At 38.8% G+C, this 144,179-nt stretch overlaps 1 long non-coding RNA gene across 5 annotated transcripts; it reads right to left on the reverse strand.

Annotated features, from left to right (window-relative positions):
- Positions 1-2,362: 2,362 nt before the first annotated feature.
- LOC118249135 (uncharacterized) lies at positions 2,363-90,014 on the reverse strand. 5 transcript variants are annotated; one of them, XR_007708878.1, is made up of 11 exons: positions 89,353-90,014; positions 70,838-70,926; positions 37,879-38,006; positions 34,325-34,383; positions 20,377-20,505; positions 14,411-14,508; positions 13,818-13,930; positions 7,384-7,502; positions 6,875-6,997; positions 5,599-5,703; positions 2,363-4,336 (listed from the first exon to the last, which is right to left on the reverse strand). It is a non-coding gene; the product is annotated as an uncharacterized LOC118249135 (long non-coding RNA). The 5 variants fall into 5 exon arrangements; XR_007708879.1 differs by lacking the exon at positions 20,377-20,505 and having other exon boundaries at positions 2,426-4,336; XR_004778954.2 differs by lacking the exons at positions 20,377-20,505; positions 70,838-70,926 and having other exon boundaries at positions 2,426-4,336.
- Positions 90,015-144,179: the final 54,165 nt, after the last annotated feature.

Consider the following 144,179-nt stretch of genomic DNA (forward strand, 5'->3'; position numbering starts at 1 on the left):
TCACTTACAAATGCTGTTCAGATGGTTCTTAGAATCTGGGCTCTGTCCTGCCATTGCCTGCACTGGAGGTGGTATGGAAGAGACTACATCACCTAGAGACAGAAGATGACTTTACATTTACTGTTACATCTTGTAAGACGGCTGTGAAACTGCTTATGTACTTGCAACTCCATACGACATATTCAGATTATCCCAATATCATACCACAGTGTCTAGGACCTGTCAATATACTGAAGGCAAAGAAACTGCAACCAAACTGAGTGCTGCCTCAAGCTGCATCTCTACTCCCTCAAGTGTGTCTGGGTAGCAAGGTGGAATCTGACCTGCATTACATTCATATAGTTTGAGAGCTGAAATACTGAAATCACAAGGATAAAGACACTGATTCATAAACATAAGCATGTTTCATGTAATGGAACTCAAATATTTTCTTAGTCAGCAAAAATGTTACTAGAAAACTCTACAACAAGCTTAACCGCCTTACTTTATCTGGGCCAAAAAACAGTGCTTTCTTTCCAAGACCCTTGCTTTTTGCATTAAGCATCAGATTATTTTATCTCTTGTGTTGATGGAAAAAGTGATCTTTAAAGCACTGAGCTGTCAAAATACTGCATCAGGATTTTGCTATATTCTTTTACATACTTCAGCTCTGTATTTCAAGTACTGGCAATCATCATATTGAACACATCTTCTACAATACGGAGAACTGACTGATTGTGGCGGTCATATGCCATGGTGCCATTTAACAACATGTATTCCCATCTGTGAATTCTCTTTCTGGCATTTGGCTTGTACTTTATTTTTCCCATCTAAAAGTCTGGTAGTAGTTTCTCACTATTATTCTGATAACAGTGTGGGTCAAACTCATTCCACCGTGAATGTGCATTTGTACTTACAGAGAGTGAGTGATTGATTGGTATCAGGCAGAAGTGACTTCTCTTGTTACATTTCTGGCATGTTATTCTGTGATTATTCAGCTCTACTGAATGTCAGTCAAACCTACCAGATGTGACTCTAATGGATAGCTGCTAGTTGCCTGATATCTGTTTTGTCACTGATGTGGCCAGAGTGCTCCTGAAAGTTACAAAGAAATAAAAAAGAAAAATAAAAAGGGCATAAAGCTTAGCAAATAACAGAAAACTGTATTTAGAAAGTAAAAAGTAGCTGTATTCCTACATCTCTGTGTGATCTCTGCTTTTAAATATACTGTCAGCTGATTTGTTCAATATGAATTAATCACAGGACTATCTGCCCTTGTTTAATCAGGAAAGATTAATGCAAAATAGTACTTGGGATTTTTTGGCATATCCTGTAGGGGGTAAAAGACTGTTATTAATTATTTAGTTATTTAAATCCTTAAGAGTTCTGGAACACATGCGTTATGAATAATCTTCAAAAACATCACAGAAACTTGAATCATGACTATACCTTTTAGGCTGAAGAAAAGTACCACCAAAGTGAACACTGCTATGAAGAGAAAAAGGAAAATCATTCTGTCCCAAACCAAGCTTAAAATTCAGTCATGCTAGTCTGAAAGGACTGAAATTACTTTCATTTAATTAAAAAACATAAACCCGTTCAGTTTTAGAACCAGTATGAATCAAAGACTGCAACTTGAAATATCCCAAGATTACTTTTCCATTCTGGTTTATAGACAAGATTGGCCCTAGAATTACCAGATATTTGACAATCATCAGACTGAAATTTCCAGCTTTTAGTAATGAGATATGCGGTTAGATTAACCAAATTGTAGACATCTAAATATAAGGATATTTATTCAAATATAATTTTTAGCAATTTTGCATCCAATTCCACTGGAGCAAAACTTTGTTAATATATCCGAACAAACCACATACACATTTTTTTAAAAGGTCAATTATTTCACTGTTGTTTAAGACTGTATTATACTGATGTTTTACTTATCATATAAACAAACTTCTATTGTGTATTTGCCAGTAGCAGTTAAATCTGCCGCCTGCACAGTTCACTTATTCTCCTCATTCATTAGCTGCAGTGATATTGGTTTCAGAAGCATTTGGCTTCAGAAAGCCTGCCTGTAATTTGAAAAGAAAAGTAAAATGTGTAACGCACTCAGCCAAACGCTGTTCATTGCATTCAGTTTTACCAAAACCACCAGGACCACCTAAATTAGTTCAGCGTCAGTCCTGCTTGTTAAAGAGCCTAAGCAAGCAGACTTTGAAACTACCTCCACATTTTCCTGATCTTCCTTTTCTAAATGATTAGAAATATGTTTGGAACAAATACATCTCAAAGATCAGGATGAACTTGGTAGGTGAGCTAGTTTCAGGAACTGCTACAAATAGCTACTTCTGTTTTCTGATTATTCTTTTTTTTTTTTTTTCTCCTGATCAGCCTGAATTTTAAGATGGTAGAATTGATTAATTCTAGTTTCTAAAATGGAAATTGAATCCAAAATTGAATTCTGACTGGGAAATTCCAGGACATGTTCTTGTCCTAGCACAAACCTATAACTGCTGACAATATTATCTTCAAATCCATTCCCATTTTGGAGATTAAAATGATGCATACAATGTCTAATGGGGAAAATCAGGCAGGCAGTTTTTCTAAGTGACATCTTAAAGGATATAACAAAATAAGATTTTTTAAATCTGTTTTAAAGCAAACTGCAGTTTAAATTGAACATGAATTATAAACCTAGCAATGAGAATGGAGATGGTAATTGTGGTTCATTTCTGATCACTCAGTGAATATGAACCTTTCCCTTCTGACACCTTAGAAAATATATAGACATACACCCAATGCAAAGCACAGATTAACCTTAATTCACTGACCTAAAACATTTATATGCTTTTAATTTTCAGTGAAAATGACACAGTATTTTAAACACACCCAAACAACGTGGGAGTATTTTTCCATTTTATTAATAGGTCAAGAATAGATCAAGTTCATACACATTAGTCCTAAAACTACTGTTCTACTGAAGCCTGTTTCATAAAATAGAAGTAAACTTTTTTTGACAGTTTTCTGTTTGGTACAAATGTTTTGTTTTTCACATTGCTGAGATATCATTTTAAGTTAGTACCTTAAAGAAGAATTCTGAGGAAAAAAGTCAGTCTACCCTTACCTTCATCGTATTTTCCTTCAGCTAAATTCATGATACTGAGAAATGATGCATTATTCTAAGGACTCAGAAGTCAGCAAATTTTTTTTCATGTCATCTTCCACATTGAATATTTGTAAATGTATGAGTTCATCTGTATGCACGCATGCAATACCCTCCATATTTTCATATGGGACTTTTGCACCATAAACAGACAAATGATGATTAGCTTTAGCTTTAACCTTTCCTTATAAGCAACTGTAGTGCTGAAATTCTGTAAGGAGGATCTGAGATATGGGTCAAGTTGATAATGTCAAAAAACAGATCTAGATGTGCTTTAGAAAAACAGAGCAGTTTGTCAGTAAGGATATTTATAGCACTGGAAACACAGAGGAAACATGAAGCTAAACTTAGAAAGTCAAAGGGACTGATTAAGGATAAGTAAGGAAAATATTGTGGTTATTACTGGGTCTCTCACAAAGGCAATGATCACCTTTATAATGGGCATAGCAATGCTGTCTTACACATGCTAGAAAAATGGAGCACTGAACAAGAGAATTTTACATTGCATAAACCTCTATAAAGCGGCTAAACAAAACATCACAGCGCTGACTTAATCCTATTATGAATTTAGGGAAATCATGCTTCTCCCTCTATTTATCAATTTATCCCACCTTGTCTATGCTGTAACAGCAATTCCACAGAACTTAATTAACTAGTACCTCTAAAGTACCGCAAAGTTAGTATCAAAGGAGCCAAGCAAGCGTAAACGTTTACTTTTTTAATATAGAGACCTGCTCCTTGGAAAGAGATCAGGTTTTTTACTGCACATATAGGACTGGGTTAGGCCTCTAAAAAAAAAAAGCAGTAACGAAAAAACAATCTCAGAACCTGTAGTCTTAATTGGGGTCTCTCTTAATTTGAAATCTGCAAGGAAGAAAAAAAACAGCTGAAAAGATGAACCACAAAATTCTAGAAATAAAATATAAACGACTGTAAGTGTTTGTGCCATCAAACTAATACCTTCCATATGACTGTCAGGAAACCTTTTTTATGATCTCAGGCATGGTCATTACCAGTAAACAAGTTGGCACAAAGGACACAAGCTTGCCATGGGGCATGAAGTCAGACCCAGTCCTGGGTAATGTGAAGATTGTAAGAGGCAGGGGCCAGGTCCTTCACTGGAAGGGGTCTCCTCTGATCTTCAGCAGGCTCTGGTCCTTATGGGGAAGGGGGACCATTACAGGAGTATATCTAGAAAACATGTAAGAGGATATTAACAGCACATTTCTACAGGAAAACAAGATACTCTCTCAGCGATATTGCTGCAGCCAGTGACAAGTATATATGTAGGCTCCTAGACAAATATGCTGTTAGACAGCTACACTCTATAGTGCAGAATCACTGTGCCAGGTTCAGACGCAGCCCTTAATGGCTTTCTGACAAAACTTTGGTTGTAGCTTCAGCAGCAAGCAGACGTGCCCTTTCAAATTGCCACTTTATTTTTAACATCTTCGTCTCAAGCTACTACTGGTATATGCTGCTCTTACACATTTTTTCCTATGTGTACATTCCCATCCCACAAACAACAACTTGTTCTAATAACTACCACTGAGCACTTTTGACCTACTTGTCCATCACATCATTTTTCCTTCCTTGTAGAATTCATCATGTACAAGAGCAGAAGCTCTTTTTGCTGAACCACAATATTAATAATGAGTTTTCAGAACATATGTAAGGATAGTAGTGAGAAAACGTATTACTGAGGTTGACTTATTTCATAACCTGACAAGTGGCTTGGTCTGTGCATTTATATCAACATCTCCAGAAAGCTGGTGGACTCTTAGGTTAGAGATGATACAGATGCTTTTATAGCTCCGTAAGTGTTTGTTCCTTAGGTTTCTCTGAGTTTATCACAAGGCCAGAAAGACAGGACAAAAACTTCCCACCATGAAATAAAGCTCTTAGGTGGTGTGGTAATGCTGCCAACGCAGTGTCACTTTGGCAGCGCCTTTTACAGTATTTTTTAATCTTTGTTATGTACTGTGTGTTTGTCAGTCTGCACTCTGATCAATCGCACCTGCTATAATTGGTATATTCCCTTTCTTATAATCTCCAAAATTACACATATGGGGAACTGGGTGCTGGGAGAGTGTGTACGCTAAACTGCTGCCCTTGAACATTACCCAAAAGACACTGCTGTGTAACTTGCAGAACACAAAGTGTGAATGCTAAAAATATATATTGCAAGTATGAAAGAATAAACAAGGAATTTCTCAAACAAACATACAAAATCTCTTCAGCCCTATCATCTCTATGGCTAAAACTTCTTTCAGGTCTATCAGTCTAACCCAAGAATCAGACAGAAGGCTTGGTATTGAGTAATCCCCGTTACTTGTAGGAGCATACTACAAATCTGTCTCAAGGTGAGTCTTGCAATAAAAAGCAATTAAGTTTTAATGAACACACTCTTTATGTTCTTAATACAGTTAAGGACACTGAATAATAGCATTTACCTTAGAGGTGATGCTGTTTTTCATGTATTATCTTGTGGATGAAGTAAAATGGCTTATAAGCCTTGTGGCCTGGCTGTTCCACACTAATTTTAATAACATTTGCTCCTATAAAACACACGAGGAAGCTCTGTTAGTTACAATTATAAATATCAATGTAGCTACACACAAGACCGTTCAAATTATTCAGATCAGCTCCTCTACATGCCATATTCATTGTACATGGGCATCAGTAGCATTTCTAAATGGCATTACCATGGGTTACCATGAAGGCCTACAAGTAAGAAGATAATGCTGGACCTTGAAAAAAAAACCACACATATGATGATACTTTGATACATGATACTTTACCCACACCTGAAAAGGAAAGGTCCAATAAAAGATGAAAAAAGAAGCACAGCAGTAGAAAAATTTTCATAATCACGGAGCAAAAAGTCTAAATCTGAGGTGCCCTCACTCCTGGGACCAGTGTTTTTTTAGATATGTTAATTTTCATATTAGAGACAAAATAGAAATGAAAGTCAACACAAAAAATACACATCAGCCCCATCTTTTGGAGTGTCCAGGCACACAAATAGGCATCCAGATGCTCTGTTCACTGCTTAATTAGCGATAATTTGTCAGTAATCTGAAATATTCAAAGTATCACATATAACAAAAGATTATTTCCACTTTGTGACAGATCTCTAACTGCTCACTTGGATTGATCAAAAAATAAAATAAAAAATCTTCCAGCTGCCTAGGTAACACATTTTTGATGTTCATTGCTAAATTTTTAGATAAGATTTCTCAAGAGGCCTCATATAACTAAAGAGGTTTTAATTACTAGGATGTAGTGAAGGAAGGCCATTAATGATGTGCCAGAGTGTGCTCAGTACTAGCTAGGACACGAAGGAAGCTACGGATCTTCCTTGGGGGTGTTCCACACACACAAACTACCTCACATAGCAATGCAGACAGCTCTGGATGAACTGCAGAGGTAATATCACAGTTTGCAATTTCTCCTATTTCAATAAATAAATGATCTAATGATAGATCAGATCTGCTGTCTGTTCAGCTGCATGTTAGCATCTGACATCACTAAGCACCTGGTCGTCCTTACCACAGCGTCAGGCAGCTTCTCAGTCATTCATGGATTTCTCTCTCTCAAGGTTTCTCCCATTTAGCAAAATACTACTCCCTATTTCCTGTTGGAGAGCTGCAGTTACAAAAAGTGATTAAGTTGGATACACAGCTCCTGCCGCCCAATTTTGGTCCATAGTGCAAGGTCCTTACCCACCTGGTTTCTTCTGCTGCTGTAGGGAGAGGACACCATGTAGGAGTACTGCATTTCTGATATGAACTGGAGGGGGCTGCTCTCAAAACAACCCGCAGCAAGGTTTCTCCACAGTTCTGCAATCTCCTATATCATATACATGCATAGAATATTTTGTGAGCCTTCTGTACCAGGAAGAACTTGCAATCACCCGCAGTGCACCACCATAGAAATAACATTTATTTCATCTGCTAGGAACAGTAGTAATATCTTAATCCCACATTTAGATGCCACGATTCAAAGCAGCAATTAATCGTAAGTGGAGACTATACAGCTGAATTCCACCACATGCACCCACAACCACACACACATAATCAGGATGAAAAGTGACAAATGAAAACACCACATAACTCTACTGTAGCTAAGTCCTAGATGGAGGTAGAGCATAGTATAACACCTCTACACTTTGGTATGGATAAGTCCCACTGTAAACAGGGGTGTACTCTAAACTCAACATGTAATATATAACCTACCTGGAAACAAATTGACAGCATATTCAATAAAGTTTAGAAGCAAAATAAAGTGGCTGCTGCTGAATTCCCAAGTCAGAGGCCTCATCCAATCCAAAACTGGAAGGAATCCAGATGTGGTGCTAGAATGAGAGCAGAGAGCAATTTATCCAGGATCCAAACCTCTTCCCAGCGAGTGTTTAATTGAAAAATTCCCATCAGCTTAAGCGGATTGTAGCAAGATGGATTCCTAGTTTGTGGTTTTATTATGTTATGTTTCATATCTATTATTTACATTATAAATTATTTTTACACCCTTTGTTATGCTGAAAGCACTGCATTCGTTATGTTTGCAAGAGGCAACCTAGCCTGCTTTAACACGTGCATTACAAATAAGGTATTATTATTGAATCAAGAGGTTCCATTATCTTTTCTAGGACAAAAATCTGTGAGTTATAAAACATGACATAAACCCAAGAAGTCTATTAACTTTTGCAGTAGTCAGGCAGTGGTATAGATACATCTCTCTTGTTCTGGAAAATGTTTCACCTCTATTACAGTCTTTGGCCTTTGCACTTCAGATAGGTGTGTTCTGATACCCACACAGGTTTCTAACCAAAGTCTGCTTTCAGTATGTGTGTATAATATTTCTGAGTCCCAAAAGATGCTGCAACATTTGGTACAGCCAAACATCTTGCTTAATTCATTATTCACTATTTAAAATTTTGTCAGAATTCCAGGCATGAAGTGAAAGAATAAAAAAAAAAGTAAGATAAAGAAGTTAACCAATCACACACCAACATCAACATAAATAAATCAGAAAGCCCATATGCTTAAATTCGTGAATCCAAATTACATGACGAAAAATTTGCACATAACAGAAATAGCACAAAACCCAGTTTTAGTCTATCAAAAGTGTAATAGGGCTGCATTTCCAAGGAGTAATTGACACAACTACAATGCCTGTAATCACGTTTTTATATGAATATGTAGCTTTATCAATTGAGACATTAAACATCCCTTCCTGATGCTCCTGTCCATTTTAACATCCTCCTGGAAACACAGTGGTGGCCAGGGATACACAAAAATCCCTGCTGTCTAACAATTCAGACTCTGATCAAACCCTACAATTTATACAGCAAACCACATTTTATTTACTTTCCAACACTTTACTAAATCAAGGGAAAATTCAGTATTTTCCATAGGCCCTTGAATTTCAGGAGCTCCAGAAGAGGCCTGGCAGAGAGTTGGCTTCAGTATTTCAACCTGGTGATGAGGGCTGCATTCTCCATCAGTCAAAACATCTTTGACAAGTCTCTTTCAGTCTGCACAAAGAATGAAGCAAGCTTTGTAGCTTTGGCAACTCTGCTTTAGCCTTTTCTCTTTTTTATTACACTAGCAATAATATGGAAAAGCACCACTTGCTTTTTCTTTTAACCGATTTGATTGACTTAAAGTTACAAACCTGATTTTAGTTGTATAAAGATATTTAGCAGGTATTGCAGGGGTCTAAGATGAAGCCTGAGCTGCAGAAGCAGACCAAAAACATCCACTTCAGGCAATGGGAAGACACAGAAGCTTACGGGACATGTCATCTACCTACAGGTTACAGCAGAAATTTGCCCATATAAAGGGATTGTGGTAATAAAACAAAAAAGACATTGCTGCCAGGTCTCAGAAAATGAAATTAAAGACTTTCTCAACAGAGATGTATGTGTATAATTGATTAGATCAAAATTCAAAGAATTCATAACTTTTTGCCTCAAATTCAAGTCATGAAAATGCGCTTTGCTGTAAGAGCTCATACAAACCTTCAAATCTTCTCTGAAAATACAAAACTTGAATTTCCATGGCTCTTGGCTTTGATACACTTATTTAAAATTTTGCAAGGAAAACCCCAAATATTAATTGCTCTCTGTTGTCACTGAATAAGTTTTTAGCATACCAGCCTTGGAGAAATAAGATCTTAATAATCAACTGGTTATACAACATGGAGGTTTCATATATTGAAAACATGATCCATCACAAAAGTTAGATTTTGTTGTTATCCGAAAAGACCAGCTAAAATTATTGACACAGAGTTAATAGCATCACAAAGTTGGAAACTGTGGGTTGAAAATCACAAGAGAAAATAGGATGTTACCAGAAACCTGCAGGCTAGAAACCTGCCTTTGAATTCCTAAATGTGTGATAAGAAGAGTTACATAATGCAGTTAGAAATCAATAAACAAAGCCTGTCTGCTTAGGAAGCCAGAATTAGACCATTTATCTCCTACAATGAGGAATGTTTGAAGTTATTTCTCTGTCAGTGGTAAAATTATGAATAAACCTAATGAAAAATATAGACTCTGTGGGAGTACAGAATATGCCTGGCTATAACTTCACTTTTGTTTAACTACAGGAATATTGCTAGTTAAATGTTCTTCTATCTTAAAATATAACATCTGGTAAGATCTCGCCCACAGAGTAGGAAAAAAGCTAGTGGGCCTGAAAACAAACACCTTCCTGGTAGTTTAACCACCCACCTTTAATGAAAACTTGTAGTAAAGAAAGTCAGCTGTAGGCAACTTAACAGTATACTAGTTAGCTGTTAAGCACCTGTTGTAAAAGTACCTGCATGATGGGAAAAGTATAAAGTGTTTTTTTTTAATTACCAGATGTCATAAAATAGCTTTATAGCATAGTGGAAATAAGGATGATGGATAGCTCAAACAAGCAGTTTCAATCTTTTAAACATTTCCCTAATCACAATAAGCAGTCACTTCTGTTTATACATCATTTGAGTGTGTAAATTCAGAAGCATTGTGTGTATTGGATGAAAGGTACTATTTTATTTCTACCTTTTTCTTCTCTTCTATATATAGTACAAACCAGTATATAATGTATACTCAGATTTCTCTCTCTGGGAATGAGTTCTGAAGAAACGACAGCCATCCTGACAATGGACAGATCTATTATAAGAAGCATAATGTTTCTGGTCACTCTTAGGTTATTCTTCCTTACAATGGAAGAGGGAGCGAGCAGTAGATGAACATGAATCCACAGTGCACCCTTGGGGCAAGGACAGCTCACTGCACATTTAGCAGGACCACAGGCAGCAGCAGGCCAAGGGAACTGAGAATTCCCTTTTATTTAGCACTTGTGAGACCTCAGCTGGAGTAGTTCCTCCAGTTTTGTGTCCCCCAGTACAAAGAAAAAAAAAAAAAAAAAAGACATTGACATACTGGGGCCAGTTAGTTGGGAAGCTGGAGCACGTAATGTACCTGGAGACAGGGAAGGCAGAGCCAGGGTCTCCTCGGAGACTAGCAAAGAGACTAAGATCAATAGTGACAAGACTAGACCCCAAAGCAACCTGATCAAGCTTTGAAGTAAGCCCTGCTTTAAGCAGATAACCTTCAGAAGTCCCTGTCAGTCTAAATTATTCTATATTTCTAGTTTAGATATAAACATAGTGTTTCAACAACACCATATAGAAGACAATATTCCCTTACCTGCTTATAAAACAAAACAAACATGGTAGCAAGAATGTACTCTCATCACTGTCCAATTTATGTCCGTGACTTTCCTGTACAATAATAAAATTTATCTCCACTATACTGTGTGGTAGTAGCCCTTCAACGATTCCTTAATCCTAGGCACTATGAAGGTAGAAAGAGCTGCTTTCTAAAATCACCATTTTGCAGTGATCCCAAAAGATCTGTTTGAAGGAGTTATCTAAGAGTTTAATGTGTATGCAAATAGCAATTTCAACCAAGCTACAGGAGAACAGTCAAGCTCTGGTTTACTCAGCTTGATTGCTCCTTGACATGTAATACATCTGCTTTCAGAGTCAGCATGTCCTAAGATCATGGCAAGAAGAGATGGGAATCCACAAGATTCCTTTTTGTTGTAAAGGGGGAGGTGAAGAGCAATGTGGAGCTCACAAATAGAAAGCCTATAAATAATCCAGCTCCCTGAGAAATCGGTGGAAACTGGATGAGGGTTCCAGAGCTCCCTTCTGCTCGTTATGTTTTTTTGTTTGTTTGTTTTGTTGACATACTGCATACTGTAAACAAAAGGATTCAACACATCAGCAACCTTAAGTCTGAGTCATTACAATGGACAGAATTACTTTTCTTGGAGAAAATATACCAAACATAATTTAACTCTTTTAAAATATTCTCACAGCTTGGAAACGCAGAGGTGTGCCTGTTCAGCTGCTGAATGTGTGAGCACAAAAGCTTCTTAGAGTGAAAATCCTGCTGAGATAGCACTATCACCCAGCGCGCTGTCATGTCCTCAGGACAGGAAAAACTCCTTGAGTGAATATTACTGTTCACTCCCAGAAAGTAAATAAGCAGATGAAATAATTTAGCAAGGAAAGAAGCAGCAGGCTGATACATTAGAACACTCTGTGCTAAGCAAAAGCAGCACAGACTTAAGTTCTTCTGAATGTCTGGAAGTCTCCTTGCACTGAACAGTCTCGATCTGTGTGACCTTGTACAACAACCTAGGAATCAACAACAAGAATGTTATGCATAGCTTGAGAATGCTTTGAAAACGCAGCACAACATGTCCGAACCATGGATTTTCAGAAGTCAAGAATGCTCCTAACAGAACCTGGAATACTTTTTTTGCTGTGAAGAGTCGTTTGTTTATGCATGAATAAAATAATTTAAAATGAAATCACATAAGAGGCTTCATAAATACTGTATACAAGTAAGCAAGTCAGAAGTAGGCAAACCCGCATTTCGCTCTGATCACATTCCAGCAGGACTCACCTTTTGACTTTGCAGGGATCAGCAAACACTAATCAGATCTATACGACTGACAATTTTTATATTATTTTCCTACCACTGCTATTACAGGTGGAGGTGAGAGGAATTTAGCCAAATCTAAGTGATCAAGGTTACCTTGTTAGCCTAAACCAATGCACATTCAGATCAAGAGAAGGCCATCTACTGCCTCCATTGGATTTGAGGAAGTCTTCAAGAAAGAAGAGCAGACAGTGACATTTGGGACTACAGCAGGTTGTGCCAAGGCCTTCAGTGTGTCCTCACCTGGGCACTAGCTCCCACCACATCGTGCCCATGCCTGGCAGGGACCCACAGCTCAGGGCCCACAGACAGACATCCCTGAGACCTGCCTGGACCACCGCACTGCCTGACCCTGGCTGCCCTCACTGGGCCTGATACAGACCCTGGCTGCCAGCCTTGGGGGCTGTCTCACTCCCTCAAACATGCTAGGTGGCCTCGACTCCTGGTGAAGCTGCTGTGCCAGCAGAATGGAGAAGTTGTGTCTTCTCAGGCTCTAGCTCTCCATTTATCATAGCAGTAACTGGAGAAATAGAGAGAAGCTTGGCAAATAAAATATTTATGAGGATATTATCCTTCCATGACACCTTTTTGTCTGGTTTTAACGTGGAATTACAGCAGAGGAAGGGTCAGCCGCCTGCACTGAAGATCCCAGCAGAGCAGAGTTAATGAGGGGGTTACTCTTTCTGACAAATCAATAACCTGTGGTTTGGGGGCAGCTGTTGAGCCTTCAGATGTAATTCCATTAAATAAAATTCAGCTCTGTGTAAGAGATACATGGTGCTTCACTTCTAACTTATGCTTACTCTTTAAACAAAAATAATTTTAATTCATTGCTTGAAATTCCTTAGAGAATAAGAATTTAATTTTAAGTAAAAGAGCAGAAATTAATTTTGATTCTGATACTGATATTTGTGATACTGATAGAAATGCAACAGGGGTATGTATACGTGTGCTGATCACAAATGCAGGGAAAGACTGTTTTATCTACAATAATATATTTCAGAATTTATTTAAATGTTTTACCCCTATCCACACTCTGGCAACTGGAAAATAAATAGGATGATGATACATTACCTTCTTGCCAGTAGTTTAGAGAGCATTATTAACACAACTATTCATAATGATCTGCTAAGAGATGGTTTATGCCTGAAGGTAATTTTTGTGTGTTTCAAGTATGATGATGATTTTATCACTTGGGCATTTAGAAATCTCTTAATTGAGTTCATTAAAAAAAAAAAAAAGTCTTGCACAGCATTTTCTTGTTCCATTTGGGACTACTTCTAAAACCAATTTTATTATTTTTTTTTTACAGCAAGATATATTACCACCTGGAACTTATATGGTATTTGAGAAGTTTAAAAGGATCTTGGTGGAGTTCTTCACAGAATGAACATCCATTCCATAACACCCTCCTACCTGCCTGTGTTCTCTCACACCAGACAAAATCCTGTGCAAAATGTGATGCTTAACAGTAAGTTCACTGTAAAATTTTCATTTGTCTTAACATTATTTTTGAATCAATACTAGACTGAGTAGCTTTAGCTTGAAAAGTATGTTAGAGAGAGGTATTCTCAACCTTGTGAGAGGAGCAATCTTCTGTCCAACAGTTCTGCAGGTGAGCTAAGCTCAGATGTTTCTACTACCTGTGGGGACTTAACTTACTTTTGTAAGGGGGTTTCTTCAGATCACAAGCCCACCAGTTATGCTGAGTCATAATGAGTTCTCAGTCCTTCTTGCCAACATTGCTCCTCCTTGAATTAATGGTGAAGCGATCACTGAAACCGGAAATGGAGCTCAGGTGTTGCATGTTAGTGTCCACATCCCTTTGTCTTCATCCTTTCTAAACGCCCAGTCAGACAAGGCAGAACACAGCTTTTCCAACGGTAGATCCCACTCTGCTGCACAAAGGCAATGACCCCATTCTTAGCTGCTCTGGGGCTGTTGTTCAGCCCTGCCCTATTTTTTGTGCAGATGCTATTTTTACTTGAGCAAATGGCACAAACAACCACATCCTCTCTAAGGGAAAGTCAGCTCCTCTTGCCCTGAAGCTGTTCCTTTATTTTGAGCCTCTCCCCCCACCACCTCATTTCATCTCTTCTGCTCTTGGCCTCATACAAAGCTAGAGCTGTGCTACACAACCAATACATCAATTGGCAGCAACCATTCAGCTGTGATACGTGCCAAAGTTAGAAAGAGCTGCTTAATGTTGGGGACCACGCTACACCTCAACCAGTTACACAGGTGCCGCACCTTACCCTGCCTGTGCACACCTCCTGCTGCTGCCCAGAGCAAAATCCTGCCGGTGCTTCCCACGGCCCACTCGGTGCACACAACTAGATACTGAGACTTCAGCCTGTCAGGAAATATTAGATCAAAAGAAGAACGTAAGGAATAAACTGACATTTTCCACACAATAAATAGCTTATCATGAGTATTATATAAAGTGCTATGACAAATTTAATTTTGGAACTATTGACAAGAGCCTGGAAGTTTGTCTTTAATCATGAACTCTTTAAAACTTCCTGTAAAAAGGAAAGTCTCCACTCTTGCTCCGCCACATCTGTTTTCAGTTTTCAATTTATTAGCACAGAAGTTAACAAAAATCACAAATCTGATCTACAATCTTCACCCTAGGGCTTTTCATATCCGCTTTGGGCTGCTCAGACTTTAGAGTTACATTGATTCATATCATGGAAAGCCATTACTCAAATCCTTCCACAAACAGACCTCAGTTCAGAAGACACTTTTCATTGGATCCCAAGTTAGCCAAAGCTATGAGATGAATCTGCTTGTGCTTTAAAGCAAACATACTATATTGTAAACTATTGTATTTAATTTTATTTGAAAGTAAGCTAGAATTCTTGAGTAGAGAAATTTTGAGTTAGTGAGCAAAACAGATTACAATAAAAGGATTTGTTATCAAATCTACTCTGCTTCAGTTACAACCTCGCTAGCTGAAACCTTTCCTTTCTAGTCCAACACATTTCCATGGCCTCCCGATTTCCAATAAACTCTTATGAGTTCTTCTCAATTAATATACAAGGAAAACGCTATCTGTTGTCACCGATCTGCCATCTAAGGCTTGCCTATGACCTGCACTCAGCTTTCCTAAGGGGGTATTCCTAATCTTCCACACTCTTCAGCTCTTTCTAGTTCTCTCCTATACTTTCTGCTCCAGGGTACTGCAGGGAGCTCTTTGAGCTGAGAACACAGAGCTGCTCTGCAGGCAGGTCCATTTCCCACCACTGGCCAGTTCCCCCGAGCCAGGCAGGACAAGGCAGTCTTTCCCTGATCCCTCCAGAAACTCTACTATACACTACAGCTGTAAACACACAAAACAGAAATACCATTTTTCTATGATATATAAATGAAATCAAACATTATATGAAGACAAACGTAAAAAGTGCTTAAATGTCTTCTTGAATAGAGCCAGCCCTGATCAGACCATAAGTCTACAGGAACTTCTTTGCCTTTTCCAGTAGGACCAATATCTGCTAGCTGAAGGAGATGCTACAAGCCAGAATTGCCAGTCTTTTGTACAGCAAGCAACGTCTGCTGCCACTGTAAATGAGAAGTACTTAGGCTTCATCTTGATTGAAATTATATTCAGCTCTCATTTAATTACAGTGATTTGAATACTTACTTTTACATGAAGAGAAGATGTGATCAAGCATTTACCATGATGGGATTGCGCTTCAGTCTAAGATTAAATCTTCCTTTCTAACTAGGTTTATCTGTGTTCTGACTTTAAAAAAACCCTAAGATCTGCAGGCCATAGCAATATGACTTAAAATAGTAAGACAATTGTACCCAAGACCTCTCAGCTTAAGACATATTCAATGAATGCATAAAATTCAGCAAAAAGTATCCTTAATGATGATGGCTTTTATACAGTAATTAAGCTACTCAATACAGATTTTATAGTTGACACTCCCCCCCGTTTTAAACTCCTGCATAAGAACTAGCTAATAATTATCATAAATTCTTAGGGTATGAAAACACTGTCTACCTCATTACCCTGCAGAAAAGGGGTCCGTAAAACAGCTCATCTGATCAATGACATCAAATCATTGTCAGAGTCAGAATCAAAACCCAGGAACTCTTAGTTATAAAAGCATTAAGAAATTTGGTTTGTTGGACAATTGTTGGACATGTAAAGTAGGAGGAAAGCTCAATTTGGAGCTTGCCAACTCAGCATTTAAGTGAAGTTCAAAACAAACCTGAGCATTAAATAAACATTCCCAGAGCCACCTGAGATGAAGACATTGTTTAAATATAATGCAGCAATGCAGAACCTGTTTTTTGAGCACTTTTGAAACTAATCGGTAAAATCAAATCAGTATTTCTCCTATACTTCTGAAAGCAGCATCCACATATAACACTTTTTAAAATTCAGAAGAGACACGTAGTAAAAGGTTAGGATCTTGAATGTATTATTTTCTGATTTTCCAAAATAGGCCACAACTAACAAGCATTCACTCACCATAGAATATAAACTTGTAATCATTTGCCTCTGAAACTAAGCTTAGTGCACCTACTTGATATAAACTTCACTATTTACAAGGTTTTACAGAATCAAAAATCAATTGTTTATATTCATGTTCTGAATTGGGGGGGAAGAGCTTTTGACTTCTAAAATTTTCACACTTTCAGCCTAATAACCAAGATGAATAACTGCTGGTATTTTGAAAATATTAACATACTCATGCTAGTATATTATACTTTCCTCCTCTTCACAAATGCTTTTGGGATACTTCAGTCAAGATAACTGTAGCTTTATATAACCTATTATCCAACGAAAGAAACTAAACATAAAGAGCATGGGTACTCCATTGTTTTGCTTAAGAGAAAAAAAAAGAGCATGGGCACTCTGTTGTTTTGCTTAATCTATAGATGATGCTTAGATACTGCAAAGGTCTAATTTCATTCCACTTTGAGGAAGTGAAAGAAGCTCCTAAATTAATCCTTACGTCGTCATCACGTTCTCAAGCAATGAACAGACACTCTGAGTTACTGCAAAATAATTCAGTACAAACAGGATAGAATCATTTAGCAGATGTAGACGTCTTAGAAGTTTATAGCACTATTACCTGCTAGACCAAGATACATCTGCATACCTGTTCTATAGGACGGTACACAAACAGAGCCTCAGCCACAACTCCCCATGCTCTTAACACATTCTCATGTGTGAAGGCCATCTGACATTTGGCCAGCAGCTGCCACTTCATCAGTCTTTGCCAAAAGGGTGTCACAGTAGACATTTAGTTGATTCTAGCCAGACTCTCATTCTTACTTTCCTGATCATTAGAAATACACCTGTCCATAAGATGCTGTTAATACATCTGAATTAGTTTAAACTAGATAGCTTGCTAAAATCTTAGCTATGCTTCTTATAATACGTGTAGAAGGCACAGGCAATGGCAAAGGAACAGGAATAGCAAGCTGTGTTTTGATTTCAGTGCTCACCAGTAGAGAAAGAGAATACCATTAATAAATTTTTTTACAAATATAGTTGCACAACTAAATATCAAGTACCATTAATATCTCTAACTATATATTTAGGACCAAGTAATTTATTCTTATTCTTAAAGATAATGAGTCCTGTAATCATTTATCTTTTCTATTCCTAACAAACAGTAGAAATCCTTCATTCAGCAGAAAATTGCTTATAATTTGGCCAAATTACTGAATGTAAAATGTCCCTTGGACAGAAGTAGGCTCCTTCATCACCTCCCTCTTTCAAAAGGAAACAGAAAACTCATTGAAAACATTTTATAGTAAATGGCACCACTCTAGCACTTCAGTGTGGAGCTGATCAGCGTTTTAAATTCCACTACACTGTGGCTGGCCTCCTCCCTGCAAAACATGTCAATGTTGAATCTGTTATGACAAAGGGTAACTAGTTAAGGGAAAGAAAAGTGCATCACTCGCAAGCTCTCCCCTTGCTGGATTGCTTCAAGTTCCCACTCCTTAGCGGTGTTTTTTTCTTTAATACTATGAAATCCCTTTCCAACCAGCTCAATGGTTCTCGTGCACATGAAGCCAATGATTTTAAGAGGCTTGTAACAGAACACAGACATGGTTTAAATCCACAAGATTTTTATCTGAGCTTTTTAAAGCTTACAGGTCTTTCAAAACTTTACTGCTGGCTCTTCCAAACCTACTAATGGTGTCTGAAAAGGCACATAAGACCAGACAAGTGTGGAGAGGTTGCTGTGACAGATACAGTGATGAAATCAGGGTAGTGTCATAACTGCCAGCTCTCTGGATGAATCTGAAATTCTGCAGAATGTTACCATGGCCTTCGACCATAGGAAGGCATCTTTGTGTGTGGAGAAGACAACATTGGAACATAAAATAAGTCTCTTGTTCTGAATGCTAGACGTTCTTGTACTTTCAATCAAGTCACCTTCCTATCATGTTGACTTAAACATTTCTCACAGAGATGCTATTAGAGTTGACTAAAGCAAAGGAACTACAATGAACTATGATAAAAAGGACAAAAATAGTGCTATTTAAATAAAACAGCTTTGTAAAACCTGCTTAATCACAAGAAATCAAACCAAAGGAAAAAAAAATCAGCAAATCAACATCTTTGCTGCTTGCTAGCTTAAAGTTTCATTATAGGCATCAGGTGAACAAGAAAGAGCTTAATGGTCCTTCATTCTCTAGAAGAACAGAATTTCCGTTCCTTAATCTCTAAGTTGCTAGGGCTCATTGGAACAGAAGAAATAAGTATAGCAAAATATGGATGTTTCAGCAGTTTTCTTTCCACATCAAGGAAAAAAAACTTCAATATTTTCAGCCAGAGCATAGGAGACTTAGCCTCCTCAAATATCACATCAAACTATTCACCTCTTAATGTGTCTTGTTTGACTTTTCACTTACTGCAAATATTTAACATTATTTACCCTAAAGCCATTGTTGTACATGGTGATTCAATATAAATAATCAAATATTCATTCCTTCTGCCGTAAGTAATCTGAAATTTGTCTCTGGTTATATCTCACATTTTCTCCCTTTGTTCAGAAGAAATTATATTTATAAACAATTGAATAGATTGCTCCTTTGCATCAGCTCTTAAAAAAACATCCAGAGCTTTGTGCAACAGCAATTAAAGAAAAGATGAGTTCTGACACTAGTCTTATTTTTAATAATTGCAAGAGAAAATGTGAAACTCAGACGGGTCTTGTTAGTGATAAGTGCACTCCTACTGACTCCAATTTGTTTTGTTCTATTAATTTATCATCTCACATTTGGAATGATTTTATAGTCTGCTAGGGAAAGGCCTCAGAAGTATAAAGCAGTGAGACAGCAGAACGAAGATGCAGCTAACTGTGATGTTTCAGAGCAATTTGAGAACTATTTGTGAATACACTATTATTCTAAATCAACCCTGCAGCTTTTTATGTCTACAGAATATAAAACATTGTTTAGTATTACCAAATCTGACAGTCTTAGTAGCAAAACTCAGCGAGCCTCATCCACATGAGCTTGCAACCCTTACTACAAGTCTGGCTGGAGAAGATCCTGTAATTTGTTCACCTGTAACTGACATATCTTTGCATTGATCAGGACAGCTTTCTCAAGTCTTTCCAAGTCAAACTTTGAATAGTCCATGCAGCAAAACCAAAAAAGATATATATATATATATATATATATATGTATCAGGACTGTACAAAACTGTGAAGGTACTTGCTGATGCTGTAATTTAGATTTAATTTATAGTCTGCTTGCTTATGAGAATAAGAATATATATATTGTGGTAATTCAGAAGGGGGACTGAGGGACATCAAGATGTTTTGTTATTTAGACTGAGAGCCATGCTAAACTTTCAGAGACCTTTAGTCTGCTTGGCTGATTTCAGAAATCTCAGGATTCACGGCTTTCCTTTCATTCCAAAAATGAATAAGGTGTTGCTTTATGTTTTTCTTATTTTATCTACCGAGGATTCCTGCCAGCTACAAGTAAACAAAGACCAGGTGAGAGACACTGTGAAACATGGATACTTCTACTTTCCAAGATGACAAACAAGCATTAGATAATACTATGATGAACGCATATCTACCAGTAGTCAGTAAGAGGCACAAAATTTGTAATTTCCTTCACGAACTTCTGCAGCGCTCACAAAAGCACCAAGAACTACAAACTCAGTTATACTTTACTGTTCAAAGGTATAAAAGACAGCAATGAACCCATAAAGCAAACGGAATTCATTTACCAGGTTTTTGTTTCCCCTTAATTATCATCAGTGGTCAACAAAGGCAACTGGATGGCACGACTCCCTCTGAAAAGGTACCACCACCATCCACACAACACTTGAAGGCTCTGTGATGCTGGAGATACCACACTGGAAGGACAAACAACTGTATTTGTTAGTTAGATTCCAGGTACTATTAGAAAGTCTGTTACTCTCAAGTATCTTTGTTATGTTTCAGCTTTAACTGCCATGCTCTTTTAAATCCCTACTTTATTTAGCTACAGTTTTGGGGGTCTATTTCCCAGCACTGTTATTAACACACTGGATGTAAAATAGGCTGTATGCCTGTGCATAGAGCTAGACTGAAATGAATCACGTATATAGTAGTTTGCCTTGAGTTTTGCAGAAAACGTTATTAGTCTCCAAATGAAAATATTTTCCTGTATTACAGTAGAGAAACTCTTAAACCAGATTATTTGATAAAAATCTTTATGTTGTTTTGAAAAATACTGCATACATTCCTAAGACTTCATAATTATGAGAACAAAAATCCAAACTTTACTCCACAAACACAACTGGGAAGTGCCAGGAGGTGGGGCCATTCAGCATGCAGTTGCGTTGTCCCTTTTTCAAAATAAAAAAACAAAACAAGACACACAGAAAAAAAAAAGTCCACAAACAAAAAAAATCCCATGAGCAGAAAATAATTCTATTTGGTAACTGTCATGATGAAAATCATCTACTCAAAGGTCTAACCTGACAAAAAAAAAACACCCAGAAAACATAAGAAATTAAAAATCATTTTTAGCGTAAAGTATTTCCAATTGATTAGATGTGTTTCAAATTAATGTAGAAATTTATTCTTTGAAAGAATGTCAGTGAACATAACATACAGAGAAAACCAAAGCAACTTATTGATTAGCACCAGCATCTAGCTTCAGTCCAAAAGTACAAAAATGGCCACAAAGACCTCAGAAGTGTGTCAGGACACCCAGCCATGCCTAAGGTATTTAAGACACTTGTGGATGTGGCACTAAGGGACATGATTCAGTGATGGGACTTGGTAGGTCAGGTTGATGGTTGGACTCGCTGTTACTGAATGTCTTTTCCAATCTAAACAATTCTACAATTCTATGACAAAGCAAAGTTTTTTCCTTTCCTGTCACACAGCTCTTCACTGGCAATCCCCTCATCGTTTTTAATGCATAAATTCCCTTCAAATCCTAGCTGAGTGATACAATTGTTTTTTGCCCTCCTCTGAGTGAAGTAAGATGAAGCCCATCTTTGCCAAGCCATTGCTGGGATCATAAATGGATTTGCTTGAGTCACTCTGATTTACCCTGGCTGAGGTAAATTCTCCAGGACTTGGTACATTCCCAAGGATCTTCCCTGTAAGTCTTGTGGAATCACCATGGTAATATTCTCCTCTTGCAGTAATTGTGCTTATATATATCCTCTTTAAATATCTAAGGCAGTTATAATCTATAGAAATATAAGTAATTATATACCAGTCACTATAATACAACTGTGGGCAGCTGTAAATAAAGTGTTTACGTGGGGATGGGGCATTGCAGAGCTTTAGAAAAATGTATTATGAAAGACAAGAAAATAAGCCTGTTCCAGTTTGTCAGAATATGTAATTTAGTCCAGGCAGAAATCTTGTTAATCAGAAATTACAGAAGGAGATAAGAGTCTTTCTCAATTAAGATCAGGTGGAAAATGCTTTATTTAACATGTCCTGAGAAGTATCACATCAAAAATAATTAAACAGAGATGTAAAAAACTTTCCGATGTTTTAAATATATTACCTCCTTTGAAATTTAGAAAAGCTTCAAAGAAATGTCAGGTTCTGGCATGCTGTGGAAAGAGCACTTGTGTTTAAAAACAACAAGGCCTTTTCGCTTAGTTTTATACATATTTGATTGAGCCACTCAAAAAATAATAACTGAAAAACTAATTTAAATTCAGACATGATCCTTTGGATAACACTTTTAGCTCAACAGTAAGAATTATTAGGAGTGAGCTTGTGACAAACTCTAGATTTGGAACATGACACAAAGGAGTTTCTGTCAGGCTTTTTCAATTATTAGTCTTCTCTTCCTGGTTATTTATATTTCCTTTCAACTCCCATGTATAAGTCATACAGCAGTAATACAGTAACATCATCTCTGAGGAACAGTCTAGCAACTGTGCCCCTCTGCTAGCAAGCTTGTTTTCATTTTTAAGGTTTTAAAATTTTCTATGGCAGACGAGTGTATTTTTCAGATTTTGCGTTATTGTTACATTTTTTCAATCTCTAACCATTTCTCATGACTTTGGTACCCAATCTTCAGGGCCCACTCTCACTCATTAACTAATCATTTACACACTTTCAAATCTGTTCTATCCAAAGATAAAGTAGAAGGAAAACGCAGACATCGATTTCTCTTTACTGCTTCAAAAATACCTTCTTGGAACTTGGTTACGCAAACCCGTTCTAAGCCACAGCCCCGAGTCTTCCATATGGATTTTCCAAGAGTTTGTTCGAATTCATTTTGAAAGGAGACCCTTATTGTACTCACTTGGTGGGCTACTTCATATGATATAGATTGGCAGGCACTGTTGTCAACTCATTTGAAATCAATCCATTTATTGTTCACACTGGGTACAACATTTTGGACTGAGATAGAGCACAATGAAACAAGAAGAAAGGCTTACTGGAAGGCAAATAATAGCACAGAATACAAATGGAAAAATGTAAGTCATGGACTGGAGACAAAAGAATAGAAGAGACAGACGCAGAGATTAAAGACAAACATTGATCAAAGATAGAAAAGGAACTGCAGCCAAGTGAGAATCTGTGATCAAAACCTGATGGAAAGGAGTGTGGTTAAAGATGAAAAAAAAAAAAAAAAAGGAAAAGAGAAATAAAAATCACAGCCTCAGTGCTTTTCTGATTTTCTCTACCAGTCTCTAATGCAGCCATGTTTAAGAAAGATGTATACGAATTTCTCTACACCTCCTCCAAATAAGAGATTTTTGACTGGTTGTCTTGTCAATAACTCTCCCTTTTCCACTTTGCTGCAAAAATCATAATCACTAAACTAAAACTATTTTCAATAGTTTTGAAATGGTTGCAATAAAGCATATTCTTCTATTTCGGTCACAAATTTCTCATCAAAATGCATATATTAACTCTCATAGGCTGAACTGTGTCACCGAGATAGTTCTGCAGACTCCTGCTGCAAGTACCTCTCATGCACTAACTATGGAGCTACTGTCAGTTGACAGCTACATACACCACGCCTGGCTGAGGTCTGAGACTTGCTCCCCATCAGAAAGACATTAGAATTGCTACAATTCCAGTGTAGCAATTTTGCTACAGTTTTGCCAAAATTAATCAGAACATGGAAAAGCTGAGTTTTGTTCCCAAGGAAATGAGCTGAAACCAGCAGAGAAGAGGGAATTGGACCTTCAGCCCATATGCTAGATGTAGGCATGACTTGTGGTCTGTCATTCTCCTGCAGGTTTTGGATAGAAATAGGGTCAAATCACAGGTTCAGGTCTCTGGGGTAATGGGCACTCTCAGAAACTCTATGCTAGTGTAAATAATTGCTTTTGATTTTTGCTGAGTTTGTGAGAGCCGAACCCTGGGCAGCTTATTGCTAACAGCTCTCACAACTGCTCTTGCTGTGAAACTCCCAAATGTTACTCTCACATTTGGTTTCTGAAGCAACCTCACATTGTAATATTCTACAGCAGACTGTTTCAATGCAGGGATGACCAATTTTCTTACCATGTCTTAATATTGCTGGGCAACAGGAAAGCTACAGCTGGATGTAACAGTGATTGAGCAAGTCCATTTTGCTGTAAAAGAGGAAATTTTCCACTTTGTTTCAATAACTATTTTCCAAACAAAAATAAAACTATCTGCTTTTATGGTGCTCATATGGTTTGCCAGCTAACCTTTACTCATTATTGGTCAAATAATCCTAAGACTCAAATAGCTTCAGAGTATTATTCATGGAACAGGTCAGTTAAAGCTGCCACATGACATTTCAAATATTTTAGGAAATCTGAAGTACTTTCACAAGACTAATTTTAGTTGTCCAAAAGCGCTGGATGCCTAAAAAGGAGAAGATCTGACTTTGTTTGCTTGGGTTCAAAAAGAAATTGCCTATATTCAAAGAGTTGGCAACAAACCTTTTTCTTGTGAGGACATCTTGTGGCTAATATTACGCATTATTGGCAATAAGCCATCACATAGAACTTGGCTGCAGACAAGTAACTGGAACATCAGGAGTCTTAAAATCACCTTTTGTGCCAAATGCACGTTTTCTTTTCAGGTTTAGTCCTAGTTCATAATGATAGGAACAGAATCAGGAGTTATATTTGTAAATGAAATCTATTTGAATGCCCAGAGGTATTTTTGTGAGATGATTTTTCCTATGGTAGCATTCAAGAATTTCTGTGTTTTGCTAGAGATATTTTCAAGCCTTCATTATTGCAATTAATGGCTTGTGTGTTAAGTATGACATTGACTTCTACTGGATAAATAAAGACTTAATACTGTACCACTGATGAGCCCTCCCAAACATTCAGCAATTTATAGATGCTACTGTAGCATCTGTTCCAGTGACTTGGGCCTCTAAGAGGGAGAGAGCAGGTATCTTTCCAAGATACCCAAATAGCCATTCTATACCACCCTGTGAAGATTATGAGAGTTTTATAATATACCCAAAATACTGCCATAAGACATTGCTAAGTAAATAAAATTTGCAAGAACAACATTGGTTTCTGCCAGTTTTACAACACTTCACAAGGTAAGTTAGCTGCTTTTCATTAGATTATTATAACGTGAAGTTGCTGGGACAATTAAGAAATCAGGTGGACCTAACAGATAAAACATTTAAAACTTCAGATTTCAGCAACTGAGGTAGAAGAACAACAAAAAATCTATATAGCCATTTCCAGTGAGGCTGACTCTGCACTGTCACCATCTTGACAGCAGTTATAGGAAGGCAAGGCTACTTCCTATTTTGTTTCAGTAAATCTCCGGTCTCTACACTTGACATCTCAAAGAAGCTCTCAGAGTTTAATATACTTCAAAAGAATTAAAAATTCTGTTCTTCCCTTTATCCCAAATACCCTTATGATGAGTTTTCTAGGACTGGCAGACATGAGGATGTGATTATGTTAGACAAATTTGTTTGTATCATTTCTTGATCACAAATGATATAAGAACAGAAAATATTTGCTTTCATAAATCAAAACTTTTATAGCTATCCTAGCAATGGGTTACAGTACATTAGGATCTCAATCTACAATCCACTAATGAAAGATGAACTATACAGTTAATGATTTAATCAGTACACTCTGTTAATTACAAATGAAACAGAAATCAAGAGGAAAATGAAATATAGAAATAGCACATACAGGACCAATCCTGCTTCCTTTATTCACTGCGGCATTCCTGTTTAGATTCAATGGGACTAGCTGTATGACTGAGACAAGCAGGATTTGATCCCACATATGTTATCTCTAATCAAAAATACTTAGATACTCCTGCCTGTAGCACATTTTCCAATATTCTCATTATAGAGAAGATTAACTCAATATCAAAGGAATAACGTTAGAAGTTTCTAATGGAATCCAGAAGAGTTGCAAAAATCACTTTTTGGAAATGTTCTCATTTGGGCTGCCTCATTAATCCCTTTAACCATGGAACCTGCATTTCAATTTCAGATAGTACCCAGGCTTCCAAATATCCAAAAGCACAACAGTAACTCCACTTCAAGTAGTCTGCAGAGACCCAAATTCTGTGGCCCCAGCCCTGGAAAGGATGCCATGCAGAAGATGATAGGAAGGAAGGACAGACCTGTGATCAAGGCATTGGCTGAGCACCTGGCCAGATCAAATCCCCAGATGCTGCTGGTGAGCGAGCTGTACAGGCTTCCAGGCTTAAATTCCTCCAAGTGCTTTTAACAGCACTTCCCCACACATGGTTATATTAGCAGATTAACCAATAACAAGGGAATTAAGTTCACATTCATACCTATAATGGTGATTCTCTTAATGATAGCTTCATGCAACCTTTTTGTACTTAAACTTCTACTTAAGCCTACTCCCCTTTCCACCTTACATTTTGTTGGGAGAAGCAGTACTCAAAGGGAAAGCAACACTGGGGCTTTCCTCAGTTGATGCAGTAGAGACTGCTCCAGGTAAAATAATTTAAATAAACCTTCAGATTGTCTGCATGGTGCCAGCATTTATTTCATTTTTCACGTGGCTTCAGGATCTGGAGAGAAATAATTCAACTTCACTTATCTCTCTTGCCTCAGTCTTCTAGCAAGTACTGCTTTGGCATACCTTGCAGCTGGCTCCCAGCTTCAACTTTAACAACTGTGATCCTGAGTACGTTTTGCTAAATACATCTGGCACTGTTTTGAAGAAGTAATCAAGTAATATGAAGTAGAGAATGGCAAATGTCTTCAGATAAAGCACATCCCAGCGCTAAACAGCATTTAAGTGAGCCCCAGGGGCCTTTTGCTTCCCCTATATGCAGGGCATGCAAGAAGGCATCTCTTGCTGGTGGTCCTCTCATGTGCCTCTTAAATCCATGACACCAGCTCCCTTTTAAACAGTAATAACCCTCCACCACTTATACAATAAATAGCAATACAAAATTGTAATGAATAGACAAGGTTAAACAAGAACCCAAAAACCTTCACCTCAAACTCCTGCTATTATCAGACAATTCTCTTCAATATACAAATAAATATATGATATCCTGCACGCACACATTTGCTTAACCTTCCTTAATTCTTGTCTTAACTAGATCCAGAAATGTATGAACACATTTGGTGAATCTAGATTCAAGTATTTTTAATAGAACCTGGGTATTTTTAATTTTGCAAAGCATAATATGAACTGAGCCTTTTCCATCCCTAACGTAAGTGGCATATATTTCTACATATGTATAAATTAGGTACATGTGTGTGTATCTTGCCACAAGGATGTATTACAAGCAATTAAACTCTTGATAATAAATGATTCATCAGTCCGCAGGTGATGTACTGTAAGTGATTGCTCCTGTCGGTAGTAATCATGTGGTGCAATTGCCAGAATTATAAATTCCCTCTGGGCTGATTGGATTTTATCAACAAGAAGCAGTGAAGTAAAAGAGGGTTCGAGGGTGAGGGTTTTTTTTGTTTGTTTTGTCTTGTTTTCTGTGTTGTTGTTGTTGTCTTCTTTTCTTTTTTTTTTTAAATAGGCTAAAAGCTTTAATTAGAAATATGCCAATTGGAAATGAATGCCTTTCCCTTGAAGCCATACCCTCATGACTACTGAGCAACTGTCAGAAAAACGTAACTGTTGCCAGAACAGCCTCTGAGACCACAGCATAGCATAAAGCAAAGGCAAAGATAAGTTTTTTTTCTACTCCCACAAAAATATATGCAACTCTTGTGCATACCAAAACTGTTTGCCCAGGGGCAGAGTACCATTCCAGGAATCTATATAGGGATTGAAATAACATTCTCATATTTAAATAAATGCACAAGAGCTAGTTACTGCTATTACTTGGGCAATTTATTGGTATGATTTATGGATTCTATTTGAAATTTTAAGCTATGTATTTGTAAGGCCTTCAGTTCCCTGATAGCAAATTGAGGAACTGTGCACATTGAATTTAGACAAGAGAAAATGGATGAAAATGGAACAGTATGTTTAAGTTTTAATAAGAGACCTACCTGATAAGAATAACATCCTGATTTCTATTTTTTTCTTTTATCACAGAATTAATTTTCTTTAATTAAATATCAAAGCAGTAAATACAAGTGTGACAAACACTACTCACCAAAACCAAAAGCAATCCACAAAATAAAACTCTCTAAAGTAGTCTAACATTTATTACCATGTCACATGGATTCAAGTTTAAAAAAATAAACCACAAAAACACCTATTTCTTTTTATCCTCTAACTTTTTATTATTAATATTATTACTTTCCAAAATATCTTTAATGGAAAAAGGCCACCCAAAAGAATATAAGCATGCAGAAATAATTTCATATTGATATTTAACAGTGGCACTCTTCTTATTTTTTTTTGTTCTTATTTTTAAGAAAAGTGACACCTTTCTTATTTTTTCTCAAGAAAATTAAGTTAAGCACAAGGCCTTATTCAGCCATTTCAGTTTTATTTGTGCAACAGGATTGCATCCCAAATTTAAAAATTATAGCAGAAGACTGATTGTTTATTTTGTCTTTTATGATTGTATGGTAATTTAATGTGATTCATTTCAAGAGTTATACCAAGACCCAGTGTAGCCCAATTGCTTGCAGCAGCTATTCCAGCCAGGAAAAATATGAATATTAGGTTGAGGCACTGTAGTATCTAGTCCACATTTGTAGGAGGTTTTTGGAAGGGAAAATAAAGTAAGTTTCTGATTGAAAACTTTTTTGAGGAGATGTAACAGTAATATGGTGAATATAAAGCTAAATAACTTTTAAATTATCCCAAATTCAGCAGTTTCAGTGCTGCTTACTTACACTTATTCATTTATACAGGAATAAAGTATCTAGCTACACTAACACAGTCCAGGCTAAACACAGTAAGCACAGCTATTTCCGCATCTTTGTCTCTCTGATAACAGACTTTTCTTTTTTTCTTTAATCCAAAAAGATGTTCTTCATTTTTCCCAGAAAGCATTATCCATAACTTCATCCCTGTTCACTCCTACTGCCAGGAACCACCACCACCTATCATGCTAGCTAATAAACTGGGAATGATTTTGCACTTACTCTGCCTAGTGTCACATCAGCCGTGACTTGTACCATGCTCCAGATCACCCCTACTCATGAAGTCTTTAAGCGTACACTTTACTACTGTATTGTATAAGGAGGCTGAGTATCTCCACTAGGCAAGCAGGTGACTAAATCTTGCTGTATACCCCTGCAGCCCTCCCAGGCACTGGTACTTGCTTCCATTTCAAGCTACAAAAACTACTGCATAAGCATTGCTCACCTGCTGGACCTCCTTCTGCATAGTCACTACTACCCTCACGCAAAAATAATGTCTAATCATACACTGTAGTGTAAGATGAGACAATAATTATTTATACAGCTAAAAAAATGGTTTCCCCAGAATGCATATCTGTCTTCATAAAATGATTCACATTCTTCTATTACAGCACTTCCTTCCCTTTCCTTTCCATTTTTTCCCCATTATTATTGCCTAAATGAAACTTTGAGATGTTTGGGATGCAGTTTTCTATAACTCACTCAATACACACCCAGACGTTTTGGCCTAACAAACAGCAACAATAACAATTTGACATATATAAGGTAAATTATAAATGAAGCCTTGGAAAACACAATAGAAACTTTAATGAAAGGATGAAGGCTCATCCCTGTAAATTTTATCTGCTTATTCTGACACAGAAAATCTACTTGCAGTGCAAAGTAGCAATTGCAATGTACTCAAATTAGACGAGAGCAAATTTATAGCAATACACCAATAATATAAGAGTCAGCTTAACCAAAATCTCAAAACACTGACCTGCCTGCTTTGGGAAAGCTTTGGGGAACTGTTTGAAAGCTGTTTTGATGCATACAGAAAACTTACTGTAGGAGACAACTATGCAGCTGTCTCAAAATCTTTTCATTTGGAGGTACAACATTATTCTGCTTCCAGAACTGCAGAGATCCAGGAAAAAAAAAAAAAAAGAGAGAGGAGAGATATTGGCTATTAAAAACAGAAAACACACTATTTCAGAAGGAATTTTGCAGTGCTATTCATTCTCTTGAGAAAATGCATTTATTAGTATCGTGAGCCAGGTACTGTAAGCCAAATTAAGGCACTGAGGGTAGAAAAAAAGTTTTATTTGGGAAAGGATTCTCTAAGGCCTGCAGTGTTAGCAACCTGAAGTTTGCACCGCAAACAGCTATCCTGGGTTTCTCTGGAAATAACTAGACATTCCATAGAACATTTCCAACACTGCAGGGACACTACAGTTCTTTGAAAATATAGCATGTAGGTTCCGAATCACTTGGGTGCATTTGAAACGTGTAAGGCATGATAATAGAGATTGAGGGAAAAACAAGAAACAAATCAGAATGCAGCCAGAGGCTGCCACTGGATTCCTTCTGTAAGAACAAACTGAATACAAGCTACGGCTAGTGAATTTTTACTAGATTTCTAATTTTCCCAACTAAAATTCAATAAAATTTATAGAGTCCAGTAGATAAAACAAGGCATAGATATAAAAGCAGAAAAAGAAGAAAGTATCCATATTCATTGCCTGTCCAATTCAGGATAGGGAAAAGGTACTTGACATTTTCTTCCTTCAGCATTTAGCAAAAACATTGTTCCTGAAACAGAACCTTTCTTTGTCTGTATTGATATTCACTCCAAACTTGAAGACTGGATTAAAGGAGATTCACACAGGTTTGTTTACTCTGAAGTTCTGCTGCAAATCCCCATCTGGAAAGCACTGGGACCCTTCAGACCCATCTGGGTTTCAGTGGGACAGAGACTATCTACAACCCAGTGCCAGACCAGCTGAATACAAGCATGCAGCAATTCTTCCAGAGATTACAACAGCTCCTGTCGGCTCAGTGATTTAGGCTTTTTTTCCACTAAGTACAATTACTTCACATTGAATCATAAAATCACTAAAGTTGAAAGGGACCTCAGGAGGTCGTCTAGACCAACTTCTTGCTACAAGATGGGACAACTTGAAATTCAGACCGGATTGTTCAACACTTTGTCCAGCCAAGCCTTGAAAATGTCTATGGATGGAGACTGAAAACATTTCTGTTCCAATGTTTACCTGTGCTCAGTAATTATTTTTTCCCCATATATTCAGTTGTACCTTCCCTGTTAAAATTTATGACCACTGGCTTTCATTCTCCCACTGCACACATCAATAAAGAGCCTGTCTTCTCCGTAACCTCTATAGGTACTAGAAGGCTGCTTCTAGGTCCCCCAAAGCCTTTTCTGTGTCAAGTTAAACAAGTCCAGTTCCCTTCAGCATATCCTCATAGTGAACTCCTTTATCCACACCTTCTTTGTTCTGAGGGCCCAAACCAGGATGCGTTATCCTGCTGTTGAAGGGGAACAATCACTTCCCTCATCCCTGTGGCTACATTCCTGTTGAGCCGTGTTAGCTCCCATCAGTGCAAAGGCACACTGCTGGCTCACGCTCGGCAGCCTGCTCTCCATGATTCCCCAGGTCCTTTCCAGCAGAGCATCGCCACCACCACGCTCTAGCTTGTACCTCTGCAGGGTGTTGTCTGACCCAGCTGTGGGGCTTTGCTCTTGTCCTTGTTGAATTTCTCTGTGTTTATACAAAGCCAGGCCATAGCAGAACACACACCCCTGATTCTTGGTTTCCTGCTTTGATCACAGCACAGCCTGATTGCCATTAAGTCAAAGAGGAGCTAGACTCCATGCAGGATCCAGATATCCCACCTAGAATACCCACTGACAAAGTGATTAGGGTATCCTTGCAACATAGCCATGTCTCTATCTCTGAACTCTGCACAAATTCAACGATCTAAAGAGCTCTTTCATTTCTCCACCTATCGAGAAAACTTTCTTCCTTTGTAAAACACTTAAGAATCTACAAGTGAGAACTGAAATGCAAGAGTTAACTGTCATTAGCCATTTTAACTTATTTTCTCTTCCCATCCTTGCCAGAGTTTTGTGGCACATACTAGCAAGTGTAATCACAGCTATGGAGCACAGTAGTAAATTATTTTAAGCGTTATGAACAACTGTATGGTTGTTCAACTGCTCAGCTATGAACAACGGCTGTAGTTTCAAGAACTTAATTTACCTTCTTTCACAGGATATTGGGATCTGCCTCTGACATTTGCCATGATCTTTCATGTTCACTGTGGTTTGTAGCACACTGAAAAGTGTGGTGTTGTCTATTTTCACCTTTCAATTAATAAATGTAAATTTTAGGAAAGCTCTAATTTTCAATGAAAATGAAAATTCTATTTCAATGAAATTCAGTGAATTTCAGTTGTGACCTGATAAATGCACTTCAAGGTCAAAAACCACAAAGAAATAAACGGGACACCTCCATACATTCTCTGACAATTCCAAGAGGCAGTGATTTCTCATTTAAGGTTCCATATCTGCGACCATTTGCAGCTGTAAAAAATGAGGCAGGCAGAAATACCATTCGAAGACAGACAGAAGAATACAATTGTTCTGTAAACTAAGTTACTTACTATGAATATTTACAGATTACTTTTGAAATATGAGGTCATTTAAGACTGCTTTTGGCTGCTCTTTAAGAAGATGATTCATTTTTCTTTCACATGTTTTGTGCATGAACTTTGGATTGCAAAATCTGCACAAGAATTTTAAAAGTAAAATATAGATTCTAAATAAAAATTCAGGATATCACTAGAGATATAATGGTGGATTTTCTTGAGGAATACTTAATACAGTAATAGATTTTCATTAACGTTTTCAGATATTTGGCTAATCGTGTTCATATTCAGCTAATCACGTTTAATTACTGTCTTTAAAATCACCTAGCTTTTACAGCTACAGTGTTACAGCGCTCAAAAAATATTCCTAAAATTCATCCCATCTTTATATTCACTCCCATGAAGTTATATCCCAAGGAAGTAATGATGGTTGCAAGGATCTGGGAGATGGTGATATTAATTTTCTTTTATCTGTTACTGTCATGAAGAACAAGTTTCAATTCAACACAACAGTATGTGTTTAGATTCACAGCATACATGCTGGAAGAGAGTGTGTTGTTTCATATTCCTCCAGTTTCACATATTTTCCACTTTTCACTCCTGGCTATTTTGTTCAGGGCTCTCAGATCTGGATACATTTACTTTGCTGTGTAAGAGCAGAAACTGGGACAGCCTTTGGAAGGGGCCCTTCTCCACAGAGCAGATTATAACTGTTAAATCCAGATACCTTAAAACTCCCTGTGCTTAAATTTATGTAACAAGCTACCACAAAGACTAACACCCAGCAGATCAAGTCACAGACACCATTTGCTAAAAACAGAGAATTTTGAAAGTTTAATTCATCAAACACAAGCCTATCATGCTGGACTACAACCAGATTTTTAATGCACTGCCATTTGCTGCCCAGGAAGAGAGAGATGTAGTAGATCATGAGAGCATCTAGCAAAAAATAAAATAAAATGAAATGGGTAACAGAAATTTCTTCCAGTTTTAATATGCACTGCTTATTATAATATGCCAGCATACAAATGATTAATCTAACTAATTAGCATACACAAGTCTCTTTCACTGAAAAGCTTCATTAGTGATCATTTTACATGTGACATTCCTGTACCATCAAGGAGATGAGCTAGAAGCTCTTTTATTCTACTGCTTTAATGAAAGCTAGGAGTCCAGCAATCATTTGACACCTTACATCAATCTTGTCACTGCACATTACTCATATCTGGAATATTTCTCTCTGAAATATTCATGTACTTTTCTTGGTTTGATTATTATTTGGTAATCATAGAATCAAAGAACAGTTTGGATTGGAAGGGGCCTTTAAAGACCATCCAGTTCCAACCCCCCTGCCATAGGCAGGGACACCTCCCACTGCAGCAGGCTGCCCAAAGCCCCATCCCGCCTGGCCTTGAACACCTCCAGGGATGGGGCACCCACAGCTTTTCTGGGCAGCCTGGGCCAGTACCTCACCATCCTCATAGCAAAGAATTTCCTGCTAATATCTAATCTAAATCTACCCTTTTTTAGTTTAAAATCTTTAGAGTGTTTCCCTAGATTTCATTTTGGGTCTACAACATATGATACTTCCTTGCTGATCTTTTTTTTTCTTGCTTTTTAATTGTCATAACTGCCAAGTGGTTTAGAGTGCCTGCAGGGCTGCAAAAGGGACACAGATTTCTGAAGCTACCATTTATAAAATTCTACATAATTGATTTCACCTACAGCTAAAAATTTGCCACTTTGAATCCCCAGCAACCTACCTATTTGGAAATCAGCTGTGGAACCACCACTCTTCTTCCATTTAAGATCTCAAAGCATGCTGTAAAAAACATTGACCATTGCTGTAAGCGAAACTGCATAGCTTGTTCTATACCTAAATGCAGGAGAAGACACACCTGTACAAGACAGAACGCTAACTTCTGTTTTATCTCTTAAGGCAGTATTAGCCTATTCTGCTGAATACCAAGCACCTCTGGGCTTCGCTGACTTCCCTCATTATCTAAGATCATTTTTCTTTACCGTTAAGTATAAGCTGTTCCATGGTTAATGTAATGGTTGCACCAGTGCATGATGCATGGCTATGGATTTAATATCTCCAAAGTCTGGAGTCATTCCAATTGGATGGATTTAGGTAATCTGTATTAAATACACACCTATTTCTGCAGAATTGACCTTCGAACAACATGCATGGATGTGTCCTGCAGGATGTTAATTAATACGGCAAGGTACCATGAGGGAGAAAGGTGCTGAATTATTTCTAAGTATTTTGAATTCAGGATATTTACTTTCTTAAGCACCATAAGTCGTATCCAGCAAAACCTGGGAACTGTTGTTTGAAGTGGTATCATTTTTAAAACCACTCCAGCAGCATAGCAGATTCAGGACATTTTTAAGGGAGTGGGAGGAGGAGAGATCCTATATGAAAGAGAAAATATTCTCACTCTCTCCAAACCTCAAGCATGAGTGAAATGAAAGAAGACAAATATTTAAATTAACTTTTTGAAATTTATAATGTATTTCGAACAGCAGACTTAAAAGCTAGCACTAAGTGATGAAGGGGGTAAGCTGACATTACCTTTTTAGATGTATAATTGCTTTTGAAAATTCAAACTTGGAGGGATCAGAAAAGAAAAACAAAGTGCATCAAGAAGATGGGTCAATTAAAAAAACACGAGAGCTTTATCAAATTAGTGATGGCAGCCACACACTGTTCCCTTTTTGTAAGCATTCCAATTTTTTAAATCAGATTAGGGTCATTCCTGATTGTTTCAAGCATAAAGATGCCTGGTATTTATTTGCTAGGTGCCTTCTTTTCTGACTGATTAGCTTTATGAAGATTAGCTGCCAGTAATTTCTGAAATGGCTAATGTAAGGTAATTAGCTCACAGCATGCTGCAGTTTGCACTGCCCAGAAGAGTTTACTAGTCTCAACTGAGAGAAGGTTTAGAAAAGATATTACAGAAAAAAAGCAGAAAGTTAGAAGAAAGACTCCAAAAAGGTTCCTCCAAAAATTGATTCAGCCTTTTTTCAAAATATACTGTATAAATAGAATATGAAGAAGATTGGGATGACCTGTTCTACACTAGAAAATACTTTAAAAGGAAGCACAAAGGGATTCCAGGAGGATTTACATAAAAATAGTTTGGCATTTCTCACAATTTTCACTCTGTGTGATAATGTTTCATCTTTTTATGATGCTCACAGAGAAAGAACAGTGATGTATCCAATAAGGAAACTGCACTTTGAGGAGATCTTACAATATGATTTATAAAAGTTTCTTCAGAAAGCAGTCACAAGAAAAAACAGCCTGGAGCCAGAAATATGCTAACAAGGGCATTCAACAGAAATTCTAATCATAAAGCATAATAAAGACAAGTGGAAGGGATTACGATTTTCCACAGAACTATGTGATATCCTAGTTCCTAGTTTCAGAATATAAGGGACAAGTAAACAGGAGCCAAAAGGAATGGCAAGACTTATCATCTGAGGCTAAATAAAGGGCAGATTTCAAAGATCAGCTCCTTTAAATGGCTCCAACCACCACTTATGATAATAGGAGCAGTGAAAATCACCTATAAATTCTTCAAGGTAGGTGACTACAGAAGAAGTTAAAAAACTGAGCACTCATCACAAAGATCAGCTAAGTATCCTCAAGCCAGTTATGGTAAACATGCTGTTAACAGTGTGATTTCCATTTTTTTTTTTTTATTATTATTTCAAACAAAACATTTTCAATAAATCTCCCAAGTGAGGTGGTGGGTTTTTTTGTCCTTAAAACTTGGATTCTTATGATGTTGTAAATGTTACGAAAACTCAAGGTACCCAAAGACTTTTAGGGTACTCATTGAATAGGAATGGTTAATACAGGTTTGCAAAGAAGTGTTTTCCATTAACTAAGTTCACCCTGTTATTCATCCAGATGATGAACGATACATGGATACAAGCAAGTGCACAAGAGGCTGTGCCAAGCGTTTTGCATTGATGTGCTTTCCAACTAGCTAGTGTTCAGCTGCAGAAAGACAGAATCTCTGACTTTAAGGGATTTATGATTACTGGCTTTAATTCAACTACAGTTAAGTAATTCCCATCTTCAGCCAGTGCATATACTTTTTCCCTAGAGCTACTACTTGCAGTCAGTGTTCAGCAAATATTTACAACTACAGCTTACAAAAGAGGTCAATTTATATACAGAAAATTAAATATATTCACTTCTGTTAAGAGGATGAAGTTTTAGCTATGGATGTCTCGTTATATCATGTTGGCGTCATCATATTCAACTAGTGTGGAAACCTGCTGATATGTTTTTAGAGAAAACTTTTTTCCACAAATTTAATCTCAATCCCTATTTTATTATGCACAAAACTTTTGGTTCTTCTTACATAAAACCCATCACACAATACATGTCAACATACAGTGACTCAGTTAACGGGTAGGTGGGAATATGTGACAGGTAAAATTTGTTAATGGAAAACTTAATGAGAGTATCAAACAAAATACCTATTAGCATTAGGAAGGACTGAAATATTTTTTAAATGATTACTAAAAAACCAAGAAACATATTTAAATGTGAGATGAAGAGTGAAAAAGAGAACACTAAAATTTACCACAGAAACATATGATGTAACTGATGTCTCATTTACAGAGGATTTACACAAGAATATGGTGGTAGCCTTAAGCTATACCCAGCTACAAGTCTTCAGGCTGCTATAAATAAGCTTTGTTAAAGCTCTTGGATTGGAAGACAAAATGAACAGAGTTTAATCTCAGGAGAAACCATGGTTAAACATTATAATTACTGAGACCAGCTATTTTAATATTGTGTTAATTTTAATGACCTTATTCATCAAAAGACTTATGAAAAGGATGACTAAACCCTAAATGGAGAGAGTTAAATGTATTCTGCTTAAACAACAAAGGATTTCAGGGATTCATGGCTCATGTTTAAAACTCAACACACAAAGTAATCTGACTCATAACTCTGCTCTGTAACGTTAGAAATCTAGGTAGATACTAAAAATTGCTAAGCAATGTTAGGGAGAGCAAAGGATTTGATTAAACTAGAGTGTAATCCTTTTAAGGAATTTCAAAGCTAGATCAGTGGCACTATATAGAGAAATTTGATTGGTTTCCCTTACTACCTCTTTTCCCTATTTCAAGTCGTAATACCACTACATTAAACTTTAATCACTTTAAATATCCACGTGCCAGATTCTTGTCAAGAATCTCATTATCTCATGTCTCAAATATTGCAATAGCTCATTCTCTAGCCTGCTTATAGCCATTCAGATCACTGCTGCAAAAACAGGTCACTTACCAGTAACTGGATGACAAGATCCATAATGGCTCAGGAATGGAAGAAATGGCATTTCTAGTTGGAGCAAGTATAACTGCACTCTTGGAAGATTAGTCTGAGGATGTCATCCCATATCTGCCTCAGCTAATCTGGGAAGAAAAAAAGAAAAAAAAAGGTGAGCTAATCCTTTATCATCCTTCAGACACAAGGAGACAGATGACAGGCAGATATACAAAAAGTTGAACATCAATTTCAGAGCTTCCTAACAAAGAAGATGATGGCAGATACTATCATCAAATGGCTGCTGAATGTCGTAGAAGAAAGGATTTAATGTTCAGATTTCTTCTTCTTCACTACAGACCAAACCACAGCATGTTGAAAGTATGATACAGGACCACATAAAGCTCAGGTCCTCATGAGGCCAGAATATCTCTAGAGAGAAACTGGTGGAAGAGAAAGCAAGGCTGAGTACCCTGGGCCAGCCTGCTGATTATGTGTTTCACCTGTGTCCTGTAGTCCCACTGATGTTTTCAGTAGACTGAAGGATGCAGAAAATATTCTGAATTAGACTTTTTACAGGTATAGATAGCAAGGCAATCATCATTCGCTCCAAAAGCGAATGCAGAGATTTTTATGTCTGCAGAGGAAATTGTGATTTTCCCAGGCAGAAAAATGTGAGCACTGTTCACAGGGATGAGCTCAGACTAAGAAAGGCATAACTTAAAATTTATAGCTTTCAGGGAAGCCACTCTCCTCTTCTGAAACTATGACTTTTAAGACAAGTGATAGAAAGTAAAAAAACCAAAATACTACCAAACAGAAAATAAAGAAGAGAGACTAAGCACCTGCAGCCTCAGTGCTGACCTGTAATACAACAGTAAGAAAAGAAACTAAAATGACGGACTGCAAGAAAACTAACTAACTAACAAACAAACATCCTTTCTCCATCTTTCCTTTAGATTTCTTTTTTATTTCCTGCACTGTTAAAGGTCATTCACAGCCTCTTACCAGTTTCATTCTGTAGTGACAGATCAAGCAGCCATGATGCTCACCTCCAAATCTCACTGACTATATTTTCAAATAAGTGTCTTTTGTTTTCTCTTAAGTTGTCTTCACACTTACCGAAATCTCTTCACAAACACCTCTAGTCATGATATTCCCTCAAACTTCTCAAAACTCTTCTTCCCCATGATACTTGGAAATAACTTGGAAACAGTTATGCTTCTTATGCCTATAATAATATACCAGCTCCTCTCTTTCAAATGCTGGGCAAAAGATTCTTTTCTAATTTATTCTGATCTTCTAGATTTCTTGTTTACAATGTAGATGTCACAGGTCTGCACATCTTCCACACAGAATGTTTGTGTTAGCATCAATGGTACTTATACTCATGGTCAAGAGAAAAATATAACTTGAAACTACATTTATCAAAGTTTCTTCAAAATAAGGAACAATTTCTTAGAAATATGGTTTCTCATATGACTGAACAGGAATTTTGACAGAAAAGTATTATAATTTTTACGGAAGAGTATCTAATATCAGGCATTACTAATTACTTTATAACCTCACAAAAGATTGGTTAAATCATATTTGGTACACTATTTCTTCTAGATATTTTATTTTTTTTAATTTATTTCAATAAAATACATTAAAATATTCTTAATTATGTTAATAATTAAAATGCTAATATTCCTATGGAAGTTTATATTCCTATGGAAACAATTCTCCTTTATAAAACTAACAACAACATTAGAAAAATCCTTATTTAATACAATCATTATTAAAAATGAATAAAATAATTCTAAATTCACGGAGGGATTTTTTTTTTTTAAACACAATGAAGCAGAAATTCTACTTTCACAATTCCAATATTAAGAAGCTATACAGTTGCCTGGACAGGGAAAAGATACAGGTAACAGATAAGCAAACTGTTTCAGGCACAGAGTAGGATAACAAGCAATGCTCACTACAGGAAAGCGATATAGCTACTTGCTTATCTATCTTCACAAAACAAATACATACACTTCAATAATTCAATGCAGCTCAGCTAATTTGTAACATTTTCACTCAAAACTTCAAAAGTCTATCAAGATGAGTGTGTGTTTGTCATGTCTCTTGAACAGCTGCTGTTCAGCACACAGCAGCAGAATAGCATTTGTGCTCAGGATTCTGCCACGTTGGAGAACATTACAAGTGCTAATAATTCTCTGTACAACCTTGTAATTCAGTTTAGGAATGGCATTTTCAGTTTAAAGATATAGAAACTGAGGTAGTGGCCCAATTCAAAAAGAGGATTAATCTGGTATCTCCAAGTTGGACAATGTCATACCAAAATTTTGGGCAGCTGCCCCCAAGGTGAAATCAAAAGCCTAGAAACAGAGACTAAAGCCACACAGAAAGAGTTCATAACCACAGATCCATAAATGCACACACTGGGAGCAGCTTGAGGCTGTCAGAAAATGACTGTACTGCAGGGACAGCTGAGTCTGACTCTTCTCCACAGGTCTGTGCTTCTAGCTCACACCTCTGGCAGGGAGTTGGTGCTTCAGTGGAAAGTTGGAAACCAGATAATTTAATGGATCTACTTCTTAAAATCCATCTAAATCCCAGTTTGGAAATCAAAGTCCTACATTAAGTCAGGTACCCCAACTCTAGTGAGTCCACAGAAATGGACAGCCAACAAACTTTGTAAGTCCTGGTGAAAATCAACTGAAGTCAGCAGCCACCTCCATTAACTCAACCAAGCTAATATCATTTCAAGACTTCTTGGCCCTCTATTCCTGTTTAACATTAAATCTTTATAATCTTTACCACAGTGTTGTTAAACAATAAATGGATTAACTTGTCTCTTTTATAATTTTGTTGCAGATATATTTTTTCTACAATGTGAATGAAAACAAAGCCACTCTCTACATGTGCTCATCCTGGTGTTTCAAACCTAACTTATAAACCACACTGCACAATCTGATTTTTAACTTTACCCAACGTGAAATGAAATGGATAGATCTTTTTTCTTGTTTGTCTTGAAGGTGCTAAGAGACACCATTACATTAAATACAAATATATATAGCTGTTTAAAAAAAGCCACAGAAATATTTCTTCGCATTCTCATAGTGCAGCAAGTTAGGATTTAATTCCCTCTATAAGCTCTATCAAGTTATATCTACAATGCCACACACAGATCCATCACTCCAGTAGCCAGATCTGCGGGAGAGCTTCTTGGCACCCTTCTGTGTTGAGTCTAACAGAAATGTACTTTGGTTAAATGTTCAGTATCTGTGTATAAATGTATCTTTCAAGTCGGGAGATAAGAGAAAACAAAAATTCCTGCAGATCAGCAAACGCTAAGGCAGCCTGATGAAAGATGCTTCTGCACTCAGAATCTGGGGGGAGTTCTTATGAAAATTAGCTGAAATGTGGAACCATAGAGATGAAAACACAAATGGAGGGCACTCTCTTTTTCCATAATTATTGCACTGGATCATGAAATTAAAGTCATCAAGCAGGAAAGATCCTGTACAGATTTCCAGAGATACTGCATGTTCTGTCTAATTGTGTCAGCCTGGAGTAGCTGATTAGCATAATTAATCTAAACTTCTGATTACCCGAAGGAAGGAGATGTTCCTGGATGCACAGGTGAGATAAAATGATTGAGACTTCAAGAGGCTAATATACAATAGCAAATAAGTAAGAGTATTTCAGAGTCTTGTTTACTTGTCTCTTGCCTTCTTAAAAAAGGACAGAGGGGAATCAGGACAGCACACTGTGATAAGCCCAGTTCTGTGCTGAGAGTACAATACTGTAAGGTATTGAAGTTTGACTAGTTAATGACAAAAAGAGCTGTGCCAGTAATTTGTAATTCAGTACAGTGACGATGTCCCAGTTGTTCTGTCAAGTCAATGACAGAGTATTTTAAAAACTCCAGATAAGGAGTTAATGGATACATTTAGAAATTGTTATTGACAGGGTCATGTGTTGGGTTATCCTCAATGATAAGTCAGGAAAGCTTCAGGAACTACATCTGAGACTCCAACTTAGTCCTTTTACTATTTTCACTGAATATCCCCAGTTGGAAGGAACCCGCAAGGATCATCAAGCACAACCCCTGGCTCCACATAGGACCACCCCAAAATCAGACCCTATGTCTGAGAGCAGTGTCCAAACATTCCTTGACCTCTGGCAGGCTTGGTGCCATGACCGCTGTCCTGAAGAGCAGTGCCACTGCCTGACAACCTCTCATTGAAGAACTTTTTACCTATCACCCAGCCTGACCCTCCCCTGTCCCAGCTCCATGCCATTCCCTCGGGTCCTGTCGCTATCCCCAGAGAGCAGAGCTCAGCGCCTGCCCCTCCACTCCCCTCGTGAGGGAGCTGCAGGCCACCATGAGGCCTCCCCTTGGCCTGCTCTGCTCTGGGATGAACAAACCAAGGGACCTCAGCTGTTCCTCATACACCTTGCCCTCCAGGCCCTTCAACAGCTTTGTTGCCCTCCTTCGGGCACTCTCTAATACTTTTAAGTCCTTCCCATATTGTGGCACCCAACCCTGCACACAGTACCTGGGGTGAGGCCTCACCAGGCAGAGCAGAGCGGGACAATCCCTTCCCCTCACCAGCTGGCAGTGCTGGGCCCAAGGCACCCTGGGGTACAGCTGGCCCTCCTGGCTGCCAGGGCACACTGCGGGTTCATATTCAAATTGCTGTTGACCAGAACCCCCCAATCCCATTCTGTGGAGCTGCGCTCCATCCTCTCATCCCACATACATACAAATATCTGCCCCATTCCAGGCACTCACTTTTGTTAAATTTCATACAGTTGGTGACTGCCCAGCCTTCTATTTTGTCAAGATCTGTCTGAAACAACTTTCTACAATCAAGGAACTCAACAGCTCCTCCTACTTTAGTGTTGTCTGCAGACTTAGTATGCTTTCAACTCTTGCATCCAGGCCATTTATAAAAAAATAAATACATAAATAGAACTGGCCCTAAAATGGAGCCCCACTAGTGACTGGCCACCAACCTGACTTAGCTCCTCTTACACACCATTGAGCCTGACCCACATCCCATTGTTCATCCATGATACTCTGTACTTTTCTAGCTGTATGCTGGACATTTTGTCCAGAAGGATACCGTGAGAGACAGTATTGAAAACTTTGCTAAAATAAAACAATTTTTAAAAATCACATCTACTGCCTTCCCTTGGTCAGCTAGGTGGGTAATCTTGTCATAAAAAGAAATTAAGTTAGTTAGGCAGGACTTTCCCTTCGTGAACCTATGCTGGCTGCAATCTCAGGAAGAAAAAAACATTTATGTATGTCACGACAACAATGCAAGATGTTTTTTAATGATTACATATAAAATATTTTCAAGAAAATGTTTTAATGAATTTCAGTCAAGTGAAAGCTGCACTACTAGAAACCCTAGAAGTGGAATATTTTGTTTGTTCTCATTGTGGGCACTGACGATGAAACCTTGGCCTATTCCTAACACTGTTCTTTATCTCTTATCTGCAGAGAATAACTATGGGATTTTCACTTGAAACACTCTAAGTCCTTTGTTCTCTGTTGACAGTGCCAGCAAACAGGATGCTCATCAACTACAAACTGGATTGAAGGTGCAATTGTGTTTCCACAGAAGCTGCCTGCAGTCATAGCTAAGAAACCCTAACTTGCCTTACTCCATTAAGTGTCCAGATCACAGAGGAAAAGATAGATTTCAGGTGCTTTCAAGTCCACTAGCTAACTTTACAAGGTCTTTATATTCATACTGCTGCAGTCCTTTTCATCACAGGGTTATTAGTCAAAGAGAGTTTTGCCTTTTTTTGCCATCTTTAAAAGCACTTTCAATTTATTGGGCATGAACTTTTATGTAATGAAAATTAGGTTTCATGCCGCTGGAATAAATAACAAAGGAAAAATTTAAATGAGACACCAGGACTGGATTTACTACTGGAGAGTACAGAAACCATTGCTCAATAGAACTAGCTGGCATAACACTTCCTGCCCTACCATGCAAAATAATCCTGTTCATATGCTTGCTGATGCCTCGTCCTGTTCCCAGGCCAGGCCACTGTCCTGTCCTGGAGACAAGGAGCAAAGACATTTAGTCAAAAACTCAAATACAAGTATTTTGTCAAGAAGCACACAACAGCTGCAGAGCCTTCAGGTGAAAGAAGATCAAATGACTGCAGTGATGTGATACTGACTGCCAGATAGCAGATGGAATGTGAGGAGCTTCCTTAAACTGAAAACCCAGCTGTTCTGAGTGGGGAGAAGGTATCAGCAGCACAGAACACATCACTGTAATAAAAAAATGATGAGACATTTCAGAAGTTTATCGAAATGTGGAAGTGTTCTCCTTAAACCTGGTTTCCTAACCTTTGCAACATCCTGAGTGAATAAACAAACAGCTTGATCTAAAATGTGGCAGAATCATAAAGAAACTTAAAAACACAATGTCCTTTATACTCTAATGTCCAGGGGCTCAATAGGCAACAGCTGTTGCATTAATACTAGATTCACCACCAGCCCTCACTATATATATGTAACTACTCAGAATGCTATTAACTTGTGTCTAAATCTTAATTCTATGGATAAGTAAATAGTACCCTTATAACAACATTCTGAGATACTCTTGTCCAGGAAAGATGCTGGTTTATTTCATGTGCACAGCTAAAGTTTCCAAAAGTGCCTCCCCTGCCTTGGGGAGTGAAAGCTTTCTGTTGCATGACTTGCAGAAGTATTCTAAGGGCTGTCTGTCCTGATGCTGGGAGGTTTCAAACACCCGTTAAACTCCTTGTATTTAGTTTATTTAGTTATTCTGTGCTGGAAGTCTCTGTTTGACTTTCTGAGTATTATGCTAAATGAAAGGGTGACAAGTGCAGGGTGGGAGAGGCTTCTCTTGTTGTGTGTTGCCATGAGGTCGTTCTGTTTTGAACAGCTCTCAACACTGCACCATTTTTCATGTTAAATGGAGCTGTGTTATTTTAGACCCTCAGAAGACCTTAAATCAGAAGACGACATTTCTCTAGGCTAATGTACTAACCTTCAAAGTATTAGCTTTCTGAAGTCAAGCACTAGCTACTTTCCTAAGGCTGAGATGTGTATGCCTTTAGGTTCATCCAGAGCTAGATGTCCAACTAATTCACTGCTGTCAGTCAAGCATGAGCTTCACACAGCCCTTGGCTTCCACTGGAAATACTCTCCTACAATTCTCAAGAAAATACAAGAGGCCAGATACTGAGTTCTCACAACTACTCCTATTAACTACAAAGGTGGCAACCTTTGGGGGCTTCCCGTTCCACAGTCCAAGAGCTGCTTTCTTGGCCCCAGCTTGTCCCACAGTGAGTTTTGGTGCAGAAGAGAGAATCAGCACTGTTTTCTAAATATATAATTACTTTTCTCAAAGCTTCTTTAAAATGAACACAACTATTTATGCCTTGTACATGCTGCTACTTTAGCTGGTCCACAAAAAGAGTTTTAGGTTGAAAATGTGATCTGCTAAGATTAGGCAGTGTCATGGTAATAGCAGAATTGTGCTGTTCATATGAATTTTACTTTAATTTCTCAGTGAACAGTTCACCTTTCTCTTTTGCTCTGCTGATTATGCACAAGGGTGTTAGAGGAAATATCACATTGCAGCTAGAAAAGCAATTCCATTTTCAAAAGCTAGAACACTTGGGCTAATTAGAGTGGCTCAGATACTTTGATCAAAGATAAATTAATGCTTTATATGATATCCTGGCTCTTAGTTAACTTCTCTCACTAAATTCCCTCAGTATTGCTTTCTAATTTCATATAGAGGGGAAAAAAAAGATGAAACTTTTTTTTTTCTAAACAGTTTGCTGTAAATTTAAGAATAGCTTGCTAAATGTTTGTTTGGCTTTATAAGAATATATTATGATTTTGTCTCATTAACATTTTGTTTTATTTATATCATGATTTATCAAACCATTGCACGGTATATAGAACAGGGTATTGAATTGGGTATTTTATGCCCCATTCATTTCTCATTGCAGTGGTGACGGTAGGGCATAGCTCTAGTGCAAGCATGATAAACAGTACTAGTAATCATTTGCAGCAGTCAATACTCACAATCCAGCTGAATTTCACATGTAATTCTATTGAATTTAGTGGTACATTTTTGTACCTACGGAAGCCTTTTTGCTGTATAAGTTTTGGGGCATCCTCAGCATTCATATGCTTTGCATTTCAACTTGGTTACACATTTTTCCAAGCCTTTTTCCCGATCTGTATTGTCCAGTCATAAAGGCCAAGGTTTACAGAAGAAATGATCTAACAACCACTGAGGAATTTCATGGTAGAAAAAAAGAATCAAATGAATTAAACTATACTCCGAAACTGCCTTGGGTTATATTTATATAGTAGCAACTTTTCTGGTGTTAAAAAAAAAAAAATAATACATGTAATTCATTATAAAGTTAGCACAAAGCTTAAGAACTGGAAGTTTGATAAACATTCCTTCTTCCCATTTGCACAGTTAACTTGCTATGAGTCTATCCGAGCACTTTGGTTCATATTTCTGCCATTCCCTGTTTCCGTCAATCAATCCTCACTAAATACTGAGAGAAACACTGTTTTAACCACAACAATATAGTAGCAACACTGTTTTCAAAATTAGAATTTGGTTTCTACTTAAAGCTGAAAAGGTTTGTATAAACACATAAAAACTAGAAGAATTCCTCATGAAAGCTTCAGACAGTAGCCCTGCTCTCTAGAGATCCCAGACTGGGCTCTTTTCCGTTATTCGCCCCCTACTGGCAGAAGACTAAGCTCCGGTATTTGTGAACAATATGTTCCCTTCACAGCCCTGTGCCTCATAGCAGTCTGGATCCTTCAGTCCTATTAATGATAGTGGGGTTGATGGGACACAATTTCCCTAGTTAACAACAGACGCAGACCCCCATAAGAAATCTTGCCACTCTCAGGACAGATGTTACAATCCCACTGATGAACTTCAGGCTCCCGAACAATCATTGCAAGAACAAAATTGCATTCATAATAATTTAATCAATTCTAAAAATATAAAAACCTCACGTGCATTTGTTCAGAAAAAGGAATTTTTCCATCTGGTATTTTAGGCTCTGATACTTCTTGGACATCTACAATGGCAGAAGTAGTTATATAGATCTAATGCTAATATAATGGGTACCAGTTAAACAGATATTTAGAGAAGGCCACCAGTATGTAAAGAGAAAACTTACTTGAAACATATACGTAGACTTGTGATTTAACAATCACAGACAGCTCATGAGCAGCAATTGTCTCAGGCAGTTGCAAATAGGCTGGAGGAATATGAGACGGGAAGGAGGCCTAGCAGAGACCCAACTCCCACCTCTCAACAGATGGTTAAGAACTGTTAGTAATTTTGATCCACTTCCATCACTGTGTCTAGCAGGCTTCAGTTATTCACATGCTATAAAATTTGTACTGTGTTCTTCCTCACACTTCCTATTTCTCCACTTTGATGTCAGAGCCATGAAGTGTGTTTTTTGTTGTTTTGTTATTGTTGTTGTTTCCTTCTCTCTCCTGGTTAGCACTTGGAATCCTGTATTTTCTTTACCTGGCACTCTAACTTGCAGAATGATCCCCTAGCTTTTTCCACCAGAGACAAAGGCTTGCTTTCACTGTGACAAACAATATAAGTTTCTGTACAGCTGAGCAGGGAGGCTACACAGCAGGGATGCAACAATTCAGAAAAATTCACTGCTTTATAAGTAAATCAGTCACCAACACACCCAGCTATTATTGTCACTGGATTTAATAAAGCAGCTTGCTATAATTTGCATTGTCATGCCTTTAGCACCAAGTAGTTTAGCTTGTCTAAACCAGTCATAAATGTGTTTTCTGTGGTCAAGAACTACAGAATCTCAGAATGGCTGAGGTTGGAAGGGACCTCAGGAGGCCGTCTGGTCCAGCCTCCAGCAGGGCCACCCAGAGCTGCTTGCCTAGGCCCGTGTTCAGGCAACTTTTGAAGATCTCTGTGGGCAACCTGTGCCAGGGCTCCAGCACCCGCACAGCACAGAAGTGCCTCCAGGTACTCACAGGGAGCCTCCAGTGCTCCAGTTTGTGCCCACTGCCTCTGGGCCTGGCCCTGGGCACTGCAAATATTGACTGATTCTTGTCGCTCATGGCTGATATTCTAAAGAACTACAGAAGTACTGAGTGTCTACTGGCTCCATCACAGCATATTTGCATTCATATTTCAGCTTTCCACATTCAGAGTTGTCCAGTAGTAGTACTGCAGTATCTTATCCACACAAACACTCTCTTTTCCACTTTCTCAGACCTGCTTTCTTGCAACTTTCTGCATGGTAACTCCTCACTGAGAACCACACTGCCCATTAGTCTGCATTCACAGATATCATGGACTTTGAGAAGCAGTGATACAATTAACATTCGCAGTGTTCAGTATGCCTTGTAACAGCACAGATTTGAAGTCCCGGGCACTTGCTATTTAGCTGTGGTTAAACACACTTGACAGGCCGTAGAACAGCCTTAGTCACTGGCAGTGCACAGCAATATAAGAAGCTGATGCAAAAGTCATTTTCCTCCATTCTGTCAGCCACAGTAATCATCTCCTTCCAGTTGTGCTGCAGTGCCACGGGCTGCTTTTCAAAGCCTACTCTGACACAACAGTAACAAGGCACCTCATACAGAGCTGCCTGGAGCAGAGCTGCTCCTCTTTCCTCTGACTGCGGAAAAGCCACGAGAGGGCCAAGCAGGGCTCTCTGCATCAACTAAGATGACGTAAGCTCAGGTCATGCCCAGAATACAGGAATGTTTTTACACTGAAATTGCTCTTTTTCCTGTTAGAAGTAAAAGATAAGCACAAAGTAGTACTAAGTCCTTCAGGTTACCTATATAGTTGTGGTATATAATATCCACATACTAAGGAAATACAATAATAATAATATCCACATATAAAGGAAGTTGTATATGCATACAGAGAGGTATTTTTAATGAATAACACAGGATTCAGCAAAGCCTATTCTGCATAGTGTCTGTCACTGGGATTTGTCTGTAATTCATGACAGAATAAAAATCCAAGCTCAAAATCTGAATGAACGTTGTCAGCTGCATGCATATGGGAGTTCCCTACATTGTGTTTATCGCCCTGGTGTATTAACATGGGGATGATATGGGAAATCTTTGAGGTTAAGAGAGATCGTTTCAAGCTTTTAAGTAGTATCATGAATAAAATCCTTGGTGCATTAGGGTATATGTATTGCTATCATTCACATAAAATTCACAACCTCATCCACAGAGTACTCCAATTTGCAAAGATACAAATGCATGTACTTGAAACAAGCAGAAAACCCCTTTGAATTACGATTTTTGAAACATTTGTTGTTCTTTATGCACTTGCTGGTGCCATGCAAAATCAGATGATCCAATAAATTTTATACATGGTAAAGATGTAGAGGAATTCTTCACCATTTAATTATGCTACAATTGATGGCAAATGCTTTTTTCCTTTTTTTTTTTTTCTTCCTCCTTTTTTCACAACAAGGTATCCTTCAATTTGCCAATAGCAACAATAAGCAAATACCCAGCAAGGTCATTAAGAAAAGGCAAAACAAAAAGAAAGCTACATTGTAGTGATAATCCAATTTAAAACTAAGTAGCTGTCCTGCATTTAATTAAATGCAAGATGAGCAAAACTTATACCAACAATACAAGTGTCGGTGTTTGCCTGTGTGTACTTACTACAGGGGATGAATGTGAAATGGAAGAAAAAGTGCCTGCACCTCATTCTGTAGATTTTGCTTTTCTTTCAGTCATATACTAGATCTCCTCACACATATTTTAAATGACAAGCAAGAAAACATGAATTAAAAAAAAAAATAAAAATAAAAAAATAAAAAGTGCACAGTTCAGATTTAGATCGAGATTTAGGTTCAACCGAACAAATCCATCCAACATTTCACTTTCAACCTCCTTAAAGAATATATGGTTTGCTTCTCAGTAGGACAAGTCGTAGATTCACTTTTTCCTTTCAACAGTAAGTCAAATTAGTAAATTATCACATTGGACAGAGAGAAGACAGGGAAGAATTGATTGCCAATGCAATGTATTGTCTCAACTTGAGAAAAACATGTGCCTTGTTAATGAGTCTTGGTCTCTCATGTTTTCATGAGGGCATTTTGTGAAGGGGCGGCTAAATCCAATTATCGGTTTCAACATACATACTACTTTCTAGCTGAGGTCACATTCTTTTCCTAAATGCTACCATTAACAAATGTAATGAGAGGCTTTTTGTACACAACATTCAAATGCAAACATGTTCATTTCCTTCCTGCTCCATTTTTCAGACTGCTAATTTCAGCGAGAGGGAAAGCAAGAACCCACATTGAATTCAGGGACACCGATCACTTAGAAGACTACATTCATCATCTTTCTGTCTCTCACTGCACTTTTTCCCCCTAATATAAAACCAAAGGTAGGGAGATCTAAGTTTGAACTCCAGAGTTCTGAAGTTAAAATGAGTGCAAGAGTCAATTCCCAAGAACAAAAAAGAAATGGATATCGATCTGCTTACTCCATAAGATTTTTAGTCTTTCTCTGGAGATAGGACTGGAAAAGACCTCCTCCTTGTTTATTTAGCCCTGTTCCCCTTTTGTTGCCACCAACAGTGCTATGTACTCTCCAGCATAAACTAATGTGAGCAACCTTAGCATTCATTACATTTTGTTTCCCCTTTTCCTGTCTGCCTATTCCAAAGCAACACACTCACTACAGCTAGAAATTAGATAATTTCTACATAAAATTTATTCATAACCAATTTATTGGAATTTGGATTTGTGTTAGCACAAATCCATCTTTTTTCACTGGTATTTAGTTTATTGATCTATTTAGAGACAGAAATGCACCACAACCACAAGCCATAATTGTGTAGTTTCTTATAAAATTGGCTTTTCATTCACAATTATCCTGGTAGGTGATGGGGTGGGTTTTTTATTTGTTTGTTGTTTTTTTCTTTGTTGTTGATGTTGTTGTTGTTATTTTTTGCAACTGCTTACCAGAATGGTTTAAAGTGTCCTGGATTTGGTCCACTAGTGACTTTTTAAAAACCTTTAAATTCTGCTGTAAACACCCATGCAAGGACTTCTCCACTTGCATGTGTAATTTTAACTTTTATATCACACAGCAGCTAATAGTTCCCTTCTGATCATCAAGAAAACTTTGCACAGTGGTGGGTTTTTGACTCTTGATTATAATTGCTGAGTCTCCAACTTTAGCAGATTTTCCTCATCTTGCATGCTGTATTCTTCCACTTTCATCCTATTTCTATCACTATAACACTCAATATCATCCATTTTTTTCTTCTTAATATTCTATTACTTCTCCAAATTGATGTCAGCTTCAAATCTGAGTTACAGGCAAATTAATTAGCACATCTGTACTTGTTATGCCAAGATCACAAGAAAAGTTTCTTGGGAATTCTAAATGCATTAGCTTGATACTTTCTCTTTCACTGCAAACCATCAGTACTGGCCTTAAAATTTTTGCATATAGTTGTGCACAGATGTGCACATTAGTTCTGCACCTGAGTTAATTTACTATTTGGTATTATGTTTCTGAAGTCCAGATTGATTAAATTCTTTCTCAGTTACCTTTTCAAAAATAATAATGAAGGACTTATCAGTAGTAAAAAAACCAGCATCTCATATTCCACTTTCTATTAACATTTTTATTTATTTATTATTTTGTTCAATAAAACAAATGTTCTAAAGGCTTATATCTTATTGAGAGTAGAGTCAAGAGCTAGCAATGCCTGGCTTGCTTTCCTACATTCTCAAATTTTTCAGAGCTTCATCTTTTATAACACGAAATCTACACTTTTAATATTTCAATTTAACATAAGAAGATTTTAGCTAGTGATTTCCTGCTCTATTGTATTTTCTACAATATCTTCATTAATAACCAAAAGCACATTTAAAATAGAAAGATTCTCACAGATTCAGTGATTGTTTTGTGAAGAAATGTGTCACCTATCCCACTCCAGAGAATCTAGATACTGCTATTGTTAGCAAAATGTGTTCTTCAGCTGAATTCAATCTGCATTTCAGAAATTAGAGCTTTCCATAAAGGACACAAATCCCAGTAGTATATATCATTTTTTTCTCTTTCACCCTATCACATTATAATGTACTAAAATACAAAAGAATTAATGCTATTAAAACATCTCATCTCTCAAAAGAAAATAATCAAATTCAGGAAGAAACATCCTAGAATACTTTTACAGAAACGATGTTTTGGTCATGGCCTATTCTTACCATGAGCGAGCAAACTAATCTCCTTCACTAGCTCTTTTAGGCTGTGTAATACGATGGGAACTTGTTAGTAGCACTATAAATCATGATTTCAAGACCTGAAGATCCTGGTTATGAATATAAGTGTTCTGGTTTTTATTCCTAGTTTTCAGAGTGCTTGCATCTGTCTTACCATATCCAACTATCCAAGAATGGAAGAGAGAGACTGAAGAAATACATGATTTTTACACTAGCCATGCAATGATAAATATATTGCTTGCCTGGCATTGTTTAAGTACTTGGCATCATTTCTCAACACACTGAACACGTTTCCCCCTCCTTTCATGAATGACTTCCCTTTGAATCCTTGATGGGCACAACACAGTACTGCTGGTAGTTCAGAAAACACTCCGTGCAAAGCTGCAGTGAATTCCAGAAAACTATAGCTATTTCTTGTCATTATTAAATGTGGGCTAGTTGCTTATATGGCTGCAGGGAACAACTCTGATAAACATGTGACAATAAAGAGTGAGTGCTGCTTTCAAATAAAACTGCCCCTGAAATCCACTTTTTTTCTCTTAAAGAACTTAAATGATTTTTAGGAATTTACAAAGAATGACACAAATAGATAATGAGGTTGAATGCTATCCTCCTTTTTGTCTGTTCCTGCCCCGCCATAAACCAGCTGTATAATTCATGTTACTTCATGCAACATCATCTGTGGAATTCATCTTATCTTTATTTAATTAACGAGAGTAGGCTTTTAACTATTTAGAACAATATTTATCTTTAGGAAGCCATCCTGTTTCTACTGAGTAAATACAATTGATCCAAGATCACAGTTACTACAGGTGCTGTATAACTCCTGTCAGAATGCCCCTAAATCATCCTGGTTTCCCAGATTTTACAATTTAACAATGAAATCAAATTTTAAGTAACAGAGGAACTGCACAAACCACATGCTATTCTAACAACACTTGTCCAGCTACTTTTTCCCCATATACCGCAGGCCTGGAGTGCTAAGAAGGCTAGAAATTATTTAACTAATTGGACCTATGTATTTAAGTAGTACTCTGTGGCCTTTTTTGCTCTTCCTTGCTGTATTTCAAAGAAACTATACTTCTTTGGAAACTCAGTACGTTATGCTTTGCTTCCAGGAATATCTGGAGATTCTGATATTCAACGATGAAGCTAATTCAAACATATTCTCATTTCAGAATTTGCCATTAAAATAGCAAAGCGTTTTAACAGCAAACAAACAGCAGAGTGACCTGTCCCTCAGCTATAACATATTAACACCTAGGTGCTCAAATGCAGCACCATGTAAAGCAAACAGTTTGCAAACCTCCTAAAATGCATAAATAAGCCTAAAGCATTCATTGCATCCTTACTCTGTGGTGTTGTTTCTTTTCCTTTTTTTTCAATTAAGGGCAAAATTGTAGTGACTTATGACTGTATTCATATTTATTCTTACCTTTGAGCTATGAATGTAGAAGGATATGTTTTTTCTCTTGTAAGAAAACAATCTTTTTTCATAAACAGAAATTCATTTTCAGAAACCTGAATTTTTAAGCAACTAGATCTCACTAAGTACTAATCTATCATTTAAATTGAAAAGAAAAAATGGTGTTTCTAACTGAGACTTGCAAGTTAAACACTTATCCTCCCTACCACAGGAGAATATACTGAATATATTCAGGTATTTCATTTTCAGAAACTTTTCTTCAAAAGATTTTTGGATTTTTTGGAAACTGCAAATTATTCAACTTTTCTTTACAACTAAAATATATTTCTAAGATGGTTTAATTCAAATTTAAGTACTTAATTTTGTTGAACTGTCCCAAAACATTTTAGTCGATTCAGTGATAAACTGAACCTCCTCAGTTGTTGTTCACTGGTTTATGGGAATACTGATATTAAAAACTTGTGATTTCAAATGTAAATATTGATTTCCCAAGATAAATGTCAAGATTTGCAAATGTTGTAGAGACTGCTGAAAACATATCAGTCTTTAGAAAACACTCTTACTGGTAGGCATTTTGCTAAACAAATTCTAATTTCTTATAGGTTTTAACAGACCTGGCCAGATCCTTCAAGTTCTTCAAAATAAACTACTGAAGAAAGATTTACATGAAAATGACTGGACAGGAATTAGGGCATTATTTTAGAATAAGCTCACCCTGAGATCTCTTTCAGACTGAAGAGAAGGCTCCAGGGAGACCTCATGCAGCTTTTCAATACCTAAAGGGGGCTTATAAAAAAGATGGAGAGCAACTTTTTGTTCAGTCAGATAATGATAGAGCAAGGCAGAATGGTGTTAAAATAAAAAAGGGAAGAGTTAGATTAAATCGTAGGAAGAAATTCTTTACTCAGAGAGTGGTGAGGCACTGGCACAGGTTGCCCAGAGAGGTTGTGGATGCCCCATCCCTGGAGGTGTTCAAGACCAGGTTGGACAAGCCCCTGGGCACCCTGATATAGCGGGAGGTGTCCCTGCCCATGGCAGGGTTTGGAACTGGCTGTGCTTTAAGGCCCTTCCAACCCAAACCATTCTGTGATTCTATGATCTCAGCAGTGGCCCTTGAAACATGATCAGTCTTCCTCAAGTTTTGCTGGCAGTACACAGCTGCTGGAGGCAGAAAGCCTGTGAATCCATTCTCAGTTGCTGCTATTTTTGATAGCACTAAACACAACCTATTTTGAAAAACCAAGTCCTAAATGCTCGAATTTAACTGAGAATTATGGTTGAAGTTAATCTTTACCAACCCTACCCTATGTTGTTCTTAGATGAATGCACCACTCTATTTCAGCTTTTGGGGTTTATTCTCCTTCTACCTCTCAGTTAATGTCAAGGCACAGTGAGAACTTTTGGCTACATACAAGAAAATATCATGTTTTTTTTTTTCTATTGATGAGTTTAAGAGCAATAATACACTCCTCACTGGAAAACTTCAGCAGAAGAATTCTCACTGGAAAACTTCAGCAGAAGAATTTACAGCACCACTTGTTTCACTCTCCTATGTCCTTTAAACTCTGCTCTATGTCAGAAAATGGATATGAGGTCCTGAACAGGACACAAAGTAACAGAAGACAGACAATAAATCAAAGCAATCAAAAGAATTTATGACATTAGAGCAAGAGCACAAAGGCCACATGGTTTTGAACTGGAGAGTCTTGTATATTGCAAAGCAACTACACTCACAAAAGTGGAGTGTTTTCCTTTAAAGCAAGAGAAATCTCTTCCTCAGCTCTTTCAGCTGAAGTTTTGATCAAAGTACAAAGTATATGACCTGTAACATTTGATGGGAAAGCAAATTCTTCTTGTCCCAGGGGAATTACAGACGGCTGACTATCTTTATTATCCCAAATGCAACTCTGCATACAATTCTCCCTCCGGAGAGATTAAGAGATGTAAGCATATATGACAAATGGCAATGTTTAATGCGCTACCAGAAGATGCTAAGATACGACGATAATGAAGATTTGAGGAACAGAATTTGTTCCTGCAAATTACTGACTTGCTATCGCGTAGCACTTGAGAAACTGGAAAGGAGCTAAAGCAAGTACTAAATAGGGCAACAACATGTAGTTTTCAGGCTTGATCCCTTACGTTCTCTTTAGGCTGTACCAGTACTCAGACCAGACCTTTAGAATAAAACTGAATCCTGTAAAAGGATAGGCAAATGGCACAAGAATATCACAAGTTCTATCAACCTCCAGCATTTAAACGAATTTTGCATAATTCACAGGCTTAATATTTCCTACCGGGCAAGGGTTAATTCTGCTCTCAACAACACAATCCAACACATACCCTTCCAGTTGTAACTGCAAAAACACAAAAATAAAAGCAATAGAAAGATACATTGACAGAAAGATTGGAATGTTTAACTGCTGTAAGGCAGGTATATATCGTTTTTCAATAACACTACTAAATATAGTCTACCCTGCCTTCTGAACTGCAATAAAAAATGGCATTTGTAGTTTCAGATACCCATAAAACTATTGGGTTTAAAACATGTCTCCTGCAATAACACTGCCAAAATGTACTGCAAAGCTTTCAAAATTTTATCTTTTAGCATCAGAGAACTTCTAACCACGTCTTCTTGAATGAAGGGCTAGGAACCTGTTTATAATCTGCAACAGGTCACCTTCACGATTTGCTACATTATGCTATGAGCTGCTGTCGTTAAAATCAACTTCTGCAATGAAAAACACTATTAGTGTCAAATGTCTGGGCATCAAGAAGAGGTATCTCCTATGATTAAAATGCACATAAAGTTTTATGTGATACCGATCTACATCATACAGTGAGCATGCCTGTCTAGTACCAAAAAGGAGAACGGGGAAGAGAGAATGCCAACATACAGAAATCTGTTCTTGCCAGAAAGGATGAAGTAAAGTGGTGTCCAAGCCTAACCAGACACCTAATGGAGTCTGTCTCCAAAGTTTGCAGTCCCAGCTTCCAGCCCTGCACCTCATTCACATCTCAGGTCCAAATTGTGTTAAGATCTTGCGACACAACAGCTCTCCATGGTTCCTGGTTTTCCTTGGAAGAAAACTGAGTACACAGATTTGGATGGCGTCACTGCGTGCTCCAGTATACACCTTGCTGAAATAACCAGGGATGAGGAGGTGCATTTCACAACACAGTCAATGCCCCTGGAACTGGGGATGCACCCATTGCCCTAGAACATAGCTAGGGCCAAAAATAAGAGCACCTGACAGGACCCACAGTGTTCTGGGGATGTGTGACCTGCTTCTCAGTCTGTTATCTTTTCTGTATCCAGCAAAGGAACAAGACATTCCCTGGCAAGCAAGGGTGCACTGCTACTCAACTTACGGCAGAACTGAGAGCATTTCTGAAAACTCCTTTTTCTTTGTGTGGCATTTAGATCTCAAACCGAATTAGCTCCCACTGTTTTACAGTGACCAACTACTGGCTAGTGATTGCAATATTTGTATTATTTTTTTAATTTCATTATCAAGTACACCAGCTTACAGAGTTACCATTTATTCAACTTAGACTCAAAAGCTATTGCTTAAAAAAGCAATGTTAATATATTTAATATCTATTTATTCTCATGGAACTTTACTCAAGCAACAGTATTTTTAATTCATATTAATCTAAAAATAGTAAATGATACCAATAAATGTTTGCAAGCCTTTGTTTGAACTGAAGTTAAAAATTCTTCTCTGGGGCTTTGCAATCCAGATGAAACAAGTACGTGACAATAACTAAACTTCAAGGGCATATGTGCAATAGAAAAAACAGCATGTGCACCTGGAGTATTTCCAGGTGCAGTATTTTCTACATCTGGAAGCAATCTTGAAATCTCTTCAGTTTACAAAATATGAGTTAATGACTTGGGAAATTCATTGCACAATACTAATAGGGTGAAATTTTTCCCTACTATCAATGACCGCACTGAAATCATCAAAATAGAAAGTGGATTTACAGAGTGCAGATGTTCTTATTCTAGTCTTGGGTCCAGAAGTGATTTTTTTCACTAGTGAATTAAAATAGTAGATACTAAGTGCAGAAGCAATGATCAATTCTTAGTCTAACATAGATCTTAACCAGCAATTTCTCAAGCAATTTTGAGCAAAAAAAATATTAAAAAAAGAAACAAAAAGAAAAAAAAAAGCAGCACCCTGAAGTCCATTAAAGTAGAATTCACAGGCAGGAGGAAAGAAAGATTCAAATTGCCAACAGGACTTGGAAGTCTGCAGCCCTGTGCTGTTTCTTTGTGCATAACTATGGTCTTATCTGGCAGATCCGCTTTTCACATTTCATCTGATTTGAAAAAAAACTACGAAATGAGGATGCTAAAATGAAAGTGGAAAACTGGTAGAGAGGATAAGCTCCTAAAGGAAATGACTAAACCTTTGCACCATCCCTTCCCAAGAAGGTTTTTTTTTTTTTAAATTTTCTCTAAGGAAAATGGTGTGATATTGTGAATTTCAAGAATATGAATGGCAAGTTCCTGTAGAAACAGCTACAGTTAGTCAAGGTTTATTGTTCAAAACAGCTTTAACAAAATTTGGCCATTTTCAGTACCAGCCTTTCATCAAAACAGCTATTTCTTAAGAGGAAGGGATATTATTCCTCATTGTTTCTTTTTTTTTTTTCTTTTTTCAAATTTTTTAACTTTTTTTTAAGTCCTCTTGAAGTTTATATAAGTTTCAGAGCTCTAAAATGAAAAAAAAAAGTCAGTGCTTCTTCTTCATAAATCCCCAGTACAGCAAAACTGTCAAAGAACTGGGGGGGGGGGGGGGGGGCGGAAGAACACAGTAAATTCCATTATATTGAACAATTGAACATACCTCAAAAGTGGGCTGAAACAGTATAGGAAGAAGGTTGAGAACCACTACATTCAGTGTAAGGATCCTCAGTGTTTTTTACAGTGATTATTATAAATATTACAGACACTTTTGCTTTTAAATCCATAGCCTGCTCTTTCTATGAAAGCTTCTCAAATGATCCTTGGCCCAGCTGTACAAAGTATCTATAAAATATTGACCAACTGGCAGCTTTTAGAAGTTCTCAGGTACGACATGAAGTGGAGAACATTCGTGAGCTCTCCAACTGAGCAGATACTTAAAAATTCATACATTCTCTTGAATCCTTTACCTTGAAGGTTATTTTGAAACTATGCCATTTGAAAAGCTGCAGATTTTTTGTTTTTCTTGATTTTAAATTATTTTTCCATCTCCCTTTTCTGACTTTTTTTCAGGAAATGAAAAACATGACCATCATCTCTTTCATCTTTTTTCAGTGCATGCAATGGCATTTGTCCCCCAAATATATGTGAAGTTTAATCTGATGGGGCCAAACCTGCAAAAAGGGATCTTAAATTGCATACAAAATCCTATGAAATCTACCGTTCTGTTGTGTCTATGAGTTTATATTTTTGCCCCCTCAGAAGGGGTTAAAACCCCTCCACTTTTCTTGTAACACAGAATAACGTACCTTGTCATTATTACTGGAACTGTACTGCATGTGTTGTCAATTCTTTGACAAACATCTAATGACTAACTATAAACCTTGTATCAAGTTGAAGGAATGTTATGTATCCAACCATTTACCGGCAGTAACAATCCATCTGTTGTGCATTATTATTTCTATGAATCATACACTTTATTTTAAATTAGGTGATTAAATAGGGGCATAATTCACTTAGATGTTAAAGGGATGATATTTTGTTTGTGGTTCCAACTGTTTACCTGGAATTACATTAGCTGGAGCTTTGGGCATTACTGTGTGGAAGTCAGTTATTGACTGAAAACAAACACAAGATTTTGTGTTTACAAGTCAGGAGACTAACAACATTTTGGAGATGATAATCTTGAGGAATGAAAAGTTGATACCAACATCCTACCTGATGTTGATATCCCTTATGAATGACAAAGTAGGATAAGATAATGATTGTTTTTCCCCTTGTATTACATCTAGTGAAATGCATTGGTCTTTCCCTTACAGCCTGATATTGGGTACAGGTTTTGAAGATCAGAATGATGGAATAGTAACACCACCTTACCAAAAAGAGGTCCAAACTATTTAATTTCCAAAAGTTTTTTGTTTTGTTTTTGTTTGTTTTTTTTCTAAAGGGTTTCACCAGATGATATTAAATCATCCTTTTCACCTTTTCTTATTTTGCTGATTAAGCCATGGGTAGATTCTCTATTCATTTAACTCAAGCAGAGAAAAATATATGCTAAATAAAACCAGAAAAAAAATTGATTATGAATCATTCCTAGAGATTCAATCATTTTTCAGATATTGAACTACTGTATTGTTGGCAGCGATGTGCCATGAAGTACGATGAACTACAAATGCTCGTGACCTTCTGGCTTGCATTTGTATGTGAAATCTGTGTGTGGAGCCGACTGTCCCTGTCTACCTGGAAATCCTAGCACCTACATTGATTTGCAATGTGAGCCTTAGGCATCATTGCTACTGCTAATAAGCATACTGCCAGCACTGCAACAGGACCCATACCTGCCTGAAAATCCCATGAAGCACAGAGCTGATCATAATTCAGGCTTTCAATTCAGATCACCTGCAATGTCTTTGGATCTTGTGACAGCTTATCCATAGCACATCAAAAGCTCTTGGGTTTGATGGAATTTCTGATGGAAATGTCCCATAGGATGCAATAGGAATATAACCAAGCATAGGTCATATGTTTTAAATATCAATTGGCTTACAAAAATAATAATACAAGTCATTTTAGTATTGTAAAACTTACTAGTAGTAGTTGTACAGGACTCTTTTATGTGGCTCTAAACACACAAAAATCTATTTTTGTCCTAGGCTGTTACTACCTAATTTTATAGAGTCACCCTGTAGAAGCAGAAAGAAGTACAGAGAAGAGAAGGGACCAATGCTGGATCCCTGGAAGATCAACAGAACAGATAGAATATAAGTGCTGCCTTCTCTTACTCTTGGATGCTCCAGTGGAAAGAGAAAATCTATTTTTTTTAATTGCTTTGAAACCAATTCATGGTATGCCTGCACAGAGGGCAAGCATGCTGCAGGCAGGCTCTGCCTGTCCTCTCAAGCAGCAAGCAGAACAGCTCTGTTGCAGTGTTCATACGGTTGCTCCAAGAGAAGCTTGGGCAGAGCACTGTGCCAAATGTGTACACCTACTACAGAACACTACCCTTGCCTGCTTGCAGGCTCTCCATTACTGTTCATTCCCTCTCCTCCTTCCATTTTTCTAACTTTTCCCTGTTCATGTTATAGGCTGAAGTACTAAATATTAAATAATAATTAACTGAAAACTCTCTAAAACTATCAGCAAGCAAAACCAGTGTTTGTATTAACAGTTATCTTAGCTGACCTAGTGCATGGTGCTTCTTCCTAACTGTAAATATCAATAAAAATATGTGTGGTCAAAGTCCCATTCAAAAGCCAAGAAGTCAACAGGAATCTTCTCACTGCCTTCAGTAGGCTTCAGGATACATATGCAACTTGTAGCTCCACCAGAGGGGGTATGAATTCAGCAGTACTTTGTTCTAAAACATGGCTTTGAAAACAAAGAAAAAAGTGTAAACGTGTAACATTTGGTTGCAGTGATCAAGTAACTGCAGACTCTATGGTGTTTACTCACAGTGTAGAAAACCTGTGCTTTCGTAAGTACCAGGAGATCAGAAAAAAGGAAAGAAGAATAAACCGTAATTCATGTCCTCCCTCTGCTCAATTGCAGAGAGCTGGAAGGGTGTCTGTTCCTTAGTGTTTGGTATGGTTCTGTGCCTGTTACATATTCTGCTGCTTAATGAATTTACCCTGACAAAGAAGGTATAATCTTTCTTGAGACAGCATAGTTATTATCTTCCCCAGATGATGAATGTGCTTTCTTCTTTATAGAAGTGGCAAGAACAGCAAGAAAACCTTAGCTAACCCATGGCTGGTGCTAGGTGTTCGACCACTTTGAAGTAAGCATTACAATTTTTCTGTTACAAGGAATTCACAATGTTGTCTTTGAGCTTCATTGCTTTTGGTTCTGTGAACTTTATTTGCTACAGGAAAACAATGGTTCTCATTACATTTTCTGTAAGCAATGTCGGAATGTCCCCACCAAATGGCTCACCGGCCTCGTATAATGCTGTCAGTCATACCACAGGCAGATCATTAAGGCAAGACATCCTGAAATGTTCTTAGAGCTATGGAACTGCTCTAATAATGACACGCAGCTGCCTGTAGTGAGTGCCTGCAATAGCTGATAAATTCATAGACTACTTGCTGTCCAGTTTTCATTGTGCTGTAATAAAAAAGCTACTGGCAGGTGTAGATACAAGGGGTGAACAAGGTTCTGCTTCAAGGTTCTGCCCTTTGAATTGCCTTTTAATAACTATTTCGGGATTGCAAATGTAACCAGTAGAGCACAACACTACCGAGAGCACCCAAGCTCTAACACATCCTATAGCATAAGCTAATCACCCCACGGAAATCACTGCACGGTATATGCTTGACTATGGATGACAGTGGACCTACCAGATGGTGCTAAAAACAACAGTGTCACACTGCCAGCATGGAGCAGACACCGAGGAGTCTGTGATGACTTTGCCAGGCAATACTTTGCTTGAATAAAATGTATTGTCCAGCCTCATTAATTGCATATTTTATCTCTATACAGTAATAGTTTGCCATGGAAATAAGGCTTATGAAGCTAGAATATATACAAGCACAACAGAAAAAGAGATAAGAAACCTGAAACTGATGAATCATGAAAAAGTAGATTTTCAGTCTTAAGCTCAGGCCAATAGATAATCATTTAGAGAGAAATGTGTGTAACATCTTGAATGCCAAAACAGAAAATTGTACATTAGATGTATAGTGGGAAGAATCAGCAAGCCCTAATGCCAGGAAAGTCTATTTTCAAGGACACGGCCTTAGGATCAGAATACAGAGAAATAGCACAAAGAGTACCAGAAGTACGGTGCTTCTCTGTAGAAGTGATGCTATTATCTCACAAAATCTCAGAAAAGCTCCAATCCTACAGCAGTGAATCAAGACTGGGGGTACTTTTCATTATTTTGCCAAATAAGTTTTTCTATCATCTTATCTGAGTATGCTGTATTACATCGCTCAAAAAAGACTATACCGGATCCAGTTCTGAATTCTTTGTTCAGGCAAACCTCCCAGTATGTTTTCTGACTGATACGGTGTCATTAGCAGTTAACTTTAATGGCCAAAAAATATACTAAAGAATAAAGAGAATATCTGTGCAAAAATATTTTGGGTAAGTTGATAGAAAAATCCTAAATAGGAATTTGAAGAATAATGTAAATTCCCCAGTTGGAGGTCACAGCAGGAAACCTTCTTTCCTGCATAGGACTCTTCTAAAAATTGAGGGTAATAAACAGGAGACAGAAGATAAAATTTATAGCAGATCTTGAGCTTTAGCTGAGCTGTAAAAATGAATAATACCAAGTTATTATACTTGCTTCTATTTCAAAAAGATGCATCTTCAACCCTCCAAATCATATTTACATAATATAGATGACTAGTAACAAATATGGCATGAATCATTTCTTTTCCAGAATGTCAGTTCAAATTTAAGCACTAATGTTTGTAGAAAAACACACCAATCCAGTCCCTACCCATGAAGATGTATGGAACCTTTAGTGCCTGCTTTTGGCAATTTCAGTAAAGATTCCTGTCAACACATATCTAGCATTCCCCTACTATTTTAACGTGGCATTCCAGCTGCAGAACCTTTCTTGATTTCTAATAATAATAAAATACAGATAAATTTCTGCCATGACAATAAGCATAGAGAACCAGATTCTTGACAAAAGGCCAACAAAAGTATGCTCCAGAGTATTTGGCTCTAAGCCTTGCCCAGTCTTGCCACAATCTGCCAAGTACATAATTCAAAGAGATGCACCTCACTGTTTTCCTCCCAGTTAAAGTTTTTGGCTCTAAGTAGCTTTTTCACTTCATTGTAGATTAAGAGAGAATAGCTAATTCCAGTTTTGTAAGGGAATGTCTCTCTCCTTTTACTAAGTTCAGAATTTATTTTTGAGACAATATGGAAAAGATCAAGGAAAAACTCCTGCAAGCAAGTTTCCTACTTTCAAGTTGTGTTCTTATGATAAATAAGGGAAACAGACATATCTCTTTTCCATAATTCTACACAAAATAACTACATGCACAAATCTAACAATAAAAATAAAAATAAAAATGCAGTGGGCAGGGATAGGCTCTCTCAGGGTAACAGATCTATAGTTTGAAGTTCTCACATTAGCTTTCCGTTTGCTTTTACTATGGAAGCAGTAAAGCTGTACCCAGTTTTGGCTACTTTATTACATTATATCACACATTCACTTTAGCAAAAAGCCACTGAAACAAGGCCATCTTCTAATAGATGTGGGCTTGCTTGCTTCTTTGTTTTCCTCCCTGACCTGGCAGTGAAAGGACCCTCATTTATTAGTGTAGCATACGAGGCAGGTGCATGCATTGGGTACTTCATGTATTCAGTACAGACTATGAGAATATCCTCTATGAAAGTATTTTACCCTCACCCTTACCAACTAGGTCTGCTCCACATAAACTTGTCAAATTACCAAAGTTCAGGGAAGTTTACTCCTTTTGTCACAAGGGTTACAAAAATCAGGTCCTAAAAGAAATCCCATGTTTGCTATGGAGAGCAATTCATTGAAGAGCTGCAAAGATTCTTTACTTCTTGATACCAGCACGAACCTGCCTCATCCTTCTGTCACCACTTGTTTTACACAGCGTGCTGGATCATGCTGGATGGTGGCAAAGAAAAGGCTACAAGCCAGCTGGGTACTTTAAAATGACAAATCACATTAATTGATGGATGCCTGTAGCAGTTCCTTCAACTGTTAATGCAGACGACACTGGGTCTCCAAACGTGGAAAACAAAGGGCTAATCTATCTTAGAGGTGCTGTTGTTAATAGCCATATCAGTAGAGGACCTCCTCTACAGGTTTTTATCAGAATTACTTCTCCAGTATTTTTAAACTGCTGTTTCCAACAATGTAAGCTAGTACAACAAAAAATGTATACCTCTCTGTTGTCCAAAGGTCCAGTGAGTTGTCTCAATAGCCAACACAGCATAGGCTAAATGAACCAAGGTGATCACAGGAATTACACCCCATTAATTACAGTGAACAAGCAGCAAATGTTAACTTGTTCATACTAACACACAGGTCTGACTTTGAAAGTGATATGAATTATGAACTCTGCAGACTCTTTGATGTTAATATTGGTGCATCTTAAACTGCCCAAGCATTGCAGCTGCTTTTAGGAATACACTTTTCCTCTTTATGAAGTTTTGAGACAACTATGCCTCTTCTTCAGCCATTGTATGATTCAGAAACTACATCTGAACACACCTTCGGTGGCATTGCTATGGTTTATAAAAGAGAATAGCAGCAACTTTTTCAGTTTGGTCAAATTTTGTGACAAAAGCTCTAACAAACAAATATCAAACTGATTACTGATAACTATTCCCCAGCCCTACAACTATCACAGCTACCTGCAGCTTGATTCAACCATCTTCTGTAATAAAGGGCAGGGTCACATTGTCTTCTGCCTCTAAAACTCCAAATTTTATTCTGCACTTGCTTCTATCCAGCAAAGTGACTTTCATCATTCTAAGAAGTGTAGCAACCATGAATTATTCCAATTCTACATCATTTGTCTGTCACTACACAGATAGTGGTCCCACTGAATAATGGCATTTTAGTGATTGCTTAGTTTTGTTCATAAGCCATAAGCACATCACAGAAAGAGGTACTTTATCTACCTGACTGGATGATTCCAAAATCATGGTCTCACTCTGTTCATACTTAAATTATCTCATTTTCTGCACTTGGTCTTTCATCTCACTTTTCATCTCAAAATTAGCTTGGTAAAATTCATGAATACCTGGGATGGAATCACAGGAGTATTTTAGTTTGACTTCTAGTCTTTGAAATCGCTCTGAAGAATCCCCTATCCTACCATGAAATATATATATATATATATATATATATATATATATTACAGCAGTGGTAAACATTTTTAACATAGAATGCAGAGTACTGAATTGCTCGTTTGAACAACAGATGTGTGAGTGCATGGTAATTCAGTCTACAAAAAAAAAAGGTGCAGTTGTACATCATTTAAAGACAGTCTATTGCCCCTCCCAAAAAAAAAAAAGCTTAATTTTTAGATTTTTATAGAACTGCAGAAGGTATTGAGTGACCCTTGATTTATACCTGAGTTGGCATGACCTGGAAATACACTGTCCATAAAATCACCATCCATGCCTAAGTCAATTTTGTAACACAAAAATGTAAATACAAGTATATGAAAAAACTGAGTAAGACGAGCAATAAATTAGATTTTACAAAAGTGCACATTTTCCTTATTTATACAGATGACAGCTAGGACACCCTATTTAATAGGCCTTTTCTAAAGAAGAACATAAAAATCAGGCCCAAGACATTTAATGGATAAACATCATTTCTTACCCTCGTGAGGAAGCTGCAAGCTGCCATGAGGCCTCCCCTCAGCCTCCTCTGCTCTGGGATGAACAAACCAAGGGACCTCAGCTGTTCCTCATACACCTTGCCCTCCAGGCCCTTCAACAGCTTTGTTGCCCTCCTTCGGGCACTCTCTAATACTTTTAAGTCCTTCCCATATTGTGGCACCCAACCCTGCACACAGTACCTGGGGTGAGGCCTCACCAGGCAGAGCAGAGCGGGACAATCCCTTCCCCTCACCAGCTGGCAGTGCTGGGCCCGAGGCACCCCGGGGTACAGCTGGCCCTCCTGGCTGCCAGGGCACACTGCGGGTTCATATTCAAATTGCTGTTGACCAGAATCCCCAGATCCCTTTCCACGGGGATGTCCTGAACCTTCTGACTTTATGTATACATATATGCCTACTGTACATTAAGTTCATAAACCTACCACAGCCATGTGCTATAGTTCACACTCAAAGGTAGGATATCCATCTTTATTCATTCAGCCTCACAACTTTAGGTGATTTGTTCTGAGCTCTGAAAGTAACACAGTACTTATTGCCTGCTTCTCAGCCATCACAGATTAATTAAATTCCTTTTCTGAGGCAACAGAACAACTTCATTTTGGGCATGAAATAGTAAATAGCTTTGATCCTTTTCCAAAGTCATCTACATAATGTGCTAATATACAAAGATATTTATTTCAATTTCCTGAATCAATGATAATGATAAAAGCTATTACTTCTGAAAAGAGTTATGGTGCTTTCATAATGGGTGTTGTTACCAAATAATTTGTTTGACAAACCATCCCATACAATTTATTGGAGAATAAATTCAGTTCTTGGAATAAATACAGATTACTTCCCATTCTTATGTTAAGGTTGTTCATTTTTCTTTCCCTTTATATCATGTAGTCCTTTTAAGATTACTCATTTTTTCTGTTTAATACTGTCCTCCTTTCCTTTTTCCTCTAGTCAGTGGGCTCTACATTGCAGCTTCTCACCATAATCTCATTCAATAAATTTTTGATGCATTTCAACTGAAATTTTAAGTTCATGAGAAGCACACATTCGACATTAGAAATAATCATCTTCCTTGGGGAAAGCCTTGCATGCAGAACATGGGTCTAATTGCACTTATTTATTTTTAAATGTTAGTTCCTTTAACTTCAATTAGATCATTTGCTTTGAGCAACAAATGTTATCTCCTGTAATAAATTACCTGAACAAAACTGTAACACAGCTCAGTATCTACAGGTAACTGCAAGATCACCTGAAACTCAGAAAATACGGTTTGACACTTGTGATATATCACACCCTAGCACCACTTGACATCTGCTTCCTCACAGCCCTTGGTATGGTTGGCAGTATGAGTTGAGCATCATCCCAGCAGAACCTCCCTGGATTTGCTGGGAATTCAACTGGCAATTCTTACAGTCTTCCACAGGGAATTTTGCATGTAAAGAAGTAAATAATGGGTTTAATCCTTGTAATTTATATGAAGGACTCCAGGTTTTTACAGATTAGATACAGCAGCAGCAGTTTCGCATCTGTTTACAATAGCTCTCACCTCGCTCAGGTATTTAACTGAAGCAGAAAGGTAGAAAACATCCACATGTGATGTTCAACCTGTTTTTGTCATACCTTGTCCTACAGTTCTAGGCTCTCACACACAGGTTTCATTTCCACTTCCACCTCCTCAGTACAGCCCATCCTTTACTGGCATTCCCACCCTGAAGCAACAGTAGGTTCTCTGACAACATCGGGACCACACAAATAACAAAGGTTTTGTCAGGGTCTGATTTCTTTGATAACGGATATTGGTCTAACTTTATACTTCTACCACTCAATTTTCCACCTCTGAGCCCCTTCAGCTGAGGTTACATATGTATTTGCATATATTGAAAACCTGAGCCGTTTTACTTCAAAAATGTCTTAATTAAATTAGCATGAGTTGTTTAGCACACCTTTACCCTAAAGGAAAACTGCAGATCTAGGAACAAGGAGAAAATGTGAGAAAATTGGGAATAACCAACCTCAGATTTGGTTAGATGGTTCATAATGCTTACAGCTGGGATGTTATTTGAATAGCCTTTTACACCATTCCTCAGCAATTATAACCACTTAGGGGTTTGAATATAATTTTCTTTAAGGGACTTTTTTCATAATAGGCCCAATTTGATTCATTATCTCCCCATCAGCATCGGGAGACTTGAAATCAGCCATTGTTATTTTCCATTTTAGAAATCAAGAAAAAGAAAAAAGTCAGCAATGAGGTTCTTTATGAATTGTCAAACCATGGACTTCATTAGAGCCTACTTGCTGCTCCCACAAGGGCATTCAAGCCCATAGCAAAAAGCCCTTGCTGTGCCTGATGTTCAAAAACTTCATCTTCGGGGAGCTCTAATTTTATTTTAACCCTTATTTTTCTTCCCCCACAAAAACCAATTGAATTTTCAAGCAAATCTTTACAGAATCTGTGACTTTCCACAATGGGAAATATATACATACACACACACAAATAACAAAACCTACAAATAAGGATATTAAATTGTGACTAGCTGGCTTTGTTCTACTGGACTCAGAGTTCAATAATCCTACATGTACGCCAATGTTTCTGTTTTATAACATAATGGGAGTATTGATATTAGGGGGAAGAACAGTTGTAGCCAAAGAACACTTTTCACCTTGAAAATTAACAGGAAAAAAACACATTTAAAAGTCCTTTAAAAAATGTATCCATGAACATTATGTGTGTTTTGATCCCATGTAGTACTTCAAGGTAGTAAGTACCTTATTTCTTCAATTAACAAAGAACAATTGCAAACTTCCAGTTACATGGTTTTATTTTTTTTCCTGTTTCTTCTATTACTCTTGATTATTTAGAGAAAAAAAACAAATATATCATTGTGTGCTTCACTCTAAACACGACTGAATCACTTTTTTAAAAATGTAGATGAGTAAATCATATCAGATCATCTGGATTTCCAAATGAGAGAAACTGTGTTTAATGATCAGTTGGGTTGGCAAAAATAAAAATCGCTGACATGTCAAGCAGCACTTGGTTAGCGACGGAGGAACTAGGTCTTTAGTTCTCAATTCCTTTTCATGTTAGTAAAGATGTAATACCATCAGTAACCTACAGATGTTCAGTATCTTGTAGGACATAAGCAGAGCATGAAGCAGTCAGAAAGATATACATACCTAAACTACCGAGTAGATATTAATAAACACAGAGGGCTTTTCAGAGCGTGCAGACTGAATGGAAAGCAAAAGCTTATTTAAAATTAAACCAGAAGTGTCACCCAAAGTTTACAGGCCTGTAAACACACAGCCTCTTCCTCTCCAGGCTCATTTCCCTGGATTATTCCCTCTTACAAAATGCTCTCAAGGTATTATTTTTTTTTATGAATTTCCTTTACTTTTTCCTGCTCACTGTACTCTGTACTCTCCAAAAGAGGAATTGAACTGCTGAACACCTCCCTGTCTAGCAGTCTCTTACAGATAAAGTCATGTACACATTCCTACTAACTTAAATGACTTTAATTTTGTAAGGTATTGCTGTTATGACTGAGTCATACTGGCACAACTCTCAGAGCTACAAGGAAGCATCCATAAGATAGCAACCCTAATCAAGTATAACAGGTGTCCTAAGATACTAGTATGCTGCAGATTCAGCACAACAGACTCTCAGATACCACTGGAATGAAATTCAAGGGGCAGTAAAGAGAGAGGTTTTTCTTCTTCTAGGTCCTATTGTTATTTACCTGTCTGTTTGCCTCCCATGTCCTTCAGCGCTCTGCAGCCTTTGGCATTTTGACATTGAACTTTTACAGGTACAGGAAAAAAATCTGAAACTGTTTACAAGCCTTACATGTACTTTTAAAAGCAAAGCAAAAAAAAATAAAATAATAATAATAACAAATAAATAAATAACAACAAATAAATAATAATAAATTTTAAAAAAATAAATTAAAAAAAAAAACTTAAAAGGATGCCTGATACATGAAACCAACTGAACTGGATGCCCGAGAACTGGTATTTCAAAAGGAATTTTATATGCTTTAACTGTTCCAGTTCTCCTCCTCCCCACTTAGCCAGACCCTGCCAGCTCCCAGTTGTACACTGCAGATGGAGCCAGAGCATTCGGGGGTCAGGCTACTGTCACGAAACAGAAGGACTGGGAAGGCATTAACTCCTTGGTATAGCTTTTCGAGCAGCCTGGCAGGCTGCTTGGAGGCATTTGGAGCAAGCCAGACCTTCTCAATGACAATGCTTCGCTTTGATGGAGTAAACCAAAGCACATATTTATTCAAAATGGTTCAACCTCTGCCATAGAGATTAAGGTTTGGAATTAGTTTTGCTCCATAAAGCTCAGATCAATTTTAGTAGTTGATGCCAATTTGAAGTTGGAGCAATCAAATGTGGAAGGGCCAAAATCATAAAAGGAAACACTGTTCCCAAAATCCAAAGCTTTAAACAAGAGAGTATGTCAGCAAACACGTGCTTGGTTTTCAATTATTAATATTACATTTCAGTTTTCTGCTATAAAAATGTACTATTTAGAAAAACAGTTTTCTTTGAGATTCTTTTTATCTTCAATTTTTTTCGTAGAACTGAAAGGCGTCATCAACAGTTTGTTAGCTTGTTCTATTAATACAGGCTTTAACGTGCTTGCTACCACCTCTATGGCCCAAGATAGCTTAACAGAAACTAAACTGTGCAACCTACCAGCATGCATGGCAAGAATCACCCTCAGTTCTCTAATTGATGCATACTTCTGGAAGTTGGAAACTCTGCCAAGAAGAGTGTTTTCCTTTCTGCAAATAAAAAAAGATGCAGTTCTCTCTTATTTTCCTTAGCGTTTAAACTCTTCATAACAAGGAAAATTGGACTTGAAATTATCCATTTCAACCTATGGTTACAAAACGGTAACTAAGGCTATATCTACATGACATTGTAACTGGTGTAACTGATCACACAGAGAACTAGTCCATATTCTAGTGGATGCTGGAAAGGATCGGAGAAGGAAAAACAAGTATGAACAACCTTTACAGTATCTACTGTCAAGCAGTTTGTATTTAAATCTGTGAACTCTATTCATATTTGCAGGAATAAATAAGTAAGTACCACAGGTACCTTCTAACTAGCAATGATGCAGTTTCCCCCTTTACATCTTAAGACACCAGCAAATTCAGCACAGGAGCAGAGGCCAAATCTGCCTACCAGACTTGGTTGTTAAACTTTGTGGCCGGTATACAGGATGACAGGAGCTATCTGGAAATCAAAATCTCACTAGATTCAGTGTGTCCAATTTACATCATCCCTGAACATCAGCCTTGTACAGTTACAGGGATGAACCTCTCCTGTGGAGAACGAGGGAAGAGAGCCATTCACATATCTGCAAAGACTTTTGTAACATCCACATAAGCCTACACTGGAAATTGGAAGTGGATTAAATGCCTCATAAGAACAAGTTATGATGAAACTCAACATCTGGATAGAACAAGAATATTATTCAAGGTGTAACTGCTTTTGTGTTCCAATTTGAGAATGCCTGGAGACTCATTCAACTTGATCCATTATAATGCACTACAAGACACTGAAACTTTATGCTGAGTAAGTCTGACTTGCTCTAACCCATTCATATCATATCTATCCCATTAATATCAAATCGAATGAGCATAATGACTGCAGAACATTTCCAAATACTTTTCAAGATCATTCACATTTGTCCAAAACAGGCAACATATGAGTCTTTCTGGACACAAGGTAAATGATGCATTTGATAGACACGGATACTGATACTAAAAATACAGATACTAAAAAAAAAAAAAAAAAAGTTTCTGGTCAAAGCAGGTATGGGAGAATTTCTTTCCTGAATGTCTTGATTCACTGGTGCTAAAAGTAAAGTATGCTCATCAACAATGCATTTGTATATTAGTATTTAGTAGGGCTCCAGGTGGGGTCTCATGAGAGCAGAGAGGGAGAATTCCCTCCCTCGCCCTGCTGGCCATGCTGCTGTTGGTGCAGCCCAGGGCATGTGAGGCTTTCTGGGCTGCCAACACACATTGCTGGGTCATATTCAGTTCTTTCTCCACCTGTACCCCCAAGTCCTTCTCTGCAGGGCTGGATGTCATTAATGAGAAGCTCCCTAATGTATATAGCACAGAAAGATGACATGTAGAGAACATGATAGAAACATTCTGTGTTCCCTTGAAACATACCATCCAGGTCTTGACATTTTAAATCTTATACAGGAACTGGAGGCTTGGGTTTGTTTTTCTACATTCAGTTCAATACAAAAATCAAAATGCTCTTCTCTGAAAGTGCAGAAACAATGTATTTTGATACAATTTCTCAATATTTTCTAAATCAAATGTTGACAGTCTTAACAGATGTGGAATTTAATAAAAACCATCTGCACTGAAAACTGTTTTCCTGAAAAATTGCAACCTAATCATACCAACAGACTGAGGATTCAGATTTGTGTGGAAGTTTGTGTCTAATAAACTGGAGGGTTAATTTATTGTTTTAGAAATAGAGTTGCCTCTTGTAAGTACTTAAGACCATGAACGGCCTGGTCTTGCTGCACTGACAGAAAAGGTCACTGGGCACAGCTCCCAGCAGCTCCCCTCCTGTGGGTGGAGTGGTTGCTGTCATTGCACACACAACAAGCCTGGTCACCACCTACCAATTTAAACTGTCTAAGCTAATGGTGGGGATTTTGCTGTGAATAGTCTGATGATAATTCACAGACTAAACTATTGGTGGATGTGGTCACTTCGGAAAGCAGAAGTTCCAAGCAGCGGGATCTGGTAGCCTCTTTGGGCTGAATCCACAACAGGCAATCAGGCAACAACTGTCGAGTATTCTCATTAAATACTGCTAGGAGAGTCACTTTCAAAGGATATGCTGCAAATACATACCTGCTTTACTTCATGTTAAGTATCTATGCAAATTCAAGCATGCCCACATGGAGTTAGTGCAAAATAGCTGATGCAGATTTATAACAGAACTTACGGTGGTGCACTAACTTCTCCATGTAGAGAAACTCACAATATTAGCAATTGTTTTGCAAATTTGTGCAAGTGATGCCAAGCTGTCAAAGTGTTTGCCAATTTCTTGGTCTCTATTCCCTATCTAAGTGTGTCTCTGAGACAATTTGTGCAGAGTGTATAACAAACAGTGGTTTGGAATGGCAGATCAGTGCCCTTCCTTAAAATTGTGGTCTAAAACAGAATTATACACAAGCTCTACGAACTTGATCCCAGTTTGTCTGGCCTTTTAAGATGTTTGTGTTATCTGTTAGTGGATTTTTAAATTAGCACCTCATGACTTTATTATGGAAAAATAATAACATCAAGCAAATACCTATGTAACTGTGATTTAGGAAGCACAAATATTTGTGCAACGTTCACGTTCAAACATTTCATGAATTCTGAAATTACTTTATAAAGGTCAGTCAGACCATAACAGAACAAGATTTGTTCCTCTAACTCTTGCTCTGAAGTAATATACTAAATATCTTATAGATATTTTTACCCATACCATACATATTATTTCAGGAATAGAAGCTGATAAATGTTTACACCATTATCAAGAGTAAATAAAAGAGAAATAATAAAAAAAAAAAAAAAGTCTCATTTCCTCCATTAAAGGTTAATCAAAATCCTGTAGCAATACCAGGCAATAGAAATAAACTGTGTTCCCACAGATGTCTTTTTGTTTGTTTGTTTGTTTTTAAGTGCAGAGGCCACTGAAGACCTTTATCAATTATTTTTGTGGCAAAAATTCAAAGAACTCAGACCTACTAAATAAAAAAACATCTAAGCTGACACACTGGCGTCTTTAGGATGAAAATATAACCAGGTTCTAGAAGAATATTCTTGCACTGACAACACAAGAAGAATATGCTAAAGAAACACAAAGTCTTAACAGGGCAGCAGGAGGAGGGAAGGATGACCTTAATAGAAAATAGAAAACCTAGAGGAAACAAATCAACAAGATGCCTTGTTTTGACAGCAGTTAGAAATATATCAATGCTTCTAAATTCAATCCACAGAAACATCAGGGCAGACACAGCTGTCTAATAGCACAATAAAAGAAAAGGCCATTTATTGGGGTACAAACAAAACACTTTTCAAAACACAGACTTGTGAAGACAGAGTCAATTTAAAAAAAAAAAGTTCATCAAACAGGCTCTATCACCTAAGATGTAAACAAACACACAAAAATCAATAGACTTGTCTCAGGTCTGAACTGAAACAGGATGCAGGTCTATACGTCACCTCAAGAAAAGGTTATGCTACGTGAATGAGCGTACTTTTCTAGTTTTCCTTTTGCTTACTTTGTGCATGTAATATTACTTAGCTTATACTGCATGTTTTTCCCATGCAGCCTGTTAATTTTCACTGTTTAAATTAGTTGCTGGGTTGTGGGTTATTGTGGTTTTTTGGTTGTTTTACAGCTCTTTTCACTAACAAACCATAATCAGACAAGCAGAGCTCCAATGTGCAAGCACTCTACAGGACAGAGAGTCTTGAAATCCCTTATCTGACCAAAAAAAAAAAAATCATGGTCTAAACAGAAAAGACAAAAGCTAGAAGAAAAACCATAGCAAGAAGGCTAGGAACTGAGAAATATTTAGCCTGCATCTGCTACTACCCAGCTTCACATCTCTGTTTTGTTTTGAGCTTACTAAATTGATGTCCCTTTGAATAATTGTTGCTGCTGTCCTATGAGTCAAGCATTTCTAATTTGACTCAGAGATTACACAGAAACAGAAATAACCCATTTCCTCAAATTCACAAACAAAAGTCATTGGCAACGTGTGAAATTTTGAATTCCTGTCAAAGGAGTAAATAATGATTCTTGCCTCCAAACAGGAAGGTCTGGTAGTGTCACAGGTCTTGAGAAAAAGGCACGTGTCTACACACTTCTTGACGCTCACATGCACACGTACTTCTCAATCTCAGCAGTATTTGGAGGGCTGGCCTTTTGCTGTGCTTTAATGACCAGCATGGTGAAGACAAGAATCGTATCTTCTATTCTTAGGGTTCATTGAATTCAGAGTGTTCCTGTGGTCAGGTCTACACAAACATCACTTTGGTGCCCAGCTAATGTGGCTGTAAAGGCCAACAGTTCTTATTTCCTCCAAATCAGAGACCTTTCATGGGCTGAAACTGTCATTTCACCTGCAGTTAACAGTACAGCAACGTGCCTCATTTTGGCTATTTTTTGCCGGAATAGGCCTGCACTTGGGAGTCAGCACACCAGGTAACCCCACAGGTGTCCTGTTGGCACGTCGGACTGAACAGCAAACACCTACTCTGAGTGTTCACGAGCAGGGGAAACAGTTCTTTCCACATCACAAGAAATAAAATTTTTACTTCATGGGAACCGATTCCAACTGCGAAGCCATGCCTGTACGTATCCTAAAATTCACATTGCTCTTAAACTGGTTTGTAAAGGTTTCTGCTTTCCTTTTAGCTAGTGTCATTCACTGCCTTTGTGCACATGAAACAACAACCTTTTATTAGTCCTTCCACATTCCGCATCTAGCAGTAAGCTCTAATCCTAAAAAGATTGTGTTATTAGAGCTTGGCGTTTGCTGTGATTGCTCTCCTCACAACGGAAGATGCAATCAGAGGAAGAATTTATGTCCTGTAATTCAATGAATGGATGTGCTTCTCCAGTAATTTCTTTAGCAATTACTTGTGTAAAGTATGTGTTTCTGTAATTGAAATTCTACAGCGTACAGTCATTTATTAAAATATATTATTTATTATGGCATTTTTCCATCTTTATTGCATTACTTTCCTTCAGTACGATGTTTTCATGGTCATATTTTAAATTCATTTTATTGGTCTGGAGATACTGAAAGTTGCAATGCAACTTGTATGCATTCAAACAGACAAGCACGGTATAAAGTGGGGGTAAAACAAGAGGAGAGGACGTCGCAAGGCACTGACAAGTAGGTGCTTTACTTTTTACCTCTCCAAAAATTTCATCACCCACTTCCAGCAAAGCAGCCCATAACTAAACAAAATTTTCTCTAACATCCCTCTTCTTTATGTAGTCATTCAGCTGTTAAGAACATGTTAGTGACCTCAATGAGCAGTTCTACCCTCCAACAAGTATTCCTAGGGGGGCAGTAAAAAGACACAAAATATCTTCAGGGAAAAGCTGTAAAGGAAATCCTGAAGGAGCCATTCGTTCAGGTTTTTTCCTAGACAGAAAGCACACAGAAGACATCACCTCTGTTAGTCATACAAACACTTTTCCTGAGCAAATAATTTAGTTAGGTATTAAAGACCTTATAATGTAGTTTCTCCGAACAGGGATGGAGAGGAAGACTAGAGATTAGGCTGCTAATCAGACTCCTGGTAGAAAAACTCAATTTTAGAAGTAAATTTATTAAGGTATAAACCTGAAATCACATACAGAAATGGATGCAAATTCTCAACAAGCAGAATGTGATCAAACTTTTAAGAACCACTTGCAGCAATGACTGCCTAAGCGCACAAAGCACCGTGCTCCCTCTGCCACAGCACCTACAGCAAGCTGGGCAAGCACAACCCCAGCAAACAGCACGATGTGGAGCAAGGGGTGGTGGCTACTGGGATGGAAAAGCAGGGGAGTATGCAAAAGGAAGAAAAGAGAAAATAAGAGACTAGTCTTTTACTTCTGTAAGGGGAAAAAAAAAAAGCCACCACTGTTTCCAAGGGGAGAAGTGACACCTCCAAGGGGCCCTGTGAAAAAAGCTGCTAGGTGCAGTGGGTTGAGCCTCGCCAGCAGCAAAGCAGCCACCCAGTCATTTGCTCACCCCTCCTGCAGCGGGACTGGGGAGAGAATCGAAAGTGTTAAAGCAAGAAAACTTGTGGGTTGAGATAAAGCCAGCTGAATAAGTGAAGGAAGGAAAAAAAAAAAAACAGCAATCACTTACCACCTCCCACCAGCAGACTGATGCCAGACCAGTCTCTGAGCAATGACTACCTTGGAAAGACCAAACCCTCCACACTTACTGCTGAGTTACACAGCACTGACTATCCTTTTGGCCAATTCAGATCAGCTGTCCTGCGTGTGTTCCCTCCCCACCTCTTGCCACCTCTTCATTTACTCTGCATGGGCAGGATGAGAAACACTGTTTGACAATAGCTGAAACCAGTGTGTTACCAACACTCTTTCAGTCACAAATCCAGAGCATAGCACCATACAGGTAGCTATGGACATTACTTGCCCCTGGCCAGACCCAGCACAGTAGCATCCTGCAGTGCTTCAGCCCCACCAGCCTCGCAGGGCCCTGCGCTCCCGCTGCCTTCCAGCACGAGAAAGGCTGAACCGGAGAGCTCTGCCTGGGGATGGAGAGCTTGATTTTACTGAGAGTAGACAACTGAGTTCTGGAATGAGTAATGTTGTGTTTGTAAAAAGAAAAAAGTACCTTCAAGGTTATGTTTTCTGCTGTTTCAGCAGTTGTAGGTCAGCTGAAGAGATTGCTAAGAGCAGCTGAAACCAGAGAGCCTTGCTAGGTTTTTGTGCAAAGTCCCAGTGACTTAGGGCTGTAACTTTGAGACATTAATTATTTAACAGACTTCATCCATCATTCCTGCAAAACAGACTGAAGACATCTTTTAATTAGCACTTTATCACAAATATTTCCGACTTAGGAAAATAAAGGCATATATATTTTCATGGACAGTTTTCTTGTTTTCAGTTTTATATCCCTTTGTATCAAATCCTGGCAACTGTGGAAAAGGCTTAGCTAAATAATATTATCTGCTGCACAGAAAGAAAACCTTCCTCACTTTTAATTGTAAATGACTTTCATAATTTCAACCGAGTCTCTCATTTTTCCTTTACTACGTCCTGCTCTGTGAAAATCAATATCTCATTATCCAAGTCATAAGGTGAAGCAATTCTGGATGGGAATGCACCGTGCTACTCTCCTCCTTGCTCGTCTGGAATGATACGAATGCAGTGAACCTTGAGTCAGTGGGAGTTTTGCCCATTGACTTAATCTATGGTTATTTAATAGTACTGTGTTTCATTCAGAGGAGGCATAAATTTAAATAACCCAAACTCTCTGTAATGAAGATATCCTATTCTTCTAGCTTATGCTAAAATTATGGGGACTTTCTGCTTGTTTCCAATAACTGCTGGAATAAGTTATTGCACAGATGATTTCAAAGCAAACATTGCCCTAAGCTGTAACTTCATCATCTGAAACAAGGCTTTACTGGGAGGTGTTTTAAGAACATGAACTCACAGCAAATGTCCTATGTATTTTGCTCCTTTCCAAGGCATTTTAATCTTGCTATTATCTCCTTAGGCGTAAACAGAATATCTGGCAACGAAAGCCAGAACTTTTTGGTCAGTTTACTTAATGTTTTATGTTGTGAACACAGAACCAACAGAAACAGATTCAGCCAAGGAACCTGAAGGTACCCCTGTTTTCTGTTTGCATGGACTTCAATACCTTTCCCTTTGTCTCTCTATCCACAGGATAATTGCATTTAGTGCCACAATGAATTTTGCTTAGAAATGGACCTACATTCCCTCATCTTATGTCACTAAACTTGAAAAGTTAATTTCAACTTGTTGAATGTTTTTTGATTTTAGATGCTTGGCATTAAGTTTTGCCCTGCACCTGGATACCTTCAGGCAAGCTAGTCATCTTGATTCCTTTTGAAGCCCATGAAGAGAAACACAGTGTTCACTTAATTTGGTTTAGATATCAACCTTCAGATGAGATGAAAGAAAGTCTGTCCATTAATTATGAGGGGAATTGAGATGCCTGGCTTATATATATATACCTACACCTAAGGATAGCTGAGTCTCACCCAAATCTCTTTTTTTCTCCCTCTAAAAGATGTAAAATCCATAGCAAATGCTCACCCTCTCACGCCATTAGAGCATGAACTTCCCCAGTGCACATTTGTGCTCAAGTTCTGAGGCTCGGAGCTGGCTGCAGGCTGCTGCCACCAGGCCAGCCAAACTCATATGTTCAGCTTTTATGTCTCTGAGCTCAACTAGCAAATTGTTTCATTTTACCAAATGTTTGCTCTGGGCTTTCATCACATATATTTTCTTCAAAATATTTTCTGTTTTTGATCTACCACCAGTTCACAACAGGCACCTGAAGTGATGGCAAAAGCTTCTATGCTGAGACCATGGGTAAATATCAATAAAATTAATTTCCTTCAGCAGAGCATATTGTCCAAATACTGCAATATGCACCTGATCACAGTTAAGTCTTGATCCACTTAATTGTATCTATTTACCCCCTTGTCTGTGCAGTCCTTATGAATATTTTTAGAACAGCAATAATGAGAAGAAACAAGCTCAGAGAATACACAATTTCTCTTCACAATGAAATTTCCAGGAGCCTTTTAACAGACATTGGATCTTCATTCTGCGTGCACTATAGGACCAAACACAATTTAGGGTAACGTCTGAAAACAACCCAGCATACCATATATTTTTTCCATGGATTGAGGCACCCAGCAGGAGTTAGGCTTCTGAATAGAAATTAGGCACTTCTGAAAATCACTTTTTTTGTCAAGAGACACCTCCATTTTCTGCCTTTCAGTCATTTTGCTGAGGCAATACACACAAAAAAAAAAACCAACAAGAATATGAACCACAACTGTATTACTGTGTACATATATACAGGCAAAAAAAAAAAACTTATGATTCCTGCCTCACTGAAGTCCACACTCCAAACATAGGACAATAAAGGCAAGAACTAAATTCAACAGACAATGGGCAACACAGAAAATGCGTGCTGACAAACTGCACCATGAAAACAGAAGTGAGAATACTGTCTTCATCTAGGAAGGAAGCAGAAGCAGGAAATAAAAGTATTAATGAATAATTTTAGTTCTTTTGTTATTGAGATTACTATGAAGTTTCAAATAACCATCAAAATTCAATGGCCTATTATGACCATTTTCAGCAAGAAGAAAAAAATCAGCAGTAAGAGGGGAGAGAACAGGTGTATCAGAACGTTGCACCGAGCCTTTTCACCACTAAGACATCAGTGCAGCTCGACTGTATCTGTGATGTGTGTCACTGATATTTGAGGGCTTCCATGAAATTAACTTGAACTCGATAGCACTTCAATAGTAGTCTTCATCTTTGTGTCAGCAGATTTTTGGCCTATTGGATACTTCCTTGTAGTGTTAAAGACGATTGACAGAGGTTAGGCATGAAACAAATACTGTGCCAAAAAAAAGAGCTCTCTTATTTCCGCATTGTCAAACTGACATCTTTCTAGAATTTAAAATTATTTTAAAAGATAGTCTTAAGCAACTCATTTTTGAAAGGACAAGGTGAAGTACTAGGACTACATTTGCTCTGCCTCTCCCACGTATCTGTTGTTCACTTAGAACTCTTCCACGTCCATGCTTCTCAGCGCTGTCTTCCTCTCCATAGTGAATTGGAGAATTAGTATTTTCAGCATGCCCATTTCAGCTTGGGAAGTAACGATGTATAATTAATACAGGAAACTGAGCTATCACAGGATATGTACTCTAAATAGCTTTAGAAGATTAAACTGGTATCTGAAGAGAAAACCTCATGAAAACATTTTCTACTTCAACAACATCCATGGCACTGTTTTTGCAATTCAAAAGATGTCATACTAAAGCGGAAAGACAATATTAGACAATCGGGTGTCCTGAACCCTCCTGTTTGGATCACAACTATATAAAAGGCCATGTATATGTCCATTATATGCTAGTCTTCTTATCACAGTAAACTAAGGGCATTAAAGCACCAATGTAACTAGTTAATATGATTAAGCAAGTACTAATAGTACAGAGCAGTTTGTACATATTGCTATCCTTAGCAGTTAGGTTCAACCAATCATTAAATAAACCAACAGCTTTCTTTCGATAGTTCATTTGTTTATTCCGCAAATTCATAACAGAAAAAAAAGTATACCATTTACTGAGAATCCCTGAGAATATCTAACCATACCTGGGTCATTTCTATGCTTTCAGGAGTTTATTTCAAATGCTTGTTTTCCTAAACCTCAAATTATTATATGTGGAAACACAAGGGGATTTTAATTAAAAACACAGCAGCTTCAGCTTTTCTGAAAACCATTCCAATTTTCTTTATATAAGGCTTTTGTGCTGCTAAATTGCTTCCTCCTGGATGGAACAGGAAGAAAGTTTAGACCAAGCAGATGGCTGGTTTGACAGTTGGTTTGAGAGTTAATCTACAAACAAAAATCAGCATCATGATGGACTACATAACTGCTGCTTGCCTACAAGCACAGTTGGTCTTGATGATCTTAAGGGTCTTTTCCAACCCAAATGATTCTCTAATTCTATGATCTAATTTGAAGACTTGTTTTGAATTCTTTCGTTAATTTGGTCTTCAAAAAGACTTCAGGAACAGAAGAGCAACTGAAATGGAAGAGATGAGTAAATCCACTAGTTACCCAAAGAGAAGAGAAATGAAAAACCAATCCAAAGGAAGAAAGGTGAATTTCCTAAAAAGGGTAAACATCCTGCAACTTACTCTTTCAGGCTCAGACTGATACCTATTGAAATTCTAGATGTGGTCCAAATTCTCTCACACCCTACTTTTCCTTCCTAGCACACGGGACATGTTCTACCCTGTAAGCATTATGTGATACTCCATAGTCTCCTCCATAGTCCATTTGGAACCAGTAACCTTTTACAGCATAAAAAGAACTCAAAGATGACTACCCTCTCCATAAATAGTGACACTGAAATGCTCCTTTAATGAGGAAAACAACCTAAGCCTTTCCAAATTTAAACTCTCTTCATTTCAGCACAGAGCTTCTGCCTCTAATATAAAGTTCCTTCCTGTTTTCTCTAGTTGGATAACCAAGTATCAGGATCACAGGATGCATGTGGTTGAAATCTTTTCAATGAGAAGAGACATTACTGTCATCACTGCAATCAGGATCACCCAGCAGTTCTGATATCAGAGGCAAAGAACGATATTACATTTATTCTAGACAGAATATTTGCAAAAGGTTGAGACTTCTGTTTCACTGGTGGTTGTGTGCTCTCAGCTACTGGATAACTGACACTGGACCACTTCAGAAGGGGAAAAAAAATCTTTCACTGCAAGTACTTTGTTCTTTCATAACACAAAGTGTGTAAATTAACATGCATGTCACGTCTCTTGAACTCCACTGTTCTCTGATTTGTGATATCCATTATATAAATTCTTTCTGACTGAAAACATGGACTGTAAGGAAATGATCTGCGTCTATATAAAATGATAGCACCCGTACTTTGAATTAAGAATAAGGTTCCAGAGACAATTAATAATGCAATAACAATTCCCTTTAAGAGTCTTCCCCCTCTCTACTGCAATAAAAATAATACAGAAACATACCAGTGTTTGCAGCTTATTGTTAAAGAGACATTAGTGTTTCTGCTAGCCAAAGTGTAAATTGCCAGTTATCAGGAACATGTTTATCTCCAGTTAAAGCATTCAAAATGAAGTCTATGTCCTGTGCTATAACAGCACGAGGACAGGCAATCAGTTGTGACAACCCAGAAAGTCTTACAATTTAGTATAATTTCAATCACCTTTGTATTTTTATGAAAGATGAGAAATGAACTGGTGCAGCACCATGTTATAAAACAAAACAACCACTTAAATCTGGCCATTTCAGGGTCCTCAAACAGCCTCAGACTATAAGCTACGTAACTGAGAAGAAGGATTCACAACATCTGTTATAGGGAGAAGAAAAAAGCACAAATATTCCCAGCTCTACTTTAGTCTTTGTAGTTATTGAAACAGAAATATGCTATTTTAGTTATGAAAACCTCTTTAGCATATAGCTGGATACCCACAGATGCTGGCAATCGAAGGGCAAGGAGAAAGAGGTCAAAACATTTTCCTGTGTAACTGAAGGAATTCTTTTCAGGTAGATTTTCGTGTTAAAAAAACTGAGAAGGGATGGTTTCATCTGACTTTCAAGCAAAGCTGTAGCTTATGCCACTTATGAATTTAGGAATGAATGCCCAAGTATGTGGGGATAGATTAGAATGAAAATTAGGAGTTTCCAGTGGCCCCTATAATGTTTCATGTTAAAAATTAAATCCATATTTCTGTTCCAAACATTAGAAAATATTAATTACTATCTGGCATTACCTACTGTATAGTAAACTAAGAAACTCTTCTAGTAACATTTCAGAACTTATTATCAAAAGCCACCACAAAAATAAACCAAATACGGTTGTCATTGCCACCCTATTCTTTTCTTTTGCAACCTAAACCATAATTCCAGGTCTGAATCCATTTCAGCTTTAGATCTTAAATGCACAGCTTCAATTCCTCTAATAACGAATGGAAGTTACAAAATTTATTGCCTTCTCCTGCACATTTCTAGGTCTCAATGAGACCTAAGTTGCCTATGCCCCAACCTGTTTTATCATGGTATTTTTGTAGTAGACCTAGCATATGTTTCAATTTGCCCAATCACCTATTTCTGAGTAAATCCCAGCACTGCACGTAAATCTGAAACACAATGATTCCATTATCGGTCCTTACCCTTTTTCTATTTAGTGCTCTTTAAGATGTAAAAAAAAAAAAAAAAAAAAAAAAAAAAATTTTAGACATAAACATTCACACAAAGTAAAATTCAGGCCAAAACTCTGATTCATTCAAGTCACTAAACACTCCTCCACTAAGATGACCAAGTAAGTGAATTTACTCAACAGGTAAAGGGTTTCCTCCCAAAACATGAGCTGACTGATCAGCTCCCACCACTGTTTACATGTTTCTGGTATCAAACCCCAGGACAATAAATATTCCATGCATTTGTAAGAGCGCAAGTTTCAGACAATCCACAGCCTAATATATTTTCTTTAGAAAATGACAGTTTTGAATTTCAAATCATGATCAAAGTTGTCCAAACTGTGGTCAATGGACAACCTGTACTCAGCAGTGAGGGCTGCACCTGCTAAGAGCATTGATTGCTATAGGCTGTTTACCTTCATGTTCCACTGCCTCCAGGGAAGGGTGTGAAGATTTAACTCTATGCAATGCTTAGAAGGAAAGTGTGTGTGTGTGTGGGGAGCAATATATTATTTTCAGCTCAGTCCCAGCAAATCCACACGTTTATTCGGGGCCACTGAAACACCGTAAGTGTGCCCAGCGTGTCACAGTGCCCTCTGTAGGATTCATTCTCACTAACTGCTGCAAGAACTCGAAAGGTAACAGGGCATCAGGTAACATATTGCAGATTGCATAATGAGTGATTCATTTGCCTTCATATATGCAGAGCTATAGACTTACATGTTTGTTCTGAATAGGAAAAATAAGTGTTTGATTAACGTCAATATAGAAAAAAAATCTGCCCTACTCACCTGCATCCGGAACACACCTGCTGGCAGTTATTCTGAGCAGGATTTCCTATTTCTTGTATCGCAACAATTTTAAAATCAAATCTCAAACACTAAATTATTTCAACACCAGAAGTATTTTATAACTACTTTACAAAATATTACAATTTAACAATTTTACAACATTACAATTAACAAAGGAAACTTTTGTCAAGTGGAATTTTCCTCTTTTTGTTTCATTGAAACTGATGGGGAATAAAGCCCTACAACAGACACAGTGAGGAGCAGCATGCATTCTCAGCTAACTTCTAGCAGAATTAATGCCAATTCTTCATTCTGTGTGCCATCTTCATGAATAAATTAATAGGCTTCATAACTATGCAAATCTTTTACAGCTCATTAACTTATTTTGAGAACACTATTAATAATAAAAAAGTATCATAAAAAATAAATAGAAATAAAATCTATCAGATACTGGTTAAAAAATTGGATACAGAGTCCAGTGGGATGCATTTTCTGCTTGGTATCTAAATACCCATTGGTGTTAACTATACTTAATATTAATAGTTCTGTGCAAGTATGAAAAAGAAACCAGGTAAACTTGAGTAGATTTAAGTACTTCTTAAAACTCTGGCAAAAGTAAAAGCAAAAATGAGCAGTTGACCACTTTCAGTTGGTATCTCTTTGACATTTAGATAGCAATTTTGCAGCCCTGTCTTTCCACATTAAATTCCTGGTGAAATATTGTTTCACCAGAATGCAGTGTTTCTTTATATAATTGGAGGTTAAAAACTGAAAAACCAAAGTGAGAGAAGAAATAGTCATTCCAATAACAAATCTTACATTTCTTTAGTTTAGGGTGACAAAAGTTGCTTACAGAGTTAGCAGTGCTTACAGAGTTAGCATGAAACTGTCCTGCTAGACCTGTGCTCAGAAAAGCATCTAATCAATCTTTTTTCATTTTTATATATTTGGCAGAAGAATGTAGGTGGCTGTATATGTCTAACGTGAAACAACAATGCCTATACAGAATGTGACATCTGCCTTTCAAATAGATTTTTTCTATTTCTATTTCATAAACACTAGTTTCTAAACTGAAAGAGTAGACTTTTGACAGTAGCTCAAATCTGCTACCCTTGGCGTGACACTACCTAAAACAATACACAATTAACCCCACACAGGGGGTAGGATGTTATCATCTCACATCTCTTTATAAGCACAGACTCAAAAAGCTGCTGAGTGAAAAAGCAGAACCACCCTTCTTGTGATATGCAGTACTCTCAGAGCACACCTCAGAGAAATACTTAGGGACACTTCGGTATCAGACACATGCCAAGATCTATTTGGTTTGACTCACAAAGAATCATGGAATGTCCCAAGTTGGAAGGGACCCACGAGGATCATCGAGCACAACACCCAGCTCCACACAAGACCACCCCAAAATCAGACCCTATGTCTGAGAGCGGTGTCCAAACGTTCCTTGACCTCTGTCAGGCTCAGTGCTGTGACCACTACTCTGGGGAGCTGTGCCAGAGCCCGACCACTCTCTTGGTGAAGAAATTTTTCCTAACACCCAGCCTGACCCTCCCCTGTCCCAGCTCCATGCCGTTCCCTCGGCACTCCTGTCACTGTCCCCAGAGAGCAGAGCTCAGCGCCTGCCCCTCCACTCCCCTCGTGAGGGAGCTGCAGGCCGCCATGAGGCCTCCCCTCGGCCTGCTCTGCTCTGGGCTGAACAGACCAAGGGACCTCAGCCACTCTTCATACATCAGGAGAAAGCTCCCCTTGACCGGCTAGCAGTGCTGTGCCTGAAGCACCCCAGGACACGGTTGGCCCTTTTTGCTGCCAGGACAGCAAAAATCTGTTGGCTCAGATTCAACTTGCCGTTGACCAGAACCCCCAGATCCCTTTCTATGGGGCTGCTCCCCAGCCTCTCATCCCCTGTACATATATCTGCCACACCCCAGATGCAGAATCCGGTACTTGCTAAATTTCATTACATAAATTTCACCTTCACTATGTTATCATTTTTAGATACACTTGAAGCACAGCTACATCATGCACCTCTTTTATATGCACAGGAATTACATTTTTATGATGAGCTAAGTGATAAGAAACATTTGGAGTGATGCAGGGACACGTTTCTACTTAAGTACATAAACCTACGTACAACTGGTATTTCATCTAGGTATTCCAGACAAACGATGGATGGGAAAACAGGGCAAGAATATAAGCACAGTTTATTTGAAATGGCAAAGCCTTGGCAGGAGTTTGGGTTATTTTAAATGAACAAAACATTTTACTGTAATATTATTGTTGCTTCTTTGTTGTATACAATCTCTTCTGCTCATAGAAGTGACTGTATTTCCATAGCGTAAACTATACCGGTGATCAGTGGAAAACAACTTAAAACCATATCAGAGTGAAACACTTTGTGTACCAGTCCAACTCAGAAATTCCAGGACTACAGCTTTCTGTTAATCATCCAGCACATTTCACACGCACATAAGAAATCAGAAGGCTCCTCAGAAAGTACATTTTAGCTAAGTATAATTTATATTTAAATATTATATTATTTATATATTATTATTATTATTATATTATATTTATATTTCTTCCTCTTATGCTAATCTCAAGCAACCTCTCAAATATAAAATATTAACAATTTCAAAATGAAAAAGCAAACCACACTGAACACATGTTGGTGTGACAGCTGCCAGAACGGATAAAAGAGCTGATTTTCTCCTAAATGCCATAAGGAGCTTCACATACAGTTCATGCACGACAGGTTTGGGTTTTGTTGCACAATTCCATGCTTAGTTAGAGATTATCTGATCTTCAGTGGACCAGTTGTGACCCTGCAAAATCCCAGCAAAGAAACACTCTACTTCTTGTGATCTGCAGAGGTTGCTCTCTTTCTAACTGCTGGTTAGTGGTGGTAATTTGTTGTTCTGCATGTCATGATGTGACAAGGTGGCAGCAGTTACCTAGGGCACCAGTCACATTCAGAGAGACTTTTAATTGATTTTAGTATGGCTTTGACAAAATCTTTCAAGGAACCATGCCCTTATATACAACCCCATCAGACAATTCAAAATACATTTTTTTGCTCATTCCCTACTGAATTCTACAACAACAGAAATTACTTCTTGGATGATTTTTTAATTAAAAATGATCCTTTGGACCATTTTCATTTCAGTCTTCTTTCTAACAAATTCATCTTGTAACCCACAAAAAATGTATATTTGCTTACTATAAAAGGAACAAGACAGGCTCAGTTGACTTTGTTTTTTCATTGCAAAGACTCAGCTAAGAAAACTTTCATGAGTGACTCAGTGAAATTTAAGACTATCAGACCAACACTCCAACTAAACACATTTATATTTGTTCTGCAGTCAACAATGTCACTTTGTCACAACTACATTCACCATAGGCTCTAGATAAAAGAATATCTAATGTGGTATATTTTAGCAAGTATTTGTGAAGAGCTATGTTCAAAGGCCACATGACTCAGAAAATTTGCATGGATGAGTATATTCAGATGGTCACTCAGGAAGTATTTGTCTTAAAAAATAGTGCCACTAGATTGTCCTACTTTCAGATTCTTCTGTGAATGGCAGGCAAGATCATATATTTAACAGCTAGTGGTTGTACCTATGAAAAAGGTATCTAGGTTCTACTAGGAAAAAGTTCTCTATTAGAAAGCAATTGCTTCACATTTCTGTCTAGGTCTGGAGTGAAAGGCCAGTGAAAGGTTCATTCAGTTTCACCTCAGCTCCTCCAAACATCATACTGAATCTGAATACATTCAGATTAACACTCCATTTATGGATAATAACATGTAAACACTCTCATTTAGATCCATTTTTCATTTGCAAAATGGTATTATTCACATACTGAGAATGTTGTGGCATTTAATTCAACCTGTAAAATGCTTGGATCCTCTCAGAGTGAAGAACACATAGCAGTTTTTGGTCCCAGGCTTTTCTAATGCATAGTTATCTCATTCCAGAAATCGTGTAAGCACAACTATTCTCACTGGATTTATATTTGGGCAACCAGTAAAAGGAGAGCAGGGAAATCCCAGTGGAAAGACTTCACATTTAATTCTAGAAATAAACACAGCAATCCTTAGCCCATCACCATTTACTCATTGTTTCACTATGGCTCTAACGTGTTTGATGGCATTAATTGTTGGTGGGTTTTTTTCTTTTCTTTCCTTTTTTTTTTTGCCAATGCTTTTAAAACAAGTACTTTGCTAGCTCTGCATTACAGCCAGCAATATAAAAATCACATTAAATTATATTAAATTACACTAAAGCAATAAAATATATTTTGATGTCAGCCACCCATCTGGAGGCTCCTTTTTACTTTTGCTATTTTCTAAAGAAAAATTTTACACTGAGAAATATTGCTGAAAATCCTCTGGCTTCTTCCCAGCTCAATTTCCACTGCCTTTGATTCAATCCGCTGATTTTCCCCCATGCTCTCTCTCTTCCATGCCTGATTTTAAAGGACAGTGTGACTTGGAGCAGCTCAGAAACCTGTCCTGTGACTAGATTAGAGGAAAAGGTAGAACTATAAGGATTTCTTATCTTGCTTTCTGTTTATAAACTGTCCATCATAGACTGAATCAGCAAGACTGGATGGATCTCATAATTGTTTCCTATTACAGAATGCTGTTCAAAAGAAGTCTTCAGCACATTGAGCAAGACACAAAGCTTGCCTGACCTGACAACTAGGAAGTCCAGTGTTCAGATGGACACCTCATCTTCAACTCCATCCTGCAATGTACAGTTTCCAAACAGCACATCAATTAATCACAGCATGAGACTACCGCTGTCTCCAGGTGTAAGCACCCAGCTGTTACCTTACCTTAACAGCCGCAGACATCCCAGGTTCCCTTACCTGTACATTTTGAAAAGAAAGCACCAAACTCTTCAGGTTAGTTGAATGGTATTAAAAGGCCACGTTCCTTAACTTTCTGTTGTCTGTTGTTGTTTTTTTTTTTGTGTTGCATTCCTCCATGCTACAGGTATGCACTTATCAGGTCAATCCATTAGCCAAGTACGACTCCTAGAACCAACAAGAATATATACCTTCTAATCAATCTGGCTATCAGATCAGCAATCCCAACCGTATTCTCTTTTGGCTCCTGACTTTACAGTCAGAATCACAGAGCAGTCTCATTCCTTCGGCATTACTTGGCATTTTGTTGAAATCCCTAAGGCAATTAAAGGATGCCCTCAAACTTCTCAACTTTAGTTTCTTGCCCTCAACCAAAAATACCACTGGGATGACGTCACACCAAGACACAGAATTAATTCAAAATTAACTGCCTTTTTCTGCCCTTATTATACCTTTCCAATTTGTTAGTCAGTCCCTTATTTTACATTCCTCTTAGTGAATATAAAGTCACATCTAGAAGCTTTAGTTCCATCTCTTTAGCTAGATCTTCCTCATGGCTTTTCTTTCTAACACCTCACCCATACGTGCACCCATATCCCTTTGAAATTAGTATTTAAAGTGTTCCACAGTTTCAGATGGTCCATTTATCTTTTGTGACACCACACATTGCTACAAAACAGACTGTCTTCAAATGATGGCTAAGTTTTCTTCTCATTAGCATGACCTAGAAAGAGAGAAACTGACTCATACCTGTGGCTCTGGGAACACCCACTCCCCAGGGATATGGGGAAACCCAACCTCAGAGGAGGGGGGTTGCTTGGGAATTGTGCACATGGAGCCGATTTATCTGTCACAAGAGATATTATTGCTGCAGCAAGCTTAACGTCAGAGTCATGAAAATCTCATACCACAGGGACAAGGCAGCACAAATAATAAGATGGGTATCTGTTGTACTTCTAAGACAAATAGAGGGAAATTAGCTTTCCATGACAAACTGTGGAAAAAGGAAGAAATTACCATGAAAGGAAGCTGAAAGCACACTGTACATGAGGAACTACTATTTTACCAACTAAGACATCCTAATTAGATCTCTCACCAGAGAACAGCAGTAAACCTTCTATGTTGGAGCACCTGGCTTAATTTATTGCTGACATTTTAAACCTTAATGCATTTCTACATATAAGCACAGATGGTGCAGTGCTGTCTGATAAACCTTCTCCCTGTGGCCCTAAGAACCATTTATACTCCATTCATCCCACAGATCCAGAATAAAGAAAGTTCAAGAGGTTCCTGTGTGCACGGGTATGCCAGGGAGGAGATAACTACCAGGAAGTTAACGGGAATAATTAGCCAGAAGAGAGCAAGCCATTGCTGAGTTTACAGGAATAGTCTTAAATGTCCAACACTGTTAGAAAAACTTAAAAAAAAAGCTGTTAATGTTATCCTAAGAACTGCAGGCTGCAGTTGTGGGACAGAGAGTGACTGGATGTTTTTCCATTGCTGCTGAGGGCACTGGACAGCGTAAGGTTAACAGCTACTGCAGAACAGCCATGGCTGCTGAAGGCAGAAGGAAAGTAGCTCAGCTCCTTTTACATGAGAAAGTGCTGTTTTTCTTCACACTGATGCTCAATATTGCATGAAATACTAGAGAAAATATTTTTTTCTTTCTGACTTAAACCTGCTGAGATCCTTCTATTATGGCATAACCTTGTACAGCACCTTAATTTCCAAGGAACCTCTGCTAAAGCATGCAGACACGCAGACCTTCACGTCCAAGTGCTTGGGAGCAACACAACCAAGCATATCAATTGTGTTATTTAAACCTGCCTCGTTCCTGTTTCTCTGCCTACCAACTAATTTATACACTTTATGCAGTTATCTTATATGATGAAACAGAATTTGTTGCTAGAGGCCCTTACAAATGAAAGGTGTTAGGAAATTTCTCTGTCACTTAGCTCCAACTCTACTTCAGCCAGTCCTGCTATGAGATTTCATATCAAAGCATTTTCCTGAGAAAACAGAACGCAAAATCTGACAAAACCATATGCGTATATGCTATTGGGGATCATTTAATGTTTGTATATATACTTTTTAGTGTTTTAGATGTATACATCTCTAATCAAATAAGTATGCTTTTATCTCTTACATTGCTCTGTTTCCAAGAGCCAAACATAATATATCTTCTTACAACTGCAAATTCTCTTTGCAATTCACAGAACAGATACAGGTGGATACCCAGAAGTGTTAAGATACTCAGATCCATGGAGCCAGTTTGGCAGTAGTAAGAATGTACACATGAACCAAGAAACCCACCAAAATCAGAAAGTTGCCATCTGCTTAAACTGCGGAGAAATATTCTTTCTTAATTCACTGTTATCAAGACCAAAACAGAAAAAAAAAAAACTTCAGATAAGAAAAAGAAAGCTCTAAAAGATTTTTCTTTTTAAAAAAAAGTAAAACATGAGAATAGAAACTTGACAACCCTAATCAAGTATTGTCATCTCATTTGCATATTTGCACAAGAGGACATGAATATGCAACTGCAGAAGCTTCTGAAAAAAAGTCTAAATAATAAACCGCATTTATTTAATGTGCTTACTACCTTTTGTCTTGTTTTATTTGTTAAGAAAGCATGCTAACTATTCCAGGTCACAGTAAATACCTCCAACATTATCCATCAGAATGGGATCACAGGAATACACGTGCTTTAAGGACAACTTGTTCTGATGCACGATTCAGTTGCTTATGTTTTTAAAGACACATTCAAACTACTTTAGATTCTATTTAATTTTATACAGTGATATCTTTTTCCTTACATGCTCAAATATCAGATCCTGTGTGAGACTGTGGTAAGAGCAAAGCAAACTATCATCAAACAGGATACCAGATGTTTGGGAAAATAGAAATCAGAGAGAGGCAGGAGGAGGAACAAAAGAGGCAACAGTTGGCAACGATCTTCCTTCTTTCTCATTATCCTCCATTTGCTTTCCATTTAACATATCAATTATTCAGCATAATTGGCTGTCCTTTACCTTACTGCTTCTTCAAAGATGGTGCATATCACAATACTGTTGCACTGATTTGCATCAACTGAGAGTTATCTTTCAGCCAGCCATCAAAAGAAAAAGCTATTTCTGTCTAGAGAGCTGTTCATACGGCAGCAGCAAGAGTGAAATGAATCACTGCCTCTAACAGGCAACATCACAGTAAACATCTACTTGCAGACACAGAATCCAACCAAAATCAACCGATACTGATGTTCAAGTCTGTATTTTTTCTCTTCTGTTATTTTTCACAGGAACGTTTATCTTGTAAAATCACATGGCCTGGAAGCACCAGTTAAAAATTTGTGGGTGAATATTCTCTGCTTTGCACTGACAGTTTCAGAAAAACTAGAGTAATTTTATACTGAATGAGGATTAATTCAATTTTTTCCAGCCTGCCGTAAGCCTTTAACCAAGGCCATCTATGTTCTGCTTCCCTCCTTGAGGGATATTTTTCCAGTGAATTCCAAGTTGCCATTCAGAATGCACTGGGTCAACAGATAATTAAACTTCAGCGTCACTCCCAGTGAATTCATCTCAGTCCTTCTTTATCTTTGTTATCCAAAGACCTCCACAGTCAATCCCAACAACTGTGTTGTAGAGCACTGCCCTACCCATCTGGGACCACTGCAGTCCATCACAGTTCATTTCCAGCAGCATTTTCCCTGGCATTTCAGAAGTGAGCAGCTATCAGGATGAGTTTTTTTGGCCAAGGCAGCTTACGCTAACCCTCCATCTCTATTGAAGAACTTGTTTTTCACCATGAGCCTCCATCAGGCCCAAAGCAGCCATGAGATCTCTACCATTTGAAGACTTTCAGTTTCTTCACTTGGGCAAGGCCTTGAATGTGTGGATCTAGTTTTGAAGTTAGCCCTGCTTTGCTTTAAGCAGGGCATGGTCTTGATGACCTCCAGAGATCTCTTCCAGCCCATGTTATTCTATATAACAAAAACACATCTTCTTTGTATGGTAGAGGAGGAGAACAATCCACTTGAAAAGATGAGAGCCAACAGTGTGCTGTTGAGACAGAGGAATGACAGCACTGCAGTTTACATTCCGCGGGATGGTTGAGGACCATCCCTTCCAAGAAGGGAAACAGGAGCTGTTGCTGCGGGAGGAACTGCATGTCCTCCCCAGCCAGACAGGCCAGCCATCACAGCTGCGAAGGTTTTCATGGAGCTCCTAAGATAACACATTGAAAGCATACTGGCTTTTAGTGTTGTTTGTTTGTTTTCCTGATTCAGTTGAGAAACTTAAAAAATTGTATATACAAGCATCACTAGAGAAAGTAACTGGCTTAATTATTCAACTTTTTTTTGTTTTGTTTTTAATGGATGTCTTCATGAATTCAGACAGCCTTCAAGGCTAGATAGGAAGAGATATTAGCCAGCTGTGGTTGCTGATGGTCCAGAAAATCCCTAAGAAACCTTGTTTAAAACCTTTGATCAATTCTTTTTACTTGATAGCAGCACAGAGACTCATCAGGTTGCATTTCCTAGTAAGAGAATTTGACTTTAAAGAGTAAAATTGAAGATATTCAAAGTTAGCTACCTTTCTCATTCCTCCATTGGCAATTAACAGCTAGTGGTTATATACTATTTAGTTTGGTGCCAACATTTTCAGAGTCTAATGTTTTCTAGTAAAGAGGAACGAGGTCAGAAAACTATTCAGATACATTACTTTCCAGTCTCTTTTTCTTGATCCTTAAACTTACTGATGCCAATTAGCAAAGTACTAATGAACCTCTACCTATATTAAATGGCTGCTGCAGTTCCTGAAACAAGCCAATTACAAGCCTAACTCTCTAAGAAAAAACTGAATTGGATCACGATATGCATTCTAGTTAATGAGGAGTATTTAATGTACTTCTTCTTGCAGGGTGCTCAAGTGGGTCACAGCCAGGTAATTGCATTGACACTTCACTGCGACCGATCTTTGGAGTACTGATATGCTGGTTTATAACCAACCCGATTATCGTACACGCAACTCAGTATTGCGAGCACTCCGCTCCTCATTTCACATGATAATTCTGCATACTGATGATTGACAACTAATAGCTTTGTGTAACCGTACTGGTACCAGGGAACTCAAAATCAAACTGCGTGGAAGCTTTTCAGCAGTATTAGCATTTACTGTCACAGAATCACAGCGCCATTTGTGCTGAAAAACTCTGGAAATCACCTAGCCTAACCCCTTGATCATAGCCAAGCTAACTGCAAAGTTCAGTCTGGTTGCTCATTCCTGCTCTGAGAACCTGCAGGACTTCCATAATTGACCTGGGCAGCCTGGCTGCAGTGTTTAGCTGCTCATACACTTCTCTCATGCCTATTTAATTAGGTAAAGGCTATAGAATTTGCTCTTTTTTTCTGATCCTTCTGTAGTACTTTTCCAGTATTCATTCCTTTTGCGTTAAATGAAGCGTTAGAATTAGTTCTCTCAAATCTTCAGTTTTTCCACCAGCATTTTAAAATGTTCTTATATTAAACAGCAATTAAACAGAATCATCGTATACATTTTCTAGTACCTCTCCAGTGAAGAAATAGGAAGAGATACAACGCAGCTGTGAGCTGGCAGTGCCTACAGACAAATCCATAAATGAGTAGAGGTTTCAGGCACTCTCTAATTTAAACCACTATCCAAATCTGTTTAGGAAGCTTGGTAAACAGCCCAAAATATTGCATTTTTCTGAGTCCAATGAACAGGACCAGCCAGGTGCATCCCTGTATAATTTCCTAGCAACGTCAGCTCAGATAATATAAGAAAGGAAACTTTTTAAAAAGTATATGATCTATTCATGTAAAATTGTGTTGTCTCAAAATGCATGACACCATGAACTAACTTCCATTTTTAAACTCTCCATGAAGAAAGGAGAATCTGTATTCCCATTTGGAAAACCTTTTATCATAATTAGTAATGAACTTAAAAGTTGCTTTGCTACTTTTCAGCATTGTAGTTCAGAAAGATTCATCACTCACAATAGATGTTCTAAACCCTACCCTTAGTTCTAAAATGGGAGAGACAATTTGCTAAATAAGCAACATCTGAACATCTTTAAATACCCAGTGACTGAACAGGAATTTTGATGCAGAACCATGAAAATTTGTGTCCCTTCTGCCACAGACTGTAACTTCAGTAAGTTGTAAATATTTTGAAAACTTAAGTTCTAATAAAGAGAATGGAACAATACACCTCAAAAATATACATCTCCTTTGAGGATATGCAAGACAACATTCCTGACATTCAGATTTTTATAAATCTGGGTTTATATTTATAACAAAACTACAGAAGAAGGCATTATTGATAAGAGAGACTCTGAAAAATTCGAATAATGAAAAGACATTTCCATATAGGTATTTAATTATCATATCCATCTTACATTGCCCTAATGCTCTGAAACAAAAGCCAATGTTTCCTTTTCATCCTAAGGAAATGAGCTTTGTTCATACATTATTGAAATGTACTTATCTACCTGGTACACACAGGGATGACCCTGGTAACACTGAGGAGCTGTGCTCCTATTTCAACCTGCTCATAATTTAATTAGCACTATTTAAAATATATCACGTTTGATGCAGAACTAAGAATGCTGCCCCTTTGTCGGTGTCACAGAAAAGTGGCCATTTTTCCTCCCACTTTCTCCCCTTGATATGGCAGCTTATTAATTGCTGTAAAAAGCAAGAAGCAATTAACATGAAACTCAAGAAGGTTTGGCTGGCACTGACAGTAAAAGGTTATAGAAGTTGTGTATACTGTTTGCTTTTTCAGTATTTCACAGATTTATTAGGTAAATGCGAGTACCTTAGTGCTGGTTTTAGACATCCCGACAATGCTTCAAGCTGAAGAATTCCCCTATGAGATTAATGAAGGTCAAAAGTAAAAATTTATTAAAGAACAGAAAAAAACATACCAAGAATAGAAAAGAACAAGCACTGTAGAGCTAGGACTTTCATTGCTAATCTTTACACTTCAAGATTTTAAAAGTCTCATAAGAGAGTTCCTTAACAGAAGTTTGTAGCAAGAATGCAGAACCACACTAGACAAAAAAAAAAAAAAAGCACTGATTAATTCATCAGTCTCATTTAACTACACATGATCAGTAATAATATTTAAAGAATGATACTTGCCCATTCTGATTGAAGTCAAAGCACTTTCCTAATGAAATATTTCCCTTTTCCTCTGATATATAATCAAATTTTACTTTATAAAGGAGCAACAGAAGTCTCAAACGTATGAATTCTGGACACCTTCAAACATTTTTCAAAAATCAGCCAAATCCCATTTCAACACTGACTTTCTCAGGGTGCAAAACTCTGCTCAAATAATAGTTTTAACATGTGATTGAGGCATACAATGAATATATTTGGCTTATATTTTCTTATACATAAGACTAACTTTCCTTGAGCTATGGACAAGAAAGACAAAAAAAATCTTTCTTTCATTATAAGTATTCTCCACAGGACAGATCTCCAGTGGAGGGCCCCTGCAAAAGAAATACAAATATGGATTTATCTTTGCACTTGAAAGACCAAAGAGCTCATTTCCACAAGCACACTGAGGATATAAATAAAATCTGTTAAGGAAAGTTCTGATGTAAGCATCAAGATGATTCTTTCTTTTTTCTTTTTTTTTTTAATGCTTTTCATTAAAAAGAGAAATTCTCTAACACAGTGGTATAATGGCAAGAAACTCTTGGGGGGAAAATTGTTACCCCTCTAGCTCAAACTTCAAGAATTAAGAAAGAGCAATGTATGCTGAAAAGTCATGGCAGGCAACTGCTTCCCTCTTTCCCTTATTATTCAACTTAATTATTCCTCAGATATTAGTGATTAAAAAAACCTCACTTCACTCTTATGTGATCTGTGATAGATTTATTGCAGCAAAGCTTAGATCAGCAATAGCCAGTCCTTTCCTAACGGGATAACCTCAATTGCTTGCTAGCTTCCCTGCCTCTTCCTTTGATGATGATCAAAATATTGACAGTAGGGCATCTAAGACTCAACTAGGAGTTTCTTTGTGTTTCAGAATTTCTAATCTTATCGTTTTTCAGCTTGTCTTTTTGAAACCTTAATACATAATGTACCTCCACCTAAATTTTCCTGGATCTAAAGAGTTTACCTCTGAACAGGATGTGTTGGTCTCAAAGCTCTCATGCAGTACTTCGTAAGACCCTATGGTGGATCCTGATCAGCATCCAAGAACTGTCTTTGGGATCAGATATAGGACCATGGTGAGAACTTTTGAAAATCCCCACAACATACCACTAACAGAGCAATTAACCAGGGATGGAGTCCAAGATTATAACAAGATCAGATTTCAAGAAACTCCATGATATGTCCAGCTGTTCAATAATTCACAGGAAGACATCCCATATATGATGGCAAATTACAGCACTGTCTGTTTACCTTGTTAAGTGTATGTCAGGTGTGACAGGGTAACAGAAGCTCCAGAAGAGAGAGAACTCTTATCAGAGGGAACTGAACACTTCTGGGGAAAGAGAATGCTGAAATGACCTGGTTCCAATGAACAAGAAATAATGTAGTACTCAAGCTTCATTATATGGATAAAGATCAAAACTGACTGAGTTTCTAAGGATCATATGCTGTGTAAAAGAGTTAGAGATGCTAAAAATACATATTTTAATATAAATCTCTTGCAGATGCTTTCAGTAGAAAAATACATAGGTGTCTGGATTTTTATAGTCTGTTTTTCCTTTCTGATTTGATAAAATGTTTTAAAATAGCGCTTTCACAGCCCAGTCCACTGACTTCAGCTGACTTTGATTCAATATGTTGGCTTACCCTGAGAACTGGATGCTTGTATGAAATCAAATTAATAAATCTTTACAGCCATTGCTATGCATTTCAATGGAGCTTTAAAATGCTAATGAACAAAAGAGTTCCTAAATTTCCCACTGGTGCTTTCTGCTGTTTTCCTGTTTCTTACTTGGTTGGCCACAGCAACCACAAGGCTAAGACATTATTTCGAATTAAGAACACAGAGTTACAGTTAATCCAGAGCAAGTTGCAGTAATAACTTGCCTAGATAATGAAATCAATTGTCAAGGTCATTCTGTTGGATAAATGTGAGACTCAATCCTTTAAAAGTACTTGGTAGTACACTCACTGGTAGATCAGGCACGAAACACTTCTTGACAGCATGCCTCATTCAGCCCATAAAACACCAGCAGAGTACCAGACTATTCTTTCCTGACCACTCTGGGATCTGGTTTAGCCTAACGAAGCAGTGATTACTCCAACAGCAGAGTTAAACACATCATGATGTCTTCCCACTGCTTCTGCAAGACACTGTAGGCACGTGTCAGGGGTTTGTACGCTGAGAATTTCTGGAATTGTTTTCAGGACCACCGTATCATACCCAGAAGAATTTATCGTGCAGAGGACTGCAGACAAGTACAGAGATAATGCCTTTTTTTTTTTCCTTTATCTGATATGAAGAAAACTTATAGGATAAGAAGAAGTTTCAGAACAGGACTAAGTGCTAAAGACAAGGCTTCAGACTGATTGATTATACAGAGAGGGGCAGCAGAGATAACTCATGACCACCAGAAGCTTTCTCTTTTCTCTCTTTTCTTTGTGTTAGCCTCAAGCCCAGAAGGCACAGTAAGGAGCAGCGGTGAGGCTTCCTGCAGGCTCTCCTGCTTTCTGCATTCCCTGACACTTCTTGAAGTGCTGCTGCTCTACTCTGCTCCCTCCCTTCTCCATGTAGGTCCTAGCTGGTCTCCTGCTCTGCAAGTCCCACGATCAATTCTGTTCTCCAGCTTAAGAATTTCTTTAAAAAGAGTCTGAAAAAGTCTCATCCTGGACAGAAGGATAGTGGGAAAAGATGAGAAGATGAGAATGAGGTGTTAAACAGATTAAGAGCATCTCCTCTAGGGTCCACTTTGCCTGGGTTTAATTTAGGAACCTTTCAGTAAAGGAAAGCGTGTGGGTGTGCACACATGCAAATGTATGCATATATGTGCAAGAGGTTGGAAACCTGGCAAGAAGCCCAAATCAGCTGTTCAGCAAAGACAGATCTTTAGGCTTAATGATTTCACTTAATAATTTGCTTTGAAGGCAATTCTCTTGCTATAAAACCACACTGTTATTCTCAGTCTTGTGTACCATTTTCATGATATAGTTTATGTTTTGCCTTATATTTATAGATAAATCAAACATTATTTCAATGACGTGGGTCTGTTTATTAATAATACCCATTTGTGTTCAAAAGAGTTCATTTCTATTTTTATTTTACAGAGAAAAATGGATAAAGGAAGACTATCTGACAAGGTGGAAACGTCTTATAGTCATCCCTCAGGTAGTGTAACTGATATCAGAGAAGACAACACAGACACACTACATAAGTATTTAGGACAGGTTTCGTTGGTTGTTTTTTTTTGTCATTTATTTTTCATGAGGTTCTTCATCTTTTTGCAAAACAAAACCTCATATAAACTCATACATATTTCCTATTTTAATCATGGTGTTGTTTTTTGTTTTTGTTATGTGGTATTTTTTTTCCTGAAAATAATTATTTTCATATAGGTAGCATAGAAGAGGTACTCACTAAAATATGAAAGAATAAGGATAGCCTGATTCAGTCAAGAAGTTGCCTGCAGAAGAACTACCAAAAACTTTCTCTTACTTCTGTAAAAAAGGGCTTAAAAAGAAATTACCATGGGCTTGTACTGAAGAACGCAAAACAAGTTTTTCCCATTCCCAGATGAAAATCTGTACTCTTAGTAAGTTCTTCTGAGAATAACTACCAGAAGTTTCTTGCCTGTAGCATGGATGCTGATTTCAACAGGAAGAAGCACACAGCTTATATGTATATGGCAATAGCTATTATCATTTTTACCAAATGCAAAATTATTCAGAAGCCAATAAAGGAAGCACTTCTACAAACCTGAGATGAAAATATTATGATATTCCCTTCTGATTATTTTAGTAGTATTAATTTTCTACTGCCACATTTCTACATCTTTCAGTGCAGAGCATATTTCCTTGTTCTGCTCCTTTATCATCCAGCTCCAAAAAAAAATCTTCTTACAGGACAAAATGCATTCCAGCTGTCAGCCTTTCCTAGAGCAGGTTTCACAGCACTGCCAGAGAAATACACTTTATAACCATAAAGCTTTGTGTAACTAAGACACACATGTAAAGAATACTCAAAGTAGAGGACTGGAATAATTATGCTAATAAATAAAAGGCTTTTGTACTGTTGATATAGTTATCTATAAAATAACTCCATTAGACTTGGAACCACATGAAATATAGCGTAATTGTTCAGCTTAAAGCTTTATCATACTTGAACTACACAAATCAATAAGTATTACAACATTAAATAGACTTCTTATATTCAGGTTTTCTTGGCTTCAACTTATGCTTTGGAAGAAAAATATTTTATAGAGATTAAACAGAAATGGTTCCTTTTTAATGGGTATTACTTCTCTGCTCACATAAAAAAAATCTATTTCTTATGACTCAATTTTTCAACTCAACGACCTGTTTTCCTCACTACTTACGTATGCCAATAGAATAGGTGAAGCTGATGGATTACAATTCTCAGATTGTGACCAATACATACCATATAACGGAATAAAGGTCTTTCAATATTTGCTTTTTTTTTTTTTCCTCCCCAAAAAGAAGAAGTGAACAGGGACATGCAGCTTCAGAGTAGTGCACAGTCCTTTCATATGACATGCTCGATTAATAGAATATACAAAAAAATAAACACAGCAATATGGACAATCTTCACTGTATTTGTACAGATTAACAAGATTTGAATATAAAGAGCGTGTATGATAATATATATGAATAAAAATACTATAATAAGAACCGCTGCTTTTGGAATCCCGCCTAAGAAGCATTATGCTTATTTTTAAAGGTGACTGTACAGGAGAAGCCAACAAATGAATGCCTTTTCTCTATACAAGTTTTTTTAAATCTGTTTTGATACTTCTCGTTCAAAAGATGATGGCACATCTCCTTGTCTTGTGACAACATAAAAATCCATAGCCCAAGGTGGAATATTGAAGGATCTCATTAATATTGTTTCCATACATTTTAACATCTTTAGTGTTTGTTTCTGCAGAACATCTCTATACACAGTGCAATACTGCTATCCTCAGTCTAGAAAGGCACAAGAAAGAAAGAAAAGTCCATGGAAGGTGACGTATGGCAACACTATATTCTAATACCCTGAGTACATGAGCATAGCCGTTGTCAAAAAACTAACCTGAGACTCAGGATGCATCCAAACAGCAGGTCAAAGCTCTAACCGCAGTTTGTGCTAGGAAAGATGCTGGCAGCAATGTGGCACTGTGCCCCCGGGGCAGCCTGAGCTGCAGGGCATCCCGAGAGGCTGAAGGGATATTCTGCTGGGAAACCCAAGCTGATGTAGAACCACGACTGTTAAACTACAGCTATACAGATAGCTCATATTAACTGATATGGGTGCAAAAGATTTATAAATATGCTCAGGAAAAACAGGCATAATAATTCTATACTGTTCTGGGCATAAGGTCTTAGTTTTAAATATCAGTCTTCCAGGAACAGAACAAAAATAAATCATAGTTCTAAGAAATTCCCTCACTTTCATTTGACGTATCAGTTGTATTAAAAACCAAGACTTTTTCATTTTATTTTTGAATATTTTCCTCTCCTCTGCACTACTACTGACGTCAGGAAATAAGGAAAGTACCAGAACACTGCAGAACAGCATTCCATACAGGCTACTTTACCCTGCTGAGAAGAACGTTTCCAAACTCCAACATGGTTTTTACAAGAACGGCACAGAAGCAGCTTATGATGAAGGTGTTATGATGAACGGAGGCCTTACTGCATATTCACCAGAAGACTTTCCCCCATCACGCCCCCCTCACTTCCCTCTTTAGAGAAATGAGATTTTGGGAAGATTGCTTCCTATGAAAGCTATGAAAAGAAACTATGTTTCTTTTCTTCTCATTAACTCTCATCATGGTACAAATATTAGTTTCTTCTACTCTGCTTCTGCAAAACACCACATTTATAAAGGCACCATAAATGGATGCATACAGTGATAGAATAACTTGTATTTAATTTCACTTTTCAAAGAGAAAAGTATTATCAGCCCAGTTTCAATTCTGATTTCAGAGAATAATAGCTAGTAACTGGTTTTGAACACCTGCTTTTTATTAAAAAGCATTTAAATTTATGCTGGAAAATAGATGTATGGATTGATTAATCCTACAATCTAAGTGCTCTGTCTACGGTTCAACAAGTATACTAAATGCATACCCCGTTGTGACGCAAGCTTTCGCAAACTGCCTTGTCAAATAAAACTTCTCCTAAGCTAGTGGAGTCATTCGTAATGGTGACAGAATAATTTGCTCTTTGCACCTACCTGATCTCAGTCTGGGTTCTGCACCTGCCAGCCAGGACGTTAGCTGGTGTGTGTTACCATCTGCCAGCTCTGTGTTGGCACACGGTACTACGCATAGAAGTGGTCCGTTTGCAAGTACATTTTTTATTTTTTTTTTTAAAAGAGAGAGGACAAAGACACAACATAAGATGTGGTAACAGGAGTAAGACATCCAATATGTGCTCATTTCTAAGGAAGAAAAGCCCCTAAATATTAAGCCTCAGAAATCTCCAGACTAAAAAAAAAAAGTTATCCACTGAAATTCTTGTTCCTGCACAAGTTTTCAGAGAACACTGCCTCTTAAAAGCCCTGCTTCTTCCAGTACACACACAACAAAACTACGTAAGCACTTTGTCCTCCAAGCCCCACTATAATAAGCATCCAGGAGAGGTAAAATAACAAGCCCTGAACAGACTCCTATACCTACAGCAGTCCATAAGATTGCTCTGGGATACACCACAATTTTACTGGCCACTTAAGTATATGTAGCATTATCTACAAGATCTGTAACCTTTTTTTTTCAGGTGAGAAGGCAGAATCTCCATTAGTCCTACTCCTTCTGGTGAACACATCCTGTGCTCTGCTTCTGAGGGATGTAGCACCATTTCTACAACTCTCTCAATCTGTTTTAGTAAGTAGAAGAGAGAACTTGTAACAAGTTAGAAAAAAGTAAAAAGTGACAAAACAGTGAGTTTACAAAATCACACAGGAATTTGATTTTCTGTTTAAGATGCTTAGAATTACATCTAGCCCTTGCTCAGTAATAGATGCATACTACAGCAATCAGCAAAAAAGAACAGTTATTAAGAAAAGGAACTTAAGAGAGAGGAACCGCTACTCAGAGAGGAGAGGCCTGAGAGTTCCATTCAAATACCTTCTCTTCTTAACAAAGCATCAGGAGCAAAGCAAGTGGAAACCTGGTAAATGAGTTTATACCATACATAACTAAGCAGTGATATGCTGCCTCCATATAAAAGTGCAGACAAAAGTGTGGTAGAAAACATAAAGCTACTTGGGTGCATTAAAAGGAAATGAGAACTTCAAAAGAAGCTAAGTGTATAGCTTTGTGCTCAAGGCATAACTCATCCAATAGCTAAGCTGAAATATTTTTTTTCCTACTTATTCCATAAATATGTATGATAGTATTTTTCTGTTTGCATCTTCTGTCATACTTTCACAAGGCTAGAACACCTGTGGACTGCATAGACACACTTTTGAGGTTGAAGTAATGGGCTGGGGGAATGCAGAGGTGGGCTCTGTGAGAAGAGGCTCTGCCTCTTCTCACAGCAAGTGCCCATCAGCTGCCTTGGCCTCCTACTGCAGACCCCTGAGCCCGAGGCCTCAGCTGTCGTGTGATGGGCTGGTGCAACAGCCCCAAGGCAGCTGGGCTCTCTCCGCTCCTCTCCCTGAGGGCGGCGTGCAGCAGAGATGCCCCCTGCGCAGTCTCCAGGACTGCATGGGGGTGCAGTGAGGGACGGGGAAGGAGGACTCAAACACCACTTGAAGTTCACTGTTCTTTATTGGCAGCCCAGAGACGAATGCAGGCTGGCTGCGCTACACCGTCTCCACTTCCTCCACGTGTGGGACACCCATCTTGGCGGCTCCATCGTCTGCCTCCTGTCGGGGTGCTGAGCCATGGGCAAGGAGCTGGGCCCAGCCTGAGGGTCCGTGTCATGCCAGGGCCTCCAGGAATGGCGTGAGCTGTGCTTCCTCATGGCCTCCCAGGCCTGGCATCGCAGTGAGGCCTTGCCAGCCTTTGTGGAGGTGGCCCCACCTGCCTTGGCTGGATCTCGTCTTCTGGAGAGTCCATGTCCATAGGCAGGACATTGTTCTCTGTGGGTGGCACCTGCACAGCCTGCACCCGCTGTTTCAGCCAGTCCCTGTTCATGGCCTGGCCATTGTCCTTTGAGGGTGGCACATCGCCTGTCCTCCCCCATTTTTTCTCAGGGTCCCTGTGCGTGGGTTGGACATGATCTTGCACAGGTGTCACCGTGATGGTCCTCACCCATTTTTTTTGATGAATTGCATTTTGTGGGCTGGACATTGTCTCGCGCTGGTGGCACCTTGCTGGTCCTCACCCATTTTTTGTTGGGGTCCCTGTTCACAAGCTGGCTGTTTTGCTACGATGGTGGCACCTTGCTGGTGTGCACCCATTTTTGCAGTTGGCCGCTGTTACTGGGCTGGCTGTGTTGTCCCGCAGGAGGCACCATGGCGGTCTGCACCCTTTGATTTGGCTGGTTGCTGTGCTTTGGCTGTCTCAGGGACTGGGTGTTGTGTTCTGCAGGTGTCCCCTTGACAGTTCACACACATTTGGTTGGTGGGCCCCCGTGCCTTCTGTGGAAGTTGTCTTCTAGAGCCGGTACCCTGCTGGTCTGCCCCAATTCTTTGGGTGGGTACCTGCTCGCAGGCCACGTGTTCTCTTGCACAGGAGGCACGGTGATGTTCCGCACCCACTTGTTGGGTTGGCCTCCACGCCTTGGATGGTATTTGTCCCTCCTGGAGCACACCTGATGGTTTCGCGCCCATTTATTCAGTTTGCTCCCCTCCACCGCTGGGTGTTCATCCATCTTTGGACGTTTAGCGGGGGGTTGCCGCTGGAGGTCCCTCCTGTCTTGGCTGTGCTTCCTCCTCCTCCCCACCTGCACTCGTTCCTCCATTCTAGGACATAGAATGCACATTCTAGGTGTGCACCCCTCTGCCGCTGGGTGTTCATCCACCCTTGGACGTTTTGCAGGGGGTTGCCATAGGAGATCCTTCCTTTCTACGCTGTCTCGCCTCTTCTTTGCGCGATGCACCACTCCTCTCATCCTTCAGGCTGAACAGGACAGCACCCAAAGGCTAGTGATCCCTGCCTGAAGCTTCCCAGCACCTGGGCTGCTCCAAGTCTCCTTGGCGCTCCAGGAGCAAGTGGTGGCCAGCCACAGGGCTGCCCTTTTTATGGGGCTGGGGACAATGGACACCAAGGACAACGGTGACATCAGGAGGCCGCTGTGGTGGCAGCCCAGGCATCATCACAGTGGCCTTCTGTGCTGGGTCTGGCTGGGATGGAGTTAACTTTCCCTGCAGCAGCCCATACAGTGCTGTGCTCTGCACCTGTAGCTAGAGCAGCACCACTATCACACCAGTGTTGTGTCTGCTGCTGAGCAATACTGGCACCGCATCAGGACTCCCTCCAAGCTGCCCAGAGCCAGCAGGCTGGGGGTGGGCAAGTGATGGGGAGGGGACATCACCATGGCAGCTGACCTAAACCAACCAAAGGGATATTCCATGCCATATGGGGTCACACTCAGCAATACAAGTGTAAAAGCGGAAGGTGTGTGTGAAGGGGGGGGGGGTCTCGTGGTGGAAGCGTCTGTCCTCCCAAACAACCATTACGTGTATTGAGGCCTTGCTTCCCAGGACATGGCCGAACATCACTCATTGATGGGAAGTACAGACTAACTGCCCCTTTTTTGTTTTCTCCTCTCTGTGCTTCCAAGTGGCCTTTGCTTCCCCCCCCCCCCCCCCCCCCTCCCCTTTTCCCTTTAATTAAATCACGCTTATCTCAAACCTTGAGCTCTTTGTGTCATATTTTCTAAGCGGCCATGGTGGAACTTGGCTGCCCACCTGAGTAAAACCACCACACCTTCTGACATCACCAGCCTCTGGGTGCAGCCACTCAGAGACTCAGTTATTAGTGCACCCTATTGTCTGTTCATCCAGTCCAGCCTTCAGCAGCTTCTCCTGGAGGAGCTAACGGGAGGCAGTGTTGCAAGTCTTCCTGGAGAGCAGGTAGACAACATCTACCCAGCTCTCCACTGGTGGTTGGAAAGAAGTGCTGTCCTGGTTTCAACTAGGATAGAGTTAATTTTCTTCCTAGTAGCTGGTATGCTGCTGTGTTTGAGATTTAGGATGAGAAGAATGCTGATAACACACTGATGTTTTAGTTGTTGCAGAACAGTGCTTACACAAAGCCAAAGACTTTTCAGCTTCTCACACTGTCCTGCCAGCGGGCAGGCTGGGGGTGCAGCAGGAGCTGGGAGGGGACAGACCCAGGACAGCTGACCCCAACTGGCCAAAGGCATATTCCATGCCATCTGGCGTCATGCTGAACAATTAATAGGGGGGAGGGGGGGGCTGGCCAGGGTGGGTGACCGGCTGCTCGGGGATCGGCTGGGCATCGGTCAGCGGGTGGTGAGCAATTACATTGTGCATCACTTGTTTTGTGCACATTCTTATTAGTAGTACTATTATTATTTTCCTTTGTTTTCTGTCCTAATGAAATGTCTTTATCTCAACCCACAGATTTTCATTTTTAATTCTCTCCCCCATCCCAGAGAGTGAGGGGGGACTGTGAGCGAATGGCTGTATGGTGCTTAGCTGCCGGCTTAAACCATAATAGAGTTGAAGACAGAAAGGTCTATCTGGTCTATCTAATCTCTCTCATATCTTTGTTACATTAACACCTAAAGGCTTCCCTGATAAAACAATGCAGACGCTAAATGCTGCCACTAGGTACCACCCAGTACAAGTAGAAGAGAAGTGGGGAATCAATGTGAGAAGCAGCACATCCTTCTCCCAGAGAAACTGGAAGAAAATATGCATATAAGAAACCAGAGACCCCATATTTTGTTTTCCCTTTTTTCTTCTTTTTAATGAGAGAAATTTTCTTGTCTATCAAGATGATGTCTGAGATGATCTGGTTCGCATTTAAGTTACTGCTGTTCGGGCATAAGGCACTCTTAAGAATCCTTCATTTTCTACATCTTCTCCCTACATTTATTTTCCCTCCCATCTGTAACGTTCAGTAAATGCAGCAGCTGTCTGCAATCCATCTAATCTGAAACAGACATTTCACTCCAAAACATTCAGTGCATGTGTTTTGAAAAATAAGTCATGTAATATTCTACATTATTTAAAAGCTTTCATCATTCTTTGAAGGCTACTGTAAACAGTAGCTGCAGGGGAGTTCATTTAAATATATTCACTTTGAACTGCAAATTGTGTATGGTAGAAAACAGAATGACACATACAATTTTACCTTTTTTCCTGCTAACTGTTGTTTACAAATGTTATAAAATCTGTTTTAAAATTCAAGGGTATTTCAAGTTTCAGGCAGTTAATTATCAGTGTTCGAATGAGGCTCATAACACTTGATGGGCCTTGGGGGGGGGAATTGAGTGGCATTCAGAACAGGCAAACACAGACACTTCTGGTTGAAACACACCAACTCACTAGCAAGTAGCCCCTGAGACCTGGATTTGTGCCCAGTAATAAGCACAGCCAGGCAGAAAGCATGGAATATCCCTGGCAGCTTAACACTCCTGATTTCCTTCTATACTATCAGTATTGGCTTCAGAAAAAGATAGCAACAATTGAGCCAGCCACGAGACAGCAAGCCCATCTTTGTGCTCCCAAACATATCGCAGTCATTTCATCCCTTGCTGTATGTGACCATTTTGGGAAACACGATGTGCCGTGAGTTTGATCCAATGTGACATTGGCAGGGCACCCCAGCTAGAGTTCCCTGGTACAACACCAGGCAGCAAAGCACACAGCACTCCTGTAGCAGGTGCTCCAAGCACAACTGACAGGACTACCCAGAAAACAAAATAAGATTTGCTCATTATAAATTTCCTACTAATAATAAAGTCCAAAGGGGAAAGCAATAATGCTTTATGTATCTTACCAACTTCCCGAACTCAGACCTTCTTGTTAATAGCATCAGCACAGCAATGAAGCAAGGTCACTGCTCTGAAAGTACACACCTAAAGTGATTTAGTAAGATTAATTCCACTCACTACTGGCAAAAACCACTTTTTGATGTTTAATATGTAAATTCCATTTACCACCACACAGCAATTGCACATTAATTCAAACACTACTCCCCAGTTCTCAGTACGCAACTTACATTCATGCTCTTATTATTAATGCATCACCCTAAAACAGAAGGGCTACTACACTACAGCTAAATAAATGTTTTACTGGCGATAGAAGGATGAGTGGAGAAGAAGAAAAAAACTGTGTATACAGCATAACACCAACACAAGCAACCCTTGCCTGAGACAGGTCATGAGCACTGTTAATCGTTTCGGCTGCAGCAAACGGTGCATTGCAGGCAAGGCTTGCCATCAAACCCTGCCAGGAGGCCCTTCATCCACACTGAGGTCATGCAACTCCTGGCTGTAAACTTGATTAACTCCTGTTTGAGACTGGCCAACCTTGCTGCAAAGAGAAGCACGATTCATGCACTGTGGGCTGGAAGGCATGGACAAGTATCAGCTGTGGACAGAAGGACGAGAGGCATCAGGAAAGTAAGAGAACAGGGGTGAGGCATCCACCAGGTCCTGACAGGCTTGTGCAGGTTGTGCTGCCCAACTTCCTCCTGGGAACGCTTGCTGTGGGATGCAGCACTGCCTTTCTAGATTGCTTGTCTGTTACTTGGAAAAGCAATACTGTTAAATAAAATAGTAGTATAAAGCTGCCTGGTTTCACAGCTAAGTCTTGTTTAAATTCAGACCTCTCCTTCCCTTTATGAAAGACAGCACAACCCCCCAAGTTTCATTAACAGCCCCGCTGTGCTAAGGTTGATGGGAGTCGGAGAGGCACAAAAATCAGCTGCAGATGCACCTTGAGCAGGAGGCAGCAACGTGCCCCAGGCTGACCCCGCCTGCCCACATGCAGGGCTGCGGCGCTCTAAATATGTATTTTCTCTTAATGCTGAGACAGAAATTAAAGGTGAAAGTCTAAGTTACAGCAATGTGACCTGAAGAGTAAGATGTTCGGTGTTGGATTTTTTGCCTGGTATTTCCCTGAGAAGCTCCTTAGTTGAAAGAGCTGCACCTGGAAATTCGACAAAGTCATTCTTCCATACGGCTCCCTTTACCACAGAGATATTTTTATTCTGAAACAGGAACTTCTTTTTCCAACTTAACATTGTCCACCTCAAAATCTGTTTTGTGAATGGAATATCAATTGCCTTAGCTTAGGCCTGAAGATGATTTCAGCACACCTTATTGCCCAATGGTTGCTGTCTTGGTTTTGGTCTCCTCTTTTCCTCACTTTGCAGTGCTGCGCTCAGCACAGTATGGCAAGTTCCAAGCACCAAGGAGTTACAGAATGAGTTGTTTGTTTTTTAAATCCACACCTAAGAAAACAAACTTCCTCACTCAAAAAGCTGCAAAAGAAACCCAGCACTGTGCCACCCCTTAAACAAAAATTCTCCTGTGATGAGGTTCCTTTGCAAACCTCAGCTAAACCTTTAAAAAAGAGTGCGCAGGACCACCAGCAGCTGTGGGTTTGTTAAGCATGCACACTGCATCGCATCATGTGTGCAAAGGGAAGCACAGCACTGAAACTGCAAACACTCAAGCAGAATTGCACCAATACTGATTTTAACAAACATTTTGGCAACAAGCACTTCAGTAGTATCCTTGGATCAAAACTCTGCACAGATAATTAGTTTGGATGCATCAATAATTACACCATTGTGCCAGTTTGAGGATTTTTTTGCCAAATAGAAAGTGTTTCAACAGTACTGGTTAGACAAATTAAAAACTATTAGTGCAATAAGTGACTTTCACTCTAGATTCAAACCATGGACTATCATGTTAAGTTTGGGGGGGGGAGGGTTGTTTTTTCTACCTCAGTCTTTAATTTACACATGGATCACAGGTATCAATCCTGAACTGAAGATTTGAGGGTTTTATTCATTACTTGGCCGTATTTGTACCTCCAATACACTGTGCTAATTGGTCAGGATCTGGCCTGTCAGTACCCTCAGCACAATGACAAAGCCCAACTTTCTCAAACCACCCTTTCCAGCCCCTCTCTGCTAGTGACTGCACAGACACCACAGGAACTCCCAAGCCAGCCCAAAACTGCAGGTCACTGACTAAAAGCACACTGTACTTATTTCTGTCCAATAAAACAAATGCCACATATTCTGCATTTTCAACTTCTCTCCTCTGGAGAGGTTTTTACATGCTGCACCTCCATCATTTGGGCAGCCTCCAGAATGTGTCTGGTAGTAATGGGAAAAGGAAAGAATGCTATCACCTTATAACATCCTGCATTTTTTTCCCATCAAAATACAGCATACCTGCACACATATCTGCCTTTTATTTCGAAATACGATTTCCACCCTCACAGCTGTAAAGAAAGCTCATAAATATGATAGGAGGATCCCAACAGGGCAGAAAGTGAGAGAGAACTCATGAGCTGAGTATGGACCAAGAGAAAGCTATTTAAACATAAAACCTAATTTTTCTCCCCCATAGAAACTGACATCAGGAAGGATTTCATTCGCTTGGGTAGCAGCACGGGGGATGGAAAGCATATTATCCTTTCATGTGATCAGAGTGAGGATGAGCAGGTCCTGAAGTTGAAGCAGTTGCACGCAGCCCACTTTGCCCACAGTACTGCTTGGAAAAGCCCTACCTGAGCAGCTGTGGCACAGTTACCCCAACAGCAGATGTGCTGGTACTGAGCTCTGCTTTATGCAAAGAGCATCAGGAAAGTAAGACAGATTCAAGCAGATTCCTACCCAAATTTGTGTGTCCTACAACCTAAGGAAATTAGAAAGCACATTTACGCTACTAATAACCATAAGTCAGATTTTGCCCTTGTTCAATTACTTGATGTGAGAGTGTTTAATTTTCCAGCCTGTGCTATCCGAACACAGAATCTAAACTGAATACTTAGCAGAGCACTACGGAGGATTGATTTCCCACTGAATACCATCAAATACAGCTTTATGACTAGAACTTTTTTTCCCCTTCAAATCACTTGGGTGCAAAGAAATGATACGTTTTCCTCTCTCATTTTATAAAGTTGCCTAGGTTCAAAAATATCTGTTCTTCTAGTCTTCCATGCAGCCCATTTACCTGTTGAGACTTAGTGCCTAAATTATTATACAATAGCACACATGTCGAGCAATCTATTCTGATGGAAAGCAAGCCTGAATGAACCTTTAGGTCAGCCACTAATCAAATTAGAGCTGCGAAGCCTGTTCCTCACTTGCAGCCCAAGCTTCTGCTCAGTGATGGAAATCAGGATGCTGCTGCTATCAGTACCTCCAAATCAATGCAGACTTGCACAAGTGAACAACGGAGCTAGATCAGGGGTTAGTTTAACAATATTTTTATTTCACTAACAAATTACTGCTACAGACCCTGAAACGTTTACAACAAATCATTTGTCCGCAAACTAGCTGGCAAGAACATCACTTTACACTATTCACAGATCAGAACAGACTTACACCTGCACTTCACAGGGACAAGCATCTGCCTGAAGTGCCAGCAGCATAGATGCATGCACCTAAATCACTCCTCCCTTCCTTCCTGACTGGGGGGCAAAATATATTCTAATTAAAGTCACGTGGTGGGACTGCGGTTGAACTAAATGCCTCTCCTGGATTTATCAAAAAGGAAAAAGGGATGTAACCTCACTCACCACCACCAGCTACAGTATCCTATTCACAGCAACGTGTTCACAGGGCTAGACTCTACCCCAGTTACTCCTGGTCCAGCTTTCAGGACAGTGATGTTTCAATAGAGCAGCCCTTCATTCTGGAACCTTCATTTTGCAACATTAGCCTCCCTCTAAAGTAGCATTTTCTCTGCAATATATTATGCTGTCTAAATAAAAGCATAGTTAGAAGACTATCTCAACATATTCACTACATTTATTTAATTCATTTTGAAGTTTGTTCTCTGATTTATTTATTTATTAAAAGGAAGAAACAAGATAGAATTATTTAATGGCCCGCCAGCCAGCCTTTTCCCCTGCCAGCTTGATGGCGCTCCATGCCGGCGTGCGGGAAGGGCGGCTTTGGGAACCCCTCTCCGGTGGCTCACCCAGAAGCCCCAAAGACACTCGTTTTGCTTGAAAGAAGCTTTTAACTCTGGTTGCATGTTTCCCTTCTGAAAACCTGAACATTTTGGGTCAAATCAATGTCTGATATTAAAAGAAAAGCATTTTAGCGAGAGCAACAGCAGGTTTAAATTTTGCTAATCTAAGCAGGTACATGCTTTTTCCACTCAGTCACCAGCCCTAAAAAGTTCCCTCACTCACATTCTGTGTAAAGCACTATGCTTGCAATGGGATTCTGCAGTTGTAAATAACCCTGGCCTCACACTTCAGCTCAGTGGTGCAGGATAAATATCCCACCCGCAGGGTAAGTGCCTGCACTTCCCGCTTTATTTTTTCCCAGGTTTCTGAATTCTTCCCCAGCAATGTTAAAGAACATGGGATTCTCTCTCCAGAGTAATTACTATTACTAATTACTTTTAGGAAAATAAATTTGTTAGGAACAAATATCTTTTAGAGTATTTCAAGTCATCGGATGATTCGAGATGCATCCCCAACAACAACAAGCTCTATTTCACAACCTCCCCGTGATTTTACAGCCAAGTTGGAAACAACATCAGAGCCGTGGCAAGGTGTAAGAATGACCTTCAGTACTCATGGCACAATACCCAAACTGCTCAAGAACGTGGCAGAATCTTTGGCCTCTGATTTTCAAGATGGTTCCAATAAATTCAACAAAAAGCTCATTTCTCATTAACTCTACAGAGATAATACACTGAAAGGTAAATAAATTCTTGTATACAGACATGCAAGCGTTTTACTATTTCTAACCAGGAATTGTTTTCTTTGACAAAAACTTAAATGAAGTATTTCTTAAATAAAATATTTTACTAGAATTTTATAAAATATCTTGTCTGAATAATGCATAAGGTACCCTAATACATACGCACCAAACATTTACAAGGACTTGGATCATTTATACCCTAGTTCAAAATGGTAAATGCTTTTTAAAAAAAAAAAAAACACCACACAGATGGTTACATCGGCCAGTTGGCACACAGGGCTGCTAGCAGAACAGAAGCTATGGCAGACCGAGCTGTTTTAACTATGCTGCTAAAGTGTCTGATAAAAGAGAAACACTCTGGTATGTTTTCATACAGCTTCCATGCCCAGAGAGAGGATCCAAACAGGTCTCTCTCAGGGTAAATTTTGTCTCATTAAGACTTCTTACGGTGATTGATTTATCTTACAGTTTCTACTTCTAACTTTAAAAACAGAAACATTGAAAACTTGATTTCTAATCTGATTTTATAGCAATAGTATATCAAAGCTATTAAATTTAATATTAAAGATTCTGAGCATGCACTCCCTAATTCTTTCCATTGTACGGCCAAATAATAAATCCAGGAGCGCCTAAGCATACATGCAATTACCCATTTGACCACTGAGATCCAGAGTCATGGGTCTGACTGCAAAAAAAAAGTTAATTAAATGAATGCAAGACTTACATGAAAAGTCATGGATTTCTACTGCCCCAGAAATTCAGCAGACCCTAATACAACAGAAGGTAGTAGAAAATGAGTCTATGAGCAGTGATGTAATACAGGCTGATGTCCAGTGCCTTATTTCCTATATATTCTCTCATGTCTGATAAAACAATTTTCCTTTATGTTTATTATACAAAAGAGAACAAACTTGCCTGTTCAGAGTGCGTAATATATAAACTACATATTGGATACTACTTCAGAAGAAAGTCAGGGTGGGAGCAGGACACGTTGCTTGGTTGTCAGGCACCCTTTCCTGTTTCCTTTTTATTTTCAAGGTTTTCATTGTGGTGCGCAGTAAGGCTGGTAACAGCCCTTTCAGTTGATCCTGGGAACCCATCTGTCTTAGCAGATTTTGGTACAAGTGTTTGCCTGCTGTAGTTACTGAGATAACCTTGAAATGTGAATGGAGTGTAAGTGATCTGAGTATCATGACAGCTGCCTATATCTGTTGGACCTTGTACAATAAGAAATGTAACCTACAGTAATACTTTAAGTATCAAAACTGCTGTGTCCTCATGCAACAAAACACAAACAAGGAGATTAAATAAAAATATGAGGAAAATCTGGAAAAAAGGGAAATACTATCCTATTCTTATCTTAATCAAAATGTTGTAAAGCCTGCATAGCTTAGTAGGGCATTTGGGCACCCCCTGAAATAGCTGCTGAATTTAGGACAGGACACAAAGAAAAAGAGTCTACAAGACAGTGCAAGAATATTTACATTTCTCTACCATTGAGTTTCATCAAGAGAGTCCACGGTGAGTGCATGGCGTTATCACTTCACTCTCCCACTACGTGCAGCACATGGTATTTGAGGTGATTTGGGGCAGAGGCTAGAAGAGTATCCACTGTCCTCTCCATCAACCTTTTTCTTATCGGTTTTCACTCATATCAGACACAAGATAACAATTATAATCCGTAGCACTGGAAGAACTGGTATCTGCAGGACTGCTGATTTTCATGTAGCTAAGGCACTGCTATTATGTGTTCAAATGGAGTCCAAGTCCTACTCCAGCAAAACAGTGCAGCTTAGTTACAAGCTACGGTTCATGAGAGATTTTCAAGGTGTTTAAGCAGAACCCTGCTAGAACTCTCCTTTTCTGAGAAGAGCACAATGGAAACATTCAACTGTCAGACTTTGGATTTTCTGCTGACACTACGAACCTTGAAAAATGACGGATATGATTGTAATCCTTCCTTTGTCTCATTTTTCCCTGGTTTGTCTATTACCCTACAATTATATTTTTACTTATTGTCTTGTTTTTCTCATAACTCTGAGAACCATTACCACGAACAAAAACAAGTGCCTCAGAGCATAAGCCAATAATCCAAAAAACATTTTAAATCCCCAAACCAGTTATTATTTACATTATAAAGCAATATAAATAATTTATACAGTAGCAAATCATGAAGTTTCAACATCTGTAACTGGTACGATTTCACCTTCAGTTTTTCAGCATACTTCTCCTTTCTTGTAAATGTTGAATTTCAATTCCTGACCAAAGTAATTGGAAGAACTATTCTTACCTTCTCTTTTCTTTTTGTTAAAAAGTAATAAAGAATTATTAACAAGTAAAAACTAAAGAAATTCAGCTCAGATTATTAAATTCTCCAGCTGACTTTGTTTATGTTGCTCAGACAGCATTCCTTTCCATAGGAAAGAGAATTTCTTGGGGCAAAATTTGTGTATTACTCCAGAAAATTACATTACTTATGGATGAATACATAAAGGCACATTCATGGCTTTGATCATCTACTAACAGTTGCTTGTGTTCTTCCCTTACAATTTGCCTTTCCCTCATGAAGGTTCTCCCCCATGATTATATATTACATATATTATATATATTATATATATGTGTGTGTGATATTACCACACACAAATATAAATATTCATCTAAAATGGCAAGGGTTGGGAAAATCCATGATGTAGATAGGAACTGTAAGATACATTAGCTAGATGGACAATTGGAGGTAGAAAAACTGTGGGCAGAGTCATGCAGCATCCCTGGAAAAACTCATTCAGAGCTGATCTCAAAAACAGAAGAAACAAGAAGTGTTTGCAAGCTGAGCCCTGTAAAATTAAAATTAAGGCGGAAGTCCCAAAGCCTCTGCTGAAATATGCAATAGAATAGAAAAAATGTTTGCCAAGGAAGCCTAACACTTATCAGCTTGATGAATATGCCATAGCAGAAAGCTCATATTGAGACAAACTTTCACTTAAACAGTCTTCTGGTGATGTATTGTATTTGTTACATTACTCAATCCATCCTTTGCAATTCCAGTTATTTTCTAATCCCAATGTTAACTCTGCTGTCCTGGGGCAATCACGCCCAAACTGATTCTAGCTAGCCTAGGCTTACTTTTCTTACACTTCCATCATCTAGCAGACGTGTATTCTCATATCTGCTATCGGTTTGGTCTTCATTCTCAGTGTATCCTTTATAAAGCTTTTTTCCTGTGATTTTTCTGAGAGCTTATTTCTGGGCTGTAGAGAAAAGCTATTGCTCTCAACTTGCAGCTGAGACAGACTGCCAGCTCACTTTCGCATTCTTGAGAGAGGCACAGTTCACACCATAACACAGGCACGAGCCACACGTGTTCAGGTTTGTATTTCACACTATCGCAACAGTCCTGCAAACAGTGAAAAGCAACGAGTTTGTGAGACAGGCGTGATGTACAGGCATGATGTGTTGCAGATTGATGCCACAGATACCAGGCAAATATACAGCGGTATTTGGTGCCTTAGTAAGCAACTGGGTTAATGAATCCTCGTGAATCCAGGGGAGAATTTTGAAGTAACACAATAAAAGTAGTCCAGCGCTCATTTCCTTCTAGCAATATTAGCATGTATTTACTCATAGGAATGATTTCATCAGCCAAGACCGTAATTCACTTCCTGTAATGTGATTCCCAAACCCACTGACACATCAAAGCCTGCCTCGTTGTTCGCTAATATGTTCACAGCTCTTGCAAAGAAAGTCGGTACAGGGAACACTCACTGAACCCAATTAACTACTTAAACAGCAGGAAAGCAATGAAAAAAATCTATTCAAGTTGAAACTGTAAGTAGCATTAAAATGTTATTAACCCATTTAGATAAATGTAAACCAGATGAACATAAAATTTCTAGGAAGCCAAGTCCCACATGACCACAGTAAAATAGATGAAATCACAGCTCAGAATTTCTTGTTCCAGGAAAGGAAGGGTAAACAAGCTCTCTCCTAGGTGTTTGCAATGGTAATGTTTATTAAATTTGTGAAGACTGACATCTTGTGAACAGGAGATCAAACCAGGATTTTCAGGTAAAGCTGCAGAAGCTGTATTAACACTTAGGGATAGATAACCAGAGCCTGATAAAGGGCTGGTGGCAAGAGTAGCTCTAAAATAGGAGCTGGCTGGAGGGTCTGCAACAGCCTTCTGCAGAGCTCCTCTGCTCATTAGCCTGTCTGCTGTTCTCAAACGTAAATTCTTTGCTGTCTCTGATTACATAATTCCTCATCAGAATCCTTCAGCTGTTCTCCCCAGCACCAGTCCTCTTACTGAGCTCTCCCTAGACAGTGCTGTTTTGCCTCTTCCATTTCTACTACCTTCTCTGAACTAGTTTTTCAGTTATGTCACTGTTTTTTCCCCCCCCAACTCCAAAAAGTCTGTTCCAATCCAGTCCCCTTTAGCTCCTGTCCTCATTTGTCAGCCTCTCTCTCCCAGCTCCCTTGGCTGTCTTCATTCTTCTTTCAACTCCCACAAGCTTCCTGAATTTCCCCTTACCTGCTCTGTTATCCTGCTTTATTCATGGCTTTCCTCTTTATTACACCTACTTCCTCCTGCAGCATTTCGCTCTATCGCAGCAAGAGCATTCCCTTTGGATTCTGCACACACGATATTGTAATTAGACTATTATTTCTCCTTCCTGTCTCCAATCTTCCTTTTACCTCTCTACTGCTTAGTACTTTTCTCTTTTAACTATTTGTTGCATGTATTTTGTTGAGACAAATAGATGTGATCAGAAAACTAATCATACAAGATGACAAAAAAAAATCAAGTGAAATGAAAGTTGATAGAAGAATAAAAAACTTTAGCCTGAAAAAAGGTAGTGTTTTGTATATTTTTTGTAGCATCAGCAAAATAGAGGTCTGGTACAGATAGGAGTATGAAATACAAACGTTGCATTAATGATTGCAGAATACTGACATAATCTTGGACAGATATTTATCAAGCCTCTTCTTAACAAAGGAAATTCTACAACCTCTGTAGATAGCCTGCCATAGTGCTTTACTACTCATGATCATTAAACTTTCCTAAAGGCATACAGGGTAACATTCTTAACTGAATCTAGAGTAACCTTGACTCTATAAATATCACATGCAGTCCCATAGAGAAGTTTGCTGGTTTTGTTGGTGGTTTTGTTTGTTCAGTTGTGGTTTCATTGTGTTTTTGTTTTGTTTGTTTTAATTGGTTTCATTTTTCTAAATAGTATTAAGTTTTTGAAGACGCATTTGTAACCCATTGGGTACAACCTAACTCAGATTATATTTATGTAGAATAAGAATATCTGCATAGGCAATGGAGTGACACAGCACTGCCTGCCCATTATAAACACCTGCTGGTGGGCGCTGCTCTCATTGAGAGAAATTGTGTCAGCTCTGTTTTCTCTGGCTCAGACCCAGGGGGTTTCATGCCGGCTTCTCACATTGCAACAGGTAACCTTTGGTACTTGTAGCTTTGGGTTAACTTTGCGATGGCTGCAGACGATGTAGAATTAGGTAAAATTCATCACTTGCATTAAACACAGGCATTCTGACATAACACCCAACCCAGCAGCTGCGTTGCAGCACTCCCATGACTAATTTCTTGGTTTCAGCAGCGGCAGCAACAACAGCAGCCCCCTTTCTTCTGCCTGCCTGACCAAGGCATCAAGCAATGGAGAGTCATGTTGTCTTGCCTTCCCCTATCCTCTGGACTAAAGAAACCTACTTCACTGAATCTTTCTTTGCAGGCCACGATTTCCAAAATGCTTCCATTCTTTTTGCTCTCCTTCGAGATTTGTCAGCATCTTTGACACCATCGTGTCGGACATCAGCATGACATCCAGAGCTGAACATTATTTCTGCCTTGTTAGCACCAAATAGCACTGATTAATGACCACCTGTTTCTCACATAGGAGACATTCTTACACATCCCTAAGCGAGCTGCAGCTTTCTGAAGTAAGCAGCCACAGTCCTGACAAACTAGCACACAGCCTGCTTCTGATCCACTGTATTTCAGGGCCGATGCCACAGCGTGCTGTGAAGCCAACAAATGCCCTAATCTATTTGTGCTGAGGATTTTTGCTTCCTTAACAGATTATACTGTGCCTGTCTTTTTAATAGGGGATCATGCCTCCAGTGTCTTCAAGATGAATTGGAATTGCAATCATTTGCTTCAGAGTTTGTGTAAGAACTCACTTTCAACTCTACTATTTTAAGTCTACTGCTGCTAACAAATACATCCTTTAGACCAGGGCCCTGAACAAACCATTTCAAGATCTGCTTGAAGTGTCCCGTCTGACAGAGGACGTGGCTCATTTGGATAAATTTGGGTTGGGTTGGTTCTCCCCTTCTTCCCCCCCTTTTTTCCTTACCAAGAGCGATTCCTGATTTCCCTTCACTGAGGTTATTTCCCTTACTGCTTTATTATTAATTTCTTATATATTTATGGAAACTCTTCACTTCATTTCGTAGTCTTTACTAGTCCTAGATTTGCTGTGATCTCATATTTCTGATTTCAACTCCGAATGAGGAAAACAGATATTCTACTTCAGGACAAAATTGGATTCTAACCCAGATTAAAACGCACAGATTCCCTTTCCATCAAGGCAGCCGCTAGACCCAAACTTTTCTCTACCGACAGACAAATATCCTGAAACCTTTGTGCATGCCCAGAAATGATTCAGGGTTTGACAGGCATCCTCTGACACTATTCAGTGCATGAACTTTAAGTGAGAAATTCTCCTAAATAACGGAAGAAAGCGATACCTAAATGCTTAGAAGTCAACTATTCATTACAGGTTTTTTGAAGTAGCTCTGCCACTTGGATACAAATCTATAACTTGACCAGACACAGACTGAAGCACGAACAAAGCAAATGAGTGAACTAGCTAGCACAGGAACTGAGATTAAGTTTAGGAAAAAAGCATTTTTCTTCACACCATCAATTTTCTTTCAGTTTCCAAAAATCTTCCTAAGAAAAAGCCAGAAGTGTTCCGTTTGGAACATATTCATTACATTGTAAAGGTCGACATACAACATCTACACCATGAAACCTGCCTCCAGAAATGTCTGCAGTAACTTTGGGCTTGTGCACGTTTCTTGGCATACATAAGGTCCTTATAGTTTCGAGTAGCCTCAAAATGATGAGTTACACCAAAAATGCATTCTCACTTCAGATTAAGTTCTAAACTCCATGCTGAAGATTTTATGAAGGAAAAAGTCCTTTCTGTCTGATAGGCAGCAGCATATAGAGATAAACATGACAAAATGATCGTCATGTTGCACTTGAGCTGTACCCAGAGCGTGATTAAAGGAAATCTATGAAAGAATTAGTGGATAAAATCAACTTATTTATGGAACTCACACTGGCTGCAGTTATACCACATTCTAGACGTTTATAGTGTACTTCTGCGAAGTTCTTAAACTGGTGCAGCTTATAAATAGCAATTCAGAAAACTCTTCTGAAAAGACTTCTAAAAATAGCTTATAACTTTGGGCACTCAACTTCAAGCACTTGTAGCAACAATGTTCCAGCAGCTTTTAGATCTGAGCCTAAAAGATGGAAAATTCATCATCTCGTCTCACTATTTTCCTTTATCAATAAGGAAAAAAATGGAGTAGGCAGTTCATCTAAAACATTTATTTTTATTTCAATCAAGGACAGTTTTTATTAGGATTTATTATTATAATTAAGGACAATGTAGCTATAAACACATTTTTATTCTTTACTATTCTCCTAGAACTTCATAGTCTTTCACCACTAATAAGAGATGCTTTAGCTGCAACGTATCCAAAACTAGCTTTAGAGAAAATAAACTAAATGTATATATGCAAACTGACTGTCAAAGGTAGAACAGAGCCTAGCTGAAATAATACAGCTCTCATTTGCTTTGAACTGCTGAAAGACTATTTAGGGAGTGAATATAATTTGTAGGATGCCAGCATAGCTAAGAACCAAAATTCCATATTTTTTTATGATAAGTCTATGCCCCATCTGGGTGCTTTGCTCTGTCTGGTAGCTGTCAAGCACATGCACGTTTATGAAAGCTGATGTCAGAACACTACAAACGCTCTCATCCTTGAAACGCTTTGGTTTAATTCTGCCATGGATTTCAAGTTTCATCATCATTACTTATGATCCAATACTATTACTAACAAAATAAAAAACGCAGTACCTCCTGTGTTCACCTGAAATTGTGACATTAATAATCAGTAATTAACAGCTACTAAGCCTGTCTGACAGACTTCCATTTATATTGTCAGGACTTGTTGCAGAGTTTTGATCTAGGTAATTGGGAGACACCAGGACAGAGGAGGAGGAAGCAAATCCCACTAGTTAAGTGCCCCATAAGCAAAGTCCCCATAAGCAAAGTGCTGTGCAGGCCTGAAGTGTCTGAAAGCCACCCTGCACCTCTACCCAAAAAGCTGAGACACGATTAAGTGATCCCAAGTCAAACTAGCACAAACCAACAGGCCCAGCTATCCACTCCAAATACAAGATGATACAACCGCATGCTAAGCCACACCAAAACACATTTGTATCACCACCCCTCATATTTCTTCCTGCAGGAGGGATTACAGAGCTCACACTAGTTATCTGACCCAGAGCTGACAGCAGATGCCTACAAGTCAGTCAGTCTCTCTCATTTTTGTCCCTTTTCTTCTACATTTTTCTACAATAAACTAATCAGAGGTTTGGGCATGGCACCAGAAGAGACGTCACAACCTCCCTCTGGTGTAACTGAAAAGTTTCATTGCCCCAGGGTGAATTCTGGACTTCTGACTGTTTCACAGGATCTTGATGAAGGCTCTTTATACTGCATTTTTAAACAGAGGTTGTCTTTACTCTTTCGCCTCATGTTTTCCCAGCTACCACCAAAAAATCAGAAGGATAAGAAATCTGAAGCTTGTTTTTTTTTTTGCCTAGGAAAAGATACAGATCCTGGAAAACCCTTCTAGTTTCTAGAATGTGAGAGAATATCCATAGCATGGCTCATATTGTGTATATGTGTGTGTGTGTGTGTGTGTGTATATGCTTGCTTTAAGATACAAAAATAACAGGTGTAGAGTTCATCTGTGCAAATTCTGAGTCTGTTTACAGAACAGGCAGAAAAGGAAGGGCAGTAGAAGACACCAGCTGCACAGAATGGCCAGCAGAAGTTTTTCACTTCAGCAAGTGCAATAATATTGGAGTTAGTTAAATCATCAGTTTTATATTGATGGATAACTGATAATTATCACATTATTGATTCCCCAAATTATTTCAGAGTAAGTGCATATTCATGAAAATATGAACAATAAAGGCAAATAAAAAACGACAACTTTATCGGAGTGATCTGTTTGAGGATTTAGTATGCATTTTGTCTTCTCAGAATTCTTCATAACTTCCTTTTCAAGGACAATCCAAAATCTTCAATTCTATTTGGGAATATAACACATTTCAAGTTCTTTGACTTTCTGAAATGAACTCTACAGAAAAATGAAAAAGTTCATAAATGCTTGTGATGCTGGTAATGTCCAGCTAAGGAAAGGGCTTTTTTCTGGCCAGGAAAAGAATACACAATGAATAGACAAAATATTCTCACATACACTTCAGAGGTTAGCAGAGATTTAGTAACAAAGGAAGTAGCAATAAGATTTAATTTGTCAGATGAAATAAAAATAGCTGTGTCAAGACTTAAAGAAGTGCTATAAAAATCTGACTAGTTTTGACATACAACTTAATTACTCAGATTTTTTTTTTGTATATCTAAATGTGGTAACAGATCTATTTTTAAAGATAATTCTGACATCTTCCTGACAGCCCCAGAGCTGCTACTCCCAAAATCATGCTACTTTGTCGTCTTTCTCAAGATACACGAAGAACCCGATTAAAGATCATGCAAGTTTTCCTTTACTTCAGCATCTACCCTCAAAAAGATACAACTATCTTTATCCACATCAGAGGCAACATGGTCAGACTGCTTTAATGCTTTTTCTTTTTCTAAAACGTTGATATCAGGTATTTTTAAGGCATCTTTTTTTCTGAAAAGTGACACCCAGAAGTGACTATATATATATACACAAATAAAATGTGTGCATTTGCACAAAGTAATGTGCAATGATGTCTTTTTATTTTTCTTTTCAAACAGAAGTACAAATTAAATTATACTGGTCATCAGTGGGCTACGGTTTCATGCCTGTCATTTTGTCAAAGACATTGCTGAAGAAGGAATTGCATGAACAAAGAAAAATGATCATAGAATCACCTAGATTGAAAAAGTCCTTCAAGAACATCAAAATTAAAATCCTGAGACTATATTCACCAGTAGCATTTCTCATTATACTGACAGCTCTTTTTGAGGTCTCTGTTCATTCAGAGGCTTGAAGTCTTAGATACATACTGTCAGTGCCAAGAGAAAAACATCAAAACTGGATGAGAAGCATGAATGTAACTTTAAGACTGCAACTTGATACAGAAATGGTTTGCATGCATAAACACCTTGGAAGAAATTTCAAAGTCAATACAAAATATTTCCTCTAAAAAATATGTATATACACACACAATATTGAAATGGTTCCAGAAGAGTCTTCTAAAAAAAAAAATCAATAACAATTTGTGGTCCAGACCAAGATCTGTATCTCTTGAAAACAACAGTTCCCTAAGCTCTGTGAACTCCCTCTACCATAAGTAATGCAAGAATTGAACAAATAAAACATGTATGTTATGCTTTAAATATAAATGGCCTTCCCTAAAAAAATCAATAGAGTATTATCCTGCTGAGCCAGCCAGAGCAGCATGGCAGAAGGGCATACATTGCTCAGCCCAACATAAAAACTGAACAACCAGCAAAATGAACTTTGGAAAGAGCAAGGGGCCGGGGTGGGGTCCAGCCCATGTGTTCCTTTGTGTTGTCATTTCAGTGTGCTGCTGTATCATTCTGCTACAGCAGAATCCCATATAATGCTAAATAGCAGCAAGTAAGCAAATTGGGTATTAAAGCCTCCTCATGTGGAATACCTAAAAGAACCTGACCAGAGTATTACACCAGCAACTGGGCCTGACTTAGAAGTAACGCAAAAACATGACGGCAGTTCTCAGTGCAAAACTCCTCCTTGTACAATAATCAGGTGTTCTGCTGACAATCTCGGGGCGGGGGGGGGGGGGGGGGGGGGGGGAGTGGAAATAAAGCCACGGTGAATTTCAGTACTTTAAGTTCTGTTCTAACTTCTATTAACTCTAAAGCAGGAAAGAGTTGTCAGTAAAGTGTCAGTAATAACATTAAGTGTTTGTGTGGATGCTACTCAAGTTGTGCATTTCTCATTATAACAGTTCACATCTCTAAGGTGGCTTTGCACAAGCATATGAAGCTCATGTTGAATAAAAAAAATCCACAATCAGATCAGCACTAATGACTGCAACAACTACTGTTGCCAGTGCCATTTCTCACACCCAATTTTCGCTCAGTATGCATTAAAAAGTCACTGTCACCTCTGAGCAACAGTGTAATGAATCATCATCAGGAATTAGAGTGAATTTCACAATTTGGCAATCAAAAGACATTTGAATATTCTACCGAGCATTTCGGAGACCGCAGAAACATAACCTTTTATCAGTCTTGGGTAAACATTTTTTTTTTTTTTTTTTATCAGTAGTGGACAGGGCACCGATGACATTACAGAGTGCAGCATGTGTCATTGCTAAGGAACGCACGCTTTAAAAAGGACAAAAAAAAGCCCTATCAGTTTAATTTTGAATTCCAAGAATTGGCATTTCTCAGACTGAAATTTTTATTTTCTCATGTAAGAATCAAAACAGACTATGTTTCAACAGCAGTGCTGAAAGTTTAGAATAAGCCCTACCTGTAAATACAACTCAGCATGTAGTCCCTTCATTTCACAGCTCAAAACGTATGAAATGTATTTGGAAATATTCAATGAACATGAAAGGACTGGTTTTGATTCGATCTACTTGCTTATCTGTATAAAGTTTTATTAATAGTATTTTGGTACTTTATCCCTGTTTAGTTTACCAGTGTATCACATTTACTTGATGATAATCTTGTCATAGAATGTACAATAGAAGGGTCCCTTCTATTGTACAGATGTACTAAATAAATCTTACAGCAAGGTCTAGCCCTTACTGTGGTGACATAGCAACACATGCAATGCTTACAATCAGCCAAAAATCCCATTAATGTCCCCGGTAAAACATGAAGTGAACAACCATGGACTAGAAAATTAAGTTTCCTGTTGTTGATATTCCCCAAATGTGGCTTATCTTGCTCAGATTTTTTTTCTATTTTTTCCAAGTCAACATCAGTGAACAAATTCCATAATATTGACAGTTGCTTGCAATTTTTCACTTTTCTATGAATGCTTTACAATTTTGTCATCACTGAAATCAACTTACCTGCATACTGCCTGGATGCATCAAATTTAATTCATCACACAGCTTGCTTTTGTCATGACATTGTTTCACTGCACCCACAATGTGGTGTTCCCTCCTGTAGTTACAGAGGGGCTGTGACTGCCCACTTGAATATGCTCCAAACTTTGAGAAAGGAAAGACAAATCCCAAGGAGAACAGCAGCTTTCCACTGAGCCCAAGCCTGTCACCTGCAGAATGTTGAGAGATTCAGTCTCGTGGTTGCACAGGCCTGTCAGTACCATCTTTGTACCAGAAAACAACACTTGAAAGACTTAGGAAATAAATGAATTTCATTAGCTCACTACTACTCACTAGTGCAGAGCATGTCACTCTCACTCCTTGCAGAAGGAACAAATATTTATAAGCAAATTGCTGCAAAAGAGGAACATCACTAGATCTATTTAGGAATTGTTTCTGTACGTTGGAACAGAGATTAATTTTCCTGCCTGGAACCTGCAACCGTAGCTTTCACCATGACAAATATCATTACACAAGAAATGTTTGGGAGACGTTCAAAGTCTATTCATTCCCTAGCCTTCATAGCTACTTAATACCTTAAGGAAATGCGTCGCTTTAGCTGCAGGAGACATCTGAACCAAGAACTATATCGTACTGTTAGTCCAGACGATTAATTAAAGTACCAAAAGTAATGCACTAACAGCAGGAAATAAACTTTTTTCTATCCTTTACTAAAGGAAATGAATGTATGTTTTCAAAGCATATTCAGTAAATTACAGCTACAACCGAAAAGGAATATAATTAAAAGAAAGGAGGTTTAGCACTGAAAAAATTACATGCCTCATGCACCCTGTTGGCAGTGCACAGCACAAAATTCTGGGCCTCCGCCTCATTAAAAACAAGCCAGATTCCAGCATTTGGAGTCCTTCCCTCTGTTAAACGTGTGCAGCGTCTCCTTGCTTAACCATTATTGGCTTTGGTGGAACCATCATGCGTGTGTACTCAAGCAGAGATTTTGGCTCTCAGCTTTACGTATCCATCTTGGTTTTGTAGATTCAGACAGATGCTAAGCATCATCTGATTATCTTTTGCAAATATGCTACTAAGTACACGAGGATTTACCAGTTGCATGTCAGGGACTTCAAAGTCTCTACATTTAATCCCATATAAATGAAGTCATTAAGTTCCAGTGGTGTACACCAGTATTAGATACACTGAGAATTCAGTAACCAAATTAGAAATAAAGGCAATTATAACAACTAAGAAAAAGAGAAGGAAGCATAAGTAAGAAGCTACAGTCATTATAGATGCCTATTTCACAGGGACTGAATTATTGTATTAAGGTTTACTAGAGCCATATTTTAAAATAACTTCATACCTAATGTAGATACATCATACATTATGTAACCATATAAATGCAAACATGTATACGTGTCATGCATAATGGTATAAAATGAGTCAGGGAAATCTCTAATGATACTCATAGGCCATGTGCAGGGTGTAACATTTCCCTATATCCAGCTCTGACCACAGACAGGCTCTGTCCCCCACCACCCCCAAGCTCCTCTGCTGCACTGCCTCTCCTCCAACGTGAAAGTATCAGTCACACCACACAGCAAAAGGAGACGCTACATCAGATGAAGTCAGAGATAAATGTCTGCTCTTGGTCTCCTGGTTCAGGCAAGCTGATACACAAGTTATGCTTCCAGCCAAGTTCTTGATTTAATGCAAGTAATTCCATGTTGCTTTATAAACAATAGCTGTCAGTGGCACAGCTGTAGAAAATTAAATTAATCCCATCTCTTAGCGAGCAGTACACATGATTTATGTTGTAATATAAAGATTTAGACCCTTTCTTATTTAATCAGGATTTGTCTTTTAAAGTGATTGATAAACTTGTCGACTTACCGCTGTTGATTATACACATGAAGGACTGGTTGGGTAACTTTAATGTAATGCAATTAATTATATTTTGGAGAATTTTCAGTGATTCAGTCTAAAATTATGCTAGAGACTTCTAGCAAAACATTGGCCTTTTCCTTCCCTAACAGTAGGTAAAATGAAGATACTGTACTTTTTTTTTTTTTTTTAAACTTCACAAATCAAAAGAACAAACACCTCCTACCTGAAAGTCCTTCAGGCCACGACATAGCCCCTTCTAACTGAAACACCTCTACGGCATCCCTAGCAAGCCCCTGCCTTACAGAAACGATTCATTAAATTTAAGTGGCATGTTTTCTTATTTTGAGCATTCATTTCAAAACTTTAAAAATGCCTTGTCAGATCAGTCCTAGACACTACCAATTAAAACGTTAAGTTATACTTGATGAATTATAGCACGTTTGACATCTTTATGTAGCACACATTTAAGTCATATTTTCCTGAATTTATTTTTCTTTAATAAAAGAATAAGTTTAAGTTTTAAAGCTTTAAAGAAACAATAACAAGTCAAACGTAAATTTAATTTGAAAGTTGCCTGTAAAAAAAAAAAAAAAACAATCTTTGAGGATCTCAGCCTAAATACGCTTTCAAACAGCCTCTCACCCCAAGATTAGACTAATGACTTCGTTTCAAAGCAAAACACGAAATACCACTGGTCTGGCTGGCAACTGCTTATGTAAACTGTCCGTCTGTGGCAATATCCACTGCGCTCCAGTAATCAAGTTCAATTGAGAAACATCATTCTGGGAAAATATGCCATACAGATTGATGGATAGATACCCTGCTAACCTCTTGTTATTTCAAGAATCTGAAGAATTCTTGATAAATTTAAAGTGCAGAATAAATACGCCAGTCTCTATGCCACAAAACCCAAAGCTCCTCTTGAAGATGCAAGTATTTCACACCAATGTAAGCAGACTTTCCAGCAACACTTGAAGACGAGGTAGTCAAACTTTGCTGAAGGGACATTCATTGGTACTTCTCTTCATATCTGTGTGACTTCTTAGCAAAGGTTAGTAACCACCACATCACAACAAAGACCACTGCAACTAAATAAAATTTTGTCTAAATGTGTCTCTTCACAAATATCCTGCCACAAAACCTAACACATTAAAGTTGTGCTAATCTCTGCATATGCATGCAGAATCTGCTACTAATGCTTTATTCCATCCTGCTCATTAATATAAGACTTATAATTGCATCCATTTGTGGACCTAAGTACCAATGCAACCATCTCCTTTCTCGTTGTCCAATGTAGTTCGGCAGTGCTTCCCAAAAGGAAACACAGGCAAACCCAAACCTTTCCTTTAAGATGCTGAGGTATGTGCACTGGTGTTTTGAGAGACTGAAAACCACCCAATCAGATTTCGGTAACTTAAGATATCTTCAAGACACACACCTCAGAGTGTTCCCCTGTACCCTTCAGCTACATTATCCACTCTTACCTGAACTCACTTCACAACACAACTAATCCACGATTTTAACGCTTAAACATAACGACCATTTCCATATCAGTAATAAAACACTTGGACTCAGTAGTAACAGTCCAGTTCCTTTCTTAGATCTGTGGCCAGCTACCACTACGCAACCTTCCTACATGATTGAACAGCCCTATTTCCTATTAAAAAAAAGCTAATTAATTGTCCCAGTCTTCATATAAAACCCTTCTTTACACACACTGCTCTCTGCAATTTTGCCTTCTTTCAGATGAGCCTTCAGGGTTTTTCTCCTCATTAATTACATGAGATACATCCAGGCTCATCTTTTTTTTGCTCAGATTAGGATATCCTTTACAATGGAGCTCTCTGACGCCAGCCAGGAAGTGGATTAGGTTTGTAATTTGCAGGAGTTTCAGCATATCTTTCTTTTATTGCACAACTTCCTAGCCACATATTGCAGTTAATGCTCCATGTAAATCTATTCCTTGAGATTTCAGCTTGGCAGGCTTAGAAAAACATAATCTTGTGCTATATTGAGGGGAGAGGAGAGCAAGGGAAATTGGCATTTCATGTTTGAGGTCCAGTTACAGCTTTCTGGATTGGATGCTGTCAGCTTCTGCTGAGAAACAAAACATTTATTTCAAAAAGTACTTCCAAATCTTGATCACAGCAGTTACCATGCTGTCATTAAATAAAATATTACACTTCTATTTACAGACACAGACACAGATTTCTAGGTTGGAAGAGACCTCAAGATCATCGAGTCCAACCTCCGACCTAACACTAAGTACTCCACTAAACCATATCACTAAGCTCTACATCTAAACGTCTTTTAAAGACCTCCAGGGATGGCGACTCCACCACCTCCCTGGGCAGCCCGTTCCAATGCTTAATAACCCTTTCGGTAAAGAAGTTCTTCCTAACATCCAACCTAAAACTCCCCTGGCGCAACTTTCGCCCATTCCCCCTCGTCCTGTCACCAGGCACGTGGGAGAACAGACCAACCCCCACCTCGCTACAGCCTCCTTTAAGGTAACTGTAGAGAGCGATAAGGTCGCCCCTGAGCCTCCTCTTCTCCAGGCTGAACAAGCCCAGCTCCCTCAGCCGCTCCTCGTAAGACTTGTTCTCCAGACCCCTCACCAGCTTGGTCGCCCTTCTCTGGACTCGCTCGAGCACGTCCATGTCCTTCCTGTAGCGAGGGGCCCAAAACTGAACACAGTACTCGAGGTGCGGCCTCACCAGAGCCGAGTACAGGGGGACAATCACCTCCCTAGACCTGCTGGCCACACTGCTTCTTATACAGGCCAGGATGCTGTTGGCCTTCTTGGCCACCTGAGCACACTGCTGGCTCATATTCAGCCGACTATCAACCAATACTCCCAGGTCCTTCTCGGCCAGGCAGCTTTCCAACCACTCATCTCCCAGCCTGTAGCTCTGCTTGGGGTTGTTGCGCCCCAGGTGCAGGACCCGGCACTTGGCCTTGTTGAACTTCATACAGTTGACCTCAGCCCATCGCTCCAGCCTATCCAGATCCTCCTGCAGAGCCTTCCTGCCCTCGAGCAGATCGACACACGCACTTAGCTTGGTGTCATCTGCAAACTTACTGAGGGTGCACTGGACGCCCTCATCCAGGTCATCGATAAAGATATTAAAGAGGACCGGCCCCAGTACTGAGCCCTGGGGGACACCACTTGTGACCGGCCTCCAACCAGATTTGACTCCATTCACCACAACTCTCTGGGCCCGGCTATCCAGCCAGTTTCTAACCCAGCGAAGCGTACGCCAGTCCAAGCCCCGAGCAGCCAGTTTCTTGAGGAGAATGTTGTGGGGAACGGTGTCAAAAGCCTTACTGAGGTCAAGGTAAACCACATCCACAGCCCTTCCCTCATCCACCAAGCGCATCACTTTGTCATAGAAGGAGATCAGGTTCGTCAAGCAGGACCTGCCTTTCATAAACCCATGCTGACTGGGCCTGATCGCCTGCTCGCCCTGCAAGTGCCGCGTGATGACCCTCAAGATAATCTGCTCCATGAGCTTTCCTGGCACTGAGGTCAAACTGACAGGCCTATAGTTACCCGGGTCTGCCCTCCGGCCCTTCTTATAGATGGGCGTCACATTGGCTAGCCGCCAGTCAACTGGGACCTCCCCCGATAGCCAGGACTGCCGATAAATGATGGAAAGCGGCTCGGCCAGCTCCTCCGCCAGTTCTTTCAGTACCCTCGGGTGCATCCCATCCGGCCCCATCGACTTGCGCACATCCAAGCTTCTTAGCAGGTCGCCAACCATTTCCTCATGAATAGCAAAGGCCACATCCTGCTCCCCATCCCCTTCCGCCAGCTCAGGGCACTGGGTATCCAGAGAACAACCGGTATTGCCGCTAAAGACTGAGGCAAAGGCGGCATTAAGCACCTCAGCCTTTTCCTCATCCTTAGTAACTAGGTTTCCCCTCGCATCCAGTAAAGGATGGAGATTCTCCTTAGTCCTCCGTTTCGCATTGATATATTTGTAAAAGGATTTTTTGTTGTCTTTAACGGCAGTAGCCAGGTTGAGCTCCAGATGAGCTTTGGCCTTTCTAATTTTCTCCCTGCACAGCCTCGCTACATCCTTGTAGTCCTCCTCAGCGGCCCGCCCTTTTTTCCAAAGATTATAAACCCTCTTTTTTCTGCTAAGCACAAGCCGCAACTCTCTGTTCAGCCAGGCCGGTCTTCTTCCACGCCGGCTCGTCTTTGGGCACGTGGGGACGGACCGCTCCTGTGCCGTTAAGATTTCCTTCTTGAGGAGCGCCCAGCCTTCCTGGACTCCTCTGCCCTTCAGAACCGCCTCCCAAGGGACTCGGCCAACCAGCGTCCTGAGCAGCTCAAAGTCAGCCCTCCGGAAGTCCAATACAGCAGTTTTACTGGTCCCCTTCCTGGCCTCGCCAAGAATAGAGAACTCTACCATTTTGTGGTCACTCTGTCCAAGACAGTTTCCGACCACACTACACTACACTTACACTACATTTGTGTTTGTAATCATTTACACTAAAGCATTTTTGTTCAATTTTCTACACTATTTTGGATAACCAGATGTAATTAAAGTGTATTTGATGACATCGTTGCTAGAAGTACAAAAGTAAGCACACAAGCCCAGAGCAACGGGTATTGTAGAAGCAGAATTTGTATCTCTGCATAAATTAGAGGGAGTGAGGGAAATGGATAGGTAGGTATCACTGCAGTTTGCAAATTATTATTATAAACCTGGAATTTCCCATCCATGTGCACTAAACTTCTGGCCCTACAGGAAAGAGAAGTGCCAAAAGCTGCTGCTCTTCTTGCTTGCTGAAACACTTGACCGGCAGTACAACCAACCCCCAACTGGGCTCCCCTGGATATTTCAAAAGCAAAGAGAGATGTTCCACACAAACAGCACCTAAAACCTTGTCTCACCACTTGTGCTTTTAAAAAGAAACTTTGACCAACATATGTCATTACTCACCTTCATTGCTATAAATTTTACATTTCTGCTCTCACCACCCACAGTTTCCCATAACCACTCCCATACCTAAGATTCTATTCTTTCAACAAGCAAACCAAGAAAAAAAATAGGAAAAAAGAAATCTAACAACAAAGAGCACAGAAGCTTCGACCTTGCTTCAATACAGAATGCAGGAAGGTAGTGCTGCCAGAAACCAGCAAGAACACAAAATCAAAATGCATCAAATGCAAAAACATTAATCAGACTGAAGACTAGAAATACAAACTGTGGATTTATAGGAACAGAAGTCCTGGGGTGTGAGAAAACTAAAAACCTTGAGGCAAAAAATGAAGGAGTTGAACTAAGAGTCCTAGTGCTAGGTAGAACTGGAAGAGAAGGAGACCAGGGAACCTGGAAAAGAGAGTCTGGTGGGGGACCCTGAACTGGTGACCTCTTGTTTGGGATGGGCTGTTGGCAGACCCAGAGATAGTGTGCCCAAGCACATCCTGAGCAGGCTGGAAAGGTCCAAGAGCTCTGAAGCAGTCAATACGGCAAATACAGTGGCAGAGCATTTGCAAAATACAAGATGGTCTGGGCAGCAGGAGGGACCAAGCCTTGGGACCCTCACTGCCAAGCCTTCCCCTCCATGGAGGGCCCCCAGCTCATGGTCATTTCTTTTTACTCAGGCCCAAACTGCCATCCCACTTCCACCTTATTTAGTTGTTGAAAATACATCAGCAAACAGGCCAAAATCTGTGGCCTTTACAGCCCTGGACCCTTTGACATCAGAATATATGGGTTGTCCACGGGCTAGGATCCAGTCCTGCTTCCTCATACTGCTTTAGCAGAGGCAAACCCACAAACCTGTAAATGCTGCAGTGTTAATCATGCAAGAGCAGCTGCCACGGCTCATTTAGAGCTGTTATTCCCAATGTCAATGCTCAACAAATTATTCCCATAAACGTACAGGGAATTGGGGAACCTCTTGGTAAGTATTTGGTGAGTATTAGTCTACAAAGACTGTTTACCTAGACTGTAGCCATAATGCAAACATTTACCTGTTTTGATGTTCTTTTTAATTTCAGCTCCCAACACAGGGCATTTTTGTTTGACTTGGCCTGGATTTGCAGGACATAATATGAGCCTTGGTAGTTTTGTCAGCATCCCTATGCATTTGGGACCTATATAAAGCATCCAAGTTCTTCACAAAGTTTTTCCAAGTGCTGAATGACCAGCCCACCTTCCAGAGATTTTTCTTCAGTGACCACTTAGCTAAGAGTAGCAATGTAGGTCACTTCTCCCTTGAGGCCAAAAGGTGTTTTCAATTCTTTATTTTTCAAATAATAAAAATAAAGTTAAGCTACAGAAGCCAAACGTGGGCCTTACTTAAATGTACTTTTCACAAATGGTCTGGACACTGACTACAAGATAAGTCTCTCCAAAGTTTGTGCTCAACGTACAAAACATGTAATTGTAACTGAAGCATCATCTTCATTCTCAAACCATTTACTGATTCTTTTTTGGCCATGGTAAGGGGTGTTTTATGATCTAGCCTTTTAACAGTGTTGTCAAACAGAGATAAGATAATTTTGAGACTTGTTATACTTGAGCTTGGTGATGTTTGACCTACAGCTCAAGTTGCACACACAGTTACAGAAGTCTGTGACAACCAGAAAAAGGAAAAGATAAGAAGTGCCTGGAAAAAAAAAAAAAAAGAAAAAGAATCCAGAAGCAGGGCTAACATTTCACTGAGTTTCCATAGACTTTTTTGCATCCCCAAATCTAAAGACATGAGACTAGATTTCTGGTGACTGTCCAGCCACGTTATAGCCAGAACCAAAATGACTCCCCGGTTACACTGAGACCCCAGAGGTCAGATAAGGATGCCATACCTCCATTTTTCCTCCCCAGTAACTGCTTCCTGAAATAATTTCTGAACAGAAATTTTAAACTTCCACATATGGTGCATTTCTATTAATACAGAAAACGCACACCAAGACAGACAATTTAAAATGAACTCTTCTTAAGTGGATTCCTCATTAAAACATCAGTGGGAGATTGTCTGCTCTTGTTTTTTTTTCCACCCCCCAAAAATACATAATCATTGATTCTTTCCATTGCTGTTAACAGCATAATGCAGAGCATATTGAGAGGGAGACAGAGAGGGAGGTTTTTGACCATTACTTTAGATCTCCAGCTTTATTTAATAAAAGTTTTTCTTCATATTCTCCCCACAGATGCATTCACTCCAGCCTCTGCCTCTCTAGGTTTGGAATCACTATTGGGATAGTCCTGGAGCAAAGTCAGGTAAAATGCAGTTCAAATCTGCTTATTGAGTTTCCTCATTCCCATGTAGGAAAGCTGCACAGACCAGAAGGCTCCAGCTGGCTGAATTTACTGTAAATCACAAACCTGCTGCAAAAAGCAAGTGAGGCTCCCAGCAGCCACCAACCTCCTCTGCTCCATGAGGCTCCACAGCTCCATCCCTGCCCCGACTACCCCTACCATGACACTTCCTACATTTCCCTTCCAATATTTCTCTTCACACACAGCTATCCTGGGACCTTATTCTCAACTGCCTAAATAAACTTCGTGTACAGCTTTAAGTCAATTACATCCAGTTGAGAGTTCACAGAACTCTAAACTTAATTTATACTGAAATCTAAAACATTTCAGAGTGACAAGACTACCTAAACTTGAGCTAACCTTTTGTTTAGGAAATTAATGCTCCTTCTGCCATTTCTCTGGAGCTAGCACAGAATAAATCAATAAATTATGGATGCTTACTCTGGCTGCTCTACAGTGAGAATAACAGGCATTTCTAGCACCACGTACAAAGAATGGGGCACAGAAGACAAGTGTTCTCTATGAAACTTTGTGTTGCTGTGGCCATTTAAACACAAATTTGTACAACTACATATGTGACAAAGTTTTCCAGAGTTCTACTTCTCAAAATGACAGGAAGATATGTAAGAAGTTCACTCAATACATTCTCCCTCCCAACTGGAAAGAAGTTATGTAAAAAAAAAATATTGTTTAAATGTTTTTCCCTGTGTTACCTATACCAGATAAATCTGACATCAGTTGATACCAAGGGACTGTACTTCTCTTCAGAAGGAATTGTGATTGTACTTGCTTGGCTTTGATTTGTTACTATGGCAGATACTCTGAGCAGTCGCATTAGGATTTAAAAGCCAAATTCACAAGGTCTGGAGCTGCAGAGTGAGCCACTGCACCCCAGTGCCTGCCTCCTGCTGTGCAGGAGTGCTGTACAGGCACCGGTTCTGCCACCACCAGAAGCAAGCTATGCACATTGTCCCCCCGCTTTCTAAACTGACACAGAACATTTAGTACAAAAGCCGAAAAGCATTCTCCCCTCTCCCAGATCCTGTCAGTAATTCTAAGTAAATCAAATTCATCAGTTGTGATAGTTGCATTAGAGTCGCTGATGAATAAAGAAAGCTATTTAACATTTTGATGTTTGGCATGTTATTATGAATAGAAAGATTTTATTCTTAAAGTCAGTGGTTGCTAATGCACAGATGATAATGTGAAATATGAAGATTAGATAAAGTCTCACATCCAAGCTCAAAACAAAGAGGATTTAAGGACCCCGATCTCACAGTTATTACTCATCTTGCACATAATTAAGACTACTAGAGATTTGCATAACCTTTAACGGCAACCTGTTCTCATTCTTTATTTGCCTTTGATTTTCAGCGTTGATCACCAAGTATTGTCCCTTAATCTGAATAATGAAGTCATTTTTATCCTTATAATCCCCAAAGCATCTGAACAGAAAAGGGTCAGAAAAGCGGACGTAACTTCTAAGGTTATTCAAAAAATAAAAAGAAAAAAAGGAAATTGATCACAGGAAAATGCAGCAAATGATGCAATCCTTGTTATGGTTTGAACACACAAAACACAACCCTGCCCACCTTCAATTAGCTGTGAAATGCTTACTGTTAACCTGAGAGCAGGTATGACAGAAAGTGAGAGCAGCAACCTGCAAGTACACAAGAAGAAAAATTACTGCTTTGTCTAATTGTAAACTATTCCTTTCCCTTCCCAGTCTCAAACCTGTTTCGTTCTAACCAACAAATGCAAGTGATTGTATGCTTCTGGAACAAAAACTTCAAGCTATTGCTATTGGCCAGACATTCTGGATGTTAAATACTCAGTTCAATTTTTTGTAGGTGATTAGCATGAAAAGTAGGTAGTATATGAACATAAAACTATGGTAGATGGACTGCAGAGAATTAAATGATGAGTAAAGCTGCTTAATGATGAACTCATGCCAACTTATATTCAGGACAGCAATTGATTTCCTTTTTGGTTCTTCCCTGAAGGCTCTATCTATCAAATGCAGCCTCTCCAAGCTACTTGACAAAACTGCTTGTGACAAAGATTTTCCTTCATGCTTATCACTGAGAAACCAATCAATTGCTTGACAAATATTAGAGGCTGTTATTCCACCTTCAAGTTTTTAATGAATCAAAAGTTGTCTATGTTGACCAGTATGACCTTTACACCGTATGCACATGATCAGTGCTGAAACAGGTTTTAAGATATCAGCACTTAATCCTGCTTAAAAACAAGAGATCAAATTATTCTAGAAATTATGTCTCTAAATGAAACACACCTTTATGCCTAATACATGGAAGCTATTACTGTAGAATGACAGCTATATAGTATTCAAATTATGACTGAAGTTAAAAAAAATGTATTAAGAAACACATATTACAGTAGGTAGCCAAATTTATATTCTGTATACAAATGTGCAAAACGCTATAACTTCCTGTCAGCACAACTCTGCTTATTCCCTTTGCAAGGGAATCTTTACTGTAAATAGTTATCTTCTTGTATTTATCAGAAAAATAAACAATGCCTACAAACTGTTCCCCTAACTACATGATAAGAACATTTCTTGTGTGTGGAAACAACCAGGCAGTACATCAAGCTCAGAATAACTCCTAAGTGCTCTTAGCTTCAGGTATTGCAGTATTTTCTAAATGTATTGCTTGAAACTAAGTCAATAGACTGCAACTTGAGGACTACATCTGGTTTTCTTGCGTGACCCTAGGCAAGTCACTCAGTGACAGGGTGGCTGACCTGAGCACAGGAATACACTGATGTTGCTGGATGGTTTCAGGAAACAGAACTGGGGTGCCTGCATGAGCCGTCTGGTGTCTGGTAGACAGAGCAGACCGTTCAGAGCAGAGGGGAATTTCACAACACACCTTCCAACTTCCATGTGCAATGCAGCAGCAAGACAACACGGAAGTGCTCTGAATCTGGGTGTGCTTTAGGAGGCAACATCAACTCCACACTCTTTCTTCTCTTTGGCATGGTTACAAAGAAGATCACTCTTGATTTGAATCTACGCATACAGACTTCACCTCACTTTAAAAAGAAGCAACTCGCATTTAGCAAAACCAGTTAAGCCTTATAATTAAGGTCAGGAAAAGACGTTTTTCCTAGGTTTATATTTTCCCCAACTCATTTTTCTCTAGGCAAAGAACAGTTGTTTTGAACAGTGAAATCTGGCAGACAGCTAACCTTTATTTCAGGGAGACAAATTACTTTTTCATCACAGTTTATCAAATCAGCAATTCAGCTCCATAGATCAACACAGTGGGAAAATTTTATCAGGACATGAGGAGGATTTTAGTGAAAACAGATCAGCACACATTATGCTATGCCTGCTTCTGCACAGAAGAACACCAGAGTTTTTCAGGGTGTTCCCAAGTGAACCCTTGGTGTGTTCATAAGAGAGCCATACGAGAAAATGTTTTTAAAACTCAGAATGTGTGTGCATCAGGACACTAAGATGCAGATTCATCATTAGTTCCAACTGCCAACACTTTCTGCCACAGCAACCCTTAATCTGGATCCTCCAATGCAAAATCAGTTTGGTAAGTCTGCACGGCCTGCTGCTCCATCTTTGGACTGCTGCTTCATCCTCACCTCTCTCGGCGTTCTCCTAACATGACAAACAAGCAAACACGGGCTTGGCCAAGTCCTTTCCTGGAGGACATTTGTTTCTTAGGCTCACAAGTTTCCAACTCTCCTGACACACACTCACTTAAACGACAGTAACTAAAGCTGTACAGTTCATTGAGGTGTACGTTGTACACCTCTCCATTCACCTGATCAAAACATTATACATCTGCTTACCTTCACACTTAAGTAATCGCAGGAAGATTCACTAGAAAAGGGGCAGCCATGTTATGCTGTAAGAGCTTTGGCCCTGCTTTTCATCACATCTACACTACATCTTGAAAAAAAAAAGTTCATCTGCCTAGGTTTGTTTTTAAAGATTCTTCTAGGTTGTTACAGGCAAGTTACAACGCTAGTCCTGCAAGGACCAGCACAATACTCTTCTGGTGGACTATGTGATGCTAATACCTGAGCACTGTAGCATTGGTCATCACTATGGAAAATGCATACTTAAGTTTCACAATATTGTTTTCTCCCCAGGTAGTCTATGAAATTAAAAAGATAAAATATGATATTTTGTCCGGGAGTACAGAAATAATGCATTTTGATTACATGCTATCTAACTTTTACTTCTTTTACTAAAGTAAACTGGAATTCTCAGGAGTATTAAAGTTCATAGAAGAATATAGTTTTCTCCCTATTAAAAATCAACTCCTGATGTCGTAGAAATGTAAATTAAAAATTATATATACATCCTGGAACAAGTTGTGCTTTATTATTTCCTGGCTTCCAGTGTAGTTACTGTTCTTGAATACCATCCGTAATACACAGAGGCAGAAGTGGAGTCGGCTGATTCCCCTGAGTTCTCAAGACAAACACCATTTGGGGAATGAGAATAAATAGCTCTGAGAATTTTGAATTATTGAAAGAAAGTTGCATCTGAAACAGATTTCTTCAGAGTTTGTTTTTATTCTTCTGAGTTTTCTGCTGGTTGGAAAAGACCCTATTCGCCTTTACTCCACAAAAGGAGGTAAATGCCTTTTCCTTTGCCCAACCCAACCTGGAGACAGGAGCTGCCACACAAAGATAAGGAGTTGCACTGGACACGTGTCACCTCCTCCCCACAGATTGTGTCCTGGCAGAGCTGGAACAGGCTGTCACCAGCAGAATTCTCTAGGAAAGGGATTTTCAAAACTGCACTGGGACGTGGTGCCCAGTGGGGTACATTAGATGTAAATCAGGACTTGAAAAAATGTTCAGAACTCTGCATTTGCAAAAACTATTACAGAATTATGGAAACGCTGAAGCTTGTAAGGTGACATTTTATAAACACCACTGCTTTGAGGAAAAAGAGACAGCAAGAAGTTGGTTAGGGATGTCATAGCTATCAACAAAGGTGGAGTGTGAGGGCAACTAGTTACATGAGGAAAAGCATTCCTGATGCTATTGATTTTCTCTGTGCTGAAAGGGTGGATGAGGCCTTGCCTAAAGCAATAATACTGTAGATAAACATGAAAAGAAAATTGGTTATAGGTCAGATTCTGAAGATGATGAGAACATGAACAAAAGCACAATGACATACTGTTACCATGAAAACCACAGATACTATTTTGCTCATTAATTGCTCATTACATCCCATTAAAATAGCTATTGCTTCAAATTGTGCTAGTGCTCCTGGAGAAAGGAGCATAAAGCAGGATTGTGATTCACTAAGTGTAACAATGAAAAGCATTTTAACAATTTAAGTATTGCTCTGCATTAGGCTTGGCTTAGGCCTTGGTAGGAGGGCACTTGTCAGAATTTTAAGTAATTTCTCAAAACTTTGCCCTTACCAAATGGAACAGTATAATTCTTTCAAAGGAGAATCAAAAAGCACTTCACAAACATCAGTGATTTAGGCCTCAGAACACCTTTGGAAATAAAGAAACAGTATCATCTCTCTGACGAGAAGGCATGTTTTCTGAATCATAAATCAGTTTAACACTCCTTTTGCTGCTCATCACAAAAGCTACTGTTATTCAGCCGACAACAAAGATTGGTCTCACCTTATCTCACTGGTTTCCAAGCAAACCTGGGCAACGTGCAAAGCCTGTGACCTAACTCTAGGGAAACTGGGAAGCACGAGCCAGGGAGTACAGCAGCAGCAGCCAGGCTGGGTGTCACTGAGGAAGGGGGAGGACATGGGGAATGAATCAGTGACAGTAAGTAACCAGCCTTCCAGCTGACTAAGACAATAAAGCTGTGCAAAAGAGACAAAGCCACGAAAGAGAGACAACAAAGCAATGGAAGAAGAAACTAATTGTAAATTATAACCCAGAATTGTTTTATTGTATTATTTCATTGTCTTGGTTAATGATTTCCAGTAACGCTATCAAATATTTAAGAAAAACTTACTCATCTATCCTTGAATCTTGTGCATCAGAAAAGTGATCCCAGAGCAATATGATTTATCTATTCTATGTGCAATCCTGCTTTTCTTTAGGAATATTAAATCATTAACAAGCTGATCTAGAAATGTCTCAGATTGCTTTCATCTACAATGAGTTTAAGCCTTACTCAAACCAAAACCAAAATTTCAAATAACTTTCTATCTTCAGGATCTTAAAAACATAGAGCAACAATAATTCCCCAAATTACGTGGGACCATGTGTGCATTTGTCACATGGCAGGAATCAGAACAACCTCAGACGACACAGACTAATCATGCAAGCATGACTAATTGCCACAGAAAAAGCAAGTCACCAAATGCATGAACGGCAATTAGAAGTCTGAAGTACACATCAGAAAAAGTTGGGGGAAAATAAAGCAATTCCTAACATACAAAAACACCAACAATGTGTTTCATTTCATCTGTTTCCTCTTCAGTTCCCCTTCTTTCTTTCATACTTTTCCAGTAAGTTTGAAAGACAAGATTTTTTTTAATCACACACAGTCCTTCTAACATTCAGTGTGAGACCTGGATCCATAAACATGTCACAGAAGAACAGCACTGAATTGTGCATGACAAGTTGAGTCTAGAACCAGACTTCTCGAGCCTGTGTACTACAACAACATAATGCTTCCACTTGAGAGGAAAACTAAAATGATATTTAAAAGGGGGGAGGAAAAAAAAAAAATCTAATTCAGAAGATAATAATGAGGAGGATAGAATAACCTTTATATCAAAATATGCTGTATATGGTTAAGATCTAATGATTTTCTGAAGAGAAGCAAGGCAAGACCTTAAGCAATACTTGACAATTACTTTCCAAATGCATAGTGATGCCAGACTTGGCCTCTGAATACACAATAAGGCTCATATGGAGTCCTGGGAACAACACAGACTCCTTTTCCAGTCTTCCACAGAGAGGCAAACTACAAAACTACATTCCCTGTGCTCAGGCTTGGGGATAGAGAGAACATTTATCGCTAGCTGGTAGCAACAGAGAAGAACAATAATTCTGCGAGAGTATGTCTCACTGCTCAGTGCCGCCTGGGCAGGGACATTTCCATTCCTCCATCGCTCATTGTACAGTGAGCACATGAACCATAGAATATCCCAAGTTGGATGGAACCCACAAGGATCATTGAGCACAACCCCTGGCTCCATACAGTACCATCCCAAAAATCAGACCACCTGTCTGAAAGCGGTGTCCAAACACTCCTTGACCTCTGGGAGGCTCAGTGCCATGCCCACTGCCCTGGGGAGCTGTGCCAGTGCCCGACCACCCTCTGGGTGCAGAACCTTTCCCTAACACCCAGCCTGACCCTCCCCTGTCCCAGCTCCATGCCATTCCCTCGAGTCCTGTCGCTGTCCCCAGAGAGCAGAGCTCAGCGCCTGCCCCTCCACTCCCTTCGTGAGGGAGCTGCAGGCCACCATGAGGCCTCCCCTCGGCCTGCTCTGCTCGGGGCTGAACAAACCCAGGGACCTCAGCCGCTACTTATACACCTTGCCCTCCAGGCCCTTCAACAGCTTTGTTGCCCTCCTTTGGACACTCTCTAATAGTTTTTATGCCCTTATATTGTGGCGCCTATATTCAACTTTACATGTGTTCCTGGACCTAAGACTAAATACAGGGATGAGGAGCTAAAACAACATCTGCTTCACAGTCCATAACACATTGCAGCCTTCCAATTGCTAGAGTTTAATGTTAGAAAAGAGGTGACAAAGTGAAACCAAAAAGATTACATTAGTGCAGTCTAAGAAAGTCTGTATCAAGTGGATCATATTTTTTTAAGTTATCTGTCTGCAGACTACAGTTCAACTATGCATATACCAGGAAAGAAAAAATTAATGTGTCAGCAGATAAGAACCCAAACAAGCACACGTGTTCAATGCAGAAGGGCACTGTATGAAACCAGTAGGCAGAAGCAAACAGCTAGCAGTGTATATCACATCTATCCTGGCCCCTCTGCTCTGCCTTGTACTTTATATAAAGCAGACAGATCTGCCTTTAAGCAGTTATGAGCATTCACACCATATTTACTAAGTTCAGAAGCTCCCTGAAAACAGTAAACACAGCAATGATGAGCTCAGCATGAAGGTCTAAGCCAAGTCAGTGTGCTTTGAGGGTAAGCCAGTAATCCTGCATTTTGTTCCTTACATGATCACCACAGCATGTTCATAAAGGGAGGAGCCAGTTAGTTCCCCAGTAGTTCCCAGAGTAATCCATTAAGTAATGAATTCATGAACTGATCAAGCACAGAGCCAGCAGGAAGGAGGAGACACCTCCTACAGAGGTCTGTAGGATGCCTTCCCACACCTCACTCAGACTCACAGGTCTACCGTGGCAAATCTGAATTCAAATTTCATTACTCTAAGGATGAGATGTGTCACGGTGTTCAGGTGACATTTAAGAGGTTGCCTTCTGGTTTTGGTTTTTGAACACATCTTCCCCCCACTTCCCAGTCTGTGGCAGATCTGCTGAGGGGCTCCTGCTGGCTAATGCTGCCTGTTAACAGTCACAACTCTGCAGTTTAAGTGGGAAGGGTCTGGACAAGCCAGAAAGCCCAAATCCTTCAGCTAGTGCTAGCAGAAGCCACTCCATAGCTGTGGCTGTGAGTCAACTTTAATAGCATCCCATCCAACTGTAATTGAAGCCACAAATACATTTTTGATATAGAAAATACATTTTCAAGTACCATATACATGGTACAACTACTGTTGTTTATAATTGATATCTTCATATTACCTTATATTTTTCCTGTTAAATCTAATGAAATTAGGAGCTGGACTATATATACAGCAAAATCTGATCTGAATTTAGATCACTGACTTTCGTAAGTGGCACTCAGGGTCACATATAATGTTACACACATGCTAAACTCAGAATTTTTTGTTTTAAATTATAAAGCTTAAAGCAAGTGAATTGAAATGTTGCTGCAAAAGGTGAATACATTTGTATATTACATAAGAGTGAGACCAGCTCAGAGAGGCAGGTGGCCCTCTAACAACGTAGAATTATATATAACATCCACTACTGCCATGGAGAGAAGTACAAGTGAATCACCAACCACCAGAAAAATTTATAGCAGGGAAACACCTGCCTTCCCACCTGTTTCTTTGAGTTCCTTTGTGCAATTAAAATGCAAGCTTTGTTTTAAATAGCTATATGTTAAAATCCTTCGATTAGAACTAATGGTTTGTTAAATAGGACGAGAAGTAGGAAAATAACTGAAAA

This window comes from Cygnus atratus, chromosome 15, assembly GCF_013377495.2.
Source record: "Cygnus atratus isolate AKBS03 ecotype Queensland, Australia chromosome 15, CAtr_DNAZoo_HiC_assembly, whole genome shotgun sequence".
Taxonomy (NCBI): Eukaryota; Metazoa; Chordata; class Aves; order Anseriformes; family Anatidae; genus Cygnus; species Cygnus atratus.